The sequence below is a fragment of the Camelina sativa genome, chromosome 12, assembly GCF_030686135.1.
Source record: "Camelina sativa cultivar CO46 ecotype springtype chromosome 12, ASM3068613v1".
Taxonomy (NCBI): domain Eukaryota; kingdom Viridiplantae; phylum Streptophyta; class Magnoliopsida; order Brassicales; family Brassicaceae; genus Camelina; species Camelina sativa.
The window spans coordinates 28,494,380-28,631,476 of record NC_141891.1 but is presented as its reverse complement, the minus strand read 5'-3'; the positions used below and the strand labels follow the sequence as shown (position 1 = coordinate 28,631,476).

Sequence of the window (137,097 nt, the reverse complement as noted above, 5' to 3'; positions counted from 1 at the left end):
AGCAAAGGCTAAGTCTGGGGGAGTTGATATATCATGGTTTTTACGGTTTTTAACCATGATATAAGTGTGCTTTTTGAGTCTTTTGATTTGTTTCTAGGTTATTTTTGAGTCTTAACAGGTTATTTAGGAATTTGGCACGAATGGAGCAATATGGAACAATCTGGATCATTTTGGAGCACTTTACCGAAGGAAATCAAGTTGGAGTCGGATCAGAGTACGAGCGTCGATCGACACCACACAAAGGAGCATCGATCGACACTAATGTTTACCCGACGAGAGAACAACAAATTTGGAAGTTTTACAAATTTGCCCAAAGTCTTCTATAATTGCAACATAAGCCCCTGGACGTATTTTAGGATATATATATATATATATTGTTTTTGGGTTTTAGAAACCCTTAAGTTATTTTCTAGCAGTTTTGAGAGAAGGATATTGAGAGCTTTTGGGAGAGAAAGATCTGCTTTGTAGAGAAGAATTCTTGAACTCCCTCTTCTACTTTTTAATATCTATTGCATGTTATTCAGAATTATGATTTGTTCTTCATTAAACATGTCTGAGTAATTTGCTTGTTAGGTTTAGGGTTTTTCATAGGGTTTTTATGATTTATTAGATCTGAGATTTTTAGGGTTCTTAATCTTTTATGATCTTCATCCTTGGTTGTTCTTCACAATAATTCTTGATTGATCACCTAGAATTGTTATCTTAGGGAAATAAATTGATATGAGAATATAATTGTTTTCCTGATTAAACCATTGATGAGCAGAATTGTTTCTTACAAAGAGATTTGAATTAATAATTCTGTGAACTTATCTAAACCTGTTTTTAAAGCTGATTTATTACTTAGAATTTTACAAAGAGATTTGGATTTTCTGGTTTTAAATTTAGATATTATTTGCAGTGAGAACTGATTTAATTTACCAAAAGTTTAGAGTTCTAGATCTGATTTTTATTGCTTGAACCTTAATTAATTTATCTGATTTAATATTTCATAATTTCCTGAGAAATTCCCTAGGCTTAGCTCTTTTGATTTTCTGAATTCACAACACTTTTTTTTAAATATTTGCATTGCTTTATTTTAATTCAATTTAACTTGTTTAGCGTAATTTACAAAACTTTACAATCTATTGTGTTTGATCTTGAGTCTCTGTGGATTCGACCCCTAAGTACTGCAGTGATCTCTTGTTTGAGAGAGTAGCTCTAGGGATTAATTTGAGCATATCATACGTCTTACTATCATATTTAAGTGGTCTTGCAAAGTGAAGAACAAATTATATAGTTCTATATTCATAGTTCATCTCCGATGCCTTGGCCACCTTTACGCACCCAACCACTTACCATTATTAAAAAACATAATAAGTATCGATAGATACCGCGTTCTTATAAAGGATACAACATTAGGTATTACATGAACCAAGTTTAGTACACCAGGAGACATTCTAAACTAAAGGCCGGATTTATAGTACTTACATGGATTGTAGAAGATTTAAGAACTGCGTTGATAACAAGATATTCGTCAGATAGTACGTTAAGGGCGAAACATCTGAAAGATAAAATATACCTACAGGATCTCGCATATAGCTCTCGCCAACCACCAGAGGCCGCACTTTGTGCAGACAATGTCATAATCTTCATACCGGAGAGCGTAGAAACCATGTTCCCGTAAACACAATCGAGTACATTCCGGTTTAGGGATAAAGGGAGCAATAGGATAGACGAATGTGTCCCAGTATGTGTTTACTCGCGCCGTCTGATATCTACACAGCAACCGAAACAACCCCTTGGCCAGAAACCTTGCTCGTTCCGATTTAATTGGGTAGTGATGTGAATCAAACAGTTCAAGAAAATGAGTAGCCATCTCGCAGTTCCCAACTAACATTGAAAAAAACCCACAAGCTAGTGTCGAGATAGGTTCCGCGGGAACGTTACGAGTTAGAAGTGCGATACCTTGCTTAATGTCTTCCACCTCGGCAACAACCCGGAAACCTTCGAAAAAATTGCCTGTTTGTTGCCAGCATCTAGGCATTTTTCGAAAATACACCTATGGACCCCTTCATTTTGGACTCTACCATTTGGGTGATGTGGTGTTTGGAACATCGTCGGATGCCAGCATAAGCTGAAGATGTTAGCAACCTTTAAAACTTGGGGAGAGAGCGCCGTTTCTACACCTCGATGACCTGCCTTCAGTATTGGAGCAAGGTACTCCAAACCATCAACTGCGAGAAAGCCGAGGATTTTAATCAATATTTCATCGGGTATCTCACGCATTTTTCCAGTTGCATGCGGCATTTTCACTTGCTTTTTCTAAAACAATGTTTCGTATGTGTTGCAACTTGTGGAGGGTACTCTAAATAAAGGGAGAGTTGTAGTTGGGAGTTGCAGGTTTTTTAATAATTTATGGCAATGAACGACGACATGCATAAGTGCGGTTTTTAAGCTTTATTTTTTTAAATCCGCGTTATGTTAACAATCAAGAAATATTCTGTAGTTTTCGTATATTTCTAAAAAAACAAAATTACTGTTGCGGTTTCCAAAACAATCAATTAACCCATGAACCGCATATACTTTACCCAACTACCATTTACCCAGCGGTTTAATAAATTCCGCACTGAACAAAGCAATAATTTGATTTTTAGTTTTTATTTAATACTAATACAAGTTACAAATAGCACATAATTCGACATAGAGAGAGGTCAAATATAGCCTAAATACGTAGTAATCATTGTTCCATACAAACCATGTGTGAATATATATAGAATGCTAACCAGAAACATATTTAGTTCACACTGTGACCAGATTTCGTAACTTAGTCATGATTACAAATACATCATATTAAACGTACTCATCAAGTCACATCACATCCCTCTACTTACTTGTTAAACAACTCTTCTACGTCTTCGCATATACGACTTTTGCGGGTATCAGTTGTCACATCGCAGTTGCCAACTGCTGTCATGTCTGCCACTACGTTAAGCTGAGCGGGTAGTGAATAATCGAGATTGAGATAGTAGATTATACTAGTAGACTTCAAATCCGTAATATGGTTATGACACGTGTATACTAATAGGGGATGTGGGGGATCATATATGGTTATGATGTAAATGGGCCTAAAATATTAACGGCCCATTAATATTCTCAAAACGACACTCCATATATTTTGTTAGTGGATGTTTTAAAATCTTAATAATTAAATTAGTGGTTTGATGTCACCTCGCCATCTTGTCACGCAGTTATATCAAGTATTATTTATATCCATACCAAATACTTCCCCAACCATACCAACAAGTTCGTATTATAAAATCGTTTGCATTACAATGTGCACATAATACTTTCACTACAAATATGACCAACCCAAATCTTCCTGACGATCTGTTGGCGCGAATAGCTAAACTAATGGCAGCAAAACAGTGGTGGTACATGCAGTCACTCCTACGTTCGGGAAATAGAGGCAAAACTATAGTTTACCGTCGCGACGTCTTGAAAGAGGCAAACATCTTCAACATGTGCAGTGACCCCGATGATATCATGTTTGGTGGTCGACACAGGAAGTTTTTTGAAAGGTGCCTTGATGCGGATAATCCAACAGCCATATATTATGAAGGCCTTCGTCTTGCAACAAAAGATGGGGACATTGAAGGGGCCGTAAATTTACTCCTGCGTAACGTACCAACACATGCCGACGCTACTCTTGCGTCTGCCAGTTGTGCATCTGTAAAGGGTCCGGAGTCCAGGCGGGTCATTTGCTTCAGTTGTTTTCTATAAAACACTACCCACTTGACTCCGAAGAGGTTGGAGATATGTGTGAAGAACTCATCACTGAGCTTATTCAATATGGAGCATCACACAATACAACTTATAGTGTGTTTTTTGACTACCCTGATGATGGGGAAATAACAACTCTTTCGTGCGCACTAAAATGCGCGCTCTCAATGAGGAAGAAAGACGTACTCAATATGGTGGGCCCTTACAAGCATCGTTGCAGGAAATGCACAATCTGGTGGTACGCTCGCCGAATTAGTCAAATGCTTTGGTAGTTATAATGAAACATGTTTGCATTTCCTCATTTCCGTGTACACCTTATCTCCTATCAATTCTAATTTTAATATTAAACGAAGTATTTTGTCAGCGATGCACCTTTGCATAATAAGGCAAGCTAATAAAGGTAACCACAAACTTTGTTAGATGTGATAACTGGCTAATAGTTCCATGAAAACTAATAGTTTATCGAATATCTTATTCTGTACATGGCTAAGACCTACATCAACAGTTACATGCCCGTGTAGCTTGAATTGAATTGTACCCTTTTATACTTAAAATTGAAACCACTATATTTAATATATAATATAGGGAAATTAACAATGTGTTTGTATCTATTAGTAGTCGTATTTAATGCAATGACATGTTGCAATTTTTAATGCAATGGCCAACTGATTTGACGTCCATATAAGTCAATTTGAATCGATATGACTTGCAGGGTTGTAGATGTCAAATATCAGTTATGTAATTTTACTTATATACGTACACGAGTACCAAAGAACCAACAGAGCTTGTTGAATACTTTTGGCGTGGCTAATAAACAGAATTAAATCATTACATTTTTATATAAATATATTCCTATACAATCAGTACATTTTACTGTTAAATACCATTGAGTTAATTACCTGTTATAGTAAAAATAAAATTACCACTGTTCTCACTATATATAGATGTGTGTACGTAAGACGATGTTTTATTCCCTACACACAGCAAATACCATCCACAGCCCATATCGTCTCCAACAAAAAAAAAAAAAAAAAAAAAAAACAATGAACACCCCTCCGAACGAGATATTCCTGGCCATCAAGCTGCCAAACCCTACAAGCCTCCTTGTCAATTTTATACCCGTATCTGTCACTCCTATCCCCGCCTTGGTCGAGGTGCTGAACACTGTCGACCTCCAAATTGTTCAACTTTGTCCGTTCATCACGTGGCCACAGTTCATCACTATGGAGTCTAAGTTCAGGCCCTACTTTGAGCTTCTCCTCTACAGGGGCCACATCGTAGCGAACTATCTTGAGGGCGTCAGGCTAGCTTCAAACTCCCCCACCTTTGCTGAAGGTATGGCAAAGCTACGCTATTTTGCACCAACGGATCCGTATGCAAATTTCACTTATGTGCTGTTCGCAACGTTTACCGGCCAAGTTATGGAGGCCGAGGCGTTTGGCAATATTTTCTGGTTCATGGTCCCTCACATGAACACCCCCGTTGAAGTCGCTGGCCTGGTTATGTTCCATGTTGCGAACCTCCATCTCCGTGGTCCCCTTTTTGAAGTGAGATCGTCGCCTTCTCTCCTCCACCACCGTAGGTGTACTTGCAGTAGCTACCTCACCGGGTGTAAGTCTTGTTTTTTCTACTGGTATGCACAGGAGTTGCGCTCGTTCTTTTAAGATCCTCTTTTCATGTTTTTATTTTTTTGCGGCTTAACCTTAGTGACGACGTTTTCAACTAGGTTAATGTAGAAATATTATGTACTTGATGGTTGTTTTTTTCTTTTTGGAACCTCGAACCGTTATCCGGTGTATGCCGGAGTTTATTTTATAATCAACGTATGTATTCTATTTGGTATTATCCCGCCATCGTACATGGTGCCACACCTATGTATTTGTGTACGTACAACGTAGCAGGGCATCGTACATAAATACATAGTTGTACACGGTTCCAAACCAGTTCTATTGTGTGTGACGTGTACGTACACATGGACTAGTCCCGTTCATATCGTTCTGTTTTATTTAATAACATACCCTACAAATTATCGATGTACGTACCACCGCTCATATAAGTTCACATGTACGTACCAGACGTATACAACAGCACATTAAAACAAAAAGAAATAAACTTTAAAGAGCAGCCATTGGAGATTATAGAACTAAAGGATTTCACATATAGATTTCGCCAACCACCAAAGTCCGCAATTAGTACACAAGATGTCGTAATCTCAAAAGTTTATAGAGAAGAAACCGGATTGGATACAACAAATGGCGGCACAGTCCAGGTTAGGGATGAGGTGAGTAGATGGATAGAGGAATGTATCCTTGTACGTGTTTTGAAGTGCCACCTGGTATGTAAACAACAGGCGAAACACAGACTTGCCTACAAATCTGACCCCATGCGATTTGAGAGGAAAGTGATGTGCATCAAATAAGTGAAGAAAATGAACCGCCATCTGTTCGGTTCCATATAACATAGAAAAGATACCACATGCCAGTGTTGCCTCAGCGTCTGCGGGAACGTTACGAGATAGAACAGAAATGCCTCGCTTGATGTCTCTCTCCTCCGCAACAATCCGAAGGCCCTCGTAGTAGATTGCAACTTCGTTTCCAGCTTTGAAGCATTTTTTGAATATACGCCTATGAATCCCTTTATCTTGAGGGCCACCATTTGGGTCGTCTGACGTTTGGATCAATAATGGATGCCAACAGATGTTGTAGATGTTTGCATCCTTTAGAACATAGGGGTCAAGCACCGTCTTCAGTCCTCGCCGACCCAACTTTAAAACTGGAGCAAGGTGCGACAGCCCATCTACTGCGAGAAGCCTAAAGATTTCGAGTAAAAAATCATCAGGGAGATATGGGAGCTTATTGTGTGCTTTCGCCATTTTTTTTTTTTGAGATTTCGTTATCGGAGCTATTATATATGCTTCAACAATAAAGGAGGTAGGTTGTGAAACTTGTATATATACTGTACAATATAATTACTCTGCGTGTCCTTTTAGCACAATGCATAATGAAGAATAAGTTACACAGAGTAATTAGTTGGGAAAAGGTGTACGTAATGCTTACGCAACATCATACTGGTTCACACGATAAAGGTTTTTCTCTCCTCGTCTCGGTAACCAAAAATATATACTGTACTCGTTGGGCAAAGTTTATAATTATTACTTGCTTAAAAAGTGATCAGTAAACACTATGATGAGATAATAGTCATTTGAAAATATAAGTAAGAATGACTTTCCACAAAAGAAGATGTCAAATCCCTGCATGTACTTGTCGCATTTAATGCTATAGCTATTGGCTGTTCCGGACGTCAAATTGGAAAGTTGTGTAGTTCGTATATAATTTGACTCAAATCCGGTTTGTAGAAAAAGACACGTTTCCGTACTAGCATATTTTACAAATAAATTTACACGAGTTCTCTAACTTTATAAATCAAATATGTGGCTGTTCAAGTGCAGATCAAGGGCGAAAAGCATCAAGTCCTGTCATCACTTTATAAGTTACCATTCAAGATAGATATTATTTTTAACTGCAGTTTATTTGTCTTTTTTTGTGGTTAATACATGAGAAATACATGCATAAATTGTATACCTTTTTATTATGCTCTTCACCCTTAATCTATACCTGAACAGCTAAATATTTGATCTACCTTTACTCTGCTTGTAAATCTGAAACCGCTAATAACCGAATATTATTTAAAACAAGCCCGAGTAAACCATCTCTTAAAGTGTTTATCACAATTATGGTACAGGGTTTCGAATTGAGGGAAACATATTTTTGGTCTATCGATGCTTGTTAATATTTATGAGTTTAATGGTTAAGGTGTGGGCTTAGCGATATCCTCTTTCGTTTTGGTCGGGATCTCGTTATTAATTTATGATTCCCGGTTATTTGTTAGTCTTGTAAATATACAAACTATACATATGTACGTATACTACATTGGGAAGGTACGTACATTTAGGGTCTTATTAAACGGACACCATGGAAAGTTGAAAGGCCGTGCCGTTTCGAGATTTCGCTCTCCGTAAATATTTAAATTGCTCTCAACCTTCGTCAATTCCTAACACAGTTTAAAGTAAGAGATATCCAAAATCTGAGATCACCATGAGCTTCAGAACCGATCGTATTGCTGAACTGGACCGCGAGAGAAGTAATTGGTGTTGGTGTATCCACGCCAAGGTGTTGAATGCTTGGTCGATTCACGAATGCTTTATAAAACGAGTTCTCCTCCTTGTGGACGAAGAGGTTAGTTGAACAAGTCTTTCTTATTTCGCTAAATTCAACAGCTTTTGATGTATAACAATTTATCTGTTATGAAGGGTTCCACAATCGAAGTGGCGTTTCTACAGGGTGAATACTCAAATATCCCGCCAAACCCTGAAATCGGTTCCTGGTACGATATTCGGGAGTTTAAATTAATCAATCCAACTCTCAAGGAGAGGAATACTCATCACCCATACCAAATCAAGTTTACACATGAGTCAACCATGTTTGTGATCCAACATTTGAATCACAAAAATTACTTCCGCTTCGAGGATATCGATGATATAAGTCGTGGCAGAGTTACTCATCCCGTTTCTTTCGGTATGTTTTATCTATAATTTCTTTAATATGTATATATTAATGTCCGTGGAATTATGAACTTGCGATGGTTGCTGAGATTCATTTAGGGGTCGTTTGGTCAGTTGAGGACGTTACTTTTAAGTGTATCATTTGCAAAAGTACAAAATAAACGTTACATCCCCATTTTATTTTCCCCCCGTTAGATGTTTGTGGGTGCATCGTAAATGTGGACGTCATAAGAAGACGTTACGATGGCAGGTGTATTGAAGTTGTCTTCACTCTCCTGAATGGCAGGTTAAGGACCTATTATGCTATAGACATAGTAATATACATATATATATTTGAACTTCATAGGTTTAAATTTGAAAGCAACTGTGCGTTAATGCAGGAATGAAAGTGTCAAATGTCGTCTCACAGACTTCTATGCCCATCAATTCCTCTCTGATTGGGAATTAAAGGGATGTCATGTTCTCCACAAATCCGAGCCAGTGTTTTGTGTCTTCCGGTTCTTTAAGGTTGGGAGTTATGAAGGTACGTCAGATGAAATTGATATTATGATAGAAGCAAGTACATGTAATTTGTCTATCAACTCAATTACGTAAATGTGTGTAGGCGTACCATGTCTTGTACACACCGAAGCGTCTTCTAAATTCTTCATTCGAGCAGATTTCGAAGGACTTCGACATCACAAGGAGATGTAAGTTGATATTATATTAATACTTGGTATGAAAGCGTATGTGTTCTTATCTGTTCACAGTCTCACATGTACATTTAATTTTTTAAACTTATAGAAGTGAGTTTGCTGCACAACACCACATTAACAATGTGATGGGACACGATGGGACAACAATTGAAACAATTGCCCAGGAAGGAGAAAGCTCTGGAACCCATACAGAATCTGCACAGACGTTCGTCAGACTGTCCGCGGAATGAGGAATGAAAAACTGACGAGAAATAGAAATCAAAATGTTGTTTTCTATTTCAAATATTGGTTTATTTTCGTGAGAATATGTACAATGGTTTTATTGTTAAAACGTACTCTATCCTTTTTATTTTATATTCTAATAATTATTGAAATTGAGATAGAAAATAATATGTAGAATTTTGAATATTAAAATTGTTATTATTAGTAGCTATTTCACAAAAATATTAGAAAATGTTCATTTGTTTTTGGACATTAAATAAAGGAAAAGAAATGACTGAATGCTTGTACTATCTCCTAATAATAAGTAGAATCTTTAATGTTGTATTGTCTTATCAGAAGGATAATTTATTCCCCACACCATAGTTGATGTACGTTGGGAGTCATATTATATAGTGGTAGTCGTCTACGTACAGAAGCTTAAATAATCGTACAATCAATACAAGTGAATAGCAACCCTTTGGATTGATCTAGTTGAGAGGAAGTGATGATAATTACGTAACTGGATACACATCAAATAAACATAATGATGAGAAAACTATCATATCTAAGCAACAATAAATACGACTCTCTTCGAAGTTGTCACATCAGAGAACCTACAAATGTCATAGTCTAGGCTTAGGGTTAGCTGATGGTTGAGTTACAGCCCATATTTAACGAATTCGAATATAATAAATTTGAAATCTGATAATACGAAACTGACACATGGTTCGCACTACTTATTTGTTTTAGTAATTCTAATCGAGTAGGCGTGCATGAGAGCTCATAAACCTAAAATGGGTTCCTTCGTAATTAAGTAGTTAACAATAGGGTAATTTAAAACAACGTCATATAGAAACTAGTATAAATTTCCAGGATTTTCGCCAAACTTCCCAACCACCTCTCACATCGTAGGTTTTATTAGTGGGCAGGCGGCAGTTTCCGTCTATTTGGTTCTGCACATACTGCACATATTGCTATTAACTCCCAAAAAATGGCGACTTCTAGCCGTAAGAAGACTGATCTGCCAGACGAGATCTTGATAAAAATAGCCAAGCATCTCGTAGTTGATGGGTTCTGGCGAGCAGGCCCATTATTAAAGGCTGGTCGGAGAGGAGTGGATACGGTGCTTGCCCGAGAAGTTCTGAAGGTTGCCAGCATCTACCAAATCTGTGAACATCCTTCTTCATTCCAAACGACAAGGAAGCCAAATGGTGAACTCCAAGAAGAAGGGATTCACAGGCGTATTTTCGAAAAATGCTTGGATGCAGGGAACAGAATAGCAATCTACAATGAGGGGCTACGGATCGTTGTCGAGGAGCGAGACATTGAGCGCGGTATCGCACTACTAAAAAACAACGTTCCCGAAGATGCCGAGTCCACTCTCGCATGTGGAATTTTCTCTATGTTATATGGGGACAAGCAGATGGCGGTTCGTTTTCTTCACCAATTTGATGCACATCACTATCCACTCCAATCAGAGGGAGTACGGTGGATCGGGGAAGATCTGTTACAACGGTTGAGTATGTTTAAGACGGCGCATAAAAACACGTACAAAGATTCTTTTGTATATCCCTCCAGTTCGTTGATCCCTTTCCCGGACTGTGCCATGAGTAGTTGTTTGAGATGGGGCAGGTTATCGACCGACACACGTTATTATGACATCATCTGTGTAAATTGCGGAGTGTGGTGGGTGGCCAAATCTATATGTGAAATCCTCTAGGTGTATCGTCGGTTCCCTTCTGTGTTGCGTTTCACCTCGCCACGTATGTTTCATTAGATAATTAAATTACTATGTAATGAAGATGTTAATTAAAGTGTATGCCAATATCTGTCGTTTTGTTCGTTTTGCTCCTTTTGTTCCGAAAATGTGTACTAGATGTCGTATTGCTCCTTATATTCTGAAAAAGGTCTAAAATGGCAGTTCCCTAGCTTCGAACCATCCATATAGACGACGTGTACTTAGTTTCACCGGGCAAACACACAAAACTATCAACAGTGCCAGCCCAACCAATTTTGCCCATTAACAAACAGTAGGAAAAAAAAAGTTCCTACTACAACTTTACAAGGGCTCGAACTCGTGACACTGAAGGACAGTCAAGGCCAATCCTACCACTGTACCACCGCACCTTTTTTGATATTGATTCCCCTAAAATCGCTAATATAATCTGTAGCATAAAGCCCTTGATTTACGGGCTTTACTAAAGGACCGGCACTGTATCAAGCTTACGACGCCGTTCGTATCTAGTGGAAAACGACACAACTTGGAAAAGTTCATGTTGTTTTAGAATACAAAAAATGACACAAAACAGAATGTTCTATAAAAGCTAACCGAATATAATCGATATCTTATAAAATTCAGGGAAATTAGGGTTCATTGAACTGATTTGGGGGAAACAGAGAGAGCCGCTGCCATAGATGTTGGATTAGATTTAGAGAGTTGGATATTCGGTTAATAGTTTAACGTTCCTCTTTTCTTTATTTTCCCTCCTTCAATTACGTTATCAGTTTCGTTCTTAATGTCTGCTTTGGCAAACACGAGTCCAGTCGAGTATGACGATACGGAGTATGGGATCCCGGCTGTTTGTTACTGTGGTGAAAGGCCAAACCTACAACCTTCTTTTACAAGGACAAACCCAGGGAGGCTCCACTACACTTGTAGAAATAGAGAGGTAAGTAACGTACAGTTTCCCCGAGGTTGATTAAAGATCAGATTTATTTGCATAACTTGAGGTTTTCGTTTTAACAAACATTATAAGCAAAAAAAAATGCAGGATGGGGACTATCACATTTTTAAATGGTGGGATGAAGCTATGATGGAGGAACTGAAAACAGTGAAGGAAGATCTTCTAAAGTTAACTAGTTTGAATCAAATGCGTGAAGCGCTTCAGGGACAAAAAGAGGAGATTGCTAACATCTTAAATATGCACAAGGAAAATCAGATGGAGTTGGAAAGGATGAAGGTGTTGATTGCGTACAAGAGTGATGGATTAACTATGGAATTAAAACTGACCAATGTGTTTGTTGCGACTTTGGTTATACTAGCAACAATGACATATTTTTTAAAGTAGTTTGGTCGTTTTATTAGTAGTACTCCCATTTTTTTATCGTCTAAAAAAAAGACTGTTTGAAACCTTGTCGTGTTATTATTATCGACCAAACCCTTGAAATTAAACATAAACATAAACATTTGTACACGTTTGTACACATACGTCTAACATTAAAGGTTGGCACTATTAGGTAGATGCTTACCAAATAAAAATATATAATTAACCATGCGTAATACACACAAACATTTTACATCAAATTATTCCTATCCACGTAAGATAGATTGTTGGGATGTAGGTAATGAAGATAATATAAAGAGTCCAGCACCGTGGTTTAGAAGTTTGGAATGTAAGCAACATTGACAAATGGAAACATAGGCTACGAATCGTCGTCACTCCGCTCGCGCTGGTCGAAGTATTCCAACCGGAGTTTGAAATCTCTAACCTCAGGGAAGGGTGGTTCAAATATCACTTTAGAGACACCCGGTTGACTAACCACTTCCATCCCTCCTGCGGTGTGGAAAAATAAGGAAAAAGAGTAACCAAAATTAGTTTTATGCAGTAATCTTATATTTAAAAGGTGATTGAATTGTTTTAAATATGTTTGCCTAATCAGTACCTCCATCCTTAAACTTGGGCCTCCAGAATCGCAAGACTACAACTGGTTTGCCTCCGCATAGCCAAAAATTGCGGACGAAATCATCGACCATCTCATCATAAGCCACACATTGCAAGTGATGACCCCTACACACAGAGACACCTTACGTTAATAGCCCGATATATCTTTAAAGTGTGTGAAAGCTAATAATCGCGAAAACGACTCACTCAAGATTCGTCAATGAAAACCGTATCAACCGGGTTCTCTCAGCAAAACGTGGAGCAGTTGGATCATCCACCAATATTCTTCGTTCGACGTGAGTAACTTGCCCCATCGTGTCTATGGTGTCATGTCATTAGAATTATGGTACTGGATATGATATTAAAAACCGGAACAACACAATGCAACGTTACCTAAGCAGCAGTTCTGGGTCCAACAAGGCCATCATTCGTAAATTTGGTCGAAGGCGACGTAATCGATGTAGTGATTGGTCGACAAGCAACGAATGTTGTCCACAACCGTGTCAGCAGTGAATTTGATCCGGTAGTTGGAAGCCACGACCTTCACAGCGGATGTGTCGTCAGTGACGACGAAATTAGAGAAGGTTTTCCACAAACCCTCCTCAATCCCCGCACAGAACTGGGGCAACAGGTCCTCGCTGATTGTTGCCTGCAGCTTATCTCCCTACGGTGGGGGAAAAAAGTTCAACCATGATGTACATGTATCATTTAATATTAAGTGCATATAATATGATGATGAGACAAGTCACTTACGAAAACATCCGAAACAACCATTTCAAAGGTGACGATGTTCGCTTCTCTCTTTCTCCACTTGCGGATGATCTTAACAGAAACCTTCCAATCAGATCGCCACGTCTAGAGATCGGATAGCCTGTCGAAATGCACCATGACTTTGTTGCACTTATGTTTACTTTGTGATGTGATATTTTGGTTTTTGAGAGACGAATACATAGTTCACTGGGTGTGTATTTGTCTTCTTATCAATATTATCAATATTATGGCTTTTCAAACGTCGTGACTGAATTCCATACAGATCCATCGCATTTAGATATTTAACATGTGTAACTGCCGGTTAAGCGAAGACGAGACATCGCATGCACTACTTAATTATGACCCTATAGTCGACGTTATATATTGGCGGAAAATATATTGGTTCATTTAACAAACCAATTCAATGTAAAACTTTATAAAACATCAAGGAATAGTGAATGATGGTTTAACCAGACGAATAAAGGCTGATATATAGTGTAAATGAACCAATAACGTTGAAGAACTGTATAATTTGAATAAAAATATTTAAAGAAAAGCTCAGCCATTGCACTGTTTATAAAAAAAAATTATTTAAAATAGTTTAGTAGTAGAGGCAAAATCTTTGTTCTTAGTAATAGTCTAATAGACGGAAAACTGAGGCCTCAGCTGCGACGGCGCATTCGGATGTCCGATAGGGTTGTTTTACATCCCGATTTTTTGAATTAAGGTGTTTAGATCTGGGATAAGTACTACAAAACGACATTCCATAGAAGTCGGCGACCGAACATTTAAGGAAGAAGAGATTACAGAGGTCGGGTGAAATCAGAGAAAGGCGACTAGTTTCGATCCCTCTTTCATCACCGGTGTTGAATCAGAAGGTAAGTGTTTCTCTTGGCTTCTTACTTTAAATTGGAAGAGAGATTGTACCCCCAAATTCTATACTAGGTTGGAAGAGTATATAGCAAATACATTTAAGAATTGCTTTGAGTAGCCCAGGATGTGAAATCGATGAATAGTAGTGTATCTGTGGCGGGCAGAGGATAAATAACCGTAATCGTCAACAGAATTAAACTTTGGTAGACATTGGTATTAGGGTTAATTGGTTTAGTGTACGTACATATTAATATGTACGTTACTTCATGGTGATAGGATGGATCCCGAGGCTGTAGAGATCGTTCCTCAATTGAGCTTGGATCTACCGAGGAGGTTATTTGCTCTTGACCATTACCCTGTCAAAACCAAGATAAATGCGTATTCAAAACCGGAATATCTTTCTACAATATCGAGGGTGCTGAGTGGAACAAAAGAAATGGAAAACTTGTTAGAGTCTCCATTTGGGCAGCTTTTTCGTATCCCTGCTAACAAGATCTCGTTCTCCGGTAAACTAGTTCATGGATTTGTTTGCTGTCAATTGGTGACCAAAAAGCGGCATGAGATATGGATTGTGTTTGGTGGCAATCCAATCAAGTTTGGATTACAGGAATTTGCAGAGTTGACAGGTCTCGAATGTGGAAATTATCCAAAAAAGAGAGATGTGGAAAGAGCTACAAAAACGGATAAAGGATGTATGACTGTTTGGGAAGTTCTATTCGGAGAAAACATAGAACAACCGATCTCCGAGTTGGTCAAAAGGTTGGAGACTGAGAAAATGGAAACGTGGCAGAAACTAGCTTTAGCGCTGATAATAATAGTTGATGGACTTCTAACATGCGCCACGCAACCAGTAAAACCAGATCCGAAGACAGTGGAGATGACCAAGAATATTGATTTTTTTTTTCAAATATCCATGGGGAAGGTTGTCATTTGAACGGATGCTGGAGACTATTACAGGATTTAAATGTCCAGCAGACGTAGACAGCTTTGTAAAAACTTTCAAGCAACAATCAGTTGCTGTTCATGGATTTCCTCTAGCACTCCAGCTGCTGGCTTTCCAATCTGTCCCAGCAATTGCAAGATTAGTACCATTTGACGTTCAAGATCAGGCGTTTAATCAAAGATCGATCCACAATCTGGCTAAACTGCGGCCAATCAAGACAGCAGACATCTTCGCATGCGAGGCTGCTAAAGAGGTATGTACTTGGTTGATATAATATGTTAACGACCTGAATCTATCAGTTTCGTCAAATGTATATATATTTGTAATCATATTATAGGTGGTTATTAGACGGATGGTTGGTAGTGGAGAGCATTGTGATAGTGGAGAATTGGAGTGGCGTGACGAAGAGGAAGACCATCAAGTTGACAACATTGAAAATCTTATTAAAGCTGGCCACAAATGGGATGAGGCAATATGGATGGGAGGTGATGATAGGTGTCCAAAACAGACACGTCCCGAAGAGAAAGGTATTAAAAACATTTATACATTACAAAGGGCTTCACTATAAAGATAATTTTTAAAAAAATTAATGGTTAATTGGTGATATAGTTACAGTTGACTGTCGGAAGAGGAAAAGAGCAGACACCGCAACAATTGACAATAAGAAAGAGAAGAGCACGAGAACTGATGGGCGACCGGGGGGTACGCCCATTGTTGATGAACGTTTGGACGATGACCAATTTGAAAGGTAAGCGGTGGAACTAAGCCGGTTCTACAGGAAACAAGAAGCACTGATGAAGGAAAATCAGGCAAACATGGAGATTTTCGTACGTACAGAGATCCGCAAGGAGATAAGAGCTGCACTATTGGAGGTTAAAAGAAACGAACATGGGGAACCTTCTTACGCTTCGCATACAGTTTCAGAGAAGAAGTATTCAAAAAAAAGAAGAGGGAAAACTATAAAGTTTCGAAGACTGAGTTCAGTAATGGTTATGAAAAAAAAGGGAGAGAAGGTCAGAAACAGGGGATGCGCTGACACTGCTAAGGTTGATATGACAAATAGCTTAAGGGTTGTAATTTTTTCACTACTTACATATATTAAATTATGTTGCTATCGTGGTGTGCACAGGGTGATCGGAATACTGATGGTTCGAAGGATGCCATAGATGGTCAACACTCTGTCAGTGGTGATTCTTTAGTTGGAGGCCAAGTAATGGACAACAAGATCCTCTTTAGAATGCGACTCAATCAACGTAATGGGGGTGTTATTGCTTATTCACCTATCATATACGCTTTATATATTTGACCGTAGGATACAACCCGTACTCATATTAATTAGTGGGTAACCGATAATAACGACTGTGGCATGAACGAACCATCCCCGGACAATGGAGTTAATGAGTGTCGCCAAGATTATGACGCGGGGGACATTGCTGTCGAGCTATCACCAACTAAAACCGTATCCGATGTAAGTATTTGACACGGAATGGAGATTACAATACTATATTCGTAATAAAGCATTGTCCACCTTTAATTGAACAGATATTGCTGCAGCTGAATACTAAAATGGAACCTGATCTGCATTATAACAAAATGGTAGGTCAGGAAGTAACCATAAAAGGGATAACCATCTGTGGGTCTCATATATATTCGGTTATTTGTTTATCTCCTCTAATCTACAAGTGTGAAAAATTGAGCTTGTACCAAGTTCCTACTACGAACACGCGTCTTAAAAGTTTCATTATTTTGAATAGGAGGATGGGGAAGAACTGCATCAAGAAGGCGGGAAAGTCGAGTGGTTTAACAGTAACGGAGGGGACATAAGACGTCAGGAAGGCGAGTCAGATGAGGGTTGTAACAAAACCGAAATACCTGTAGAAAATGAAACTGCAGTTGACGGTCAACAAGAGGCAAGTGTCTAACTTTGATGATTTCGAGTATTTGTGACATTAGTGTACGTAAGTATGAATCTATGTACGTACATCTTATTAGGCCGAAGTCGAAGCACTACAAAAGGAAAGCGATGGCGAGGAGGGCTGTAACAAAATTGATGGACATGTACAAATAGAAACAACAGTTAACCTCCAATAGTGCAAAATTATTTTTTATTTCGAATATTTGCCATATTTATAGTGTCTACTTAGATGGTCCAGTGTACGTCACAACTAATCTATGTACGTGCATCTTATTAGGCCGGAGACCAAGCAATACCCAACGAACGCGATGTCGAAGAGGGCTGTAAAGAGACTAGAGGTCAACCAGATCAAAGTCCCGGGGACGAATGTATTCCCGGTGACTCAGACAATTTAGTGCCGCAGTCGGTTATTATTGTGGATGAAACAGGACGCGCAGAAGAAGTGATAATGGAGATACGTGCGAGTCAACCATCCGAAGCCATAGTGATAAAAGCAGGGTCGGTTTCATACGACCCTATGGAAGATGTTGCTGATGGGAAATTCGCCAAATTCACCGAGATGATAAAACAAGATAATGTGTAAGTGTAGTATATATTACTCCGATGACATATTGATATGCTCAATCATTGATATAGGATATTCATAATTACAAAATTTCGCAGGGTACACACCTTTTTCGGATTCCGCAAGGCAGATATCCTATTCTTCTCTACTCTTATATCGTCCCAAAAATAGGTCCATAGTCAGGTACATATTTTAAACTTTAACTACACGATTTTGGGGTGTTCATGGTTTCTTGTTGGATTTAAACCCGACCGGTTTGCGTTTAACTGCATCTGCAGCACATGGAGATGATTGCCCTAACGCTGTCGCACAAAAACGGAGAAGAAATGATAAAACAAAGGACCGTAATTTTGGACTCCGTTCTCTTTTACGAGTTGACAAGAAGGTTCCAAGCATTCAACAGGAGCACGGCGAAACGGAATTTCAGATGGGACAAAGTACTCATTGACATCGTCAATGGGGAAAGGATGCACCACGAACCAAGGTTGAAGTGGGTTACAGATGTCGACGTTATATATGCTCCAATGAACTGGAAATCTAAGCATTGGGTAGGAGTGGGCATAAATCTTATAAAGAGACATGTTTCCATTTACGATCCTTTGATGACCTCCTCCAGAGAAACTCTTGCAATGTCCCGGATCAAGCCGGTGTGTGAGATGATACCGTACCTACTTCAGAGGGTTATCGATGTCAATTACCCTCTCGATCCATTTACCGCTGAAAGGGTTAGCCAAGTAGGACAAAACTTGAGGACGGGAGATTGTGGACCTTTTACTATGAAGTTTTTAGAACTGTTGAGCATGGGCAAACCGATGACTGATTGCTTGAAGATCACCGACAACAATATTGACAATTTCCGAAAGAAGTTCGCGATGGACGTCTACGAAGCTGCTATTGGTCCAATAAATTAAGTAGCGAATAAACATTCTTCCTGGTTGTACTTATTACTTTCACGCAGGTGGTCCATATGATCCGTAACAGTCTGTTAGGATGATTATGGTTCGCTGAATTTGAATACAATTTAATCACATCACGCTCATCATATCATAGGATTGCCAGTAGGGACAAGTTAGTGTGCTCAAAATGGATAGAAACTAAGCACCAACCATGGACCTAAAAATCAAGTCTATAACGTTAGAAAATCGATTGTACGTACACTGATGAATATACGTACGTGTGTACACAGACCATAAATATACGTACGTGTGTACACAGACCATAATAAGGCCGTTACTTAGTTGATGGTACGTACACATATGAATATACGTACGTGTGTACATAGACCATAATAAGGCCGTTACTTAGTTGATGGTACGTACACATATGAATATACGTACGTGTGTACACAGACCATAATAAGGCCGTTACTTAGCTGATGGTACGTACACATCTGATAAAGGCCTAACATATAACGTCATAATGATACATATCTAGACCCTCCAATATACAAAAAAACACTACACCTGAAGAGGGTTTACAAACAACCGATAGGAGCTATGTGAGTGACCAGACCTCGGAAAATCTAAGAACGACATCCTCAAATCCCACATGTTACCAAAAAAATGACCAAACACGCATCTTCTATTTGCAACACGCGTAAAACCAATCTTCAATTTTGCAAAATTATACTGCTCCGGTAATGTACATGGAACCTCTTCAACTTTTTGATCCCGAGTTGAACTCAGCTTCCGGATAATCTACTGTCTCCGACGTAGCATCTAGTTGGAGAAAGCAGTCTCGGTCTGGGACCTCATCAAACACGTCTGCAGCAAGTTTCATCCTAATAGAAGGCATGGCCGCATCACATAGGCCTGTGTAATTTACTCACAGAGCTATACACTCTAAGCACTTCAATGTGTACACACCACAGTCACCTTGTTGATAGTTCTGTGGGAGTGTTTTCACCCGGTAGTAACTAAATGCCGCCGCCCCGATATGCTCATCTTTGTACCTCCGGTTATATGCTTGTATCAAGCGTGGGATCATTTTTGCGAACGGTTTGCACTTTTTTTGTAGACTCTCATCGGTTCTACCGATGTTTATGCTATCGTAAACTCTTAGCCTCCGCTGGACTAAGTCAGCTTCGATGGCTACCCAATGGTTGTTATCTAGGTTGTATGGGAAGAGCAGGGTGTCTACATCGTCAACCCACACCTTGTTTGTCATTCCGTATTTTGGCAGCCTTCCCACGAACGTCTCAAAATAACCTTCTCCAAAAACCCATTGATTAGAGGCATCCATTTTAGGGAATTCGAATGCCCACATACTAACAAACAAAGGATCGAGAAAAGCAATACGATCTGTTTTATATGGGGATGGCGTTTGCGTCCCCCTAATACGGAACATATGCATACATGTAACCATGTGCTGCAACACGAGTGACATCTATCAGGCATTAGTATACCATAGTCAACTGCGTCAAATGTTATGCTACGAAGCTTACCACATTAACCAGCCGAATGTTATAGTTGGCCACAATTGTTTAGGGGTCACGAGGCGAAAATAAAATTCGGCATTTCCAGTGCAAGGTAATTTAGCCCTGAATACCAAAATTAACAAATCAGTTATAGATCGTAGTCCTCAAATCCGAATATAGACACTAATTATATACAACTCTAAATGAAGACTTACAAATCATCAGTTAGGAAGGACATCAGCTTTGCAATTTTCTCAGGACTTGCCTCACTAAAAGGATCGTACACTGCGGGAGATAGGACTACAATGTGGCTTTCACGTCGGGTCATTAATGCAGCTCGCATTGATTTGTCATTAGGGTTTAACCCTATGTTGGTGCCCACTGGATCTACTAATAGAAGATCAAGCTCTCTTGATGGAGGAAACACCTTTTGTAACAAATATGCAAAATACATGGCTTTCTCCTTATCTTTCACTGTATGAGACGATGCAGGACTGCTGGTCCCCTTGGTTAAATCCACAACAGATTCGCACTTTCGATCCGACGAGCCAGGGTTACCACCACTTACCGGATGGATAACATTAATAGGAACGGGTTGAGCACCTGTTCCATCAACTTTGTCATTATACTTTGCTCTTTTATCGCCTTCCTCTGTCTCCCAACTCTGTACTCTTTTGACACGCTGTACACTGTCTACCATCTGCTTTGGAATTCGCTCTACACTGTCCTCTGGTTCGATTTTAATACTCCCAGACCACATGACCTTATCCTTAATGGCTAACGGATTCCTAACACAACTAGCAACTTTATAACCATCCTTGTCTGAATGCTTTATCTGATATAGCCATGACTTGAAACAAAAGACATGTATTTGACGTTATATACAAGACATTTGAAATATAATATGACGCTGTTAAACTAGAGACAAAGTATACAAATTGCTAAATTGTGTGTACGAAAAAAATCATATATCAAAATAGTTACAAAATTATACAACTTCACAAAACTGAAATTGATATTGGTTCCTCGAATAGATAAATACAAAGACTTCATACTGAACAATAGATATATAATAACAATTTTATCAATACGGTACGCAGATCATACCTCCTCTATTTTTTGTTCGTCATTTCTTAATGTAAGAGGTCCTTGCGTATGCGCTCCTCCATCCGTTGTGTTGATAACAACTTTCTTCAATAGTTGAACGTCACTCTCAAAGTTACCCATCCTACTCTCCATACCTTGAAGTTTGAACACAACTTCCGCTATTGCTCTAGAAAACGATATCTGAATATTATCCATTTTCGCCCCTAGTGTTTCAACCATAGTAAATAACCTTTCACTACCATCTTCACCCTGCACTCCTGAATGCTTATCTCCAGACGCCTTCTCTGCTGAACATTTGTCCCCAACACTTTCTTTCTGCTCCTTCGCATTATTGGGGACATTACGGATGCTGGTTGGGGCTGTTTCAAGGAAATCATCGTCACTTACCCCTGCAACATGTTGCCTCCTCTCCCTCTTCTTCGTATGTTCCCCCTTCCTTTTTTTTACACAATCCCATTCTCTTTCATCCACTTCGCCATTGATCACGTCTAACAGCAGATTATCCAGTTTCTTCTTCAAACCTTCTCCTACACCATACACACAATACTGTCCTGGCCAATCTGGATATATGAACTCCAAAGGTTTAGGTACTAAATGCTTCACCTGAAGCTGCATTTCAGATACCATAAATTTTAATAATCTATCACAAAGAAAAAATGCAGACAAATAATGTATACGTAAATTGAAGGCATACCTCCCCATTATTAAAGAGTTTGCTCTCGGATATGAAGGCTTCGATATCCTTCCTTGGCCTCCCTCCTCTCCACCTTAACAGAGGCAAATCTACACCTTCTCTTACATTCCCGTAGCTAGCCCCCAGCACCTTCACGCTCTCAAATGCCCATATCAGCAATACATGGACACATCCATGGAGGGTATAAGCATTGTTAGGTAACCCAAGGACTTTGATGGAATCAACTAAACTCTTGAATCCAACCCTACCCCATTGAAAACTCTCAAATGCTTCTTCATTCAACGCCCTTTTAGCGTATTCTAGAGGAATCCGACTGTTCCTTGATAAACCAAGCACTCCAACATGAACAAGATACAACCGAGCTATCTGCGTCTTCATTTCATCAGACCACCCACGGCAGCTTCTCAAACCCTCAACTAGCTCCTCCCAGTTGGGTCCATTAAAAGCTTTCACCTTTAAAGCCGCCCATAAAGGTGTATGATCGACTTCAAACTCTGTTTCATCAATCTTCTCACAATTCAAACCACTAATTTCGTCATATTCATATAGAGAGAACCTCAGCGGCTTTCCTCCAACCAAAAACCATACCTCCGAAGGAATGTTTATTGCCAATTGATTGGACAATAGATAATGGATGGTCTTCCCACAAAACAGGTAGTCAGATTCGGCTAGATCCAATAGAACTCCCAGCTGCGAATTCTTTCTTATTTTGTCATACACCTCATCACCAACAAAGCCTTTCAAACCACCAAGATTGGACAAACTACAATCGTGGTGCATGCTTCTCATCGGCAGTGGAAAATTACCAACCTCATACAACCTACTTGGATACCTCTTGCTTGACCCCATATCTACGACAGAAGCTTTAGTTTAGTTATTAATTCAATATCACAAAACATTTGTTGCTTAGATTAGCAACGAAGCAACATGAAGTCACACAAATATCTTCCGAAAAACAGAGCTCAACAACATACATAAAACTAACATACAATATACAAGGCCTACTATGTAATACTCGGGTATAAGAAAACAGTAAGCAATAGAGACTAAACCACGATATAGAAAACAGTAAGCAAACAGTAAGCAATTTACCTCTGAGCAAATTGCTTTATTTCCCTCCTCCTCTACTTCAAACCACCTCGCCGTCAACTCGCCGTCAGTGGTCCTCCAGCCAAACGTCCTCCACACAGATTCTTTTCACGCCGCAAGCTATCTAAAAATAGCTGATCTCAACCCAACAATCGTAAGACAAACAACACAAAGATTCAAGGGATCGACTTAGGTTTATGATCTTTTTATTTTCCCCTTTTAAGATCTTCGTTTTAAAAGAGAATGGCATAAATCGTAATAAAACACACAACTCAGATATAGAAGTAATTTGCAAACTTTTATGTGTTATTCTAGTAAGGCAGAAATCTCAACGTGTTAGTCTAGTAATAAACCTACTTTTATGCAATATTCTAGGTAATTTCCCTTAAAATATTCCTTCCGAAATTATCTCTTAATTTTGTAACAAGGTTTGCAGCTTTTTATTTTGTTTTTGTGCAAACTCATGTAACTTCTAATGTAGATAATTTTTGTAGAAACTTATTATTAATATTGGATTACAGTAGCAAATTGTCACAAATTATTACTCCCTCTGTTTCTATCTAACTTAAGTTTTAGATTTTTTTATATATAAGATAAGCATTTTATGTTTTAATGTATTTTTTATTAGTTGTTGATGATAAATTGTAAAATTTAAAAAGAAAAAAATCAAATATTTATTGATTTAAATTAAATAAATTGTTAATCATAAAAATGATGTATTTCAAATTAAATTTTAATATATTTTTAATATTTGTTATTTTGTTGATTCATATGCATGTGGTTTTAATTCATTGTTGTAAATTAATTAATAACTAGGAGATATCTTGCTATAAAGCACGGATCGACATTTTTCCAAAAATTATAATATAATAATAAAACTTATTATTTTTTTTGTTTTAAAATTTTAATTTGTTTGAGATAGTATTTACTTTTAATATTGCAATTGTTTGGTAAATCTACATATATCTTTTTGAATACTAATTATTTTAGAAGATTATAGTATTTAATTTGTTTGAATTATATTACAATTTTATATTGTTTGTTTGTTGTATATGCACCATTACGTTGTGAAATATTTTAGGTAGTAATTATAATATTGTAATTGTGAACAAATAAAATTTATTAATTTATCAACCACATAATATTTAGTTTTATCAATCTGTCGATGTGAAATATTAAAATACACATTTTTTTCTTCATAGATTGAGTAATATATCTTCGTTTTAAAAAACTTCAAATCACAACATATGCACAAAAATTTCTACATATTATTTAGGGTGAGTTACTAGAATATTGCATAAAAGCTTCCTTATTACAAAAGTAACATACAATTGTTTGTAATTACTAGACTAACACATTGTACCTATAATACCCCTGAAACTAGTGTTGGAAAAAAACGTAATTACGGCTAATGCCATTAGAAAAAAAAAACATTGGAAGTTGGGACTAAGTCTACCGATCCTTTGATGGTAGATTTATACACTTGGACTGATTAAAGGTGTACGTCAGATATTTTTGGTACACTTAGTTGTAGTGCTGGTACACTTTGCCGTCGACGTAGATGGTACACTTAGTTGTAGTGTTGGTACACTTATCGGTGGACGTATATGTGTATCAAAAACTAAGTGTACCAAAAATATCTGACGTACACCTTCAACAGTCAATATGACCCAAAAGATATTTATGATAGACTAATGGTCTGTTGCGACAGATTTATGCGACAGCCTTCTCTCGTTACAGATATTTTTGGTATACTTTGTTTGTTTTTTGAAATAGTTTTCGTTGTGTTGTGGTAGGCTTCTTGTCCGTGGTAGATTTAGTAAGCAAGATTGACAGCTGTAAAGTCTTACCAGAATAACACAAATTTGTTTGAGCTGGCAAAGACAGTCTAGCGTTGTGATAGACTTATTGGAGGAAGATCTAAACATGTTTGCTGTTCTTCCGAATAATGGTGTTCATGTAATAAAGTTTGTAGCAGATTCATCAATCATGTTCTGTTTGTCGGCCGGAGCAAACGTCTTTTTCCTACTCAGTTTCGGAAATCTTTCCTCTGGGTTCATCCATGGAAGAGCAAGATATCGTTTCGGAAATCTATATAACTCACTTTTTATAGGTTTTTAATTTAGAAATCAGATGTTGAGATGAAAATCTATAATAGTTGAGTAAAAACCCCATAAGTGAAACAAAAAAAATAGACATAAGTCGTGAAAAAATAAAGTGAGGCAGGGAAAATTAGGGTTTTCAGTCGTATGTTAGAAGTAGAAGACAAGGATATTCTGGTAATTTCGGGTTCATTAAACCTAAAATCAAACGTGTACATACATATAAACGTGTACGTACATATGAACGCATACGTACATAACGTTCTTGAGTTTAGTGTACATACATAACGTTTTTTTGCTTAGTGTCCATAAATCCATTTTAATGAACGATATTATTGTAATTTTTTAGTTATCTTCAACATATCTTCTTCTACAACCCTAGCTAATATTGTCGTTGTTGTTCACCAGAAACGGAACAAGTAAGAGATGTTACTAGAAAAAGTAAGAGATGTTACTAGAACAACCTATGTAATTCGTAATTGTTTATTTATTTATTATATTTTCGAGAGGTAATGAATAATAACCACACAAAATTACATTTTAACTATAGAGGGTAATAGTTAGATAACATAAATATATAATACTCAGTTCAACTAGGTACAACTAAATATATATTTAGATTTACATTTATATTTAAAATATGAAAATGATAATTAAGGTTTATAAGAATTTCTTTACATATTGAAATATTAAATAACCATGTTTAATCAACAATACAAGAATTTATCACTTTCTAATATATATTATCGTTTTCACATAAAACACTCTTTAAAGTATAAGGAAGACTTAGTAAGTGATCACCTCAAATGAAACAAAAGAGGTGAAACCCAACCTTTTATGAACATTGTGTTATGAAAACCTTGTATATGCTAATTAATACTGATAAATCTTGTGGTCAACTGCTAATTAATAATTTATATTATAGTCCAACTGGAAATACGAAAAAATGTAAAAGTTCAACTATGAATATGAGGGTACAACTGGACAACTATGTATAATTATGTGTATACCAAATAATTTTTTACTAATATCTTGTTGCAAATCAAACATTCTTAAAGAACGGAGGTAGATCTAAACACTTAGTGAAATTTTAACCAAGTTAGATTGAGAGAGGGATAAATGACTGACTTTGGCTTGAGATAACCGTGACAAGTTTTCAGGCAAAGTGCAAACGATCAGACAGATTTTAATCAATCTCAATTCGAAGAAACTCCAACAAAAAAAAATGATTCTTTAGTACCCATATCGTAACTCATTACTCAGACCTGCAATCAAAAACCATCAATTGTATCAAGAAAAAATCAGTGAAGAGTTGAACTGAAAGACGCAACAAATATTAGTTATTCATAAAGAAAGGAATTTGGTGTTGCAAAGGATCTAGGTGATTTGATGTGATTCCAAGTTAGATAAGAGAGAATGAGTCAAATGAAGTAAATAGTACTAAACTACATAACTTCAGTAGTACCTTTTTCTAAGGATTTTCTTTTGAATTTTGGTGCCTCCTCGTGCTCCTCTTGCTTAAATTCTGCAGTAGTTTATTTGGAGCACATGGCTACAAGGCTCATTGGTTCAGTAAAGTGATGCCTCCAATTATTATTCTGCGAGCAAGTAAAACAGAGGCATATTAGATGGCATAAATCAAGTGTTTTATGCATACAAACATTTCTAGGGGTGAAAACAAGCTTTTACCAGGTATATAAATTAAGATACACCATATTTATGACTAATCAAAGTTTCTGAATTACACTCAATCCTATCAAAATCATAATTCATCAACGTAAAATTCTGAATCAAAAAAAATGCAAGAGCAGATGATTTTACAGTCACATAGCAAAAGATAATTCACACAAAATAAATCAGAATCAATCGGCAAAGCAAACAACACAAAAAATATCAAAACCTACGCTAAAAACCATCGAAGCTGAATCAACCAATCACAAAGCATAATCGCCAAAATTATACTCTAACCAAGAGAAAGATGATCAAATTCCAAACAATCTCAACTAAGAAGAATTATATGGAAAAAAAAACGATAACCTAGGAGAAGAAGAGAAAGAAGCAGAGTAAATCTTCGAACCGGTAAGGGCGATTAAACCTGATAAAAAACAACAACTCGTGAGTAGAGCGTTCCAACTAATTAAATGGCAAGAAGATATCAACTTTAATAAGCAAAAGGCAATCATCAAACAGAGAGATAAGAACTTCTTAAAACAGAGATTCAATAGCATCACCCAAATCTAAACCCACAATCAGATCTCAATAGCTGAGTAAAATTCACGTACCCACACCAACAATCACCACTTTAAGATAAAAATCACAAGGAAACTAACAATACCATTCATCTTAGAAGTAAACTGTCCCACCGCATTGTTGCTTGAGCTAGTAAGGATACATCTCCCTAAAATATGAAGAAAAAAAACATGGATCTTATTCCTTGTTCTTAAAAAAAATCTCCCTGGAATCTATCTCAAGACTCAACAACACAACTAATACCAAACCTATATCATTTATTCGACACCACTGTATCAATATATTTATTACATGTTTCTATCTCTCCCTAATTTTGAAGCAAACAAAAAATATCTCAAGTTTTTAGCTAGACAGAACCAAAATTGGAAGAGATCGATGGACACAAGTCGTCTCACACAACACTTCTAGCCTCAGATGCTATAAGCAGTGGATTTGCAAATTGGCATAAATGGACAACTGATTTAAAAATCGTTGAGAGATAGATGGAGGCTTAAAGCGTCAATCTCACTAAGTTTCTTATCCATGTATCTGCAGCGAAAAAAATAAGATTTGACAAAAATCAAACTAAAACGTAAACGCTGAAACCTAACTAAAAATTAAAGGCAACTCACTAGCAAAACCGGTAACAAATCAAAGCAAAAAAACCCTAAAGAGTAAATACTAATCGCACTTACAAAGGGGAAACTCACGAAGGAAGCAGAATCAGAGTAAAGGAGGAGTTGACAAAAATCAAACAAACATTGATTCAACAAGAAGTAAAAACAAAAAGAGGAAAACAGAACAAGGGCATAAGATCTAGAGGCTTACCCGACAACTTAGGTTTCAGAAAAAACGCTTACTTCTTGAATCGATTTTGAATCAATTTCTCCTAAAGATATAACCTAGAAATCGGTAACAAACAGACCGAAGAATAGAATAAAAACATAGGATAAGCAAATCTCGTGATCCTCTCGATGTCAATGGAGCGAAACCAACCATGACGAAGTGAAGCCTTGGGAAGGGGATAAGGTTCACAGCAAGCTTCCTAAGGTCAGAGTTTAGTTGACCAGGGAAACGAAGACAGGAAGTAACACCACTCATTGTAGCAGAGATGAAGTGGTTTAAATCACCAACTAATGAAACACACAAAAGAAACAAAACAAGTCAGGACTCAATCACATCACATCACATGAATAAACCATTTACAAGAGATTGTATAATATACTCACAGGTAGGGTGAGCAAGCTTCAAGGTACGGAAACAGATATCCTAAAGAGCCTCATTGTCTAAAACCATACACTTGTCAGTAATCTCGACAAGCTGATGCACAGAGAGAGTAGCATTGTATGGCTCAACAACAGTGTCAGAGACGGAAAAGGAAACATTGAAAAGGTTTAATCAAAGAAAGGGAAGATAACGAAAAAGCATGTCAGAGAACTGCTTCAGAATCTTCTCCATAGGTCAACGAAGTGTTTAGGCTTGACAATTACTACACTAAATGATGTATAGTTTGAACAACTGAAGAAATGATTTTTTTTTATCACTATTATAGAGTTACTTTGAAACTGTAAGAGTGTATGTTTCGAGTAGGGAAATGAAAGCTCTGAGCAAAACGCGACACAAAACTTGAAAGAACAAAAGCAATATTTTTCCACTGACAAAAACAATAAGCAATACACGCAAAAGTTAAACAAATCCAGAACGAGAATGGGTTTCAATAACAGAAGGAACACACATGAACGAAATAAAGAGATATTACGGAAAAAAGTTCAGGGTTGAAGGAAAGAGAAGAAAGAGAATGCTGCTTGCTTACACAGCTTACGAATCCAAGGGAGCCATTAGACAACATCTTAAGTCTCGTAGTCCTCTTCTTCCTCCTCGTACTCCTCTTCTCCGGCTGTAGCATCTTGGTACTGCTGGTACTCTGCGACAAGATCATTCATGTTGCTCTCTGCTTCAGTGAACTCCATCTCGTCCATGCCTTCTCCTGTGTACCAATGAAGGAAAGCCTTTCTCCTGAACATAGCTGTGAACTACTCACTCACACGCATGAACATCTCCTGGATTGAAGTTGAGTTACCAATGAAAGTGGACGCCATTTTCAAACCCTTTGGTGCAATATCACAGACACTGGACTTGACGTTGTTTGGGATCCATTCCACAAAGTATGATGAGTTCTTGTTCTGAATGTTCATCATCTGCTCATCAACCTCTTTGGTGCTCAGCTTTCCATGGAACACAGCGGATGCAGTCAAGTAACGTCCATGACGAGGGTCAGCAGCGCACATCATGTTCTTAGCATCCCACATCTGCTGGGTCAGTTCAGGGACACTCAAGGCACTGTATTGCTGTGATCCTCTCGATGTCAATGGAGCAAAACCAACCATGAAGAAGTGAAGCCTTGGGAAGGGGATAAGGTTCACAGCAAGCTTCCTAAGGTCAGAGTTTAGCTTACCAGGGAAACGAAGACAGCAGGTAACACCACTCATTGTAGCAGAGATGAGGTGGTTAAGATCACCAACTAATGAAACACACAAAGAAACAAAAGAATTCAGGACTCAAATCACATCACATCACATGAATAAACCAGTTACAAGAGATTGTATAATAATATACTCACAGGTAGGGTTAGCAAGCTTCAAGGTACGGAAACAGATATCGTAAAGAGCCCCATTGTCCAAAACCATACACTCGTCAGCGTTTTCAACAAGCTGATGCACAGAGAGAGTAGCATTGTATGGCTCAACAACAGTGTCAGAGACCTTAGGAGAAGGAAACACTGAAAAAGTCATCATCATACGATCTGGATACTCTTCTCTAATCTTAGAAATCAAAAGAGTTCCCATTCCAGATCCGGTTCCTCCACCCAATGAATGACACACTTGGAAACCTAAATATCCAATAAACAAAACCATATATATCACACAAATGTACATAACACAAAACAAATCTCAATCAACAAAGACCTAAATCGATTTCGTTCGTTCTCGTTTCCTACGCAGATTCAAAAAAAAAAAAAAAAAAAAAAAAAAAAAAAAAAAAAAAAACAGATCGAGATTAAAAAAAAATGGTTCGCACCTTGAAGACAATCGCTGTTCTCAGCCTCCTTCCTGACAACATCGAGAACAGAATCAATCAACTCAGCACCTTCGGTATAATGACCTTTGGCCCAGTTGTTACCAGCACCGGACTGGCCAAAGACGAAGTTATCAGGACGAAAAATCTGACCAAAGGGACCAGATCTGAGGGAATCCATGGTACCAGGCTCCAGATCCATAAGAACAGCGCGAGGAACGTATTTCCCATCGAGCAAGACTTAGATCTGCAGAGAAAACGTCATTTTCTTATGGAATCTTTGTGGGCGTGACGAAATTAGGGTTTCTGGTAGTAACTATGCTCTTGCGCTTGGCCATGAGCAGCAATGATAGCCATGAGGGAGGAAGAAAAACTGAGAGAGCAAGGGAGATTGGAAGAGACAGAGTGGAGAAGAATATTGGAAACGGCGAGGGAAGAGGAGGATATAGTTTCTTTTTTCTTTAGTCACCAAACTATTCTAAGATTGGTAACAAATGTCAAATTGTTCTTCAAGATTTCTTTCCATTCACTCTTGATACTCACCTCCAACAAGAATATGGTTTCTTTTGTTTGGATGCCATGATTTAGTCGAAGAAGATGAAGCAAAGTTGAAGAAGATGAAATGATGAATCAATCTATGTTTTTTTCAATTAAATTTAATTTGTAAATGTCATAAACGTAATAAAACACACAACTCAGGTATAATTTGCAAACTTTTATGTGTTATTTTAGTAAGTCAAAAATCTCAACGTGTTAGTCTAGTAATAAACCTACTTTTATGTAATATTCTAGGTAATTTCTCTATTATTTATCATATGTATTATATGATAATTCAAAATAATTTGTAAATAAAATAAAAGAAAGATGATAGAAAAATCATAATTTAAAATCTTAACAAAATCTTCCAAATGTAGTTATTAAATATAATCATTTTGTGCTCTTAGATATAAAATCTTAATTTTAGAAATTTTGATTACTTTAAAAAATTTTTAAATTAATTATTAATATTTGTCCATAATATTTAGAGAGAGAAAATATATTTTTAAAAATTAATAGTTATTTAAAAACTAATATTAAAATTAAATTTTTAGCTTTACTGAAAATTAAACAGTTGCCTTAACACTAATGGTATAACAATGTAATTTTTTACACTGTATAAAGTTAATTTCATATTTGTATTTTTCAATTAATATAGTAGGATGCACCATCAAAAGGCCTTGAATCCTAATATAGATGCAATTAAACAATCACTGCCTAAAAATCATGTGTTTGGAGGACACTTCGTTGTATGTATCAAACAGGTGATCTGTTTTTTTCAGGTTGACATGGACTAAGCTTGCTTATCGAGTTCATTTATGGGTCACCAAACCCTATCGAGAACAAAGTTTTGCATAGAGACGAGAGAGAGAGAGAAGAGGTATATATGTTTGAATGCATACTAGACGGCAAAATTGACAAACGCCGAAACGCGTCTCTGATTCGAATCACCTCATTTTTGTCTTTTGGTTATTTTGTCAAAACCCTTTACTTTATATTTTACTTTTGCATTGTTGTCAAGAGATCGTTATTTTAAGTGAAGAACTCTCTTCCTATTGTTTGAAAATTTTCTTTACAAAAATTCAGAAAAAAACGTATATATATATGTATATATATATATATTCCAAATTCGTATAGAATAAGTTTAAAGACTTTTAAAGAGTCAACTCTTCACCAAACCCCTCATTTGAATTGTATTGTATTGTGAATATAAATATTTTTGTTTTGCGGATTAGTAATGATAATTTGGCTAATTTTCCACTTGGTTTTGTGAAAGATTAGCGGGTTACAAATCACTTCACTCAAAACTTTTTTCAACATATCACATTTTCAAGTTTTGTTTTCAAGAATATCACTATAATTAGTTTTATGTTCCAAAAATACCATCAAAAACATTGGTTTCCCTACCACAAATAGAAAAATCAATTCTCAAAAAAAAAAAAAAAATTCAAGGGTTTAGAACTGTTTTTTTTTGGGGTATGAGTTAGGAGATAAGGTTTAGGATTTAGAAATTAATTTTGTAATTTGTGATATTAACGGAAAAAAAGTTTTTAGAATGTTTCTGAAAAACAAAACTAATAATAATATTTTATTTATGGGAATTACCCAAAATTTTATGGGTGGGGTTTGGAATTTGGTTTTGGCTTAGATTAAAAGAAATGTTTAGAAGTGATTTGAGGAACGTTATTTAAATAAACTTTATTTAAAAAAGCCTTATAATATATATAAAAAAAAAAAGTAAAAGTTATATAGCTTAACGAAGTTCATCTTCTAGAAGGAAGTTTTTTGGGGTGGGATCATAATTTTCATGGCCACGATGTTTTGGCGTCATTTTGACAGCGTCGTTTCATTCACTCCGACTTTAGTCCTCCATACGAAAGTGCTTTCCATCTTCCTTGGGAGCTAAATCTTCTTCTCCTCTTTATCATTTTGTGTAGATGTCTTATTTTTTTTTTTTTTCTCTCTCGATTTTAGTCACGAAAGCTTTTGAAAAATATTTCATAATTAACTTAAAAGGAAAAAAAAAAAAAAAAAAGAAACTTGTCGCCATAGGTTTAGATTTTTTTGGGGGATAAGATTGGTCGTGTTTGCCCTTGATTTGTGATTCACGTTCCCGCAAATCTGAAGCCCCCGGGACAAAAGGATTTGCTATGAATGAGACCGACTACATTAACAGGGCCATGATAATCTTCGGATGACAACATGCATGTATGGTATCCTTCCAAATATTATTCTTCAACGTTCAAATCAAACTATAACCACATGATTAACTAAAACATATTATTGAAAAACACTTCCACTATATTTCAAATACAGTTAAAACTTTTAATAAAATAAAATAATTTATTATGTATATAAACAAAATTATTCATAAAATAAAACAACATAAAAATACTTGTGCATAGCGTGAGTTCTTACATAATTCAAATAAAAAAGAGTTATTCATAGACTCATCACTAATTTTATTTTTCAAATATATATGTTAAAAGGAATTAAAGACCACATGTGGAGTATTGCGAGACATTTGACTATCAGTTTCTCCAAATTTATGTGCAATCTTTCGTTTTATATTATAGAAATTAAAAAAAAAAATCACAATATGAAATGTTGTCAGATTTTACTTAATTTACCCTGCACAAAACCACCATACATGGACCCGTGAATGTGAATTTGACGATGACTTTTAACGAATCTACTACCTAATCCACCATAATTATATTAAAAATGTTTGAACGTTTTCTCTTTTGTGTTCCATTTGTCTTTGAGAATTGACCTCGTCAACTTTTCTTTGTCTTTTTATAACCTTCAATATATGTCATACACTGACGATTAGAAGAATGTGTTGTACGTATAAGAAGATTTCTTAATGCATATACAACATTCCACTATTATTAGTGCATAATAACAAATATTAGTGAGTCAATTTCGTATGGTACGCTATTTAAAATCACTTTCTTCATTTGTAAATAGTAAGAGAGTTTTTAAAGTAACAACAATCGGATTTGTTTTTAATATTTTAGAAACTCTTACAATACCAAGTGAGCCGCCCTATATATGTTGTTTGAAATATTCACCTCAACTTATCGAACGTCCCAACTGACTAAAACCTTAAATTGGTTGCAATATGTAAAACGTTGATCGGTTATACTTAATTATTCTATAACGTGGTGACTTTTGTTTTCGAGAAAAAATGGGGATTTGTTTCTAAAAACTATTCATATGTTATTGGAAAAGAATAAATAAACGAAACCCCTTAATTTAACAAATTAATATGAGTGTTATGGTTACGTCATATGTGAAAAAGGTAGTAAAGGTACGATATGGGCAAAATATAGTCAACAAAGAACAGCTTCCGACTTGCGTAGCCTTTAAAAAGACATCCGCGTTTGCGTTAAATCTATAAATATCTTGAAAAATAACCCATAACTCTCAAATCTCACCCAACTTGCAAAACAGAACACAAAGACATGGATCGAACACAACAATCTCCAAAGGTCACTCTGTTTGCCGTGTTGGCAACACTTCTTGTCTTGACCGTCAACGGTCAGTCCGGTTGTGACACCCACAGGTTCGAAAATAACCTTGCCTTCACCGCTTGCTCTCCCCTCCAAGCCTTAGGCTCTTTTCTCCACTGGACCTACAACGAGGCAAACGGCACCGTTTCGATCGCCTTTCGCCACCCTGGAACCTCTTCTTCTTCTTGGATTTCTTGGGGACTTAACCCAAGTGGGACACAGATGTCAGGGACGCAAGCTCTTGTAGCCTTCACCAACTCAAGTGGCCAGTTCCAGGCATATACCTCTCCCGTGAATTCCTACTCCACGCAGCTCCAACGTGGAACCCTTAGCTTCGGTGTGAGCCGCGTCTCAGCGACTCTAGTCAATGGCGAGGCTACGATATTCGCAACTCTTGAGTTGCCGACGAATTTGATCACAGCCAACCAGCTTTGGCAGGTCGGACCTGTTGTTAATGGTGTTCCTGCGAAGCATCAGACGACAGGAGACAATATGAGATCGATGGGTAGGGTTGATTTCCGGACAGGTCAGGCAACAGCTGGTGGTGGAGGTTCTGGTGATAGGCTGACCAAGAGAAATGTAAGTCCAATTCTCTATCAAAGATGATACTACTTTGGAAAATTTTAAAATGACCACAAATTTAGGTTTATGCAAAGTTACTAAATTCATATGAAACCATTTTTTATTATTTTTATTGAACCTAAAATTTGTGTTAATTTTGAAGATTAAAAAGTTTTAACGATATTTTTAAAATAAACAAATAATAGCATTTTGGGGGAGTCTCCAATAGATTTTTTTTTAAATATCTAAGCTTCTAATAGTAGCAAGTAGCCAAGAAAAATGTTGCATAATAATTTTGATAAAAATATTGACGTCTGGATGACAAACTTAGTTTTATTATTAGATGTTATTTTGCTTCAATAAGATAAACAGATATTGACGTCTTTTGTCAACATATTGAAAATGAAATGATGGCGTTTTAAAGCCAGTCATTCAATTATTTTTTGTTAATTAATACTTTAATAGAAGCACCTATAGTTTATCTTTGTAATTATATGGTTGATTTTTTCTATCTAGAAATAATAAATGATATTCTTTTCGTTTCAAAATATAGGATGTTTTAGAGAAGTTTTTTGTTTCATAATATATGATCTTTTCAAGTTTCTATGCAACTTTTAGATTAATTTAATTTTTTTTATTATGCAGTATTATTTTTGATTGGTTGAACTTGTTAAAAGTAAATACTTCTTAATCTGTGCGTTTTAGTTAAAACATCCTATATTTTGAAACGGAGGGAATAATATTTAAGTTTCTTGTAATCAAATATCAACGGCGCAATTGTTAAGTATTTTTCTTTGAAAAAGATAGTGGACTTCTCTGTCACGGTTTCACTTTCACCAAACTCACAAAAAATGTCTCCACTTCCATAATCAAAACAAATATTTGAAAAGTCTTTTTTTTTCTTTGTAGAAATTCATGAAAATTCGTTTACGCGTAAAACCATTAAATATTCTGAGCTAATTCATTTGACCAACTTTTAGAAAGAAAAAAAATGAAAATGATTTTCTATATAAGCTTGAAAAATATGTCTTTTCCAATATCAAAATATGAAAGTCTTATTGCTTGTTCTTAATTTTCAATTAGCCCGGCTTAACTTTTATATTATTTGTTGGAATATAAAATTTTTTATTCTGTGGAAAATAACCTAAACATTCTAAACTTATGAAAAAAAACAGACTCACGGAATACTAAATGCGGTGAGCTGGGGAGTACTAATGCCATTGGGAGCAATGATGGCTCGGTACATGAAAGTCTTCGCCGATCCAACATGGTTCTATCTCCATATCGCCTTCCAAGTCTCCGGTTACGCCATCGGTGTAGCTGGTTGGGCTACAGGAATAAAGCTTGGCAATGACTCACCAGGCACATCTTACTCAACCCATCGTAACCTTGGAATAGCACTCTTCACATTCGCAACACTTCAAGTATTTGCTCTGCTTCTAAGGCCAAAGCCAGACCACAAATACCGAACGTACTGGAACGTGTACCATCACACCGTCGGATACACAACTATCGTCCTCTCCATTGTCAACATTTTTAAGGGATTCGACATTTTGGACCCGGCTGATAAATGGCGTTGGGCTTATATTGGAATCCTCATCTTTCTTGGTGCTTGTGTCCTTATTCTTGAGCCACTCACGTGGTTCATCGTTCTTCGTCGTAAGAACCGTGGAGGTAACACGGTTGCTGTACCGACTTCAAACAAGTACTCCAACGGCGTCAATGGTACCACCACCACAGGACCACATCACCAGGACGCATAGTTTCACTTCTTGTTACTACACTTCTTCTGGTTTGTTCTACTTCTACGCAATTTTGGATTCTTTTTCTTTTATTTGATATTTCGTAGGCTCATGTATGTATGTACGTATACGATTTTATTCATTGTGTTATAGATATATCAATTTATGGAGTCATTAGTCTTTTATATGCGTAAACACGCATTTTCCGGGGTTTTCTCTTCTAATATAGTAAAAACTTTAGACTCTGTTCTACATTTCTCTTTTTTTATAAATTCTTTTTCAATTTTTTTTTTTAAACGATGAATGTTCACGAAAAAGACATAAATCTAGTATTGAAGTATTTTTTTGAAGGTTCATGACTTAACATTAACTTCATAACATACTTGTGTTGGTTAGTCCAATCAATTTTCCTTAATCTCACGCCGTTGGGTGCCATTCTATATCTTTGGGCATTACACTGCGTTTAACGCTTGTAGTAGTACGAGTTCCTTCCTAGGCAAGAGATGAGACCATCTCCACTCCAGCAACTCTGTTAAATTACTCAATTATTAAATTAATCATATAATTAATATTAAAATAATTAAAGCAATTCAATTAGAACTTAAACAAAATCATACATCCACTAGAGTATCCCAAAGAAGGTTGCTCAATCATTTAAATAATAAATTTTTAAATTTTTGTTGATTAATTATCAAATTTTAATAATCTAAAATAATAAAACAATTATTTAAATTATTATGTGACATAAAATAGAAAACAATAAAATTTTACAAAATTTAGAATATTAAACATATTTTACAAAAATGGGTGAGGTTAAGCAATCTCAGTTTTGATATAGAAGTTTTGATTTCGTTTTAAAACTGTGTTGGAAAATCAAATCTAGTTAACTGACCACCAGTTTCAACTAGACACCATGTTATCGTTTACAGCTTTAAATCCCTCTTCTTTTTTTTTTTTTTTTTTTTTTTTTGACGACCAAACCCCATATATTAAGTTATCGGTGATGACTCTCTTCGAGAGAGAGCCAATTAGGTACCGATGAGCTTACATGAGAAAAACAGAAACCTCGTGTTCTTGCACATTTCGCAAGTTTGAGATATATCTAATACTAAAATTAGCAAATCTATCTCTAAAATGAATAAAATCCTTCAATTCTGATGAAAAGGTCGGCCAATCCTCGATATTAGACGTCATCCTTAGGAGGTCTGAACAATCCGTAGCAAAAAGAGCTTTATCCAAGTCCAACGCTAATAAGCACTCCATAGCCCAAATAAGGGTATCTAACTCTGCATGTAATGGGGATAAGCTTCTGCACGATCCTTTTAGCCCCATGTGCAGGATTCTATCACCGATAGACGCAATCCAGCCATGTCCACTCCTATCCACCTCTGTATGCCAAGAACCATCTATAAAGCATACAAAAGATTCTTGAAGAATTGGGATCGAAGGTATGCATGCTTCTACTACCGCTGGTGCTAAGTCTCTGTTATTTGCTCTCATAGAGTCTAAACAACCAAAATAACCTCAGAACTTCTCTAGATATCCCCAAAGATATTAAGATCATACAAGCTAATAGAAAGAATCGTAGGAGCATCAATGGATAGTGGATACTATCACATAAACTTCAAGACATCTCTTAATGCAGACAGACTACTTTGACAACTTCAGTCATTAGTATATTACAAACTCCACTTATTCTACGTCCTACACCTATAAATGAATAAAACTTTCTTCAGGTAAGAAGAACACCATTTTCCCCAGCTAAGACAAAGTAGACAAAATCAATGACTCATTCAATCCAGGACACCTAAATTAAAGACATGCAACTCTTCCATGGTTCAATGTAGATACCCCTACACGACATCTTCAGATTCAGAAGTATCAAGTTGCAAACTTCAGCCACCATAAGCTATATAAACAAATCCCACTTTTTCATAACTCCACTATAAAAAAGCAGAGATATCTTCCACGGTTCATCACCATCCCATTTATGGATGGCTTGTCGCAAAAACTTGTTGGCTGCAGGGTTAAAAGTTGATCAGTTTAACAAATAAAGTCCAATGTTCATAATATCCAGATTTATCATGTTAGAGATATCAATATTATTTCTTCAATTCTAGCCAACTCAGTAGAGATACAATGTCCTACTTTCAGTCTTAGGCGGCTAGCTATAATACTTGCGTCTTAGAACTAAGTTTCGAATGTGATGAAGCATATTAAAACAAACTTTTTACCAGCAAAAACCAGTGCTCACCTCAGGAGAAACCATAGGTGCATTGAGTGCAGTAGCAGCAAGCTCTCGTCCTCCATTCAGAGCTCCAACAACAGCTTCAGATCAGTGCTAACTCCTTTCTGTCAATTTAAAAAAAAAACGTTAAACGATCACAGTGACCCGAGAACAATACCCAATACGAAACTGATCAGAATCTTCAAAGAATCACCGTTGATCTCAATTCCTGAAGTATAAGAGAAGGTATAATAAGAAGAAGAATCCGGAGATGAAGCCGCCGGAGGCTGAGACGGAGAAGGTTCAACGGCGGGAAGGTGATGGTTATATTGATCGAGCATCCAAATCGAGTAGATTATGATCGATACACCGATGAAAGCTTGGAGAAAATTCAGGATATTGAGAACAGAAGCGAACGAGATAGCAATTGTGATTGGAAGCCGATCCGAAAACAAATCGGTGTCATATACCAAAACCCTCGAGTTTAATCGATTTTTCTGCATTTGAGGTGAATCGACGATGGAAAGGGTCGCGAAAGAGAGAGAAGAAAATGAAAAAAAAATGAAAAAAAATTTATATTTTCCAGAAACCAACCAAAATTTGACACGTGCCGTTCCTTATGGGTTGCTTCCATTCTCTCCTGGAGAAGCGATTCTCTGATTGTAGACGATATTATAGGATTTTTTAATTTTTTTTGGGACATAAATAAGAGAGTAACCTATAGAGTACTCCCCAGTGGAGATGCTCTTAGACAACATTAAAAAAAAAATAACATCTTGGAGATCTTATAGTGTCACGGTTCATTGTCCCGCTTACTTGCATATACGTTATAAACCACTTATTTTCTTGTTACACTATACCACCAATTACTTCACATCATGAGTCTTCATTTTTAGTTCTCAGTGATAGCCACCCATTAGATAATTAGAGTTGGATTAAAGGTTTTAATTATAAAGATTATTTTCAATCACTAGTCTCATCTTATGTGATTGCAAACACTCCCTCCATTGAAACGACTACTTTATCTACCAGCTTCAAAGGTGCTTAGTTGGCCTCTCTCACTGTAACCAAGTTAAAGTCGCTCTCACCTCTCCATCAGCTATTAATACTTAAACTAATCCAAGCATCCACAACAAAAATCTTGCCATCAGTCCTACTTCTTCCAAATCATTAAAGTTATTTATCTTCAAAATCATCCAGGGCCGGCTTCCCATCGACCCGAAATGGCGTTATTGGTACCGAGGTAAATAAACGAAATCTATATGCACACACTTGTATATAGAGAGAGAGGATAAAATAGTTTTCTTTGGTATGCTTTCTTACAATATTAGAATATCAAAAAAAAAAAAATTGATTCGTTATTGATGAATCTAAAAAAAGATAAAATCGTGATATATCAAAGTAATAGTAGAATATATATACAGCATCCAATTCACTAAGAAGGATTAAAACTCATATGAATATAAAGATTAGCTTATGAAGAACATATTCCATTGATGTTACAAAGAGAGGGCAACAAAAGGTGAAAGGGGACAAATAGATATTGAAAGTGTGACTATCATCCATCCACTGAGGTAAGATAAAGGAAAGTATTCTTTAACTAAGTAAACTATTCGTCACTGGTCGAACGGAATCTGAATTGCCTTTTTCAGATATTAGTTTATCAATCTAAAATTCCTTTTTACCATTTTCTGTAATATTTTAGCTTATAAAACATATAAAAAGATTTGGATAGTATGACCAATCCCAAAGTTTTTTTGTATTTTTGGATAGTGTGAAACTACGTTGATGATGTTGTTTTACTCTGATCAGCATACTAAGTGGCACTTTTCCATATGTTTGTTTGGATGTATGTACCATTGTGAACTACCTGTGGGAATGGAACAACCTTTTCGATATAGAGATTGATAAAGTTAGGTTTGATTGGGTTTACTTTTATGCGATCTGATTAACCACTTTTTACGATTTAAATACCAAAACAACCAGATCTCTGGGTACAAAGATACATGGATTCGTTTGAGTTTGAGTGCAAAATATCCCGGTTATATCAATAATAACATTTTGGATTTAATAATTGCATGTTGTATAAATAGTTGTTAGTTTTTTAATTTTAACCTAGAGAAAATAAAAAAAGAAATGAAGTGTTTACTTTCTTCAACATATTGCGCATATTTTTATAATAATCTGAATTCCAAAGATTCTATATTAATGCGACTTATATTTTCGATTTTGAAATCAATAAAGTAAGCTTGCTGTAATAAAAAAAAGTTATGTGTTTTAAGAATTATTTTATGAGGTAGCAAGTAGGAACTAAGGAGAAAATGGGGTCGAAATTATGATTGAATTAAAGAGAGCAGAAAAAAAAAGGAGTTGGCAAGAACACGTGGAATCAGAAAAGAAAAAAAGAAAGCTAGAAGCATGCTACAAATACAAAAATCTTCATCTATATATCTATACAAGAACAAAACTTGTTCTACATCTCGTAGATTTAACACACTATACACAAGTAAGACTGAGAAGATAATTAATTGTATTGTAAATATATGAAAAGAAGGAAAAATAAACTATATATTTTGATTAATTACATTAAAATGGCGTATCTCATGCCATCACTAACCATAAGATGGTTAACCTCCGAGACACTACCGTAATCTCCGGACATCCACAGTCCATCAGTCCCGCTAACACTTGGTACCGCGAAGCAAGAGATGATCGAGAACGGGAACCGCATGATCACAGCATTAAAACCTTCTCGTCTTCCATGAGCTACTACTCCCTGCCCTGAGCCTGCAGTGGACGGCTGCAAGTCAGTCTCGTCAGCTACGCGAGGGCTCTTACGAAGGTTTTGAAGGTTACGACGGAGTACGGAAAGCATCTGCGTCATCTCTGTCTCTCTGATCTTGATTTTAGGATTCTTTTTTGCTTTACTCTCTCTCTCTCTCTCTTTCTCTCTTTTGGTTGTTTCTTGAGTTGGATGATATAAAGGCAACTTTGAAGAGAGGAAGGAACCGTATGGGGCTTTCTTTTATTTGTGTATGGAAAGATTGATTTTGCAAGTGGGCAACTTGGAATTTGCTTTTCATTATTAGTGCTACTCTCTTTATCATCTATCTATATTTTATTTTCTTTACCCATAGTTTTGTAATTATTTTTTTTTTTTTGTTTTAATAACAAAAGAGACATGGTGGTAGCCTTGTAGGGATAAATTCCATTGTTCGCCCTCTATTATTTACTCTCACTATTAGGTGAACACCCAATTATATCAAAAAGTTTGATTAAGCACTTAAACCATCCACTTATCTAACAACCGAACAATCATACAAAACTCTTATTATAGAGCTAAGATGTCTTTAACATAATTGTAGGATATTTGAGACATATAGTAAAGAAAGAAAAAAAAGATGGCAAGAGAATGGAATATGAAAATGAGCAGCAACTTAAACATACATTGTAAACTAGTTTTTCCACAGAAAAAAAAAAATCAAAATTATGATGGTTTTATATTATTTTTCTCAATAAAATTAATTTTCTAAATTCAATTTAATTAAACTATACATATATATTTTTTTCTTTTTGACATTTATTTATTTTATATTGAAAATAAATTTTATTAATTGAGGAGTAATTGAGATTTGTTAAGAGTCATCTCTTGTTCTGGCTAAATAGTACCTTTTAGCCGACGACTGATGCATTTTTATTACCTAATCTTTTTACCTGAAAGAGCATGCCTACTCTTAGACCGAGTCTAGTTACATGATTTGATGTCCTAAGTCAAACGAGTACCGATTAATCCGTCATTCATTGAATTTGGTTCAATTATATGAAAACTGTGTATAATACTTCTAAAAGTGTCTATAAGAGTCGAGTGGACCATTTGGAAAACCAGAAATTTGCGTAGGGATTAGGGGAAATAAACAAAAAAAGGTGGGATGCTAAACATCATAGGGTGTAGTAGAACCAAGTAATTTGTCTTCTTCAAGTGAAATCTCACCCATTGGATGTGATTTGGTGATCTTGTTCCACTCATTCTCTACTCTGAAAAATACCCACTGAAAGCGTCTCAACATCTCCATGGCTGTGATTGTGAACACTGTTATGTAGTTGTGCCTCAAATGTGCTGATAACTTGTATGTCCATGCGCATCTCAGCACCAGATTGCTCCCTATCACCCAGAAATACACCTGCAACCTCGCAATATTTTTACAGTTTCAGACATCACAATACGGAGATAACACAAGGCGGTTTTATTGGAAACTGAATCTCACCCATTGCCGGCCATATAACAGATTTGATATGGCACTTGGACGGCTAAACTTGAATATCTTAGTGAAACCGCTGCACAACAGATTTAATTTATGTCACTGAAATATGACCAAAAAAAAATGAAATGACTGTTTAATGGATCAGAAGGTGAAGTTTCATCCTATTACCTCAAGTCCCAATCTCGAGTTACATCCCAGTAAAATGAGTATAGTGAGTTGATGACACTTGAGAAAAGCCAGAGAGGTCGGTAAAATGATGTCCAGCTCTCGGCCATCACGTGATATTTAAGCGCAGAAAGGAAGATCACGGGCACTGCTGTTGAATACTTCAGAGCTGAAAAATATTCACAGATCATCAACATTGATGATATAATAAGACAATACATGGGACAATCATCAGTTCTCATAGGTTACGCTTTTACCATTTAAAAGAGATGATTTTTCCTTCGTATCTTTGTATTGTCGAAGACATTGCAAAAGACGGCAAATGTAGGGGAAAACAAGAACCAGAGGAATTGCAATTTGATGACTCCCACAGACAGCGTCAGCTTCAAACCAAGCAATTGTTGCGACCTGAAAGTCCAGGAAACCTCTTAAACTTCATATGTCCCAACATTTCACAACAAATAACAGAGTATGAAAACCCGTGAAGGTTAGACAGATAAGCAGGATTCCATTGGTTCATCACCAAAACTAGCATAGCGAATAATTGGCTGATAATTCATCCAGGTGTCAGGTGTTTGTCAGTCTTGAGGATACATAGCTACAGATTATATATATATTTGTTCCAGATTATAAGAAAGAATGGAACTAGTTCCTCCAGCATAAGAAATTTCTAATCTACATTAGATGCTACATATAAATAGACTGTGTAAACAAATTACCTGTCTATGCACCATTCGGCAGACAGAGCGCTCTAAGTCGGAAAATACCTGTAGAAGGCACGTAGCATAACCGGCATAGATTAAAATGTGAGCAATCATAGTTGACAATCAAGTATCAGCAGCATAATCGGCATAAATTAAAATGCAAAAGAAATGTAGAAGCAATTCCATTTGTAGGCCAGATATAGAGGACACATGTTTCACCAATATCACGGAAATCATAATTATTTTAAGTTAGGAAGCTCTTTCCCAGAACTATCTTAAACTTTTATACCTTTACCATGGAGGTCAGAATATCTGCCAAAAAGAAGTCTGGAAATGTAATTGGCTGTGAAAAAAAAAAAACACACACACACACATTAGACCTCCAGGCTTAATGTTCGAGTTCCAAAAAAACCCTACACGACACTGATCAAGCATAACTCTTATAAGCAAAACCTAGAGATTTGTCACTTGCAAGATTAATTTCAATCAACAGCTGTCTATCACTTTACCTGCAGTGGAAACGCTATCCTCCACAATGTTCTCAGCAGAAAATATCGGGATGACAAGTAGAAAATATCGAAAGGAAATATCAGAACCAAAGCAAAAGCAATGTACAAGAGCACCTGCAGCAGTGACAACACAACACTTAGACATAACTTAGCAGATCTATCTGGCATGCAAAGAGGTAACAGAGTAAAGCAATAAACATGTATAAGCAATAAAGATTAGAAGAAGGACATAAAGCTAACCGGTTGTGAAGCTGCCAAAGATACTTCCCCATGGGAATACAAATATAGATACGCTGTCATGCTAGTTGGCACAATGATTGTCATCCACATGCTACACTGCAGCCAAATATTACACAAAAGAGAAACAACACGAGTCAGATACAAACTGAGAACAATACGGAGATAGAGAAGTGTGTCTACTACTATAAAAGCAATCTTCTTCATGTCGAAGAAACCCAAAAAAGATACAAAACACTTGTATTGAACTTAAAATACCTTCCACATCTCTCTGTGAGTAAGGTGGTTATGGTCAAGATCAAAGACTTTGGCATAATTGACACTTCCTTGAGAGAACACCCATAAATTCACTCCCCAAAGCCATACCATCATGGTCTGAAGTATTCAAATGCCACATATACTCAGAAGAGAAAAAAGAGTTTTTAAAAAGGCCAAAAGAGAGTAGACTCTGTGAACTTACCACAAGAAGAAGAGGGTTGTAATAAAGAAAAGCTTCATACAAAAATAAATCCCGGAGGTCGATACTCATTCTCATAACTGAATCCCAACCAATCTGTTCAAACAAGAATACAAACAACGTCCTCAAAATGATCAAGGTCGTCAAAACTCCACCAAATAAAAAACTTACACAAAAGAACTCACCTTGCAGCAACACAGAGCCCAAAAAAGAAACAAAAAAACCTGTGAAAAAGAAAGCTTTGATCAAACAAATGACATTCACAGAGACATATATATATATATATATATATGTACAATATCAATTGTTGAAGGAACAAACCTTAAATCTCCAGAGGAAAATAGGAGAAGGAACCATAGTTGTAATATGAAGTGGTGAACTTGAACCTTTAAGGTCACCCATTTCTGATACACCACCACCTAAATGACCGTCTACACCTAATCACAACAAAACAAAAACCCAATTTTTTTAAGAAATCGAAAGCTTTTGGTAGATCTCTTTACAGCTAAACAGATCAGATTAGCATCTACAGAGGATCCACTCCACTACACATGATGCATTGTTTGTTATGAGATATAGAAGAAACTTGGGCTTACCAGGATCAATGAAAACAGATTTGCTACCAGATTTACGAAGATGAGGACTGGTTGAAGAGATTGTTGCTGGATTTTCAAACATGACCAGAGTTTCATGGTTCTGTGGGGGTTTGTTACAAAAAAAAAAAAAAAAAACGAATCTTTGTACTAGTAGTGTGTTTTTATAAGGAAGCTCTCATCGTCACTTTTCACGAAGCAGATCGATCGAGAGACAGACAGAGAAACCCAGCAGAGAGAAATTGGGTGAGGGTTTCGTTTTTGTAGAGATCTTCAATTCAACGCATTTGAGTAGAGATTAAGCGAAACTCTTCCTTTTTTTTCTTTTTTTTCTTTTTTCCCCTTCCGTTAGGATTTAGACGTCTCTCTTTTTTTTTTTCTTTTTTTAATTTACATTTGTCATCATCATTTTTTATTTTGGGCTTCACTAAAGTTTGTTTAGGCCCACCATTGTAACCTAAAGAAACAATTGGTGAAATTCACTAAAGTTTGTTTAGGCCCACCATTGTAACCTAAAGAAACAATTGGTGAAACTCATATCGGGAAAAATGTCATTAAAATCATGAACTTTCAAATTTTGGCCATTTAAAACATGGACTTTGTTGTAGGCCATTTAAAACATTAACTTTCGTTGACTAGCTTTTTTAAACATGAAGTTTCGTTGACCAGGCCAAAAAAGACATGACGTTAAATCCGATAATTGACCTACTAACAGATGTTACTATGCCGTTAATCACTCCGTTACTGATAAACCGACATCGTTTTAATTGAAGTTTTAGTTTGAAATAATATCATTTAAACTATAAACTTTTAAATATAGGCCATTTAAATCATGAACTTGTAAATGTATGTCATTTAAACCATGAACTTTTAATTTATGTCATTTAAACCATGAACTTGCCCTGGGCGTTCGGTAAAAATCAGACAACCTAAAAATTTTGGTTATCGGAGCAAATCGAAGAGAGAAAGCTTAATCGTTCGGTGCAATTGCTTTGAATAACCGGGCTTTGGTTCGGTTCGGTAATCGAATCGACTGGTTTATTAGAAATTATAGAAGTATATAAGCCTAATCGGCTAACCCGTTTAACCCTAGTTTAGTTTATCTCTTCTTTCTTTGACTTTGCATCATGATGCGGTTCTGAGAAAGAGAGAGAAGAACATCAGTTCATCATTCTTTGTCGATCTTTGTCATGTATTTTGTGTCTTTTTGTTTTCGTCTTGAATCTTTTTCATTTATTAGGAAACTACACTAGAGTCTGAAGGATTGATCATCTTGTTTTTGTAACTTGATAAACCCTTGATGGTGTTCTCATTAGATTATGCACAATATATACAAGTGTATAAGGGTGATGCCCAAGCAATATCAATACATACAAGGAAAGGGAATATTACAGAATCCCTTGTCTATCACTCCTCCTCAGTCGTAGCATTGTATGGGATGATGCTGAGACTGTTCCGAAAATCAGTAAACAATGGTGTAGGAAGTCCCTTTGTGAAAATGTCTGCGTACTGATGAGAAGAAGGTATATGGAGAACACGTACGGTGCCAAGCGCAATGCGTTCACGAACGAAATGTAGATCAATCTCGACGTGTTTCGTTCGTTGGTGTTGAACGGGGTTCGTGGAGAGGTAAACAGCACTTACATTGTCGCAATAGACTAGTGTAGCTTTGGATAATGGACAATGTAGTTCCAAGAGAATGTTGCGGAGCCATGTAGTTTCGGCGACGACGTTGGCAACGCCCCGATATTCCGCCTCAGCACTCGAACGGGAGACGGTGTGTTGTCGCTTGGCAGACCAGGAGAACAAGTTATCACCATGGAAGATGCAATAGCCAGAGGTAGATCGACTTGTGGTGGGGCAGCCAGCCCAATCTGCATCGGTGTAGGCCACTAAACCGGAGGAAGTTGTGGGATATAGTTGCAAGCCATAGTCAAGAGTACCTTTGACGTAACGGAGAATGCGTTTGAGGGCCTTGAAGTGAGCTTCCCGTGGGTCGTGCATGAACAAACAAACCTGTTGTACGGCAAACAAAATATCTGGTCGCGTGAAGGTCAAGTATTGGAGAGCACCGGCGAGACTGCGGTAAAGGGTAGGATTCACGACGGAGGGGCCGTCATCGGCAGCGAGTTTGGCGCGGGAATCAGCCGGCGTTGAGCATGGGTTGCAATTCGTCATATTGGCTCGGTGCAATATGTCAGCCGCGTAGTTGCATTGATTTAAAAACATGCCGGAGGAGTTGCGTTTGATGGAGACGCCAAGAAAGTAATGGAGTTCGCCAAGATCCGACATTTCAAATTCCTTGCTTAGAGACGCAATGATATCGTTGAGAAGCGACAGTGATGAGGCTGTGAGACCGATGTCATCGACGTATAGGAGAAGATAGGCGGTGCCGCGAGCGTGATGATAGACGAATAGAGAGGAGTCACCTTTGCTTTGAGTGAAGCCGATGCGACGAGCATATTGAGCAAAACGTTGGTTCCAAGCACGCGGGGCTTGTTTGAGACCATAGAGAGAGCGTCTTAGTAAACACACATGATCAGGTTTGTCAGGATCGCGGAAGCCGGGCGGCTGGTGCATGTAAACGGTTTCGTCAAGTGTGCCGTGGAGGAAAGCATTTTTTACGTCCAGTTGACGTATCGGCCATTTGCGAGATAGAGAGATGTCGAGGACAAGGCGAATGGTAGCGGGTTTCACGACAGGGCTGAATGTCTCGTCGCAATCAACTCCTATCTCTTGAGATTTGCCATTAGCAATTAGACGGGCTTTGTACCGAGAGAGCTTCCCATCTGCACCAAACTTGTGTCTAAAGAGCCACATGGAACGCACAATGTTAGTATTCTTTGGGGGGGGCGGTACAAGATCCCACGTTCCCTTTTTAATTTGAGCGTCATATTCCTCATGCATGGCGGGATTCGAGTTAGGATCCTCTAAAGCTTTTATGTGAGAAGTAGGAAGAGGAGATAATGTGTCTGTATGAAGGGAAAGATGTTGTTTTGGTTTGATGATACCTCGTTTGCTTCTTGTCACCATTGAGTGACCAGCCGCAGGTGGAGGTGGAGCAGCCACTTGGGGAGCCGGCGGTGGAATAGGATCCGCAGGTGTTGGTGGCTGGGGAGGTGCGACAGGATCCACTTGTGGTGGATTTGCATGTCGGAGAATGGGAGAGACTGGTAAGGGGAAGACGTTTTCAGGGCTAGACGAGGGAGAACCCTGAACAAGAGAATAAAAAGGAAAGACGGCTTCGTCAAAGATGACATGACGAGAGATGATTACCTTACGGGTGGAGAGGTCAAGACAACGATATCCTTTATGATTTATTGGATATCCAAGGAAGACACAAGCAGTGGAGCGTGGTGCAAGTTTGTGAGAGGATGTAGGAAGTAAATTAGGATAACAGAGACAACCGAAGACCCGAAGATGAGTGTATTGAGGAGCTTTGTGAAGAAGTTTTGTGAATGGGATGTCATTGTTGATGGAAGAGGAGGGGATTATATTGAAGAGGTGAGTTGCCATCATAAGAGCTTCAACCCAATAAGAAGGTGGCATTGAAGCTTGGAAAAGCAATGACCGAACACTGTTGTTGAGGGTGCGGAGAGTGCGTTCAGCTTTTCCATTTTGTTGTGACGTATGTGGACAAGAAAAACGAGGGAGGATGCCATGAGAGGATAGATGATCAAGGAAAGCTTTGTTTTGATATTCACCACCATTGTCGCATTGTAAAGCTTTAATGCTGCGGCCAAATTGATTAGAGACATAAGCCATGAATTTTAAGAAAGTTGAAAACACTTCTGATTTTTGTCGTAAAGGAAAAAACCAAAGAAAATGAGTGAAGTGATCAAGGTAAATAACATAATATTTGAAACCAGTGATGCTTGGAACCGGGGAGGTCCAAACATCAGAGTGAACAAGTTCAAAAGGTGCAGAAACTGAAGAAATAATAGAATCAAAAGGTAATCTAATGTGTTTCCCCAATTGACAAGCATGACAAAGAGAACTGTCAATTTTAGAACAATTTATTAAACCAGAAGAAATAAGAGATTGAAGAGTTGTGTTTCCCACGTGTCCGAGACGACGATGCCACAACAAAGAGTTGGGAACCGCTGAGATCATGGCTTGTGGAGAATGAGAGGATTGAGTGGCCGATGGTGGTGAAGTGATTGAGTAGAGAGGACCGGAGCTGTTGCATCGGAGGAGCTTGTTCCGAGTATGAAGGTCCTTAACACAAAAGCCAAAATGATCAAATTCCACAGAAACCCAATTATCTATAGTAAATTGACGAACAGAGATAAGGTTTTTGATAATAGAAGGACAAACAAGCACTTTATTTAGATGGAGAGGACGTGTGTGAGAAGGTAAAGAGTAATAACTGATTGCTTTAGTGGGAATAGAGGATCCGTCACTGACAACTACCGATGGGAAAGAGCTCGCATTAAAGAGGGAATGGAGAATACCTGGTTGTGCCGTGAGGTGAGATGTAGCGCCGGTGTCCATGTACCAGCTTGCATCGTTGGGATCCGGCATGGTCATTGTACCAAAAGCGGCAGCCGGAAGCTGTGTTGGTTGTGATGCCATAGGAGATGGACCAAGGAGGCCGCTCGCTGGATGTGTAGTGGTGAGGTTCGCCATGTGCGGTTGTTGCGGCCAGTAACGTTGGTGCGAATGCAGAAACGACGGTGGTGACTGGTACCACGGTGGAGGCATTTGCCAGTTGGGAGTCTATTGCCACTGCTGACGGCCCCGTCCTCTGTTGTTGTTGCGTCCACGACCGCGACCTCGTCCACCATATGAGTTGCCTTTGTTGTAGTTGTTGTCGCGATGACCGCCGGTGTGGTTGTTGTGTCCGCTAGAGGTCGTGTACAACACGCTCTGAGATGTCGAGTCAAGAGAAACAGGGGCACGGGTGTGGGACTGGCGGTTTAAGCGTTGTTCCTCCTCAACAAGCATGGAGCGGGCAACAACAAAGGTGGGGAACGGTTGGCGATGTTTGATGATGTTGATGATGTTGTTGAACTTTGGTGAGAGACCGTTCAGCATATATGTCACGACGAGGCGATCGGAGACCGGAGAGTCAACATTGGCTAGGAGATCAGAAAGGGTCTTGAGCTTTTGACAATAGTCGTGGACCGTGAGATCTCCGATGGTGAGGGTGCAGAGATCATTGTTGAGTTGTATTGCACGGGCTTCTTTGTTGTCACGGAAGAGGTTTTCTATGATGAGCCAGAGTTCACGGGCAGAGCAACGAGTTTTCAGCACCGTGTCGAGAAGAGAGGAAGAAATGGTTCCATAGATCCACATCTTGACGAGACCATCACGCTCTTTCCAAGATATGTCTTCTGGATTCATAGGTAGAGAGGTGCCATCGAGATGGCCAGACACGCCAAAGCTGAAACAATGTGTTTCGAAGAGTTCACGCCAAGCATCATAGTTGATCTTTGTCATATCGAGGGTTATGGGAATGTAAGATTTGATATGAGTCACCCCAAAAGCTTTGTGAGGAGCAGGGAGGGGGTGTTGAGGTTGGTTAGCCATGGAAGGAGGAGAAAGAAAACAGAGGTAAACAGAGGAAGAAGACGATGGAGAAAGAAGAACAAAAAAAAATGAGGGCGGAGTGTTTTTTTTTTTTTTTTTTTTTTTTAGGTTAGAGAAATAGGCTCTGATACCATGTAACTTGATAAACCCTTGATGGTGTTCTCATTAGATTATGCACAATATATACAAGTGTATAAGGGTGATGCCCAAGCAATATCAATACATACAAGGAAAGGGAATATTACAGAATCCCTTGTCTATCAGTTTTAGGATACTGCACTAGAGTTTGAAAGATTGATCACCATTTTTATGTATTATGCTTTACATAACATAAATTTGAAAGATCATGGTTTAAATGACATACATTTACAAGTTCATGGTTTAAATGACATACATTTACAAGTTCATGGTTTAAATGGCCTATATTTAAAAGTTCATGGTTTAAATAACACTTTTCGAATTAAAACTTCTATTAAAACGATGTCGTTTTGTTAGTAACAGAGTGATTAACGGCATAGTAACGTCTGTTAGTAGGTCAATTATCGGATTTAACGTTATGTCTTTTTTTGCCTGGTTAACGAAAATTCATGTTTAAAAAAGCTAGTCAACGAAAGTTGATGTTTTAAATGGCCTACAACAAAGTTCATGTTTTAAATAGCCAAAATTTGAAAGTTCATGATTTTAATGACATTTTTCCCAATTCATATCATATGGAAAAACAATTTTCTTTTAGCATTACCATATATTAATTTATCAAAAATGACTTTCTTCAAGACAGTCAATGAGCAGCCCCAGCTCATCATAAGTTTGAGCCTTAGGGCAAAAAAAAAAATTTCGGACCTTTTTGCTATACAAAAAAGTTTTTGGGAATTTTTAGACTTTTTTTTAGACAACAAGATACAAGATTGACTCAAACAAACCAATACAAAGTAGCATTGTTTATATAGGTAATTAAGTGCGGAACTGAGCGAACATGTCACGCTAGATTATCCGCTTTACTATTCTGAGAGCAAGGAACGTGGAGTAATGAAAAAGAAACAAAATCTTCTTTATCCAACTGTATGTCTTCCAGATAAGGCGTAAAAGCTGGCCACTCGGAAGGCGAAGACACCATCTTCACCAAGTCAGAGCAGTCGAGAAATACGACAGATAGGTTATCCGCCCCAATCATGAAATGCATAGCCCATATAAGGGCTTCAATCTCGGCATGAAGAGGTGAAAGACTACGGTGAAGATTTGCTGCTCCCATAGCAGGGTCGTCACCCCTAGGTGACATGCAAAACCATCCTATACCAGCATATCGATATGTCGCTTTCCAGGAACCATCTACAAAACAAAGATAACTCATCAAAGACTTAGGAACTCCGAATTCCCCACCTCCACGGGGTCCACCTGTAAGGTTAATATCCGATGTGGGTACCATATCCTCTGTCTGAGCCATAACCCAGGCTTTTGCCTCATCCTCCGCTAATCGCAAAATTGCAAGGGGGTTTGAATCCAGATTACTAAAAAGTTTATCATTACGTGCTTTCCAGATATACACATAATTCAAGGTAATATTTCCTGTGAGGGAACATCTGTAAACTGCCAAAAGAGAAAATTCATGTTTGTGAAAACTGATTCCAAAGGGAAACCCCGAGGGTCATCGGGAAATGCGACAAAGCCCAAACCTGCCTGGCTGGCGGACATTTGAAGAGGGTATGATTCATCGTCTCCTCTTGGAAACCACAAACGCCACATGTGGCATCACAACTCATACCACGTTTCCGTAGTTTAGCTGTTACCGCCATACAACCCGTAAGCACTTGCCACATAAAGTGACGAAGTTTCGGTGGACACCGAATTTTCCATATAAACGCCTGTAAAGGTACAAATTTCGGCCCAAATACTTTCGGCTCGGCAGGAGCCGTCGTTTTTGACCAAAGTATATGGTACCCTGATTTTACCAAATATTTACCAGACTAGGTAAAATGTCACCCCAAAAAATCTGGTTTATCTGGTTGTCGCAGCGGTAATAGAAATTATAGCAACTTCTTCCGGTAAAAACGTAGCCATAAGCTGAACAATATCCCAGGAATTAGTGCTCATGTCAATAAAATTTGTAATGCAAAGCAAAGGATCAGATTGTGACCCTGTGCTCAATGTTGGTCTCGGGGATTGGGCATGGATCCATTGGTCAGTCCATACAGAAATGGAAGAACAAAATCCTACCCTTTTAATAAGTCATTTGTTAACCAGAGAGCAAACAGACAATATACTCCACCACCCATAAGATGGCAAGTAAAATTTAATTGGATCCAAAGGATCGGAATGCCGATAGTAGCGGCCTTTAAACACCCATGCAAAAAGTGAATCCGAGACTGTGATCAAACGCCAGAGCTGTTTCGCTAGCAGGGCGGTGTTATAATCATCCAAACACTAGAAACCCAAACCTCCAGCATCCTTACCGTTACACAGCTTATCCCATGCCACCCAGTGTAACCCTCGTGATTGACATGATGAACTCCACCAAAAATTAGAGATCGCACTAACCAACTTCTGCGTGACCGTCTTTGGTAGCCGAAAACACATCACAAAAGTCGAAATAGCCATAGCGATGGACTTGATCATTACCTCTTTACCGCCTTTTGATAAAAGTCTAGCCGGCCACCCACTTGCCCGTGCTTGCAATCTGTCATGAACAAACGAAAGTTTTTTCGTCTTAGCTCCACCCAAGCTTTCTGGAATACCTAAATAAGAACCCGTACCACCGAAATTTGTAATCCCCAGAACCCCTTTTAACTCCTCTCTGAGATCAGTATCCACCGTATGGCTAATTGGACCAAAGATTTCTAAAAATGGATTTGTTGGCCCGAAACCTGTTCATACTTCCTTAGGATCCCTAATACCACCTCACACTGCTCCCTCGTGGCCCGACAAAAAAAAGACTGTCATCCGCAAATAAGAGATGTGAGATGGCGGGACTAGAAGTCGACACCTTGATACCAGTCAGAAGCTTCATTTGCTCTGCTTTCCAAAAATGAGCAATGAGCACCTCTGTACAACGAATAAAGAGATAGGGCGACAAAGGATCCCACTGATGCAACCCCCGAAAGGAATTATGGAGCCATATGTGTGAGAACTGAAACTAGTTCTCTCCTTCCGAAGTGATTTACGAAATGGAGGAGCTTACCACCGTTAAAATTCCGAACTGAATTGAGAGTATCTGAGTGCTAAAAGCGTATATTATTGCTTGAGTGGAAAAAAGTTTGATCCTTTACAATGACTCCCCCCTTACATAGTTATACTAACCAATTAATTACCCAATCAATGCGTAATTAATTTTACATAATTTTTACGTCCTAATTAATCAAATTGAATGCGAGAATCTTTGACCAAGCTCGAGCTGCGAGCTGATTAATATGACGCCTCTCCGTGTTCTCTTCTTTTCTTTGGGCCTGATGGGCCGACCAACGCTACACCCTTGGCCTGTTTAGCGTACCCGACGCAGGCCCTTTGCGTGTTTCTCGAGATGGCGAATCGTGGGTACAACAGTTGCCCCCCAAGTCTCCAGAGCTGAGCAGTTCGGGGGACTTTTGATTTCCAAATGATCAATTTCGAGAAACTGAATATCCCCATATCCCATGATTTGATCATGGTAATGATGAGATTTGCCTTCCCGAACAAGCCCTGGGGCCCACCAGGCAGCGTACATGCTATAAGAGAGAAGAAAAGCGATCCGAGACCTTTCGCTTCCCCAGGCAATCATTACTCCCTGGTTCCATGTATAAAGGTAAACTCGCCCGACTTCTCCCTTCTACTCTTAAATTTCAGTGTGCTTTTGTTTTATTCTGCGATTCTCTCTCGTTTCTTCTGTTCTTCGTTGTTCGCCGGAACTCTCTTCAACTTTCTCTCGCCTAGTTCAATCTTCTTCGTTTTTACCCAGAAAGCATGTCGCCTCTGAAATCTACACCGGGTAAAGCAGTGAAGCCTCTGATTCCTGGCGTTTACGGTCCCCATCAGCCGTCGATACTCTCTACAGAGAATATGGCCGAGATCAGGGGGTCTACCGGGATTCTGCCGGAGATCAAGATCATATTTACTGAAGCTCACGAGTCCCTGGAGAATCCTTCTCCCGGTTACTGTTGCGCGTTTGAGATCTTTTTCTCGGCGTGCGGACTGTCGTTCCCTCTTTCCGAACTCATTGTAAAGATGATGTTCGAGTTGGGCTTCGCTCTTCCTCAGATGTGCCCGAACTTTGTTCGAACCGTCCTGTGTCTTTAGACTCTGGGGGAAGAGTTTGATTACAAGCTATCCTTGGCTGACTTCCTTCAAGTTTACACAGTGAAGACGGGTCGCACCAAGGATACGCTTTACGTAAGTCCGCTCTCTGGACTGAAGGTCTTTGATGACTTTCCCAAGAAGGATGAGAAATGGCGGAAATCTTACTTTTTTTTCCCGGTGAACGATCTCACGTTTGGCCACCTCTCGAGTTTGCATGTATCAAAGTGGACTTCGAAAATTGGTAGAATGGTGTTCCTTGTTAGGTACGGCCTTTAGGTTTTTTGTTTCTTGCTTCTTACCCTTTTTCTTGCTTCTATTTCAGATCACTTCGAGCGCGGTCTACTTTGCCCCACGTTCGCAGAGTTCTTCTCGCGGTTCTGCAACCGTGGTCAGATTGCCTGGGATTCCTTTTCGTGCGAAAGAATTAGAGAATTCGAGGTCAGACTCAGAGGACGTTCCCTTGTTTGCTCTGATCATATAAGCTCTTCGGAGATAAATTACAGAGAAGAAAGAGCTTGCAGGCTTGCTGAGAAGGAAGCGAAGAGGCAAATGGCCGCAGCTCTTGCCGAAGGCAAAGCCTGCATCCCTGCCAAGAACTCTGGTTCTTCAGCTCCCGAGGTAAGCAAGACTTTCGTGTTCCCAGCTGGCCCTTCCGAACTCCCTGCTGATTCAGCCGGACCTTCAGTCGGTCCATCCGAGCCTCCTGTGATTGTCCTTGCTGATTCTAGCAAAGGACTGCGGGAGGTCGTGGCTCCCTCTCCACCAACAGGAAAAACTTCTGCTGAGGTCAGCTCCCAGCGGGTTGATTCATCTAAGAAGAGGAAGGAACATGAGACTTCCACCTCTTCCCGCGAGAAGAGCCGTGCCCGGACTGGTCAAGAGATGAGCGAAGTAGATCCAGTTCGAAAGATGGGAGTCCCTCCTAGGAGAAGAGGTCTAGGGAATTTCCTCCCACTAAAGAGTCCGGGGGTGTCTCCGGGACGCTACCTTCGAATGAACAGCGCCCTTCTCCCCGAGGTGAGAACGACCCAAGGTGTTTTTGCTTTTCCCTTTATTATTCCAAATACTTAGGTTAAAATAACATCGCTCAAATTATGCAGCTCGCCCAGCTTCTCCAGCTGAACTGATGAGGAGCTACACATGGCCTGAAGTTCGGATTCTGGCGTTCGCCAACATGTCCGAAGTCAACCGTGCAAACTTTTTCCGCTTTGCGGATAAGATTGGCGAGGTTAGCGACCTTTTTTTGTTTTCCTTGTACTTTATTAAAGGCTCTTTCGTTTTTAACAAGCCTACTTTCCCAGCTGATGATCGAGTTTAACACTTCGGTGGCATCTTACGAAGATCAGCTGTTTGCTTCACCCTCGTCGTCCGAGGTGAGCCTTCTCAAAAAGAGAATTGCCGACCTAGAAGCTCAAGTGGCAGAATATTCTAAGCTAGAAGCCGAGAATGCCAAGACCGTGGAGAAGGCCGAACAGATCCGGACTTGGATGAAGAAATCTGAGGTAGAGGTGCTTGATCTCGGGATTGCCAATGAGGACCTCCGAAACAAGCTGAAGAAGGCGAGCGACCTTTACTACCAGGCCACAGAGAATGAGAAGGTGGCAAAGAGTAAGTTGCACGAGGTCGAACTCCGCAATCAGCTTCTGGAAGCCGGTAACAGCTGTGAGATCGAGAAGGTGCGGAGAGAGGAGAGACAAGCAATGAGGCAAACTCTCCGTCCGGTTATCGAGGAGGTGAAGGTTCAGTTCGAGGAAAGGGAGAAGTTAGCTCTAGCAAAAATCCAAGCTGCCGAGATTAAAGGTAACCGGATGCTGATTGAGGAAATCTCAAGGGGAGAGATTCAGGACATGGAGGCCGAGCTTGGACTTTTGCGAGCTGATGAAGAGAAAGCCGACGAGGAGGTCTCGAAGGTAACCCTCTACGATTTTGACCCTTCCGCATTTTCTAGCCTCTTGGTAGATACGCCCGAGCTGTTATGCAACGAGCTTCCCTTGAGTATTACAATTGATGAGAATTTCGGGCGAATGTCGAACCAGGGGGTGGACGCCTTTCGAGCTGTTACCAGATCGGAAGTGGAGATCGCAGAAATGAGCCTAACCCTTCCCGAAGCGGCATCAGATCCTTCTCTCCCTTCTAATATTTAGTAGACTTTTATTTCGGGGTTGTTTTGGCACAAGGTGCCCCCTAGTTGTTTTTATTTTCTTTTTGAACCAAAGTCGGAGGTTTTTGGTCGTGGTGACCACTCCGTTCGCGCATATTTTCGAACAAGTTTTTTTTTAATCTTCATACTCTCCCAACTCCGAACTCTACTCCCGCAATCTTTATTTTAAGTTCGCAGAACGAGATGTCTTTAGTTTGACCCAGAGTGAAAAAAAGGTTTAATCCCTGATCATATAATCCAGAATTACACGATATGAAGTAAAACTTCGTTCAAAAACTCGTGAAGTTAGACTTAGGCCTTTACTGATAGTTGCGAAGTAGACTTCGGCTTTTAGTTTTTAAAGAGGAAGAAAAAGAATGTCTGCTTCCTGAGTACGAAGTGAAAACTTCGGTTTTAATTGCTATTTGCGAAGTTAGACTTTGGCTTTAATTTATATTTTCGAAGTTGGACTCCGGCTTTATTTGATATTTGCGAAGCTAGACTTCGGCTTTAATTGATATTTGCGAAGTTAGACTTTGGCTTATGTTTGTTTTTACGGGGAAACCATTATGAACAAAGAGTTAAGAAAACTTTTGATTTTATTAAAATGGATAGCTGGACCCGAAGTGGGCTGCCTACGTACCCTTATCCGGATCAAGCCAACCGTAGTTCGATACAAGAAAACAAGCTGTAAAAAAGTTTAAGGTGCAAAGAGTTCTAGGACCTCGGGACTGGTTTTCCCTTTGAATCCTCCAGCTGGTAAACTCCATTGCGCACTTCACGAGTGATTCTGTACGGTCCTTCCCAGTTGATTCCCAGCTTCCCTGCGTTGAGCTCCTCGGTGTTCTCGTAGACTTTCCGAAGGACTAGATCGCCGACTGACAAGGGCCTGCTTTGGATTTTGGAGTTATAATAACGGGCTACTGCGTTCTGGTAGTTCTGAATCCAAACTGAAGCCCGATCCCGATGCTCATTGATTGTATCGAGGGTATCCTGTAAAAATTCCTCATTTTCCACAGCTTGGAATGGGTTTAGCAAGGTACGGACTCCAGGCACTTCTATGTCAGCTGGGACTACGGCATCGACTCCGTAAACCAAGGAAAAAGGTGTTTCATTAGTCGCCCGGCGGGGTGTTGTTCGGATTGCCCAAAGAACGCCCTGCAGCTCGTCCGGCCAACGCCCTTTACGAGAATCGAGCCGTTTCTTCAAGTTAGCTAATATGACTTTGTTCATTGCTTCGGCTTGCCCATTACCTTGTGGGTAACGAGGAGTTGACTTACTGAGTCGAATTTTTCATTTCGCATAAAACCCTTCGAACTGCGAGGAGGTGAACTGCAGACCATTGTTGGTGATGATTTCATGAGGAACGCCATAATGATAGATTATGCTTTTTAGCACGAACTGCTCTACCTCTTGGCTCGTTACTCTCGCGTAGGCCGCTGCTTCTACCCATTTGGAGAAATAATCAGTAAGAGTAAGCACATACTGAACTCCTCCCGGTCCCCAATGTAAATGGCCAATGATATCCATAGACCACCTCATGAACGGGTAAGGTGCAGAAACCGACGACAGGAGTTCGGTAGGCTGATAGATTGATGGAGCATGCTTTTGGCACTACTCACAAGTTCGGGAATAGTTTTCGCAGTCTGTGACCATAGTAGGCCAGAAATAGCCTTGCCTTTTGATTTTGAAGGCCAGAGTTCGCCCTCTGGAGTGATTTCCATTGGGACCATCATGAACAGCTCGCATTAACATCACGGGCTCTTCGCCAGCAATACATGTTAGATAGGGACCAGCTACACTTTGGCGTAGGAGTACTCCTCTGTAGATGCAATACCGTGCGTTGACGATTTTGAGTTTCCTGGCTGCCCATTTGTCGGCTGGGAGTTCCCCTTTTTCCAAGTAAGCCCAGATCGGGCTCCGCCAGTCTCCTGCCGGCTGGGTGTTCGTACTGCTCGAAGTGGAGTGCGGGTTGACAACTTGGTCGACAACTGGTGAGCTAGATGGTTCCGGAGTTTGATTTGTTCCCTGCTCCACCAGAGGTGGATGAATATCGTTCGGAGCAAGCGTGATAGGAGCTGAGTCCTCCTGTGACAAGGAGTTCGAAACTGCCTTGCAAACTGCCTCTTCAGCAGCTAATCGTTTCTTTATTGCATGAGTAAATACATTCGAGCTCTCTAATCGAATGCTTGGAAACTCAATGACCTCGACGGGGATAATTCTTGTCATTGTAGGATCTGAAGTCGATGCCAGAGCTGCTAAGGCATTCGCAGCAGAGTTTTCACTACGTGGGATCTTAGTGATTTCAAAATCCTCGAACTTAGTTACTAATTCCCAAGCAGTAGACAAATGAGCCTCCATACGACCATCCTTTGTCTCGTACTCCCCTAAAAACTGGTTTGTGACCAGCTGCGAATCACAAAAAGCTTGGAGCTTTCTGACACCGATCCCTACTGCGAGGCGTAAGCCAGCGAGGAAGGACTCATATTCGGCTTTGTTATTTGAAGCATTGAATGCCAAGAGAAACGACTGCTCAATCACTTCACCTGTAGGAGAGGCGAGACGAACCCCAATTCCTGCTCCCGATCTAGAAGATGCTCCATCTACATACAATGTCCATGGGACGTCGATACTGTCGCTGACCGAACAAGCTAGTGGGAGTTCTATCAGGAAGTCTGCCAGAACTTGCGCCTTAGCACAGGTTCGAGTTCGGAACTCGATGTCACATTCACTAAGCTCGATAGACCATTTAGCTAACCTCCCAGACTGGCTTGGACTATGCAACACTGTTCGAAGTAGTTGCGTCGTTAAGATTACGATTTTATGGGATTGAAAGTAAGGTCGCAACTTTCTTGCCGAAGTAACTACTGCTAGGGCCAATTTTTCCATCATAGGATATCTGGATTCTGCCCCAGAAAAACAACTTACTGACATAGAAGATTGGTCTCTGCTCCCCCCTTTCTTCTTGAACCAAGACTCCACTTACTGCGCTGTCCGAAACAGCTACGTAAAGGAAAAGTGGCTCACCGAACTCAGGTTTAGCCAAGACCGGAGGTTCAGATATGTACGCTTTCAGCTGAGCGAATGCTTCTTTGCACTTCGCATCCCATAAGAAGTTCTTCCCCCCTTTCGTAAATAACTGGTAGAACGGGAGGTATTTGTCTGTAGATCGGGAGATGAAGTGGTTGAGAGCTGCGATTCGTCCGTTAAGAAGTTGCACTTCGCGTAAAGTCCTAGGGGAACTCATGGATAAGAAGGCATTAATTTGCCTCGGGTTCGCTTCAATTCCTCATTTTGTGATGATGTATCCTAAAAATTCCCCTGATGGGACAGCAAAGGTGCACTTTGTGGGGTTAAGCTTCATCCCGAACTGGTTCAAGATGTCGAAGCAAACTTTCAAGTCTGAAAGATGCGAGCTGGCCTCCATAGACTTCACCAGCATGTCGTCAATGTAGACTTCCATGGTTTTTCTGAGCTGATGCTCGAACATTCGGTTTACTAGTCACTGGTAGGTTGCTCCGGCGTTTTTTAACCCAAAAGGCATCACCTTGTAACAGTAAATCCCACGGCCTATAATGAATGCGGTCTTTTCCTGGTCGTCCGGGTTCATGAGGATTTGGTTGTAACCATAGAAGGCGACCATGAAAGACATCAGCTCGTGGCCCAAAGTGGACTCAACTAGCCTATCGATATGTGGAAGTGGAAAGCTGTCCTTGGGGCACTCCTTATTCAGATCGGTAAAATCGACGCAAACTCGTGATTTTCCATTCTTCTTCTTAACTACCACTGTGTTTGCGAGCCATTCAGGGTACTTTACTTCGCGTATCTGCCCTGCATTTAGTTAACGTTCCACCTCTTTGTTAACGATTTCAACTCGCTTAGGATCCAGTTTCCTTCGCTTCTGCTTTACAGGTCTGAACGTTGGATCCACATTTAGCTCGTGTGAGATTACCTCCGGACTGATACCGGGCATTTTGTCTACGGACCACGCGAAGGTGGTCATATTTTCCTTCAGAAAAGATATCAGACTGGTGCGGAGCTCACTATCCAATCGGCTCCAATCTTGATTTCATGATCTGGAAACCTATCATTGATGAAGATAGACTCAGTGAGGTCGCCTTTTAGCTGTTTCCGAACTGGATTCTTCGGGACCTCGAGCTGTGGTTGCTATTGAACCAGAAGCTTGTGACTCACGAGATAGCAGTTCCTCGCCGTCCTTTGGCTCCCTAAAATCTCTCGATTTCCTTGCGGGGTTAGGAACTTGATGCACTAATGGTACGTTGAGGCTACTGCCTTCATCTAGTAAAGCCAAGGTGTTCCCATAATAACGTTATAAGCCGCAGATCGGTCAAAGACTGTGAACTCCACCATTTTTACCACTCCTTGAGTGGAGACCGGTAATGTTATTGTTCCTAACGACATCGATGTCTCACTCGTGAACGAGACCAAGGGAGAAGGTGGTCCCACAATGTGCACTCTTCCGATACCCATTCTAGTAAGCGTTTCGAGGAATATTAAGTCCACCGAACTGCCAGTATCTATGAAAATCCGGCATACCTCGTGGTACGTAACGTCTAGTGATATGACGAGTGCGTCATCGTGCGGAGCATCTAGTTCCTCGGCTTCTTTCTCCGAGAAAGTGACTTCGGGTAAGATACTTGTTGTGACCTTAATTCATATCGGCTGAGGGCTCGTGAGCTTCCTCTGATGGTCTTTGATCGCTGTGATGGAGTTTCGAAAAAGGCGTGAGCCCCCCATTATGACGTCGATACTTTTTTTAGGGGCTTTGTTCCCATCTGTTTGCTTTGGTTTTTTCGAGGGTGGAGTGTCCTGTCCACTTCAGAGGTTGCTTTCTGCTCCAGCTCCTCAATAGTTACGTTCGGCATCTCTCCGGAAACGTATTTTTTGCGAGAAGGTGCATCAGCTTCTTGCAGTCCCAAGTTGAGTTGGTATTGGTTTTGTGGAGTTCGCAATACGTTTCCTTATCTCGGACCCATTTGTTACTTGGGAGTACTCCGCTCTTGGAGCTTGGTGAAAATGGGGGTTTGGACGGTGAACTCTTTGGAGAATTCTTCTTGGGAGATTGGTTGACCACAAATGTGCCATGTCCGGACTTTGGAGTGGAAGGCGGAGTCTTTTTAGCAGGTGCTTCGAACCGAGATTTGCCTGTACGTGCAACTTTATGTTTTAGTGCACCGGCAGCCTTTTCTTCCTCTACAATTATCCAGTTTGAAGCCCGGTGTAATGCGTCATGGATGGTTGGGAACCAATTTACAGTCAACTCTTCGCGGAAACGAGATTCGTGCCAAAGGCCATTTTTTAGTGCTGCCAGAGCAGTCGAGTCTGAAAGTCCCGGAATCTGGACCTGGATTTCCTTGAACTTTGTTATATAGGACCGGAGAGACTCTCCGGCATTTTGGCTCAAATTCCAAAGCTGAACGTCTGTTACCGCGGTTTCGATTAAGCTAGAATACTGCTTAATGAAAGAGGTCAACAGCTCCGTGAAGTTATTTATGGAGCCAGCTGTCAAAGATGCGAACCAAAGTAGAGCTGGTCTGCAGAATGTTTCTGCGAACAACTTGCAATATCCAGCGTCTGCTTCATGAGGCTCGAGGTCCACGCGGCTAGCTGTTAACAAGAAGGTCTTGAGATGATTGGTCGGATCTCCTTTTCCATCGTAGCTCGAGAATTTAATTTTGCCAGTATCTTTGACGCGGACTCGGGCTACTTGATCAAAGAAAGGAGTTCGCTTTGATTCTTCGATCACCCGAAAAATATACGGTGCCGAAGTGGTTGCACTATGCATTACAGATCGCATGTCTTGGATTTCACTCTTCATACGGAAGATCTCGGGGTTGGTGGCATAACCAGGAGTCGGACTGTTTCCGCCCATATGGGGAGGAAGACGAACTGGGACTTTGGAGGATCCAGCCATATCGAGCTGAACCGGAGTATGGCTATCGCCGTCCAATGGTGGTGCTGCTTGAGTACTTAGCTGGGGTGGGAAAGTATTTCCCGGAGTGGCGTTTGCTGCTGCAGGCTGCGAGGTGAGAGGCGGAATGACGCCAGTGAAATCCAAAGCGCGTCGGTGAGGGTTTTGATCGGAGGACAGGAGATCGACCCGATCGGCGTATGCGCGGTGAGAGGCTGAAAGGTCGGCTACTGACGTAGTGACTGCCTCCAAACGGGTAGAGACCTGCCCTTCCAGGCTGTCAAAACGCTCGGTAAGAGCAGCGGAGGCTGCTTGCTGACGGTCGGATTTCTCAGTCAAGTCCTGCAAAAGTTTCTGGATAGTTTCCAGAGTTACCTGATTGGAAGAGTCGGTAGCCATAGCGGTGTTTGAATAAAGCGGGTTCGGATATGAAATCGGAACTAGCAAGAGTATAGTTGATAACTCCCCTCCTTCTAGCGCCAAATGTGAGAACTGAAACTAGTTCTCCCCTTCCGAAGTGATTTATGAAATGGAGGAGCTTACCACCGTTAAAGTTCTGAACTGACTTGAGAGTATCTGAGTGCTAAAAGCGTATATTATTGCTTGAGTGGAAAAAAGTTTGATCCCTTACAATGATTCCCCCCTTACATATTTATACTAACCAATTAATTACCCAATCAATGCGTAATTAATTTTACATTGTTTTCGCGTCCTAATTAATCTAATTGAATGCGGGAATCTTTGACCAAGCTTGAGCTACGAGCTGATTAATATGACGCCTCTCTGCGTTCTCTTCTTTTCTTTGGGCCTGATGGGCCGACCAACGCTACACCCTTGGCCCTTTTAGCGTACCCGGCCCAGGCCCTTTGCTTGTTTCTCGAGATGGCGAATCGTGGGTACAACAATATGCTTGACCATACAACAATATGCTTGACCATTAATCATGACCTTATATTGAACCGACGTTACACAACACATAATCCAGGATATCCACTTTTCACAAAAGCCGAACTGCCTGAGTAAATGTGCGACAAAAGACCAGTTCACCCGATCATAAGCTTTACTCATATCCATCTTGATAGCCATGAACTTTCCTTTACAAGAAAGGTTGGTACGTAGACCATGGAACATTTCCTAAGCATTCAAAATATTATCCAAATTAAACGACCCTCAACAAATGACTTTTTTTAAGCACGTTTTGTGGATTTTTAACAAATTTTGATAATAAAGGCTCCTTTCCGATATAAAAAGACATTTAGAACAAAATTGGGCTTTTAAAATAAGTTTTAAAAGAAATATGGATTTTTTAATAATCATTTTTAGGCTATTTATTTTATCTTTTCATAAAACTCTAAGTCTTTTTGGCTTATGGAATTTTTTATAGTAGGTAAGCTTTAGGCAGTCGCACTTCCTCCTCACCCTATTGAGCCGGACCTGTCAATGAAACCGCATAATTCACTTATTTTTACATATAATATCCAGGAAAAAGAGCTATTTCTCCAAAACTAGATAGAGACCGAGCTTTGACCCTAATTTATATATCCATCAAAAAAAGTTCTACACATATTTCTCACTGAAACAAAAGTTCTATATTTAAATCTCCCCAAATTAATAGTTTTAGATATATTACCCCATAAATCTGGGGTTCATCGGTTTATTGTTCGCTTAAACAATTATTAGACAAACAAAACCAATTAGAACTAGATTTAGATCAGATTAGCATCTGATTAACACCTAAAACAAAAACATCCAATCGATGAAACAGTGAGCAAACGATAATCGATGTTACTTCTGTAACCTCACATAGTAATTTGACCATATTTATTAAAATCTATAGCAAATTCTCTATTCTTACAATAAAACAAACTAGGTAGTAATCCGTGGTACAACACGGAGAAAAATATGTTTTCATATAAATTTAAAATTCTTAAATTGCTTGTTGTAATTTTTAATACTATAAAGATAGACACTAAAACCTGTTATCCATAGTCGTCCCGTCTTGGAAAAAGGTACTCATGATCTTAGGATCGAATAAAGAGTACTATAATCCTATTTCTCAAGGGTAATTGTCGAGCATGAGTATTCATCTTTTTAAAATTTTCATATAAATTAAGAAAACATTTAATGTTTAGTTATAAATGTAATTTTTATTTATAATAACATATTTCTTATAACTATTAACCGATTATTTGGAGGCAAAAAATACATCAATTTTGCCATCAAATGTGCATTAATTAAAAAACATTTAAATTCTCAATTAATAAATCTTGAAATCTATAATTTCCTAGCATTAATTAACAAAATTACATAAAATCAATCTTTGTGATACAATTAAAAATCCTAAAAAAATATATTTTATGATACAAATGGTGTATATTATCTCTAGGAATAATATACCTAATACTAAAAGATACATGTTGTAAATAGAGGTTTAGGGAAAACTCTTATTCTTCTTATTCATAATCTCAAGGAGGGTTACAACATATATATAGAGTCTCAAGGAGACTAAGTACAAAACCGACTAGGAATAATAACATGGCCGAATGGGCCTTTAACACATATGGCCGATGGGCCTAAGTCTAATGGACCGTACATAGGACTGATAGAGGGCCGGTCAGGTTGAGTCCACCAAGTGTTTTACAACACTCCCCCTTGGACGAGATGACCGTGCCTATGCGAGGATGGGATCGCTGCAATGTGCTAAGGGGATGCTGCCTCATTAAAACCTTACCAGGAAAACCCATTGGGACAAAACCTTAGTGAAGGAAAAAGAGTACAACACACATTGCTCCCCCTGTTCCAAGCATCACTCTAAGTCCTTGAGCCTCCGCATTCCAATCTGGTGCGTGAGCTTCTTGAATGTCGTCGTCGGTAATGCCTTGGTGAAGAGATCGGCTGAGTTGTCGCATGATTGAACTTTCACCACTTGAACCTGTCCAGTTTGCTGTAGTTCATGTGTGTGGAAGAACTTTGGGAGTATGTGCTTCGTCCGATCTCCCTTGATGTAACCATCTTTGAGTTGCGCGATGCAGGCCGAGTTGTCCTCGTAGATGACCGTGGCTTCTTTGTTGTCTTCTAAGCCGCTATCCGTCCGTATATGCTGAGTCATAGACCGCAACCAAACACACTCACGGCCGGCTTCATGTATGGCAAGAATCTCCGCGTGATTTGACGATGTGGCTACTAAAGTCTGTTTCATGGAACGCCAGGAGATCGCCGTACCACCGTGCGTAAACACATAACCTGTGTGGATCGGATAGATAACCTGCATCAGCAAAACCAACTAAACCAACTTTGTTATGGTTAGTATAGTAAAGACCAAAGTCTGCCGTTCCCTGAAGGTAACGCATAACATGTTTAATACCATTCCAGTGCCTTTTGGTCGGACAAGAACTGTATCTTGCCAGGAGGTTCACGGCAAAGCTGATATCTGGCCTAGTGTGACTAGCCAAGAACATTAACGCTCCTATAGCACTGAGGTAAGGCACTTCAGGACCAAGAATTTCTTCATTGTCCTTCTTAGGAGCAAATGGATCTTTATCCACTTCTGTACTTCTCACAACCATTGGGCTAGTCAATGAGTGAGCTTGCTCCATATTAAATCTCTTGAGTACCTTTTCTGTATATGCCTTTTGATGCACAAGGATCCCATTGTGTCGATACTCAAGCTGTAACCCCAAACAGAATTTTGTCTTACCTAGGTCTTTCATCTCAAATTCTTTCTTAAGATATTCAACTGTTTGGGAGATTTCCCCAGAGGTTCCGAGGATGTTCAAGTCATCCACGTATACTGCTATTATTACAAATCCTTTGTTTGCAAACTTCTTTATGAATATACATGGACTGATCGGGTCATTCCTATATCCTTCCTTGGTCAAATAGTCACTAAGTCTATTGTACCACATTCGACCACTCTGTTTCAGTCCATAAAGCGATTTGTCTAGCCTTATGCAGTATTGTTCTCGAGAACCACCTTTCTTGTGTTCTATACCCTCTGGTAATCTCATATATATCTCATTATCCAGTGGACCGTACATATAAGCAGTTACAACATCCATTAACCGCAAATCTAATTTCTCTCTAACGGCCAGACTTATTAGATACCTAAAAGTCGTTGCATCCATCACAGGGGAGTATGTCTCCTCATAATCTATGCCGGGTCTTTGAGAGAATCCTTGTGCCACAAGCCGTGCTTTGTATCTCACAACCTCGTTGTGTTCATTTCTCTTCCTTACAAAGACCCACTTATGTCCAACTGGCTTTATCTCATGTGTTATCCTTAAGATCGGACCAAACACCTTTCTTTGCTTTAAACTTTTTAACTCCACATCAATGGCTTCTTTCCATTTAAGCCAATCTTTGCTTTGTGTACACTCTAGTATAGATGTGGGTTCTAAATCCTCATTTATCTCAAGTGCTACATTGTATGCAAATATATCATTGTCGACATCCTTTCGGTTCCATTGTACACCAGACAACACATAATTGATTGAGATCTCATTGTTGTCAATTCCTTCAGGTTCTTGAGTCTCAGCGTCCTGAGCCTCACTTGATACCTTAGGATTTTCTGTGACAACGTCTGGTTTTTCTGTAATCCCTATGGCCTCGGTCTGATTTGCACCTCTTTTACTCTTCCGAGGATTCTTATCTTTGGAACCTACTGGTCTACCCCGTTTCAAACGTGGCGTAGACTCTGTAGCAACTTTGTCATTGTGTCCCTTGTGAACATCAATACGTACTGGTGCATTACAAGCTGGTATGTACGATTTTGTTACTCTCTTTGGGTCAGCAAAGGAATCTGGCAATTGGTTAGCTAGCTGCTGTAAATGAAGTATCTTCTGAACTTCTGCATCACATGCGTGTGTGCGAGGATCTTGCCAATTCAAGGATGTTTGATTCCATGTGATTTCCTCTACCAGCTTATTAATCTCTCCCCCTAACTTAGGGAACTCGGACTCAATGAACTGACAGTCCGCGTATCTGGCCTTAAATAAATCTCCTGTGAGTGGCTCAAGATACCTTATGATTGAGGGATAGTCATATCCCACATATATTCCCATCCTCCTCTGAGGTCCCATTTTAGTTCTCTGTGGTGGAGCAATTGGTATGTATACGGCACAACCAAATGTCTTTAGATGGGACAAGTCTGGCTCTTGACCCGTTAATAGTTGGGATGGCGAATATTTGTGTTCACTAGATGGCCTGATGCGTATGAGTTCTGCTGCGTGTAAGACCGCGTGTCCCCAAGCGGACACGGGAAGCTTCGATCTCATTAACAATGGTCGAGCTATCATTTGTATACGTTTAATGAAGGATTCAGCTAATCCGTTTTGTGTATGGACATGTGCCACAGGATGTTCCACACTCACCCCCATGGACATACAGTAATCATTAAACGTCTGAGATGTAAACTCACCAGCATTATCAAGACGTATAGTCTTAAGTGGAAAGTCCGGAAAATGTGCTCTTAATCGAATGATTTGAGCTAAGAGCTTAGCAAATGCTAAGTTTCTCGTGGATAACAAGCATACATGGGACCATCTGGTTGATGCATCTATCATCACCATAAAATATCTGAATGTCCCACTCGGTGGGTGTATTGGTCCACATATGTCACCTTGTATCCTTTCCAGAAAGTGTAAAGTCTCTCTTGTGACTTTTACTGGTGAGGGTCTTACAACAAGTTTCCCTTGAGCACATGCTACACAAGTTGCATTTTTAGGGAAAACTTTTCTTTCTCCAAGGTTGTGCCCTTTCGAACTCATTATCAATTTACGCATCATGTTCATTCCCGGATGGCCAAGCCGGTCATGCCATAAAGTGAATTGTTCATTAAACATTCTGTGCTTTGCTAAGTTAGCTTCAATCATATTTATCTTAGCATGGTATAAACCAGTTGCTAGTGCAGGTATAGTCTCTAGGATCTTCTTTTGTCCTTTCACATTTTCTGTAATGTAGAGGAACTCTTTAGATCCTTCACCCTTGGTTTCCACATGGTAACCATTCAATCTTATATCTTTAAAGCTCAATAAGTTTCTCTTAGAGCTGGGTGAGTATAAGGCATCACTTATCTCAATATGTGTACCCATCGGTAACAAAATGTGAGCCTGGCCGTAGCCTTCTATTAATTTTGCTATACCAGCTATTGTACTAACATTAGCATTTCTCATTTTAAGATTTATGAAATATCTTTTGTCTCTTAATATGGTGTGGCTGGTGCCACTATCCACTATTAGTTCACTCAAGTCCTCGGCCATATCTATCAAGAGGACAAGACTTTGTATTTTAGGAGACAAGTTTTATAAAATAAAATCCATTGAAATTAAATCAAAGCAATTATCCATTACATAGAAATTAAATCAAAGAAAGCATAGAAATTAAACCAAAACCAAAACGAAATTTAATCAGCATCTTGAAAGCAATCGGAAGTCTCAAAATCTAGTAAGTCATCCTTCTCATGATCGAAGTCTCCTTCGTCATCGAGGTGCACAAAGTTAGCTTCTGGATTCTTTTTCTTTTGAATTTCTAGGTATGCATCAACGAGGTGTTTGGGAGTCCTGCAGTTCTTATACCAGTGGTTTGTCATACCACATCGATGGCAGGCCGATTTGGCCTTGGTGTGTGGTTTAAAAGACCCACGGCCTAAACCACCACGTCCGCGACCACCTCGGCCAGCATAGCCTCCTCGGCCACCACGTCCTCTGCCACCACGGCCGCGTCTAGCTTGGCCATAGTGTCTTTCTCTGTGGACGTAGTTGGCCTCTAGGGGCTCCTTAGGCTCTTTAGCCTCTACTGCAGGTTTCTTTCCCAAATCAACCTTATTTGCCTCTGGTAATGGGGCTGAACCAGGAGGTCTCATAGCACTGTTCATCATCAACAACTCATCATTCTGCTCAGCGAGCAGTAATGCTTCAATGAGTGCCCCATAGTCGGCGAGTTTCTCATGCCGGTATTGTTGCTGAAGAACTCTATTGTTAGGACTCATAGTAGACAATGTCTTTTCTATAAGCTCCTGTTCAGTCACCTCTCTTCCACATAACCTAAGGATTGAGACAATCCTAAAGAGCTCAGAGTTATACTCTTCCACGGATTTGTAATCCTGGATCCTTAGGTTCTTCCAGTCAAACTCTGCCTTTGGAAGGAGCACCGTCTTTTGGTGCCCATAACGGCGTTTAAGCTGTGTCCAAAGGGCTAGAGGTTCTCTTAGAAAGAGATACTGGCTTTTGAGGGACTCAGCAATGTGATGATGTAAGTGCTGGAGGCACTTACTCTTTCTCTTGCTATTGCACTCAGCATCGTTGATGCAATCTAGCAAACCGTTCGACTCAAGATTGATCTCGGTGTCATTTGCCCATTGCAAGTAGTTCTTTCCAGCAGCTTGCAGAATTGGTTAGTCTAGGCTCTTGAGGTTTGCCATCTGCATAAAGATAGACAACCGATTGTTAGCATGCGATATTTAAGATCGAACCATGCAATGAATATTCAGGACATGCGGTATTTAAGACCGAACCATGCCTTAGGCCATGCGGTATTTGAGACCGACCATGCCATGCCTTATATGTATATTTTCGTTGGTTTAATTCCTTATGCATGCAAGACAACAAAATCAAATGCATGCAACAATCCTAAATAGTATTTCCTATTCCTTAAGATTTACTAAATTTATGTTTTAGGAAATATTCTAGCTTTCAGGATAATTACTAAATTAATTAGGAACTTATCCTAACCAATATACTAATTCCGATTTTAAAGTTTTATTTAATAGAAACTTATCAAAAGTTTTAATTTAATCGGATATTCACTTAGGATTTTAATGTAAATTTTACTTAATCTTTAGGATAATGATTTAAAGTTTTGGAAATTATCCTAGAAACAACTCTAAGATTTTCGAGCCTATGAATTTAGGATCTAACATGTTTTCTTCTTGAATTTCTCAAGAACAGTTTAAACAATCTTAAAGTTTTAATTCATGCAGCCGAAATTCTAAACAACCTATACATGATCCGATTCTAATTGCTATGCATGAATGATCCAAGTTTTAACTTCCTAGAACAATCTGTTTTAATTTGATCCTTATGAATCTAAATCAGTTCTAGGTTCTTATGCAACAATCAAGCAACAATCAACCAAATTTCAAGCTTGATATTATTTGTGCAATTTAGCAAACAATCTAACAACCTAAGCAATCCGATTTTTAAGTCTTAGGTTTTAGGGAATTTAAGATTTGTTAGATTGTGTACTTGGATGTTTTAGGGTTCTTTAGCTTTAAGTCCAAATTCGAGTTATAGGGTTTTAAAAAGGTTTTCGGATTTGTTTACCTTAACACCTTTTGGATTCTGACTGGTATGGACCGGGAGCTAAAGACCTCGGTAATTCCTCTCCTCCTTGCTCACGAACTGCTTCCCGCGAACAGCTTCTCTCGATCAGCTCCTCGCGAACAGCTCCTCACGAACTCACCCCCGAAACCGCGAACCAACGAACCTCGATCAGGTTTTGTTAAGAACTTAATCACGAGCTAAGGATGCTCGTGGATCAGTAAGAGATCTTCGAGACAAAGAAGATGAATCTCGAAGAGAAAGAGAAAGAAGAAGAAGGCGGTTTAGGGTTTAGGGAAGAAGAGGGAATCGGCGGCTGCTTTAGGGTTTTAGGGTTAAGAGGCTATCGTGCTGATAACGTGTTGTAAATAGAGGTTTAGGGAAAACTCTTATTCTTCTTATTCATAATCTCAAGGAGGGTTACAACATATATATAGAGTCTCAAGGAGACTAAGTACAAAACCGACTAGGAATAATAACATGGCCGAATGGGCCTTTAACACATATGGCCGATGGGCCTAAGTCTAATGGACCGTACATAGGACTGATAGAGGGCCGGTCAGGTTGAGTCCACCAAGTGTTTTACAACAATACAAAAAATATCTATACTACATAAAATCCTTTAACATTAAAGCAAATATAGGCCGATCGTTGTTATTAACAGTCATAAAAAGGAGATATGAACAATCTATCGAACAATCTATCACAATGATGACTCTATTCATAGAGAGTGCTAATAGTCTCTATTCATAGAAAGTGCCAGAGGACTCTTCATTGCGGTTTCAAGCTCAACAAGCAAAGAGGACACACATCGACATAAACTTTTCAGTCCTAAATGTAGGATTTTACGATTTTATCGCTTATAGGTACAATCCATCCATGTCCGCTGTGAGCATCTAAAATATACCATGATCCATCGATGAAACACACATGAGACTTTATGGAACCAGAAGGGAAACTAAACTCAGAGCTACCTCCTCTGGTGAGTCTTCTTGTAAAATACCATCTTTTCATCAAAGGAGTCACGAGAACTCGTGAATTTATGCACAAAAAATAAAATCATACCAATGGTAATGTAGGGAGAAGGTCTGCATAAGAGGGATCAACAGTTAAAGAAGACGACGAATCCGTCTTCGGAGCTCACACCGTATATGTGTCTTGAGTAGCAGCATAACATTGTAATTGAGTACAAAACAGAGCATGTTTGTGTTCCCCAAATTTTCTTGTAGTCTGGTCAGCAACTTTGTCACTTGAACCGGTCTTTGTAGTCTCTTGGGAAGGCAATAAGGTGATGCGTTTTCCTTCAAATGTGAAGCTGTAAGTGTTGGCAAAGCCATCGTGCATTGTGCGTCGATCATACTGCCATGGACGACCCAACAAAAGATGACAAGCATCTATGGGAACAACATCACACCAAAGTAAATCCTTGTAGTTAGCTCCCAACGAAAACAATACACGGCAACACTTAGAAATACGCATATCTATTTTTAATTGTAACCACCACGCCAAGCGATATTGGGCTGGATGTTGCTTAGTACTTAAGGCGAGTTTATGAACAGCCTCTTCCAAAATTGCATTGGTGTAGCTTCCATAATCAACAATGAGGCGACAAACTTTTCCATGTATTTTGCAAATCGAGTGAAAAATGTTCGTATGCAGCCAAGATTCGTCAGCACTATGTGGCATCAAAAAACTTCGACGTGTAATCAACATCAACACAGTATCAACCAAAACTTCTTCAACTTGCATATCATGTTCATTATCCTCCGGAGCTTCATCATATATCGGGTCATCTCCCGTGAACAGCCCTCATCGCTCTTGATGAGGACAATTAGATTTTTGATGCCCTATTTCTCCACATCCAAAACCCTTAGCAAGGCGGTTACTACGATGGGCAAGTGTTCCTTCGCCTGCATCAAGTGCTTGTGATGGAACATATTGGTGACGAGTCATCTTTGTTGGCTTATTGGTAAAGCCGATAACCTAGCATGTCGTGTTCGTTCGGTATCACATTTAGTTACTTATGTTAATAATAATTCTTTCGCATTGGCTGGTTTGAGCCAATCTTATACTGTGTTGACTTTTTTATAATCTAGTTTTTCTAAAGAATATATTTTTTTTTAAAACCGAAAATACTAAAAATAGAGGTTATTCTATTTATTACTCTTGGTATATAGGTTATTCAAGTTCTTCTCTCAAGTATTCAAATGTAAAATGAAGTGCTAATCTCCTTTCAAAAGGTAATAGGAACTTTAAAGGCAATATATATTTTTTTTATTGAAATGAATGTAAAATGAAGTGGAAATGAAAACTAACCTATGGTGTGTAGCGATATTTATATATAGCCTTAAAGTTTCTATGTTATTTAGATATGTTATTTAATATAGTATAAGACAAAAGGTTCTCTATTTATTAAATTTCTTACTCAGTCTCTTTTAATAAATATTATCTAACAAGTAATTATTTAAAAAAGAACGAACATAAGACAAAAAATTTTTGATGGATACGAGACTAGACGGAAAGAGACTGGATGAAATAAGAAGAGATTAGATAGGATGAGACGGGATGAGAGGGGATGAGTTGGGAAATGAGAGGATGGGACGGAACTGAGAAATGAAAAGATGGGACGGAATCTTAAATGAGAGAATGGGAAGGGAATTTATTTTTAATTTAAATGACAATTAACGCACATATGCTATAGCAACCGTGTTAATATAATTTTAATCATTTTATGAATTCAAAATTTATATGAAAATATTTTATATCGTGCTGTAGCACGGGTTACTACATCTATACTAGTATTTTTGCAGCAACTTTTTGCTCAAAAATACTTTTTGGAAACTAAGGGGGGTGTATTCAACTTGACATTTTAAGTGATTTGTGTAAAAGCTACAAATCCTATGTTATTCAATCATAGATTTTAAAAAGTCTCCTGAAATTCACTATTATTGAACTGATGATTTAAAAATCTACTTTAAAATCCACTGTTATTCAAAACAGATTGTGAATTTGGATTTTAATAAGTTTTAGAGATTCTGGAGGATTTGAGAGGATTTGTTTAGTTAAAAATACAGAAATCCAAATCTCATGGTTTTAGGTGGGATTTGAAAGAATTTTACTATAAATCATATCAACTTCCCTAAAATCTATCAAAATTTCAAATTTCCTAAATCCCATCAAATCCTCCAAAATTATTGTTTCAATACACCCCCTAATAGAATTAAATGAAATTTCACTAAACTTGCATCTAATCTTTTTTTAAAGAAAATGTTAATGAAATCAGAGATTTAAATCGTAAAATAATTCTAACGGAATTAATATGTAAAATGAATTGAAAACCATTGATTTCACTTACCTTAAAAATCCTAAATTCAGAATCAAAGTAGAAACAAATTAAATCATTTAATGAGGTATATCGGATCATAATTTATCATTCCATATTCCAACAAATTATTAAGGAAAAATATTATCAATGCTTTCAAAACCTACTATAAAGCTAAGAATATGAAATATTACCTATCAAAGTTTGAACTAACTGCTAACCCAAAAATCTATTAACTGCTAACATTTATCACATTCCTCTACATATAAGTATATAACTATAAATAGATCAAAGTCCTTTCATCTCATCTCATATCTTACCAAAGCAAAATCGCTTTGTTTTAACATTTCATCTCAAGTTTTTTTAAAAATCTTCTTATAATTATCATAGTTATCATTTGTTTTTTTTTAAAAAAGATTTACAGTTAAAACCTCTCATATTTTCAAGATATCAATATATGAATTAAATTTATATAATTTGTAACTCATTTATTTGCTTTCTATTTTTTATAATTTATATGATTTATACAATTTGGAAGAAAAAACAAATTAGTTTTTGTTGAATTCTTTTTACTTTCTTTTTTTGGCAATTTTTTTTCCTTTTGTTTTAAAGGTATCTTCGATTGAAACTTATATTTATGAAATTTTGAATATGAGAAATATTCAAACTTTTTTAAGAATTCTAAGTATTATAAATATTTAAATTTATAAGAAGCAATCTTATAAAATGTTAATGGTTACAATCTTAATAAATATCATACTAACTCAATCTAATATTTATAATACAAAATAATAAATATTAAAAATTAAGATGATATAGTGAGAGTTAAATATATCAGGATGGGATTATATGGCGGGACGGGTTTGGTCGATATTTATATAATTGTTAAAATATCATTAGTTCGGTGTTACGAAACTAAAACATCATTTCATTATTTTGTTAACACTATCGATGCTAAAGAAATAAACATATCTAATTAAGTTCATTAAATTAATAATCTGTAAAAAATAAATTATATTACGGTATTATATGGTTTAAAATTTAAACCATAAAATTAACAATTATTATACAATTATAATATATTTAACAAACAAAAATAACCTATAATTGAAATATTTTAATTACAAATAACTTATCCCGCGGGATTAATAGTTTAATATAGTATAAGACAAAAGGTTCTCTATTTATTATAATTTTTTATTAAATAACAAAAAAAAGGAACACTCAACTTCTATTTCAATAATGATTAAAAATTAAATTAACAAAATAAATACGAAATAGAAACCCTCACCTCACATCTCTCTCTATCTATGTCTCGTTGTCATATATCATTTCCATATCGTCGCAGGTCGTGCGCTCGGGAAACTTACAATTCCATTAATTTCGAAACAGATCTCTTTGAGCTCTTCAAAGATCAAAACTTTATCCAGAGAGAGAGAGAGAGACACGATATGAACACGAATCACATTCAATCTCTCAATCTTCTCTAAAGGTCAATCATCATCATCATCCTCCTCTCTCTATATTTGATTTTGATCATCATCGTCTCTTCTTCCCATTACATCGGATCGATGCATCATCAACGCCATAATTATCTCAAAAATCGTTGCTTTACCAATTCAAATGCTGTTTTTGGTCTTCTGGGTTAAAAAGTTTGGTCTTTTATGGTTCCTGTTTGATTAAAAGGACATGTGTATCTATGTTGCAGGGATTTGTTTTTTTGGCTCTCTTGATTTCGCGGAAAAAAAAATGTCTAGTTACGTTGGTGTTCTTGTCTCTGATCCATGGTTACAGAGCCAGTTTACACAAGTCGAATTGCGTACCCTTAAATCCAAGGTACTCTTAGATCGCGCTTCTCTTTTGATTCTTTCAGGATTAACACCACCTTTTATTTTCTGTGTGCATTGAAATTGAAACTCTTCTTTTCTTTGGGTGCATTTTAGTTTGTTTCGAACAAAACTCAATTAGAGCGTTTCACTGTTGGAGATTTACCTCCTGTTTTCTCAAAGTTGAAAGCTTTTAACGGTACCATTGATGAGGATGAGATCAAATCTGTATTGGACAAGTCTTATTCCAATGCTGATGAAGAAGTCGATTTCGAGACCTTTCTCCGGGCCTATTTAAGCGTGCAAGCCCGAGGTGTCGAGAAAACAGGAGGATCTAAAGGTTCTTCTTCATTCCTCAAAACCAGTACTACAACGGTTCATCATGCCATCAATGAATCTGAGAAGGCTTCCTATGTTTCCCATGTCAATAATTACTTGAGAGATGATCCTTTCTTGAAGAGCTATCTTCCTATCGATCCTGCAACCAATGCTTTCTTTGACCTTGTTAAAGATGGTGTTCTTTTGTGGTATGTGTTCCTTTCATCTTCCTTGATTTTTGCTTTTCCTTTTGAAATTTCTTAGTAGTCAGTCATCTTGGTCACTTTTTGCAGTAAGCTTATAAATGTTGCTGTTCCTGGGACCATAGACGAACGAGCTATCAACACAAAGAAAACCCTTAACCCATGGGAGAGGAATGAGAACCTTACTCTAGGTCTCAATTCTGCCAAAGCAATTGGCTGCACCGTGGTCAACATTGGCACACAGGACATAGCTGAAGGAAGAGTGAGTAAATTACAAGGATGATATAAATCTTTTGTTCCTGTGCTTGGCTTCATCTTCCAATTTTGATTGATCTTTTTTCTTCTTCTTTTTTTGTTATGAAGCCATATCTCGTACTTGGGTTGATATCTCAGATTATAAAGGTACTCACCATTTCTAGGTGTCATATTACTTTAATAGTTCATAGGAAATCATATGATGGTTACATTTTGTTCAGTGTTGACTTGTTTATAAAACTTTCTAACTCCTGACATTTTTGTTGTTCTTGGGGTATAATATCAGATCCAATTGTTGGCTGATCTCAATTTTAAGAAAACTCCTTCGCTTTTCCAATTGGTGGACGACACTCAGGTAAATATATATTTGACGTATTTTTGACGCTTCCACGTGGATTTATTGTTATGAGACTGAAACTACATAAAATCTTCATGACGTTGCAGGATGCAGAGGAGCTCATGGGATTGGCTCCTGAAAAAGTTCTGCTTAAATGGATGAATTTTCATCTGAAGAAAGCTGGTTATGAAAAGCAGGTTACAAATTTTTCTACGGATGTGAAGGTAACTTGTCCCTGCTACCCTTTGTCCTCAATAACATATATTCCCTTTATTATTTACAGCATTGCTCATGAGTTACAATTTTATAAAAGTCTTGACTGTGATGTATTTATTCCTTGTTCAAGGCACATGTCCATGATTTATTTATAAACTAAGAATGTTATGAAGTGCATTTTCATGTTTATCATGATCTCAGCTTTCTTTTCTGTTTTCAGGACGGTGAGGCATATGCATACCTGCTTAATGCCCTTGCTCCAGAACACAGTACACATGTGGCATTAGATACTAAAGACCCCACAGAAAGAGCAAAAAAGGTTCTTGAGCAGGCTGAGAAGCTGGATTGTAAACGTTATCTATCTCCTAAGGATATAGTGGACGGCTCAGCAAACCTTAATCTTGCTTTTGTGGCACAAATATTTCAGAACAGGTCAGTAAGCAAACTTGACAGGTTGCTTTAAATAATTTGAGTGTATCTTTCCAGTGTTTTATTTATTTTATTATTAATTAGCTCAAAATTCCATTGGTGTTGCGTGATAAAATTGTGGTACTATTTGAATTTGATTATGCCTCTGATATTGATTTGACGGGGTTCCAAACGAGTCAGAAAAAGCTGATAGTGATTTTTCTTTTGCTTCATTACTAGTGCTATTTTCTTTGTTGCAGGAATGGATTGACTGTTGACAGTTCAAAGACGTCATTTGCTGAGATGATGACAGATGATGTGGAAACTTCACGAGAAGAAAGATGTTTCCGCCTATGGATTAATAGTCTTGGCACTGCCACTTACGTCAATAATGTTTTTGAGGATCTGAGGAATGGGTGAGCTATGGATTTCTGTTTGAGGACGTTTTATTTTCTATCTGCTCGTATCTAAACCTCATCTCCTTCAGGTGGGTTCTTCTTGAAGTTCTCGACAAAGTTTCACCTGGCTCGGTCAACTGGAAACACGCAAATAAACCTCCCATAAAAATGCCATTCAAAAAGGTTGAGAACTGCAATGAAGTTGTAAAGATCGGGAAGGAACTGCGCTTCTCCCTTGTCAATGTAGCTGGTAATGACATTGTGCAAGGAAATAAGAAACTACTTCTCGGTGAGTTCTCATGAAAAGCTTACCAATAAGATAATGCATGTCCATCTATCAGACTCGTCAGCTTAAAATATATTTTTTGCATTGGTAACTATTAGCATTTTTCGTACCGTTGCTTCTCATCTATAGTCTGTTAGTTTCAGTTGATTCGAATTGGTAGAATGACATGTATTTTATTGTTCCATCTGCAGCACTCTTGTGGCAACTGATGAGATATACAATGCTCCAACTTCTGAAGAACTTGAGATCTCACTCGCAAGGTAAAGAAATTACAGATGCAGATATTCTAAACTGGGCGAATAGGAAAGTGAAGAAAGGGGGCCGAACTAGTCAGGCTGAGAGCTTCAGGGTAAGTGTCAACTAAGTAAGGATGTGATTCATGGAGAGCCATCTTCAGAAACCTAAAAGTTTGATGGTTGCTTTTCTCTGATATTAGGACAAGAACCTGTCAAGTGGAATGTTCTTTCTGGAACTTCTTAGTGCGGTAGAGCCGAGAGTTGTCAACTGGAGCCTCGTTACCAATGGAGAAACAGGTAATATGATGTTTCAACTTCATTGCCTATTGGTTCTGGGTGCTTTTTATTCTCAGGTATTAAGTCATCTATTAATTGTCAGTACTGTTCTGAAGAGTGAGTTTCTTTTTGTTGTAATTGACACTTAAACAGAGGAAGATAAGAAGTTGAATGCCACATACATCATCAGTGTTGCACGAAAGCTCGGATGCTCCATATTCCTGTTGCCTGAGGATATCATAGAGGTATATATACATACTGAAACAGGCTTGAATGCTTTACAGGTTTTTTTTCTGAGTCAGTTTACTTGTGTGTGTGAATACAGGTGAACCAGAAGATGATGCTTATTTTGGCGGCCAGCATCATGTACTGGAGCCTCCAGCAACAATCAGACACAGAGTCTAATGTCTCAGAAGATGCCACTGATGAAGGCGATGCAAGCTCTGTTGCTGGTGAAATCACCAATTTGTCCATTGATGGGGGTTCTGAGTCCAGTCCCACCTCCCAAGATCAAGAATTGCTGACAAAGGCAGACAAGGATGAGGATGAGGTTGATGGTGAGAATAATAAAGATGCATAATGCGTTTGAATGTTAATTTGATCGCTGTTTTTTGGTTTTTGTTGCGTGAAGTTTTGAGCATGGGATTTTTGATTGGCACAAAGGAAACCCAAAAGAAAGAAAGAAGAAAAAGGTTTGATGTATACAAACAAAGAGGCTTTTTGGTACACAATGTAAAACTAATTGTGTACCTAAACCTCATTTTTGAACTGTGAAAGTTCTATTTTATTTTTTGGACATCTTTTTTCATTGTTGAACAATGGTGGGAAATAGTAATGAAGTCATCTACTTTGTTGGCCACTGAGTTAGAGATGAGTTGAAGATGCTTTGGTGGGAAATAGTACAACTGATTTAACTTATTCATTCAAATTTCAAACATATCATCATATCTTAAGTTGATCTATAAGTTATTCCAAAATATGTAGCAATACTTATATATTAATGTGATGCTAGTTTGAAACATGATGGCACATGGTCTATATGCATGAACATTGCATTGTAATTTCTAAGAGCATCTCCAACTCATCTCTATATTTGCCTTTTTATAAAGAAAAATATAGCAATCTCTATTTTAGAGTCAAATTTGCTCCAAGCCACCCCTGTTCTTACATTTAAAATAGATTATAGAGGAAAAAATATAACTCTCCTTTTTTTTTTGACAACAGCATACAGATTGACTCAAACAAGCCAATACGAATAAACATTGTTTACATAGGTAACTAAGTGCGGAACTGTACGAACTCGTCACGCCAAATTATCCGCTTTACCATTCTGAGAGCGAGGGACGTAGACTAAAGAAAATGAGATAAACCCCTCTCTATCCGCCTGTATGTCCTCCAAATAAGGCGTAAAGGCTGGCCACTCGGAAGGTGAAGACACCATCTTCACTAAGTCAGAGCAGTCGGTAAGAAAGACTACAGATTGATTGTCGGCCCCAATCATACAACGCATCACCCATATAAGGGCTTCAACCTCGGCATGAAGAGGGGAGAGACTACAGCGAAGGTTGGCAGCGCCCATAGTAGGAGCAGAACCTAAAGGTGACGTGCAAAACCATCCTCGACCCGCATAACTATCTGTTGCTTTCCAAGAACCATCCACAAAACAAATATAACTGGAGAAAGACCTGGAAACTCCTAATCTCCCAATCCCATTGGGTACAACCAAAGTATTATCCATCGAATCTAAAATTGTACCCTCTGTCTAGGCCAGAGCCCATGCCCGTGCTTCATCCTCTGCTATCCGTAAAATAGCCAGGGGATTTGAATCCAGGTTACTGAAAATTTTGTCATTGCGCGTTTTCCAAATATACCACAAAATCCATGGATATATTTCCTGTGATGTAACATTGGTAAATCGCCAAAAGAGGAAATCCATGTTAGTAAAAATGGACTCTGATGGGAACACACCCAAGGCTGTCGGAAACTGCGACAAAGCCCAAACATGTCTGGCTAGCGGGCATTCAAAGAGTGCATGATTAATTGTCTCCTCCCGAAAACCGCAAAGACCACATGTGGCATCATCACTGATACAGCGTTTCCGTAGATTAGCTGTCACGGCAACACAACCCGAAAGCACTTGCCACATAAAATGACGTAATTTCGGAGGACAGCGGAGTTTCCAAACAGAGGCCTGAAGAGGTATAATGCTTGGCCCAAATACTTGGAACAAACGTATAGCCGTCACATTGGAACGGAGAGTATGATACCTGGATTACCAGACTTAGTAAAATGCCAATCCAACAAATCTGGTTTGTCCGGTTGTCGCAACGGTAAGACAGAAATTATAGCAACATCTCCCGGTACAAAGGTAGTCGTAAGCTGAGCCATGTCCCAGGAGTTAGAACTCCTATCAATAAAGTTTGAAACTCGTAGCAAAGGGTCAAAAGGAAACCATGTGCTCAGTGCTGGTCTCGGGGATTGAGCAGGAATCCATGGGTCTGTCCATACCGAAATGGAAGCACCAGATCCTACCCGTGTAATCAGTCTTTTATTAACCAGAGAGCAAGCAGAGACTATACTCCGCCATCCATAAGACGGCGAGTAAGACTTAATTGGATCCAAAGGATCAGAATGCCGATAATAGCAGCCTTTAAATACCCGTGCAAAAAGAGAATCCGGAACATAAATCAGCCGCCAAAGCTGTTTGGCTAGCAGAGCCGTGTTAAAATCGTCCATGAACCTAAACCCCAAACCCCCTTCATCTCTGCTACAGCACAGCCTATCCCAAGCTATCCAATGGAGACCCCTTGATTGCCCAGAGGAACTCCACCAAAAATTCGAAATGGCACTAGTCAGCTTCCTCGTTATCGTCTTTGGAAGACGGAAACACGACATCACAAAGGTTGGAACCGCCGTCGCTATGGACTTAATCATCACCTCCTTACCCCCTCTCGATAGCAACCGAGCGGGCCACCCACTAGCCCGTGCTTGCAACTTATCCTGGACAAACGAAAAAAAATTTGTCTTAGAGCCACCCAAACTCTCCGGGATACCTAAATAGGAGCTCATCCCACCCAAATTTGTTATTCCCAAAACTCCTTTTAGGTCCTCCCTAAGATTAACATCCACTGTGTGTCCAAATTGAACAGACGATTTTTGAAAATTGATTTGCTGACCCAAAACCCGTTCATACTGCTTAAGGATCCTCAACACCACCTCACACTGCTCCTTTGTAGCCCGACAAAAAAACAAACTATCATCCGCAAATAAAAGGTGAGAGATAGGAGGACTAGCAGTTGAAACCCTTATGCCGGTAAGAAGCTTTGCTTGCTCGGCTTTCCGAAAATGAGCAATAAGAACCTCTGTGCATAAAATAAAAAGATAAGGCGACAAAGGGTCACCCTATCTCAAGCCTCGATGAGGTACAATAGACCCATGAGGATGACCATTAATTAAGACCCTATACTGGACTGATGTCACACACCACATGGTCCAAGATGTCCATTTTTCACAAAAACCAAATTTCCTGAGTAAATTCTCAACAAAAGGCCATTTCACCCTATCGTAAGCCTTACTCATATCCGTCTTGATGGCCATAAATTTACCTTTGCACGAAGGGTTAGTACGAAGCTCATGGAATATTTCCTGTGCAATCAAGATATTGTCCGAAATAAATGCCGACTGCGTTTTAGAGACTAATGACGGGAGAATAGCGCGGAAAAATAGCAATTTCTATCTAAATAAAAATATAAAAATAGACTCGTTCTTTATTTTATATGCACTCTATCTGAATGAATAAGAGCTAAAATTTAACATAAAAATAATATATGTATTTAGTTTTTTAATATGTTTTTACTTAAGAATAAAAAAACTCTGCATTACAATGATTTTTATATATGCTATCCTGAAAATCAGAAGAAAAAAAAGAAACTTAATGGTAATTTAATAATTCCAAAAAATGAAAGAAGAATATAATTCTTCTCAAAGATACCTCTTTTTTTGGCCATTTGTTTAGGATTAATAATTGACTGCATAGTTTCTTTAGTTATGATATTATATTAATTTATTGTATGATTTATTATTTTAGAATTAGTAACTTAGATTTAGAAGTAGTATTTTTTATAATTATTTTTAAAAATTTTATAATAATATTTTGGGCAATTGTCATAAATACCACTAAAATAGGTTTTTGATCCAAAAATACCATAATTTAGTTTTTTCCCAAAAATACTACTAAAATATATTTTTTCCAAAAATACTACATAATTGAACTAAAGTTCTAATACTAAAAACTAATTTCTAAATTCTAAATACTAAACCTTACCCCTAAAAACTATACCCTAAAACTAAATTTGTCAACCCAAACCTAAAAAAAAAAATTCTACATCCTTAAAAATTAAATTTTGTGTTTGTGGTAATTTTCGAAAAAAAAACTTTTGTGCTATTTTTGGAAAAAAAAAACTAAAATGTGGTATTGTTGGAAAAACAAAATATAGTGGTATTTAAAGGAATTTTTCTAATATTTTTAACTTTTAATTTGTTTAAAGTAAATATTTATATTACACATCGTAAAAGCTCAAATCAATGAAATTGACACATCTCACAATCACGTGAATTATTAACTTTAATAAACATAGCTTAACTGCGGAGGGGATTTTTGTGGAGGGGATTTTTGACAAGGATCTGAATCGCACACATATTTGTCTTATTCCAAAGGTTGCTAAGCCAACTAGGATGGCCGAATTGCGTCCGATTAGCCTTTGTAACGTGGGGTATAAAATTATTTCAAAAATTCTGTGTCAGCGGCTTAAGAAGGTTTTACCTGGTCTTATTTCTGAGACCCAATCGGCTTTTGTTCCTGGTCGGTTGATATCGGATAATATCCTTATTGCTCAAGAAATATTTCACGCCTTACGCACCAATCCGTCTTGTAAAGGAAAGTTTATGGCAATAAAAACGGACATGAGTAAGGCATACGATAGGGTTGAGTGGGACTTTGTGGCGGCTTTATTACACAAAATGGGGTTTGCAGAGATGTGGGTGTCATGGATAATGTTTTGTGTCACTTCGGTTGAGTATAGGGTTCTTCTTAATGGCCAGCCAAATGGCTTGATTATTCCACAGAGGGGGCTCCGGCAGGGTGACCCTTTATCTCCTTATTTGTTCATTTTATGTACAGAAGTTTTAATTGCAAATATTTGGAAGGCAGAAAGGGACAAGCTCATTACAGGGATAAAGGTGGCAAATAAATGCCCACCTATTACACATTTGTTGTTTGCAGATGATAATCTGTTTTTTTGTAAGGCAAATAGAGAGCAATGCCGGGTTATTTTGGATATCCTAAAACAATATGAATCTGCTTCGGGCCAACAAATAAATTTTTCAAAGTCACCGGTCCAGTTTGGCCACAAAATTGATGACACTTTAAAATCGGAATTGCATGATGTCCTTGGGATCACAACTTTGGGAGGAATGGGTTCCTATCTAGGTTTACCAGAAAGTTTGGGTGGGGCAAAAACCAAAGTCTTTTCTTTTGTTCGCGAACGGCTTCAGGGTCGAACAAATGGTTGGACGGCAAATTTGCTTTCAAAAGGTGGGAAAGAAGTAATGATTAAATCGGTTGCTACTGCGGTGCCGACTTTCGTGATGTCTTGTTTTCGGTTGCCAAAAACAATAACATCAAAACTTACTAGTGTAGTGGCAAATTTTTGGTGGAGCACTAATGGTCAAACAGGGGGCATGCATTGGCTTGCCTGGGAAAAATTATGTGTTAGCAAACAGCTGGGTGGACTCGGTTTTCGAAATGTGGATGATTTTAATTCGGCCCTTTTGGCCAAGCAGCTATGGCGGCTTATTGATGCTCCGGACTCACTGTTTGCCAGGGTCTTCAAAAGTCGGTATTATAGGAATACACATCCGTTGGATCCAATTAGGTCTTACTCCCCATCCTACGGGTGGAGGAGTATCTGTTCCGCTCGCTCTCTGGTTAATAAAGGACTCATTAAACGGGTTGGCTCCGGGGACACCATTTCCATATGGTCTGATCCTTGGGTGCCAGCTCAATTCCCGAGACCAGCTTTAAGTAAGGGCCTGGTAAAGGACCTTTCTCTTCAAATGAATCAATTAATTGATTGTCGGACAAATACTTGGTGTATGGACATGCTCCATGAGCATTTTGATCCATCTGATGTGGCTTTGATCCAGGCTATCCCATTAGGAGGAAACCAGAGGGATGACCCTTATGGTTGGCATTTCACGAAAACAGGACGGTACACTGTTAAATCGGGTTATCACACTGCACGGCTTGATGTAAATCGGACTTTTCTGGCTTGTGGCTCTGGTCCGGAGATTACACCTCTCCTTGCTGGTGTTTGGAGAGCTCACTGTCCTCCTAAAATTCAACACTTTATGTGGCAGATTTTATCTGGTTGTACTTCAGTTTCGGCAAACTTGGGACGACGTGGTATTGCTTGTGATATAGGGTGTGTACGCTGTGGAGCTGATGAGGAAACAGTTAATCATGCCATCTTTACTTGTCCTCCTACCCGTCAGGTTTGGGCTTTAGCCCATGTGCCGGTGGGCCCGATTTCCTTTCCAACGGATTCGGTGTATGCGAATGTGGATCACTTCTTAGGGCAGCAGAATCCTGGGGCTCATGTTGCGGCTTTTCCTTGGCTAATGTGGTATATTTGGAAAGCACGGAATGCACGTGTTTTTGAAAATATTGTGGAGCAACCGGAGGATATTGTTAGGGTTGCAGAAGGTGAAGCTACAGGGTGGCAGCAGGCTCAGGCAGAGGAGGATTTAGATATATATCACCCTATCCCTGTAGGTCTATCTGTCAGGGCGGATACTACTTCCCTTCCAACAGTTTTTTCGGGTCACCGCTGTTTCATAGATGGTTCATGGAAAGCAGAAGACCAATTTGCAGGTGCCGGCTGGTGCTGTACCTCGCTCCAAGCTGTGTCTCCGTTGATGGGCGCTAGGACCTTCCGACGAAGTCTATCTCCTTTACATGCTGAAGCTGAAGCTTTCCTTTGGGTGATGCGCTGCATGATCGGTCATGATTTCAGAGACGTGGCTTTCTATACAGACTGCTCAGATTTGGTGAAGATGATGTCTTCTCCTTCCGACTGGCCAGCATTCTCGACGTATTTGGACGACATCAAGATTGATAGGGAAGAATTTACATCTTTTTCTTTATCTTTTATTTCAAGAAAAGCTAATGTTAGTGCGGATTCTTTGGCACGCCAAGCGCGTACCTCCCCGCATCATATTTTGTTTGTAAACAATTTTCCCCCTAATTGGCTCGTTTGAGCTGATTCTTTTGTTGACAAAAAAAAAAAAAAAAAAAAAAAAAAAAAAGCTAAACTGCGGAGGACCCTAAATCCCGGTGTATAGTTGGGTTTTAAATATCGAAACTCGTCGTTTGGCTAATGAAGACATCCAATTTTTTTTTTTTTAATTTAGTCAACTGAAAACATATCTCACCTTTGTCAGCAAAACAGTAGAACCATTTTCAAATAATTTTTTGTTAAACGAATGGTGGGAAAAAAGACAATTAAGGGACCAGGGGGGGCCATTTGAAAGAAAAAAAAAAAAAGGCCCCGGCGTATCGGCCGGTCGGCCCTTTTAAAACCTTTGTCGGTTTTGGTCGAATGGATTAAACCGTCGTTTGTTTCCTCTCTCTCTGTCGTCTGTTCCTTTAGATTCCCTTCTCTGTACGAGGTCGGTGATTTAATACCTAACTGCGATTTTCTATAACGTCTGGATGGCGAAAACGGCAGTCTTTTGGGACATCGGGACCTGTCTGATTCCCGATGGTTATGATCCTCGTCTTGTCGGTCCGGCTATAGTATCAGCGCTGACGAGGTTAGGCGTGTCTGGTCCTATCACCATCACTGCCATTGGCAACCTAAAACCCTTCAGTACTGACGTCTTGGAATCATTATCTTCCACTGGAATCGCTCTTAGAAACGTCGACAAAGGTTAAGAATCTTGTTATTGAATTAAGAGTTTACATTCAAACATGGCTGTGTTATTGAGTTGCTGCTGCTATCTGTACAGGTTTATTTGGCCTTGTGGCCTACTTGTATTTTTGGATTCACCATAATCCGTCTCCGGCTAATTTGATGTTCGTTTCCAATTTAAAGCTCTCACCTAGTGTTGGAATTGAGACCGCCGTATCTCAGTCTCTTTGCCAGCTAGTTTTGCAAGGATACAGTATTTTTTGGGCATATCCATGTATTCCAGAACCTACAGGCATCTCCGTGGCCGCTTCTGGAAAATGGCTCTGGAAAAGCTTGCTGGAAGCCACAGATGCGGACAATACAGTGCAGGTTCTTCTTCATCAGGACGAGTTTTCCTCTCCCTGGTTTTGCTCTTTATGCTTTGTTCCTTGCCATAGCTTTGACGATTTCACCATGCACCTCAAGAGTGACAACCATATCCGCACTGTAAGCATCGTTTCCTTGGCCTCCACATGTATTGTTATAATACATTTGTCATTGTCTTGTACCACAATTTTCCGTTCTCACTTCTACTTTTGTTTGCATTTCAATTACAATGTATCAAATTTGACACCCCCACCCCTCTAAATCTCTTTCTCTGCAGGAGGAGTTGTCTATTTTGGGACCAATAGTTGAGGCTTCCGCAGAATCTCATCCGAAGAATGCTATTTCCAGTTCCGTGGTGAAGAAGCAACCAAAGGTATGTTTTAACACATCTTTAGTTGAGATTTTCCAATGTTTAGAATTATTAGTGCTTAATAAAAGAGTTTGAACAACAAACACGTACAACAACAACAACAAAAGAAAAAGAAATCTGATTTCTCAGAAACATGAAATTTGATTTGCTGACTTTTTGGTTGATGATAAAACATTGTAGAGAAGAAAGGGCAAGAACAAAGCCAGGACGTGATGATGTGAACAAGAAGAATCAAGAAGAGTACATATGCGCTTATTTCCTTAGATTTTTTTAAGTTCGCTACGTGTTTTTATGATGAACATATTCTTAAATTCATCCAATATACCGTATATCTATTTTTCTATTTATTCCTTTCTTTTCACCAAATATAACTTGTTTTATAAAATGACATCCGAAGAATTCTTATCTTAGACCAACTGAGATAAACTGATTTTTTTTTAGAACCTCAGATATACATGTTTATATAACAATTAATAGAAAATCCACAAATTAAAAAATTAGGGCTAATTCACATACATGTATGTAATTGGGTTGCTTTCTTATCTTGTTTTTTATATGGTTCACTTATCGTATTTACTTGATCAGTTTCTGAAATCGTTTCTCCGGAAATCTCTTCTGATACTTGGACCATTATTTGCCATTGTCACAAGAACACTGTTTTGTTATGCTAATATTGCATTGGCGTGTCTTCATGGATTTATCCAAGAGGTAAAGAAGTTTTAAAGTCTCAACAAAAAGATTGATCTCCCCCTTTGGAAACGAAAGAATTGTTCAAAATGTCGATATTTCTTTCTACAGTTGTTGACAACTCTTTTATTTGGACCCCAGTTTTCCCAAAATTTATCATCACCACAATTGTATCCAATTTACGTCAAGTCAACGCATGTGCCATACGTACGTATCATCAACTCTCGCTCTCTCTCTCGCTCTCTCTCTCTCTCTCTCTCTCTCTCTCTCTCTCTCATCCATTTTTCTTCATCAAGAAGATAAATAAAATTTTGTTCTTTACATACCTAATTCTCTAATCTTTTGTGGTTCTGTCCCAATTCGCGTTGTTCAACACAAATCAAACCACCGTGCTCGCTCGCTCAATCATCGTAATTTCATATCTGTAGAATTTTTGCAGATTGTATTTGATTTGATTATCTGATTGGATCTAATTCAGAATCCATGGCGGTTGGCGATAGTAATAGCTTAGAGTTGTCTCATCGTATGGGAAAAACAATAAAAGTTTCTCTTCTATGGAAAGGAAACAATTACTCTGTTGAGATCGATTCTGGAGCTTCCCTCAAAGATTTAGGTTACGAATTGAGAAAGCTTACAGGCGTTACTGCCGAGACGCTTCGTTTGATTGTTCCGAGGTTGAATGGAAAAGGATCAATTTTGATGTTACCCTTCTCTGATGACCACTCCAGCTTTAGCTTGCAGGAATCAAACATTGTTGAGGTTAGTCTTTTTCTTAATGTTATTTGTCTGATTAGTTGGAGATGTCTGATTAGTCGAATTGTTACATTCATATGCAGCGAGCAGTCAATCTTGTTCATTGTTTTGGTAGATTTTGCTTAAGGTTGTCGACATTTGTTTGGTTTCTTGGATTTCTCTGTATAAATGCTTCTTCTTGCTACTTTGTTGTTTTCATTTTTTTTAGGAGAAGACTATAAGAATGATGGGCGTATCTGAAGAAGAGGTCCAAGGCATTCGAAAAGAGGCAATGCCTGACATGAGGATACTTGGCTTTGAGGAAGAAGAGACAAGGCTTAGGCAAAAGAAGTCGTACGTTTCGAGCGCTTCAATCAAGCTCCCACAAGGGACTTACATCTTTTGTGATTTCCGCACTCTTCAGCTCCCGGGCATAGAGGTATAAGTAATTCTCTTTATTGCCATGTCGTTTTATACTAGTCAAAATGTCAACTTAGCCATCTTTGTCCCTCCTTTAATTTAGCTGAAGGTAGATTGAGGTCATGGTAGACTTTTGTCTGTTCCCTGTTACTATTTTGTCTTTTACTATGTTGTAACCTTACTAGCAGTAATGCCGTATGAAATCAGTGAACTTACTTCCTGATAATTTAGCTGTTAAGTAATTTCGAATTCGACCTCGATATATAGTGACCCCAGATGTTTGTTCCTGCTGCAGTTAAACCCTCCCGCTTCTGCTGCTTTAAAGAGAATGCACATGCTTGCAGCAGACCCTGGTATTATCGCTATTATGAACAAGGTTATATCTAAATTATGAGAAACTTATCATTGCAACCGTCAGCATAACGATAATGTACCAATCAAGTCTGTTTTATATTTGTAGCATCGTTGGAGAGTAGGGATTATGACTGAACTTGCACCAGTTGGTTATGTTGGTGTTAGTCCGCGATGCCTTCTGGGATTTAACAAGGTAGGTCATGTTTTGTTTATTTAGATAAAATCACTTCTTGTCTCTTCTGATTTTGATTTTTACAAATATTTTTTGCATTGGCTGGTGTAGAATCAAGGAGAGGAGATTTCTCTACGCCTCCGGACTGATGATCTCAAGGGATTTAGAAAGTATCAGAGCATAAAAAAGACTCTATTGCATGAGCTTGTAAGTTCATTTCTCTGCAACTTGAATTCTTATCACCAAACAGTACAAACAATTCTGCACTAGTTTCAATTTCAGAGCTAATAATCTTTGAATCAAATTTTCAGGCTCACATGGTATACACGGAGCATGATGAAAACTTTTATGCTCTTGATAGACAGGTAATATATATACAGCAGTGAGTGATGGTATATGTTTCTGTTATCTCAATATTAGTTTTGGTGGAGATTTTACGAATGAGTGTTTGGGTGACAGTTGAACAAAGAAGCTGAAAGCTTAGATTGGACCAAATCAAGAGGTCACACTTTGAATGGAACAAAATTTATCAATGAGGATGATGAGGAAGACTTCTTCTTCGACGAAAATGAAATTTTTTCGCAGAGGCTTGGTGGAAACCAGTCCGATTATCTCGGAAATGCTCGTGAGTCGTCTGTTGCAGCTGCTTATCGCCGTCTCTCCCAAACAAGTGATTCGAAACGCAGCGAAGAACCTGATCCTGATGACTTGGTTGGTGTTCGTGATGAGAATAAACAGCCAGTTCTCCCTAAAGCTCAGTGTGATTCTATGAGTAAGTTTGAGCCTGATCCTGATGATACCACTGAAGCTGATGCAACCAAAACTGAACCAGGTCACTCATGGATCCCATCAAATCCAAGGGATGCATCTGCACCTGAACATTACTCGGGATCAAATGAAATGGGAAGTGATATTGCCCATACTACTGAAGATGATGATGAACCTGATCCGGATGACTTAGAAACACGAGCAAGTATATGGGAAGTTGAAAATATGAAAATATCAAATGACACTGTAATGTTGGGTGGGAGTGGAGATGAAGAGATCCAGGCTCCACCTGATCCAAATATTGCAGAGACGTATCCAGACTATAACCCGGTGGTCACAGAGAAGGAAACAATCATGGAGGTTGATGAGCCTGATCCAGATGATCAAGAGATTCAGAGGATCCAAGACTCTGTTACCATTATCTCTAACCGTCTCAAGAAAGCTATAAGTTCCTTGGTAACTGAAGTTAGCCCCGGTCAAGCAATCAGTGTGCTGCAAATGCTTCTCAAAATAGTGAGGTACCTTTTTCAGCTTTAGAAAACTAACAACCGTATCTGCAGATGTAAGTCTATTGTTATGTGACTGAAGATTCAACTTTTGTTCTTGTGGTCCAGGAACATCATTGAACAACCAAATGAAATGAAATTCAAAAGGCTGCGTAAGGTGAGGACTCCTTAGGCCGCTGATATAGTATTAGTTCCTTTGAGTTATTTTACCGTCTGTCTGATGTGTTCAACTACATGAATGCCATTTCAGGGAAATCCTGCAATTAAGCGCAACATTCTCAACTTTGCAGGTACCTTTTCCTTCTTCTCATAACAGATTTTGTGTGATGTATCTGTGTTAAACAGTCATGGTTGGGATGTTTTGCAGCTGCGGTTGAGATCCTTTCCATTGTTGGCTTTGTCGAAGAGATGGTATCTGAAGGCACAGGAGCACAAGAACCATATCTGGTACTGAAACGAAATGACCCAGGGCTCTTGTGGATTGCTAAGTCAATGATTGAAGAATCACACTCCACAAGTTCCAGCTAATAATACGACATTTTCTCTGTAAACTGTACCATAGAAGTATGATTTGAGACTGAGTATATATATATATAAAGATTGTTGTACTGTTACACTGTATGTAGAAACATTTCTTCTAGATAGGTGTGTGAAACTGTTGATTGTAAAGCAAAACATGATATGAATAAACTAATAGAGAGATGGCACAAGAAGAGATATGAAAGTATGAAACAAATGCATTTCCGACTTGGGACTGGAAACTTTCATAGTGTTTATTAATGTATCGAGGCTGTTTCTCTTTTTTTGGGGTTAAAACTTTAAAATTAAAATCGTCGACTAGATCAGAAATACAACCTTTCTTTTGAAATGCTTAGTTATTATTTTATTTATTGAATTACTTTTTTTTGTTCAAAAAAGAAAAAGTTGCAAAATTTTCATTACAACACATGCCAAAAAAAATATATTTTATTTTAATTTTCAAATATTATGAACTATGTATTGATTTCTATATTTTCAAAATATGATGAAACAAAGATGAGCGTATTTTTAAAAAAATACTAATTATTAATCATCTATTCACTCTTTCATCTTTGCTTGATCATATTATTGTGAAAAAATGAATTTTCACAGTATATTTAGTCCAAAATATGGATTATTTGACATATGTTACAATTCAATATTTTCTCAATTAGCTTGTTTGAGCTAATCTTTTGTTGAAATATATATATATATATATATATATATATATATATATATATATATTAATAGGTAGAGCTGACTGTTCTATGACTGCAATCTTTTGCATATGAAACTTGAAACATGCAACCATACATACTAGTCCATTGATTGGCATATTAATTTGTTGGGAATAATGAAATTATTACAATGAAATCACTGTTAAGACCATGGTAGTGTATTGGTTTAAAGTGATATTAATTTTTATTTATAAATTAATAAATTTATAGTATAATTCTACTTTAATAGTTAAAACTTTAGAAAAATATAAATTTGATCTAAATAAAATTAATGTTTTGGATATTACATAACCTTTTTATTATTTGATTTGAAAAGTTAATATTTAAAAGAAAAAATAATAATGTTAAATAACAAATATTATTGATGATGTCACCTCTACATATGATATACATAAATTCTATTTTATGATTTGTGATCCTAATTGTTGTATTTGAGCCTCTTATTAGATTACCAAAATGAAAATAATACATATTTATCAATTGAAACTTATAAAAAAATAATGTGGCTATTTTTATGAAAAAAAAATGAAGAGGATTCTATAATAAGATCTTTCAAATAACACAACATAACAATTTTGTGTAAGAAAATTAGTGATGAGTTCTAACAAAAAAATATTTTAAAAAATACTAAAACCCTATATATTATATATATACTAGATGAGGACCCGCCCGATGTGCGGGTTTAAAGTTTTATAAATTAAATTAAATTTAACAAAAATATATTAAAACTTGTTTAACGTTATTTATAAATTTTATTTTTGTTATAATACACTGATTTATATCCATTTACAAATCTTTTATTTATGTTACAATTAAAAATGTATGTTTTACACCTAAATATACTCTATGTTACAAATATATTCTTATCACCACCTATAAAATATCTATATGAACACATTAAGCCAACTATTTTACTTTCACTTCTGCATAGTTTTTTAATTACTAAAATTGTTGGCTCAAAAAATATTTTGAATAAAAAATATATTACATGATATATTAATCAATGATGTATCATCACAATAATGTATGACCACCATGGAGAAAATCCTGGCTCCGTCCTTATCCATTATGGAGAGAACCTTGCGTCCAATCTCCTCCACCATAGAGAGAACGTTGGCTCCGCTTTCCTCCTTTGGGGAGATAAGCTTGCGTCCAATCTCCTCCACCTTTCTTCCATGGGGAGATAACCTTGTGTCCAACCTTCTCCACCATAGAGAGAACTTTGGTTCTGCCCACCTCCTATGTGGAGAGAACACGTTCACGTCTTTTTGCTATCTCAAAATGGCTTGCTCCGACAACCAATGAAAGTAAAAACCTTTTTCTAACATCGAAAAATATTTTGATAGTAACTAATATTAAATTTCGCAATGTATTCGTGGAAGTGTCTTTGACACACCATGATATAGCCTCTGTCACAACGCCTCAACCGCCATTGTGCTTAGTGAGCCCATGTCTACTCTCAGTCCATGGGCTCACCTTCCTACGTGGGCCCTACATCTATTTCCGTCCGGTGGAGCCATCCATATTTGATGGCCGGTTTGTTACGTTTGGAAGGCTTTTAAAACTTGTTTATCGACCCTACAAATCAACAAATGATATTTTCCTGTGCTATAAATTATTGGTTTCCTATCATATCTATCTAACTATGTTTGTTGTAAGCTTGTGTTTGATTAGCTTATTTTATCTATCTATTAGGTTGATGAGCTTCTACTCGTTATCTCCCTTTGGGATTGAATGAATAATGGTAACAATTATGTTTTCAAAAAAAGAAGAATTTATGACCAACCAATCAAGGTTGAGAAATTAGAAGAAAATTAATTTGACATAATTAAAGAAACAATAAAAGCACGGTAATATATGAATCTCAAATAATTCAAAGATGAAAATATAAATTAAATAAAAAAATCTAAAAATACTACAATAAATATTAAAATACAGTATTAGGAAAAGAAGACGCATATATTAATCTTTTTTTTGGGTCAACATATTAATCTTACCTATTCCCAACATATTAATTTTAAAATGTAGGAAAAAATTTTGGTTTAAAAAATAAGAAAAATTTCCTTCCCATTAAAAAATATTTACGAATTAAACAAAGTTGAAAGCATTTTTTTGAATAAATTATTTAAATATGAGATGATATATGTTTATATAGCAGTAAGTATTTATAAAATTTAGAATTAATAATTAACTGTATATTTTTCTTAATCCTTTTTTCTATTTTTTTGTTGAATTAATAACTTAAAATAAATATAAGGAAACAATATTATAATTTTGAATTTTATGATATATATATATATATATAATCTCCTTATAATTATTTAAAAATCTTTGTATTTTTAATAAATTCTGTAATTTTTGATAATTATCTTTTACATTATTAATAGTTTTTAAAACAAAATTTTTTATTTTTGTTGTAATCAAATTCCTCTTATTAAATATTAACTTTTACACATGTCAAAATCTGAGATTGATAAGTTGACACATGTCAAAATCTTGTTGATGACTAACTTTCAAAACTCAATTTTATATAATAAGTAAACAATATTATAATTTTGAGTTTTATGGTATATATATAATTTATCTTATAATTATATTTTAAATAAAATTAGGTTTTATTTTATCTATTTACTGTTATATAAAACCTTTTTATGTTAAATTTTGAATTTTTACATTTTTATTTTTTAAAATTTTAATAATGAATTGACATGTATTAATATCTGAATGATATAATTGACACGTGTCATGATCTTGTTAATTAGTAATTTTGTCATGAAAATTTATATAATAAAATAATATAAATTTACATAATTATTATTTTGTGTTGCTAAGGAGTAGTGAGAGACTATCAATTCAAAAAATATAATTTTATTAAATGTTGTTTATTTTTATATTAGGCCGACTTGAAATATAAAATTACTTGCACGTTTTATAATGGAAAAACGTATGTGTTAAGAAAAGGGAATGGCATGACTTGGTAATAAACCATCAAACTCGAGGGGTATTTTACAAATAGCAACACAATTAAATAAAAAGACGTATCTGCGTTAACGAGAGAAACTAGAAGCAACACCACAAGCGCACGCAGCTACGAAACGTTCCTCAAAAAAAAAAAAAAAAAAAAAACCAGAGAGCGATTAGTAAAAAAAAAAAAGGTCTTCAAAAGAGATCGTCTTTGTAACTTTGATCAATCCATACTAAGGTAAGCTCGCGTTTCCCCCTTTGATTCTTCTCTTACGCCGGCCTGATTTTGCTATTCCAACTCCGAAATTAGGGTTTCTAGTGGTTCAATTACGATTTCGTGTATTCGTTAATCGTTTACTGAAATTGTTTTGATCGGAAAATTTCTTGTTCTGATTTTGATTTTGATTCTCGCCGGTCGCTTTTTTTTTTTTTTTTTGTCTGGATTGAAACGAATCTGTTCTTTAAACTTTTTTTTAACATTCACGCCGATTACTATATAACAGATTCTGATTCTGTATCCCTTTGATATGTTAGAATTAATTGGTATAGAGATTAATGGAATCAGACCATCATCATGTAAAAAAAATTGAATCCAAAAAGTTGTGTTGTTTGCAGAGAGAATGCCGAAGAACAAGGGAAAGGGAGGAAAGAACAGGAAGAGAGGAAAGAACGAAGCTGATGACGAGAAGAGAGAGCTTATCTTCAAGGAAGATGGACAAGAGTACGCGCAAGTCCTACGTATGCTTGGTAATGGGAGATGTGAAGCTATGTGTATCGATGGTACCAAACGTCTTTGCCATATCCGTGGTAAGATGCATAAGAAGGTTTGGATTGCTGCTGGTGACATTGTACTTGTTGGTCTGAGGGATTACCAAGATGACAAAGCCGATGTTATCCTCAAGTACATGTCTGATGAGGCTAGGCTTCTCAAGGCTTATGGTGAGCTTCCGGATAATACCCGCCTCAACGAAGGAATTGTTGGTGATCTTGATGATGATGATGATAATCTCGTCGATGACTATGTTGAGTTTGAGGACGAGGATATCGATAGGATCTAAGTTTCCTTTGGTTTCCGTATGGTTCCATCATATTTGAGACACACAATCTTCTTTGAAAACTGAAGATTTGGTGTTTACATTACCTCTTTAATTACTACCATTGTTGTTATGTATTTCTGGGGTTTCCAGTTTCTTATCCCTTACTACTACTGCCTTGGTTGATTCCCCCAAATAATTTTCAGAAACTTATTATCAGATTTTTCGATTTATTCTAAGGAAAGAACTATTGTGAAACATGTTATCTAAAATGCAAAGCTTTACAGGTAATGATTATCTTCGTTAGCTTCCGTCTTGGCCTTCTTAGCCTTCTTTCTCTGTTGTTGCATATCACTTTTGGTTGCCTGAAGCTGCCCAAAGAAGAATGAAACACTTAATATGGCAGGTGAGATGAAACTTTTATGCATTGTGTGTTTTTTTTTGTCTTTACCTTGTTATGCCTTCTCTGGCTTTTGTAGCTTGGAACAGATTTGCGCTTACAAATGCTCGCTTTAAGACTGCTTTTTCTGGTCTGCAAATCTTTAGTTTCCTCTTCTCGTGTCTCTGATATGCTTTCAAATTGGAGAGGTATATCGTTGGAAGCACAGCTCTCCAACTCGCCAGCTATACCAAAAGATCTATTCTTTATTACCAATCTTTGTGTTTTTGTTGCAACATCTGTCTGAATGTTGGTTCTGGGTTCCATTGGAATGCTGTCTGGTACGCGGGTTGCCATCCAACGTTCTAGCCAACTCCAACCAATGTTGGAATCATCTTCATCACTACGATCCATTTGCTTCTTCTTTGAGCAAATCCTTAGCTTTAAACAAATGTTTCACAGTTTAGAATATATTTATTTAGATCTTTTAGGATTCAATTCACAGATCAAGTGTTTTCAAATTGTTAAACCTGCTGTGAAAATGCATATGCAAGTGCTCTCTCCCGTTTTGTCATTGCTTCCATCCTGCTTTGAATCCTTGATTTCGATATGGTGCTGCTCACTGTACTATCATCCCAGTCTTCCTGTTATGTGAAGCATGTTATGTTATTGTTCACTATCACTTTGATTTACCCTCTATTGGACCAGATTATTACGTACCTTTATCCTCAGAACTTGAGCTTTGTTATTGTGTAGTGTTGATCGATTTGCAGATACTCGTTTACTTGTGAATAATGGTGCTTTCACAGAGTTACCTGTCTGAGCTTCTAGTGATGTCCCCATGGAAACCTTGCTTTGAGATTCCTCTCCTGTGAAGCTCTCCTCCTTAGTACATGTAACTTCTTCTTCTTTGCTCTGACGTATTGCCTGAAAAACACAACATATTGAGTGGACATAACGGAAGAAGACAAAAAAAACAAGAATGAAGGGGGAAAAATAACCATGTAGCTCCTGAATGCTGATTGAATTATAACTGCAGCGTCTTCTTCGAGGAACAATTTGGAGATTGGAGTAGTCTGATGCTTCTTAGGTATGTGCGTCTCTGTTGCTTCGCTTTGGTTATCAACATCTTCTTCTTCTTTAACATATTGACTCAGTACTTTCGACTTCTCCTCCTGTAAAGGCTGAGTCACTGTTGCCTCAGAGCTCTTAACTGAGACAGAGTCATCATCCTCCAAACGTTTCACAGAAGCTGAATCTTCGATTGCGATAACCGAACCAAAAGGCATACCAAACTCTGAACTCTGTTGCTGAGACATTGTGATAAGAGCGTCAGAGTCCTTTACCGATCCTGAATCATCCACAGCAAGAACAGAGTTGAATTCATCTCCGCAAAGGTAGGATCTAACCGAGCTCCATCGTTTCTTTTCTCCTAGATGATTGCTTCGTCCCTGAAAACGTAACAAAACATTGAACAAAGTAGTTAGTAATAATATAAACACAAAACAAGACTGATGGGTTTTTTTTTTGAATGACTTACATTGTTGTTGTAGTCATGGGCTCCAAATGATTTGTTTCTGAAAAAAATGCTTCTCACTAGTCCTCCCATTGTTTCTCTCAATGTTTCAGAACAATTTGGATAATGAAGAAGTTGGGAATTGAGAAATGGGGACAACAAACAAACATGTGAGATTACTTACATATAAAAGCTGGAAAAGAAAAAAAAGGTGCATTATTTTAGAATCACAAGCACATGAGTCGTGTACAAGAGTACATGTAAAAAAGTGATTCAAAGGACATGTGTATTAGAGAAAGAAAGAAAGAAGCATAGCGTATAGTGCAATTAGTGATTATTGTGATCCAGAAGGAAAGCATCTGTAAATGAGAGAAGTTGTTTTATTTTTATATTTGAGAGTGAAAGAAATCGTGAGTTTTTGTGGTCTCTCGACTTTGATTACTTTAGGAAAATTAAAGAGTAGGGATATGCTTTGTGGATGCACATGGAGAGCATCGGATTGGTTCTTTTCTTATGCAAACGGCAATTTCACTCAATTTCACCTTTTAAAAATTTTATTGTATTTCTCTCCCGACATTGCTGATGAATATTTATTTACTAATGGCTTTGTTTTTTTTTTGTTTTTTCACTGGAAATGGAAAAGTATTTTTTTTTGGGGACCGTGAAATTGGTTTTGTGTGCTAAAACAGAATATGATGTTGTCGGAACCAATTAATGTTTTGTGGGATTGCGGTTGGACAGTTTTAGTCTGAGGTAAAATGGATATGACTCCAAGATCAAATAATCACCCTGCTGATATTTTAGCAAAGGCCAAAGAGCATATATAGACACCAATCATTTTATTTTCCTTCTTACTTTTAAATGCTTTACATTGTAAGTATGTACAAGCAGATTTTAAATAATAACTAGATAGAACAAATCAGAGTAAAAGCGTGTAAACAAAAAAAAAAACACGGGAGACTATCTCTATCTAAAAACCCTATATCTACAGCCGCCGCCGTTTGTTTCCGTTTTGTTTCTCCGCCGCCCTAGGTTTTCGCCGGCGGTGTGAGAGGGTTCTGCTTTCTTCTTTCTTTGTCGTCTCGTCGTAGTAGTACCAGTAGGTGACCCGTTTCTCTTCCTCTCCGGCGTGCTAAGGAGCAGTCCACTGAAGCGCCGTGCCGGTGTGGTGGAAGACGAGATCTCGACTTGCCTTTCAGTGACTGGTGGTGGTTCGTAGCTGCTCTGGGCGTCTTTCCTTGCAGTTTCGGGGAATCGGATCTGTGATTTGGATTGTGACCGTCCGCTTTTCTCCACCCTTTCGCCAGAGAAGCTAGCTGTTTGGAGGTTCTTGGTCGAGTCGGGTCTTAGCGTCTTCAGGATGTCGAGGAGACTTCAAGGTGTGTCGGTGACCGAGATTTGCGAATGCCCACAAAGCCGACGGTCTCTTGAGAGTTTCCTCAACTTCCGGTGTCTTTCCGACCAAGTAGCGAGATAACAAAGCAGCTGAGATGTGGCCAATCCGGATACGCACCGGGAGGTGATGATATGTTAATTTGTGCTTCAATTTCTTATCTTGAATCGTTTAGCATTCTGGTCTAGTATGATTAGTATGGAAAAGCTTTAGCTCTTGCTGGTTGTGCTTGTCTCTTGGTCGGTTCAATCGGATGTATTGTCCGTTTTAGGTTTAAGACCGAAACATTGAAAGCCGGGAATTCCAAACTGTTCTGATGATGCGCCTCTGGGTGTTGATGCTATTGGGACAAGTTCTACACGCTGATCATGAGGAGCTCATAGCTTGGTTTTGATTTGCTCTTCAGTATAGTTTTGGCTTTCTCTGTGTTAGTATTTGTTTTCGTGTCATTAGGTCAATTTAGGTGGTTTAAGAGATGATTTCACTCCGAGTTGTGGTTTGTTATCTATCTCGTTGTGGTTAAAAAATACAGTGGTTCTCGATTAGGTAGCGTTGGATCCGCCTAGTGTTCCAGGGTTGTACTTGATCAACCATTGCATTTGTTTTGTGGTCCAAATCTTTAGAGGTGAATTGTAATGTGCCTTTGATTTGGTTGTAATACTTTGGTTAATGGAAAGTTGATGTTGAGCCAAAAAAAAAATAATAATAATAACTAGATAGTGACCCACATTGTACAGCGTAAGAGAATATTTTGAAAATATTTACGTAAATTTAGATTTGTTTGTTATAAAATAATAGTAGAAAAATTATTTATTCTATACATTTTATAAAATTATATATTTAATTTACTTAATTTCATACTTATATTTTGGCCTACTACTATTTTGGTTTGGGTGCAATATCAAATTCGTTAATTATAAATTCGGTAAAGTCTAAAAAAAAACCTAACAAAACATGTATTGACTCGTGATATGGTATTACAAATTCATGTGATCGTATTTAGAGATCTTAATATATCAAATTATCGTATTACAATAGTGATTGGTGAAAAATATTAACACCATTACAGTTATTGGTATAACATTTTAGTATGTATTAACTTTATATTTAAAAATTACAATTAGATTATGTATATTGTTAACATTAGACACTTAGTATTGTTTATATGATGAATATTGTGTATAAAAAAATTTACGTTTTAGCCAATTAAATAGTTTTTTTAATTGTTTTCTAAGATTTCTGAAGCAATAAATAGAATCTGTTAAATAATTTCATTAAATAATTCGAAAATATTGTTTTATTATTTTGTAAACAAATATAATTTTTTTTTTGTTAGTTATTAGATTAATTAAAATGCAATAATTTTTTTATAATATGCCACATCAAACCTGGTTAAAGTTCTAACAACATTGTTTATCTATATATAAAGGCCTTGTTCGTTTTCTTGTTGCTGGATCCAGCGACAGCGACCAGCGACAGATGTCAGCGACAGTGTATGTTGTTCGTTTGTCTGTCGCTAGCGACTCGTTTGCCTGTCGCTGCGACTAAATACCATATATTTAAAAAAAAAATTAATAAAATTTAATTTTTGATAATTTATATATTTTTTTTTTTAATTACATATAGCCATGAAAACAAATTAAAAACATATTTACATATTTTAAAATAATTAATTCAAATTTTATTTTTAATTTATTTATTTTAATATTGTTAAATTTAATTTGTTTATAACTGATTTTTTTAGAATTTTTGTTTAAATATATTCAAATTAATTTTTTATTTTCTTTACTTAGATTTTGTTTAATTTTAATAACTATACGTAGTTATATTTTTATTTAATTAATTTTAATTTTGATCATATTTAATTTATCAATTTTTTTTTTCTTGGTCGCTATGTTGTTCGTTTGTCTGTCGCTGGATCCAGCGACTAGTTTCGATCAGCGATCAGCCGCTGAAAATGTTAACGACTGAAAATTACGGTCGCTGATCGCTGGCAACGGTCGCTAAACTAGCGACAGGTAAACAAATAACTTTCGGTCGCTGTCGCTCGTTTCTGTCGCTGGCGACAGACAAACGAACAGGCCCAAAGTTAACTTTGCTCACTTCTCCTTCCTCCACATCAGCATCCACTTAATCAAATTTTTTTTTTTGCATAAAAAATACTAATTTTAATATTCATTCATTGCATATTTATTACTTATAATTAATAATAGTAAAAATAAATAAATAACAAAATTACTAAAATTAATTAAATTTTAAAATAGTATAAACAATAATATAATTTTTTAGTAAATAATAAAAATAATAACTCTCTAAAAATGAGTTAAGTAAAATAAATAAAAATTTTAACATAGTAAAAATAATACTATAAATATGTTTTAGTAATAATGTTATTACTGAAATTATAACCAAAAATGATTATATTCCAAAATTTAGAATGGGTTAATGAGTTTTAGAATGTAAGTAAGATTATAATGCATGGTGGAGTAAAAAAAAGCAAGTTATGTAATTGTATTTATAAAAATCTAAACATGAAAATAAAATTGAAGTGAAACATTAGTTTCTAAGAAACATATACCATAAAGATTTATTATTAAATTTCACTTATAAGAAAGAAAAGATTAATTACTTAACTTAGCTTAACTTAACTTAAAAGTTTTGATCTAAAACAAAGACATTGTAAGGGAACACTTTTTCTTGGGAAAAATATGAAAAAAAGAATTTTGAAAAAATAATCTATCTAAAAAAACAAAATCAATGGTCAGGAAATATAGAAAAATGATATGTAAGCTGTTACAAAAAGTGGCATGTGATTTGTGTAGCATATCTTATAAGGTATATTATCAACTGAAGCTACAATTTTATAACATGATATATAACAAATATAACATATATATATATATATATTATCAAATGCTTTTAACCCAAAATATTGGCAAAAACAACATATTTAAAGTACACTCTGTTTTTTTAGAAGACGAAGCTGGGGTTTCATCACAAAATTAACATCTGCAAATAACATATGAGATTTTAGAAAAATATGTAACTTGGATTAGTGAATAGATATTCATTGTGGGGTTTAAACGTTTCATAATTTAAGCATTCTTGACTTAGTCAGAAATTCTATTATGGCAGATGATACATTTGGACAACCTCATTGTAGTGACATAGCACTAAAACTGTTGATGAAACTTTGTATATTCGCATTTAATGTAAGATATCGATATGTTTAAATGGTCTCTATAATTAGGTCAACGATCGACATTGACGTTACAACTTTTAAAATTATGTTTTCATGGGATACGAATATGAAATAAACTATTTTAAAGATAAAAGGTCAAAAGATTGTCGACAATATTATTGTGATACTAGACAATATATGTTATATAGATTAGTAAAATAAGTACAGCATTTATATAGATTTATCTTTTAATTTTCAAATTATATTTATATTCAATGATTTTTATTGATAAAATTTTAACTAAAATCCCACGTAAAATCGCAAATAGATATAACAAAAAAAATATTATCTTTAAAAATATATATGTTGTATATCATTGAGTAAAGTAAGTTTAGTATTTATATAGATTTATACTCAAAAGTTGGAATGATTATATTTGAGCTCAACAATTTCTGTTGATGTAGGAATTTGGCTAATGGGCCGGCCAGTTGTGGCTCAATGGTTGACAAAAAAAAAATATTTTAAATTAAAATCCCGCGCGTGCGTGGAGACAAATTCTATTATAAGTATATAGAGATATTTTTAAAATATAAGCAATGATGTATCTTAGTTTTAAAATATATCTGTCATTATTAAACGATTTAGAAATACAAATATTTAATCTTAGTTTTATAAAGAAAATTAAGTTTTATAATTGTTCTAAATAGGTTGTTATTGTTTAATAAGATTTCTGAAGCAATAAATAGAATCTGTTAAATAATTTTATTAAATAATTTCAAAAATATTATTTTATTATTTTATAAACTAATATAAAGTTTTTTAGTTATTAAATTAATTAAAATATAATGGCATTTTTTGGTAATATATCACATGATAGTAGAATTAAACTTTAACAACATTGCTTAAATAAGTATATAGTGATAAAAAAAAAAGACATTGCTCAATCCTTTCAAGTTTCGACAGTCAAGGTCCCCTCTATTTATAGGTCCATCTAGATTTTTGCAAGTTAACTTGTTCCAATCTTTTTTAATAACCAGTAGTACTATCTTTGAAAATTGTTATATTCTAATTTTTAATATGGCAATATTTTGTTAATTATGTGACGAATCAACCTTCATATATAATTAACTTCCATTTCTTTTCAAGCGCTGATGATGAGTTTTCGTATCAGAGATTCAGACAGAGTCTGGTCTAATACTTAGAAATACATGTTTATTCTTGAATTTAGCTTATGTCATACACCCAAAATCGATTTTTATGGAAGGAAGTTATGAAGGCTGATTTGTGAAAGAATTATCAAAATATATTGACTATTCAAAAATGAATAACGGATAAAGCAAAACCAAATATTATATTTTTCTAGTTATTTGTTATTCATTTTGACACAATGCACATAAATTAAAAAAATTATTAAAATTTTTGTTTTATTCTTTACAAATACACACAAAAAAAAAATTCTAATTAATAAGCTTAAGTAATAGAGATAAAAGAAAGATCTGAAAAAAAACAAAAAAAAAATTATTTTTAATAGTTGTATTGAAAATATAAAATGACACTCTTTTATACCAAAAAAAAATGTCAAAGTGACACTTTTTATGAAATAAAAAGAGTATTTGATTCGTATTTGCAAGTATCAAAATTATTTTACTTGCTTGCCTTGACAGCAACTGTATGGGACAAATAACAAGTCAGGAAAAAATATTTTAGTAATTATCCCAATTCCCACCCAATAGCTAGGGTACCTAAGTTGCGGTCAATAGCCACTATAATGTTCTTGTAGTTATATGACCACCAAGATAATCATGGCATGGACCATAGTAAAACGATCACTGCAAATTCGTTGGTTAATTTGTTGCTATATGAAATCTGTTATTGCTTATTACTGACTAATAGTTGTCACTAGCTACTAACTTTACTAATAGTTGTAAAAAAAAACACTGATTTTTCGGTAGTAATTATTCTTTTTAAACACCTCTAATTTATTGTTTTCATCAGTTTAATAGAAGTCTCTCCACCAACCTACAAGACGATATAAAGCCCCAAAATATATATATCTGAAACGTTACAGTCCGCCAACAAAATCTCAGAACAAGTGAACAACCATATGTACCAAATGAGCATACTTCATAATGCATCATAATTCAAATAGCTAAAGTAGATCAGGAATCCAAAGTCTTGTGTGTATTTGAATTCGATGAGAGTTTTGTGAAGTTTGTATTTTAATTCGATGGAGAAGTGTTTCTTTCTCATGCGGAACCAAAAGCACGAGAAGGCTCTAGTATTTTTATAACTTGAAGTCCAATAATATTAAAAGCTCAAAGCTAGCTGACTCGTCTTTCTGGATAAGTACGACAAAGTCGCTTGATAACTTAAATATGATTATGTTTCCAATTGTACCTCTCGGGGTATATTCGAAAATATATAAATAGAACTTGCATAGTACGTACGGATTGTTTGGTACTTGTTTGTCCCGATCTTGATATATAGAAGTAATTCTAGTAAACTCAGGAGATTGAACTCGTTAAAACCAAAACTTTTCTTCTATTTTTATTCAATTTCTACTTCAAACGAAAGTTTCATGAGAAAGCGAGTTTAAGCCGTTAAAGATCAGAGCCTTTTGACATTTAAACTGAAGATTACAACTTTTAAAACTGAAATCTGATGTTGTGAATTGAAGTAAGTAGCCATAAAAAAAGAAATATTCGAAATTTTTGGTTCCTTTCCATTTCAAGATTAGTTTAAAGAATCTAATAATGTCAAGTAACATGTCCAGAAAACTTGTACTGTACTAGTTCGCGGTCTTACAAAAAGAAGATAAGCTAAAAGAAGGCACCAAATTCTCAGTAACTAAAGAGAAGCCAGTTGTCAGACTACAACACTTTCATGTAATGAACCTCGTACGTGGCAGTCTCAAATCGTACGTGTTACCTTGAGAGAGATGAAGAGAGCTCGAAGACAAAATCTTCACGTGCCAACTAAATACAAGGTGTTGGTGGTGATGTGCATCCTCGGCAGCTCCACCGCTTGGCATTCTTTTTTGTTTGAATCGACCATGACATGTATCTTACAATTAAATAGCTTGTTGTTTACGTTAATCGGCGCCTCTATAAATAGCAATAGGTGAAGTAGCACATCTTTTCATATGAGCTGACGTGAAAACTCAACATTGCATGATAGTAAACATGAATACGAGAACGTTTATCGTATGGTTTCTGTTGTTAACGGCTGTTGTCGTAGCTGCCGCAGTAGAGACTTCCGTGGATGACAAGAAAGAAGGTGTTTAGTATTCTTTATTTTCTATATATGTTTTATAAGTTTGATAGACTTCTTATGTTGGAGGTGGTTTGAAACAGGTGCAAAGCAAGTAGAGATACCAACCGGAGAAGGCAAAAGCGACGCTAAGGATAGTCTCAACCAAGGAGACGTTGGGGTCGAGGCCAAGGTTGATAAAGAAGAAGACAAAAATTATGACGTTGATCAAGGATGGAGGGGAGGCGGTGGTCGCGGCCGAGGAGGCGGTGGCCGTGGCCGAGGAGGTGGTGGCCGCGGTGGTGGACGAGGGGGTGGTCGTGGAGGCGGTGCTGAGTTAGATACCAATGAAATAGATGGTGCAGCAACTGACGTACAAAATGGAGGCGGTGGCGGGGGAGGATGGAAGGGAGGCGGTGGCCGAGGCGGAGGATGGAAGGGAGGTGGCGGTCGAGGCGGAGGATGGAAAGGAGGTGGCGGCCAAGGCGGAGGATGGAAAGGAGGTGGCGGCCAAGGCGGAGGATGGAAAGGAGGTGGCGGCCAAGGCGGAGGATGGAAAGGAGGTGGTGGCCGGGGAGGAGGTGGTGGAGGCAGTGCTGAGTTGGACACCGTAGAAATAGATGGTGCGGCAGAGGACGTACAAAATTCTGGCGGTGGCCACGGCGGAGGATGGAAGGGAGGCGGTGGCCAAGGCGGAGGATGGAAGGGAGGCGGTGGCCAAGGCGGAGGATGGAAAGGAGGCGGTGGCCAAGGAGGCGGTGGCCGAGGGGGAGGATGGAAAGGAGGCGGTGGCCAAGGCGGAGGATGGAAAGGAGGCGGTGGTCGAGGCGGTGCTGAGTTGGACACCGCAGATATAGATGCTACGGCAGAGGACGTACAGAATTCTGGAGGTGGTGGAGGCGGAGGATGGAAGGGAGGCGGTGGTCAAGGCGGAGGATGGAAAGGAGGAGGGTGGAAAGGAGGTGGTGGTCAAGGAGGAGGGTGGAAAGGAGGCGGTGGTCAAGGAGGAGGGTGGAAAGGAGGCGGTGGTCAAGGAGGAGGATGGAAAGGAGGAGGTGGTAGAGGAGGCGGTGGTGGTGGTGGAGTGTAGAATCGACCGTCTCTAGACTACTCACAATTGCAAACTAAATATTATGAGTAGAAATGTAAGTGTATGCAAAATAGCCAACTATAGTAAATAAGTTTGATGCACGGTTTGCCGATGCATTACCGCACATAACCACCTATCATGCAGAACTGATGTAATGTACGTTGTATCCTCTTCCTATAATCAATATATCTTAGCAGTTGAGTGTTAGTCAGAATTTTCACATTCGTTCACACGGAAATTTCGATTACGAATTGAGTTGTTGTAACCGAATATCTCATTAGCTTTTACAAAGATGTCGGAATACACAACCATATGATTGAAGTACAAAACCTTAAACCCGTGTATGTCTTCCTCTAACTTATGCTCGGTACGTACCACCTTAATCGGTAAAAGTCTCTTAAACCTTCTCTTTTTGGCTTTAGAGTCTCTTAGATCACGAAACCTCACTTTGGGATCGCATAACTTATATTTATCTAGTCTCTACATTTCATTTTCGAGCCATGAATGCTTGCATGATTAACCTTGACAAGCTTCATCACATTTCGAAGCTAAACAAACATATCTGCAGGAATTATTAATTCAAAAACATATATTTGTGATGAACCTCACATCTTTTAAGATCTTAAGCCAACATCAATTAATATGCTTGGCTTTCTTGTCATGATGTCTTGACTTTTAGGGTATATTTCTGTGGATAGTGAATCTAAGACGTATTACAATACCTTTGATCACAAATTCACTCTATGTTGTGTAAATAAGTCATGTTTTACATATGCTCGTTTCATTTTCATGATCCTAGATGGTATTCATGCTCGTTAAGAACTTTATAATATTTCTTACTGTGTGAGTTTAACCGATAAAGTATCCGCGTCGAAACCTTTTCTATAGCTCACAGTCTATTAAACTCTCTCTCTGCAACTTAAAAGTGTTTATTTGAAGCCAAACTCACATAATCACACATTAGCCAATAGCCATGATGACTTGTGCAATATCTTACAGTAAGACCATAACAGGCAAAAGAACCAATATAAAAGGATGAACATTTTCCCATACAGTTCTGAGTTTTTAACAAGGCAAATGAAAAGATAACAAATCATGTCTTGACCCGAAACAAAGTTTTAAGCAAACCTTATGATCCCGGATGGACCACATAGACATGTGTGTTCATCGGATTCATGAAAGCGTCGACTAATTTTAAACATTCAAGGAAAGCTTTTGAGCTGCAAGTGCTTCAGCCTCAAGTGTTGGCTCCCAGAGGAGTGTGGTCTCTGCCAAAAGTGAGGTCACAATGTATGGGTCCATGTTAGATGCTGGACGCCGATCTTCCAAGTAACCTATATTCCAATTCACAAACAATACATGTTAGCAATATATAGCATAAAAAAAACAATGTGTGTACGTAAACCATTCCGGTAACAGTACCTTTTCCTTTCGCCTCGGTATCACGTCCCACACGAATAGAGCATCCACGGTTAGCCACACCCTGCCAAGTTGACGTTTAAAGCAAGTGAGAAGAGAGGGACATAAAATAGGGACTTAGTATGAAGTCTTTTAAACTCCCATTGCAAATGCATACCCATGAGAATTGGTCGATACTAGCTGTCTCGTGCTTTCCGGTCAACCTTCTCTCATTGCCTTCACCGTAGGCACTGATGTGCTCCTTGTGGCGAAGCGAGAGGTTCAAGATAGCCTTTTTGATCACCTCAAATCCTCCTTCCTCTCTCATGCTCTTAGTACTGTAATTGGTGTGGCAACCAGCACCGTTCCAGTCACCCTCTATCGGTTTGGGGTCAAGTGTTAAGACAACACCAGCTTGTTCTGTAATTCTCTGCAAAAAAAGTAACAACAATTACAAGAGCTGAACTCTCACTCACTCACTCACTCCTATCTACAAAATATAACTTTTGATTACCTCAAGAAGGTATCTTGCACACCAAACATGATCACCTGCATCGATTCCTACACTCGGGCCAACTTGGAATTCCCACTGCACAAATGTTTATAATACCATCAGAGGACTATCAAGTAAATCATACAGTAACATAATTTATTGTTAGAGCTCCATTTAAAAAGAGACCTGTCCAGGCATAACTTCACCATTAGTACCACTAATGTTAATTCCAGCATATAAACAAGCTTTGTAATGAGCATCTGAAATGTCACGCCCCCAAATCTTGTCAGCTCCAACTCCACAGTAGTAAGGACCCTGAAGACAAAACAGAGAATAGGTTACTTTTCTTTATTTGTAAACCAACACAAAACATACTTCTTGGCTTGACTGATGATTACCTGAGGACCAGGGAATGCTCCAACTGGCCAACCCAAAGGCCATTTGACGTTTTGCTGAAGTAAAGTGTACTCCTGTTCAATGCCGAACCTAGATCACGATCAAGTAAGTATTCAAACTTATGTACCACATTCTAAGTAAATGGCGATTACAATGAGATTTTAGGGGTAGTAACAAACCATGGCACCTCGCCAGTAACCTTCTTGTTACTGAAGATCTCAGCAGCTCTGGCACGTTTGTTTGTTGGAATTGGCTCACCAGCTGGTGTCCAAGTGTCACAGATAACCTTCACATAACAAAATCTCAATAATTTAGTGTGTGATTATGAAACTTTTGCTTAATACTATGAAACTCAATGACACATACCAAGATGTTATTGCCCCCACGGAAAGGATCTCTGAAGATAGCTTGCGGACTGAGTAAAAAAAAAAACACAACGGTTATACCGGATATGAAATTGTGAAATAAAAGAGAGAATGAGATTATAAATGTGACAAAACTCTTACTATAGAATCACTTCACTATCTTCACCAGGTGCCTGTCCGGTACTCGAACCATCATAGTTCCATTTAGGAAGCTCAGAAGGATCTTCTACCGGCTTTTCGATAGTCTGAAACCATCCATAAACCTTATTAGCATCATAGCTACTGACATAAAATGTACTAACAGTCTTGAATATACATACCCTTGACTTGCTTCTAAGGTCAATTCCAGATCCTCCAATCCTATAGGCAAAGCAAAAAAGTTATGAAAAGTTTCGAAGAAATCTGAAAAAAGCGGGATAGAGACGGCAATAAATATTATACCAAATGTACTCAGCGATGATCCTGTCAGAGTAAGGCTTGGTGTCTAAATTGAGAAGAGTCTCAACTCTATTGACAGTAGAGTTATCAGATTGGAGAGCAAGCACTCTAAAGCCTCTAAGTTTGTTGCTGCTCTGCTTCTTCTGTTTCAATACAACAGAGCTCCACAACTTGTTTGTGATGACTGATGATGATGAGTGTTTAGGCACTCTCATCTGACATGTTGGAGAAGCTGCTAAGATCTGTGCCATTGGAGTTGATCCCTGATTCAAAAAAAAAAAAAAAAAACTCAAAAAAGTCCACCAAAAAAAAAGATCCAAATCAGGAATCTACAACAACTTTTTATGTTATATAAGATTAAAAAGACTTGTGCACTTTGGTCTGAATCATTCAGATTCTTGACCAGATTGGTGATTAAAGACTAAACCCAATTCAGTAATGCTCAAAAAGTAAACCAAATATATTAAACTAAAAAGCAAAAGACAAAGAGATCCATTAAAATACCAAAAAGGTGTGATGATCCATGTTGATTATTATTAATTCATAAAGTAGAGAGAGAGCTGTTGATAAAATTAGTGAAAATGGTGGACCCGAGATCTACTAGAATCAAGAGCTTAATAAGCAATGGAAAGACAGAGTTTAACTTTATTATTACAAAACAAGATTCTCTCTTACCAGAAACAAATGGATTCTTACAAAACAAGTGACAACAAGATCAGATCAGAATGCTGGAAAAAAGTAAAGAAAAAAAAAACACAGAGGAAATGAGAAGGTACCTGGGACTTGAAGAAGACTTAAAACTGATGAATCAGAAGAGTTGGGTGTGTTTGGTGTTTGTAACAGATGGCAATGACAGAGTTGACAAAAATATGAAGAGCCCTTAAGAATATTTTCTTTTTAGAAAGAATTTTTTTTTTTTTTAAGAATAATAAAAAAAAAGATTAAAAGAGTGAAGTGGCTTTTGCCAAAGAGATAGGGGTGGACTACGAGTGGCGCATATTTGAGTTTCAATCCTTTTTTTTTTTTTTTTTTATATGTTTTACTAAAAAAAAATGGCTTTTTGTCTTCTGCAGATAAGGTCTCTCCTTTGTACCTCTATCTCAAACCTCAATACACATTTATTTTGGGGTCAAAATTCAAACTTCAGTACACTTATTATGGATGGCCTCTTTTTTTTTTCCTTTTTCGTTTGGTGTGGTTCTTTGCTTTGATATATTAGCAATTATGTTCCAATAACTGTTAAGGACAATTCTTTTTGGTCAATGGAGTTGATACATTACCTATTTCACATATTCATTAGTAAGCCAATGAATAGGAGAATTTTGAAGTTACTACTTTTATTCATGGTACCATTTTTCAAAATAACAATCTTTATTGTCCATTTTTTTTAAATGTTTCAAAATACATATTTATAAAAAAAAATAGTACCAACACTTTTATACAATGCTTTACAAATTTTCATAAAGCTTTTGTTAGAAAACCTGAAACATACATTAATTCAGCTATTGATTTTCAATATCTAAGTTTTTTCAAACAAAAATTTACTGAATCTAATTATAATGTATTTGTTTTGTCAATAATTTTAATAGATTAGCTCAAGCGAGCCAGTTAGGACAAAAATTATTTACATAAATGATATAATGCATGCCAAATAATTCAGTTTCACATTCTCACTACGAGAAATCATTAGTAATTATATAAATTATGATATATTTTTTTAGCAATAATAATTTATGACTAAGTTTAATAATAATATACTTTATATATTAAAATGAAAAATCGTTCACTGATAGAAACCCTTTAAGTTTATACAACACATACACATGCATCTATACTATTAAAGCAGAAGTACTCATGGATCAACTTTTGGACAATGAATTTGTTTTGGTAGTTTTTAAATAAAAAGGTTAGTATTCAATAATTATTCATACATTAGCATATCATTGAAATAAAATTATCTAACCTTTCAAATTAAGTCGGATACGCGCATGTCATTTAATAGCCGGTTAATTGATCTGATTTTCTCTTCAAATATTTACCGTTGCTTATCAAAATGAAATTAAATCTTGGCCACTGATTTTTTCAATGGTTTTAATTTAAACCATCATATATTTTTATTTCCGAATCTTACAAAATTGCTTGATTGCCAAGATTTCATTAACTGCAAAACTAAAACAATCTTATGAGATAATCTTACACATGGAATATTCATATTTTAGTTATAACAAAACAAGAAACAAGATAATTTTTAGGAGATTTGACATATAAAATATGTATCTAAATATACCTAATCTCCCTATAAATACAATAGTTCTTAACTATTGAAATATCTCAAATTTAAATTTCTGATGTTTTATAAATATTGTAGAAAAAAAAAACAAGAAAAGGAAATTACAATTAATATTTGTGCATATTTTTCCTCACAGTTTTAGTAACAAAGAAATAAATCCAGTTTAATTTTGAAAACAATTAACTAATTACAATTTAAAATAAAGATTAAATTATTTTAAAAGGTATTTAAAAATTGTTAAGTATTCATTATAGCCTTAATAATATAAAGTTAATTAATATATAAGATATGTGAAATTAATAAAAATCAATTCAAATTTATTATAATTGATATATAATAATCTAAAATTAATTTATTTGTAAATACTCTCTAAAACACAAGATATGCAAGAAATATCTATAAAATCTTATGTAACTAATATATTTTGTAATCATAAATAAAAGTAATATATATTTATGAAAAGAAAATATTTCATGGATTACATTTGTTGTTTAAGAAATTTCAATTTATATTTGTATTTCTAAATAGTAATTACCCTAAAATAATTATTTAAAACTTTAAATATAATAATTACAATTGGTTGACTATATTGTATTACTATATATTTATGCTAAATTGAATATTAATAAGTAGCTTTTTAATTTATTTACTATGAACAAATTTTCTATTGTAGAAAGAAAGAAATTATATGTCAAAAAATGTGAGAAAAACACAAAATTTAGTTATTTCTTACCCAAAAATTTTGTACGATAAAAGTTCTCTAATAGTTAATTATTTAAAAGAGAACAGTTATAGGACATAAAAATTTTTACGGCTAGGGACAAGATAAAACATGAGGGGACATGACGAGATATCTTTGCCATTATAAAATAGTTACGTGTAGTTTATATACGTGCAATAGTCCAAATTAAAACCGAATTAAAATCTAATATTTGGATTTAACACCTTTAGACATACCGATATTGCTTAAAAACTGCAAAATAATCATTGTATATCTGTTATTGTACAAAGGATTAACGATGTCTAAACAACGTATTTATCTAAATATATTTTAACATTTACCATGTACGTAAACCAATTATACTACTCAACATCTTTTTAAAATTTTGAAATTATAAAAAATAGATAAACCAAAACATTTTATGCATTCAAAATATAAATAAAATAATTTCAACACATGTAGCACGGATATCACCTAGTTTAGTTGATAGAGGTACACACTCAAATTTCAAGAGTACTCGAGTAGCACAAAAATATTTTGTGTCCAACTAGCTTAGCATATAACACAGTCCAAAGCCAAACCATATAATATAGAAAAAGAACTATTCCATATAATGGACCGGCCGAAAATAGGCCCAACAAAGTCCTGAAAAAGCCTTTCAAGTATCCCAAATAATACTATCTCGGTTTGACCCATCGAGAGAGAAATACCTCAGAAAACCAAACACACAAAAACTGCGAAGAATATGGCGACCGAAGATGTTGTGAACGAGCCCCTCCCGGCGGCGGCTGAGGAGTTACCGGCGACTGAGGCGGAGAAACAACCGCACAAGCTCGAAAGAAAGTGGAGTTTCTGGTTCGATAACCAATCAAAGAAAGGCGCCGCCTGGGGAGCTTCTCTCCGTAAAGCCTATACTTTCGACACCGTCGAAGATTTTTGGGGGTTTGTGTTTCTCTCTTGTTCTTATTTTTGATTTCAACACGCCTCCCTCTGTCTATAGCTTTTGTATTCGCTTGCGATGTTGATTTGCTTAATGAGACTTGTTCTAAATCTGGGATTTGTATATATAATACTGTGTGAACGCCGAAGGAAGAAGATGTGATTTGGTTACTTCTCGATCTATGTCAATCTATAGAGTGTAGATCCATTAGTAGATAAGAATCTCAGGATTTTGATTTGATTTGTTGTTTGTGTAGTTTGTACGAGACTATATTCCAGACAAGCAAATTGAAAGCGAATGCTGAGATTCACTTGTTCAAAGCTGGTGTTGAGCCTAAGTGGGAAGATCCAGAGTGTGCTAATGGAGGCAAGTGGACTTGGGTTGTTACTACCGACAGGAATGTGGCTTTGAACAAAGGCTGGCTTGAAACTGTAATTACATTCTCTCTTGTGTTTTGGACTATATATCTGGCTGCTTTTTTTTTTTAACTAACTAAGTTCTCTCTCGTAATTTTGCAGTTGATGGCTTTAATTGGGGAGCAATTTGATGAGGCGGATGAGATATGTGGTGTGGTTGCTAGCATCCGCCCTGGTGCCAAGCAAGACAAGCTCTCATTATGGACAAGGACGAAATCAAATGAAGCTGTTCTGGTATGATGTTTTGTCTTCTCTTTATATTCATGTTGATGTTGGTGTGCTTGTTCTTGTTGTTTTCTTCTAGTTGTAATCTGTTGGGGATCTCTGAATTTAGTTTGGTTATCGTGTTCCATTTTTTGCTTTTGCTGGTGTATTGTGTACAAAGAGGTCCGCTCATTAAACAAAATTACCTTAGTTGAATTTGTTGATTGCTTTCTATATAGTAAATTGCAGCAAGTCGAGCTGTGGAAGGTTTAGAATATGCTAACATGCTGGATGTTCTCAGTGATACGTATTGAACTGACTATTGCGAGATGGTTTACCAACTAGTAGCTTCTTGCTTTATTACTACTACTTATAAGTTTTACCAGCTACTGATGATTGAGATACTCCTGTGGATTCCCCCCCACAAACGTTTTTTTTTTTCATTTATATTGAAGTTATATGTTGTGAGTTATTTTAAGATATATCTAGTAAACATCGCTCTTTTCGCCAAAGGACAATCTTTTTAGAACTTGGCTGTATGTTAAGATTGGTTAATGAAAATATCTGACGAATTTACTACTTGTTGTTTGTTATTGTAATCCAGATGGGTATTGGGAAGAAGTGGAAGGAGATACTTGATGTCACCGACAAGATAGCTTTCACTAACCATGTAATTACATTTTTCTTTAGTTGCTATCATCTTCTTGTTCATGGTTTACCCCTCATGTGGCTCAATAAATCGGTGTCAATGTGCAGGACGATTCGAGAAGAAGCCGGTTCAGTGTTTAAAGAAACCAGTGTGAGACGAGAGGAAGATGCAATATGGCTTTTTCTTGCATTGTTTGGTCGGTTTACTCAAAATAGCTGAGACCTTTAGGGACACGCACTTTGAGGTGTAACTCTACAAAGTTTTCTGTTTCATGAAAAAGGATTTCTTTTTAATTAAGTTCAGTTATATAAATCTCTTTTGAAAGCATCAAATTTTGGACAAATAGAGAGATACTACTCTCTTCGTAGCAACCTAATGCTAATTTTTTGTATTTTTTTTTCTTTATGGGATTCCTAAAATTGCCTTTGTTTTTGTATTTTTTGTTTAATGCGATTGTCATGATTGGTATCGATGGTGATTCTCCATTTTCTGAGATCATATAAAAGGGCTAAAAGAATGAACACTTCTAATAGCATCATTGTTTCCAGATTCGGATGTGTTGGTACAGGAGTCTTTGTGGGTGTACCTTCTACTTCTATGTCTTTTGGTTTGTGTTACTCTTCAATTCAATAAATTAAGTTCCTCGGTCAATCGGTAGATTCTAGGCTCATAGGTGGTGAACTATGCCTCAAATGGCTTGGAACAAGGGGACATGTACTATGGTTTGTACTTTGTACTAACCTTTATTATGTGTGAGAATGATGAATCCTATATACCCGTGTGGGCAGAAGCTCTGGTGCCGGATACCCGTGAAAAACAAATTAATAGATTCAGATTACTTTTGTCACTGAAGAATTTGGTTTCATGTAATCTTCATTTGGACCTCCAATCTGAGTATTGCATTGGTTTGGCTTGTCTTATGTTGGAGTCGTACCATTCTCCTATTTTACATTGGTAGATGTTCGGTTGTTCTCTTATGTTGATTAATATTATTTGGGATTTGGGAAATGCCACATTTACTTCATCTTTCTAAAAATGCTACATTTTTACTGTTCACATGTGATTAAAATAGGGCTGTCTGTATGTGGCCCCCTGTAAAATAGGGTTTCAACTAGGTTACCCATGTACTTTAAAACTCTACCTATTTCCTAGACAACAAATATTCTTCCCAATTCCACTTATATTAATTCATTTCTATCTAATTAACCAAAATAAATTAAGCTGTAATAAATCAACGTTTTGCGTTTTAAAATTGATAATTCGCGATTACTGTACCGCGATTGGCTTAACCCGACCAAAAATATTAGACCCAAAACATTATTTTCTTTACCCATAAAACCAAATCGATTTGGAGAAAATTTGAAATTTGGTCATCTTCTTCTTCTTCCTCGATTCAATTTCTTCCCTGAAGTTAGATGAGATGAATTAGAAGAAGAAAACTGGCTCATACTTCCAGTTAAAGCGAAATAAACAAACGGGGAAAGAAGAAGAAGAAATTGAATCGAGAAAGAAGAACTCGATTTTCTTGGTCTCGAGGAAGAAGAAGACGAGAAGAGAAGAAGATGACCTAATTTCAATTTTTCCCCAAATTGATATGGTTTTATGGGTAAAGAAAATAATGTTTCGGGTCTAATATTTTTGGTTGGGTTAAGCCAATCGCGATACAGTAATCGTGAATTATCAATTTTAAAACGCAAAACGTTGATTTATTACAGCTTAATTTATTTTGGTTAATTAGATAGAAATGAATTAATATAGGTGGAATTGGGAAGAATATATGTTGTCTAGGGGGAAATAGGTAGAGCCTTAAAATACAGAGGTAACCTAGTTGAAACCATATTTTACAGGGGACCACATACAGGCAGCCCATTAAAATACGAAAATATCCTTGTATGAAAGAGAGTGATTGTCGTGGACAAGATCTGATGGATAAGTTATTAGAGGAAGTTATAGACGTGTCCACAAATTTTATTTTTATAATTTTTCTACGAGAATTATATTAACGAAGTTGTCCACGAGTTCAAATTAGTTAATCATATTATTAAAAATAAGTTGTCTATGAAAAATAATTAGACAAAAAGGGTAAAATTGTCGAGATGGTGGACCAAAAGAAGATGTCAAGGATGATGAACCAAAAGAGGATGATATGGATGAGGGTGGACCAAAAGATGATGTGGAGGATTGGGTTTTTCGCCGGCATCCTTCTCCATATCATCTTGTCCATCATCCGCATCTTGTCTATCATTCACATCTTGAATTCATCATTCGCATCTTGTCTATCATCCGCATATTGTCTATCATCTGCATCTTGTTCATCATCAGAATCTTGTCCATCATCCTCATCTTCTCTATCATCTGCATCTTGTCCATCATCTGTATCTTGTCTATCAACAACATAGTGTTCATCAAGGGGCATTTATGTCTTTTTAAGAAAAGGTTGTGGCATTGTGGAAAATAAATGGAGAAAATGGCAGTTTGACTAAAAAAAGTTATTGTTCATGGCATTTTTGTTAATTAAATCTTGTTTGTTTGCACAAAAAAATATGATTTTTTGTTTTCTTTCAATTAATATTACTTTGTTCTACTCATTATTCTGCTATGTTGTAACTTGTAAGTTATCATGTATTGGATTTTTTTCTTCTTTTGATTTACTTAATTGTTTTTGTCATTTCGGATAGTTGTGTACTAGAACATATCCCGTGCTATAAAGCAAAGATCAATATTTTCTCTAAAAAATTATAATACAATAATAAAAGTTACTGTTATAGTTGTTTTAAAAAGTTACTAGATTAGTACCCGTGCTAGAGCACGGATTGAAATTTTTTATATATATTTGTTTTTAATATAATTTATACGATTATTTTTAATAGTTTTTTTAAATAAAATATTATGTTTCAGACGGTTTAGCATGGTAAATTGAGAAAAGATTGTCATTTCTATTTTAGAGTATTTTCGGTATGGATATGAGCAATGTCGATAATGGTGAAAGGAGAATTGGATGATTTATATTGAAAGTTTGGAAGATTCTCATTAAGAATTTATTTTTAATTGAAGATTTTATTCCTTTTTTATGCTTCCTAGTATATTTTTATTATCTCTAATAAGTTGGTTAAATATATGGTCTAGCAAAAAATCTGCTGAAAATAAATTTGAAATATTCTCTTTCAGATTTTGGAAATAATGTTATTCCGTAAAAAAAAAATTTGCTTGATTCTCTATAAAATTTTTGGAAACAATGTGCTTCCAAAAATAAATTTCGGTTGAACCGACTATTAATCTTGTAACTAATCAATCTATCAATTTGAAATATCTTAATAAGATTTTCGGTAACCAATTTAACCCATCAATTTGGAATATCCTTTAAGATTTTAGGAAACAATTAAGGTTACACCGACTATTTAACCTGTAATCAATTAATTAATGTATAACCTATTTGTCACCACTTATTAAAATTATGTAGTTTACAAAACAATGTTGTGTACTTCCGTTTAATTATAAAGGGGATTTTGTTTGAGAAAATATTTTGCAATTATTTGGTAAATCTACATATATCTTATTAAATCCTAATTATTTTAGAATCTTATAGTGTTTTCATTTTTTGATGTCTATTATCATTTTCTATTGTTTGTCGGTTGTATTTGCATCATTATTTTATGAATTATTTTACATATTAATTATTCTATTCTAACTGTGAGCAAATAAAAATTATAATTTTATTAATCACATAATTTTATTTTTACCAACCTGCCGATGTGGAACATTAAAAACACACATTTTCATCATAGATTGAGTACTATGTCTTCGTTTTAAAAAATTTAAATCACACTGAAACAACCCGACTTTTTTTTTTCTTTTTATTAATTAAATACAATATATAATTAAGTATCTACCTCAACACTTTCCATTTCTGGAAACTTCTATTTTTAGAAACTTTCCATTTATAGCAACCTTCTATTTATGGAAACTTTCCATTTATGGACTCCCATGCTATTTCATTTCCAGTGATTTTTCACAAATCCCAAACGAACTCCATTTGCAAAACATCCTCTTACACAACTCACCGCCAACGGTATTTCCCGATACCGGCGTGATCCACCACTTTCTAACAATTTTTCAATAGCCAATTGCACCTCCCGCGCAGAAGCTAAAAACACTACACAACTAACAATAAACAAAATCACTTACCGTGGAATCTCATTGAAGGCTCGAAGAGGATGATACTAGGACTCCATACCGCAAACAAATTGACTAACTACTCATAATCAATTCCATCACACAACATCATGCATCAAGCAAAAGGAAAATAATTCACCCAATTAAATTCCTAACCGCTCTAACCATCCATTTAACCATCCTAGAACCGTAAAGGCTCTGATACCAAAATGAAACAACCCGACTTTTTTTTTTCTTTTTATTAATTAAATACAATATATAATTAAGTATCCCATACTACTTAATTAAACAAACCAACCCACAATAATAAACCAACATCCAATTACATGCACAGCGGAAACATATCAATAATACAAAACCAATACAATAACATTTCTATCCATTCTATCCAGCAACCTAACATATCTCTATCCAAGGTTCCATCCTAAACATTATAACAAAGACCAACAACACACAAACGAGACCCTAGTTCATCCTTCTCCTCATCGCCATGATTCCACGTCACATACCTGCACACCACAAACAACAATTGAGATGCGTAAGTATTATCATAAATACTTAGTGAGGCCGTCCTCCCATCTACTGGGTTATACACACAAGCATATGAGACCCTCAAGTTTAAGCAAAACAAACAACACACAACAATACATCAAACCATGAAAACAAGTCTCGACTGAGACCAGTGTCGACCGATGCCTCACGGTGTCGATCGATGCTACAAACAATGGTGTCGACCGATGCTAAACAGTGACGACCGATGCCACTCCAAATGGTGTCGACCGATGCTTCCTAGTGTCGATCGATGCCTCCTCTGCAGACACGATCTACGCGAAACCGAACATCGAACTCTCCTTCCCAACCATCTCGAATCCGTCTCAAACTCACCCAATTACCTCAGAAATCACTGGGAATCATAAAAGCAACGAACCCAAGCAACAAAACAACACAAACAGCAAAGAAAACACACAAACAAGAGAGATCTCATGCTTAGATCAACCATGGTCAAGCACTCACCTCAAGAACAGGAAGATTGGGTTGAGAAACGTGGAAAACAACACCTCCAGAAGCTCCCCCTTCGTTTCCAGCAACAGCTAACACTTCTACTGCCTCAGATCTCTCCAAAATCTCCAAGAACAAGCACAGAAAAATCTCAAGAACGTTTTCTCTCTGTCTCTCTCTTTTTCTCACTAAGCGGCGACCAAAAAGAACTCCCAAAACCCTCAAATTCGTCCTTAGACACTTATAACACGATTTAGGGATTTAATTGAACTAAACCGAACCAATTCGGCAATTAATCAAACCGGCCGAACCCAGAATTCAGTGGTGTCGATCGATGCCACTAGGGTGTCGATCAACACTCCTTTCAAAATCACAAAATCCGGTTCGCGGATGTTACAATTCTCCCCCACCAATATGGATTCGTCCTCGAATCCCGCAAAACCGTCCAACTGTCAAGGACCTCCGTGCCACCGTCAACATGGCCCGCACGTCCCCGACCGGACTAAATACCGTCAGCCAAGGTTTCTCGTGCACTGTCGCAACAGCCCGCACACCTCCGACTGAACCACGAGGTCTCCCTCTAGTCAATATACTCACATCAAAGACACTATTTGCTCACAACTCAGTGCTTCCCCCGTCCGTGGTCGCAACCAACGAATCATGCCGGCTCGCTATCAGGCCAACCGCCTTAAGCTACGGCATCCAGGAAGTCACTCACACACACACTCCCCCCGCTCTCAGGTTGCAACCTTCGAGTCGTACCGGCTCACTGCCAGGCCACAGCCTACAGCTACGGTATCCAGGGAGTCTCACACGCCCACTCCTCCGCTCTCGGGTTGCAACACTCGAGACATACCGGCTCACTGCCGAGCCACGGCTCACAGCTACGGTATCCAGGGAATCTCAAAATCCCGCTCTAAGGTCGTCACCCTAAAGCGCGCTCACGGATCGTCATCCGAAGCAAACATACCACTCCCACTCTCTGGCCACAAAGTCCAGTGAGCTATCGGTATCACATGAGTTGGGCCCACACAATCCTGAGCAAATAAGTCTGATGTCAACGAGTATCTCCCGACTAGATCTACCTCAACACTTTCCATTTCTGGAAACTTCTATTTTTAGAAACTTTTCATTTATAGCAACCTTCTATTTATGGAAACTTTCCATTTATGGACTCCCATGCTATTTCCTTTCCAGTGATTTTTCACAAATCCCAAATGAACTCCATTTGCAAAACATCCTCTTACACAACTCACCGCCAACGGTATTTCCTGATACCGGCGTGATCCACCACTTTCTAACAATTTTTCAATAGCCAATGCACCTCCCGCGCAGAAGCTAAAAACACTACACAACTAACAATAAACAAAATCACTTACCGTGGAATCTCATTGAAGGCTCGAAGAGGATGATACTAGGACTCCATACCGCAAACAAATTGACTAACTACTCATAATCAATTCCATCACACAACATCATGCATCAAGCAAAAGGAAAATAATTCACCCAATTAAATTCCTAACCGCTCTAACCATCCATTTAACCATCCTAGAACCGTAAAGGCTCTGATACCAAAATGAAACAACCCGACTTTTTTTTTTCTTTTTATTAATTAAATACAATATATAATTAAGTATCATATACTACTTAATTAAACAAACCAACCCACAATAATAAACCAACATCCAATTACATGCACAGCGGAAACATATCAATAATACAAAACCAATACAATAACATTTCTATCCATTCTATCCAGCAACCTAACATATCTCTATCCAAGGTTCCATCCTAAACATTATAACAAAGACCAACAACACACAAACGAGACCCTAGTTCATCCTTCTCCTCATCGCCATGATTCCACGTCACATACCTGCACACCACAAACAACAATTGAGATGCGTAAGTATTATCATAAATACTTAGTGAGGCCGTCCTCCCATCTACTGGGTTATACACACAAGCATATGAGACCCTCAAGTTTAAGCAAAACAAACAACACACAACAATACATCAAACCAGGAACACAAGTCTCGACTGAGACCAGTGTCGACCGATGCCTCACGGTGTCGATCGATGCTACAAACAATGGTGTCAACCGATGCTAAACAGTGACGACCGATGCCACTCCAAATGGTGTCGACCGATGCTTCCTAGTGTCGATCGATGCCTCCTCTGCAGACACGATCTACGCGAAACCGAACATCGAACTCTCCTTCCCAACCATCTCGAATCCGTCTCAAACTCACCCAATTACCTCAGAAATCACTGGGAATCATAAAAGCAACGAACCCAAGCAACAAAACAACACAAACAGCAAAGAAAACACACAAACAAGAGAGATCTCATGCTTAGATCAACCATGGTCAAGCACTCACCTTAAGAACAGGAAGATTGGGTTGAGAAACGTGGAAAAAAACACCTCCAGAAGCTCCCCCTTCGTTTCCAGCAACAGCTAACACTTCTACTGCCTCAGATCTCTCCAAAATCTCCAAGAACAAGCACAGAAAAATCTCAAGAACGTTTTCTCTCTGTCTCTCTCTTTTTCTCACTAAGCGGCAACCAAAAAGAACTCCCAAAACCCTCAAATTTGTCCTTAGACACTTATAACACGATTTAGGGATTTAATTGAACTAAACCGAACCAATTCAGCAATTAATCAAACCGGCCGAACCCAGAATTCAGTGGTGTCGATCGATGCCACTAGGGTGTCGATCGACACTCCTTTCAAAATCACAAAATCCGGTTCACGGATGTTACAATTCTCCCCCACCAATATGGATTCGTCCTCGAATCCCGCAAAACCGTCCAACTGTCAAGGACCTCCGTGCCACCGTCAACATGGCCCGCACGTCCCCGACCGGACTAAATACCGTCAGCCAAGGTTTCTCGTGCACTGTCGCAACAGCCCGCACACCTCCGACTGAACCACGAGGTCTCCCTCTAGTCAATATACTCACATCAAAGACACTATTTGCTCACAACTCAGTGCTTCCCCCGTCCGTGGTCGCAACCAACGAATCATGCCGGCTCGCTATCAGGCCAACCGCCTTAAGCTACGACATCCAGGAAGTCACTCACACACACACTCCCCCCGCTCTCAGGTCGCAACCTTCGAGTCATACCGGCTCACTGCCAGGCCACAGCCTACAGCTACGGTATCCAGGGAGTCTCACACGCCCACTCCCCCGCTCTCGGGTCGCAACCCTCGAGACATACCGGCTCACTGCCGAGCCACGGCTCACAGCTACGGTATCCAGGGAATCTCAAAATCCCGCTCTAAGGTCATCACCCTAAAGCGCGCTCACGGATCGTCATCCGAAGCAAACATACCACTCCCACTCTCTGGCCACAAAGTCCAGTGAGCTATCGGTATCACATGAGTTGGGCCCACACAATCCTGAGCAAATAAGTCCGATGTCAACGAGTATCTCCCGACTAGATCTACCTCAACACTTTCCATTTCTGGAAACTTCTATTTTTAGAAACTTTCCATTTATAGCAACCTTCTATTTATGGAAACTTTCCATTTATGGACTCCCATGCTATTTCCTTTCCAGTGATTTTTCACAAATCCCAAACGAACTCCATTTGCAAAACATCCTCTTACACAACTCACCGCCAACGGTATTTCCCGATACCGGCGTGATCCACCACTTTCTAACAATTTTTCAATAGCCAATTGCACCTCCCGCGCAGAAGCTAAAAACACTACACAACTAACAATAAACAAAATCACTTACCGTGGAATCTCATTGAAGGCTCGAAGAGGATGATACTAGGACTCCATACCGCAAACAAATTGACTAACTACTCATAATCAATTCCATCACACAACATCATGCATCAAGCAAAAGGAAAATAATTCACCCAATTAAATTCCTAACCGCTCTAACCATCCATTTAACCATCCTAGAACCGTAAAGGCTCTGATACCAAAATGAAACAACCCGACTTTTTTTTTTCTTTTTATTAATTAAATACAATATATAATTAAGTATCCCATACTACTTAATTAAACAAACCAACCCACAATAATAAACCAACATCCAATTACATGCACAGCGGAAACATATCAATAATACAAAACCAATACAATAACATTTCTATCCCTTCTATCCAGCAACCTAACATATCTCTATCCAAGGTTCCATCCTAAACATTATAACAAAGACCAACAACACACAAACGAGACCCTAGTTCATCCTTCTCCTCATCGCCATGATTCCACGTCACATACCTGCACACCACAAACAACAATTGAGATGCGTAAGTATTATCATAAATACTTAGTGAGGCCGTCCTCCCATCTACTGGGTTATACACACAAGCATATGAGACCCTCAAGTTTAAGCAAAACAAACAACACACAACAATACATCAAACCATGAAAACAAGTCTCGACTGAGACCAGTGTCGACCGATGCCTCACGGTGTCGATCGATGCTACAAACAATGGTGTCAATCGATGCTAAACAGTGACGACCGATGCCACTCCAAATGGTGTCGACCGATGCTTCCTAGTGTCGATCGATGCCTCCTCTGCAGACACGATCTACGCGAAACCGAACATCGAACTCTCCTTCCCAAACATCTCGAATCCATCTCAAACTCACCCAATTACCTCAGAAATCACTGGGAATCACAAAAGCAACGAACCCAAGCAACAAAACAACACAAACAGCAAAGAAAACACACAAACAAGAGAGATCTCATGCTTAGATCAACCATGGTCAAGCACTCACCTCAAGAACAGGAAGATTGGGTTGAGAAACGTGGAAAACAACACCTCCAGAAGCTCCCCCTTCGTTTCCAGCAACAACTAACACTTCTACTGCCTCAGATCTCTCCAAAATCTCCAAGAACAAGCACAGAAAAATCTCAAGAACGTTTTCTCTCTGTCTCTCTCTTTTTCTCACTAAGCGGCGACCAAAAAGAACTCCCAAAACCCTCAAATTCGTCCTTAGACACTTATAACACGATTTAGGGATTTAATTGAACCAAACCGAACCAATTCGGCAATTAATCAAACCGGCCGAACCCAGAATTCAGTGGTGTCGATCGATGCCACTAGGGTGTCGATCGATACTCCTTTCAAAATCACAAAATCCGGTTCGCGGATGTTACACACACATATGCAGAAAATATCTACATATGTATTTTATGATAATTCAAAACAATTTGTAAATGAAATAAAAGAAAAGTGATAAGATAATCATAATTTAAAATCTTAACAAAATATTCCAAATATAGTTATTAAAATAATAAATTGGATACTTAGATATAAAATCTTACTTTTTAAAATTCTGATTGGTTTAATTTTTCAAAATTAAGTAATAATTTTTGTCCATAATTAATTAGAGAGAGAAATATATTTTTAGAAACTAATATTTTTAAAAAAGATTTTGTTAGTCTTATATTTAAATTTCATTTTTCTCCTTAGTAAACAATTAAACATTTGCCTTCAACACCAATGGCATGACAATATAATTTTGTACACTTTATAAGGTTAGTTTTATATTTTTTACTTTCCAATTAATATAGTAGGTTTTGTACGGGATCAAATCATGTTGGGAGATGTAAATCAATTTTGTAGTCTCACCTAAACACATATTTAGTCGCATAAGTTTAGATTTCCATGTATATAAATTTTCAGAATCAGGTGATTGCATGATGAACCATCTTAGTTAAGAATATATGATTTTCTATGTATTGTATCTTAAATAACTAATTTTGTTGGTTGTAAAATATAATTGTAGCACTTTATATTATACATTTATTTTTATTTAATTGATGAAAAACATATATTTAAAATCAAAATGAACTCTCTCCATCTAGGGTGCCATCTCATCACCACTTTTCAAATCCCCTATATATTAATATGGAAGCATTTTGGCCAAAAAGCTGATGTGTCAATATTATAGAGATCTAAAACCAATTTGAGTTTTAATTCTTACCTTCCACATTATTTACATTAATTTGCCATCAAGATGATTTAATTCCCAACAATTTTTATTAAATTGTGAAAATCACAAAATCAATTTAATATTAATAACATCTTCATCAATAAGATTAATATATATATCAAAAATTAATATATAAATGATTCAATTGGTTATTGTTATCTCACATATTTTTTATTATCCAAATCATTACATTTGTAATTCGATATTTTATATTTAAATATTTATTTTGACAATAGTAAAAAAGCACTTGGGCTTTTTAGTTGATCAAATATTGAGGACTTTTTTTAAAGAACATGATAGATTTTCACTTAAATGATTTAAAATATTATCCCTAAAATAATCAATTATAAAAATAACAAAAAATAATAACAATTAATCCCGCGTAAAATGCGGGTATACTAACTAGTTTTGTTCTTAAATTTGTTGTTTAGTAGTCTTAAATATGGTCAACTGAATTCAATGTTTTCTTTTCTATTTGATTTTGAGATAAACACCATATAAATAACCAAATTACATCTCACTTTTAAATCAAATTACTTTTTCATATATTAAATATATGTAAGTCAAATTTATTGAAATTTGTTACCAAATTCATTCTTAAATTAAATTATATCCCATCAAATCAACATCTCATATATATTTAAAGAAAAAAACTTAATAAAAAATCTATTTAGTAAAAAAAGGTATTTAATACATTACTATATTAAAATAAAATAAATATCATACACTTCAATTTAGGATATATATGGATTGCTTTTAGAAGGTAATATTCATCAAAGCATGAATAAATCTCAATAAAGAATTTTTTTCCTTCTACTTTTTGACATTGACTACTGTAAAAATCAATTAAATATTAATTTAAAATTATCACAACAATTTCAACCATGGCTCAAAATCATAAATTTAATAAAGCGATAACAGAAAATCTCCCGAGAAACATGTCTTCCACTGGTCAAATAAAAAGATGAAGAACACTAAAAAGGAGTAAAAACATAATATTTCACCCTAAAATGAAGATTGCTTCTTTGTATATGTTTTATATATAAGTTTCATATTAATTATTGGTAAAGCCTACACTTCTCTGGGGTTTCTTGTGAGGTGAGGAATCTCTCCCCTCTAGATGAATTGTGTGTTGATTATTGTATATTATGCTTCTTTTTATTGTATCCTTTTATTATTATTATTAGTTTTCAAATTTTTCTTTGAGCATCTCTCACTTGTTTCAAAGTATAATCTAAAATAATATTAGGATTACGTTATTTCAGTTTTTTTTTTTATATTTTCTTCAAAATCCACTGCAATATTTCATTTGATTGTTCTCTCGTTACTAGGTTTTAACACTTGTTTATAATTCGGATGATTTCGAGTTTGATTACTACAACTTTGATTGCATTCCATTATTGTAATATATTTAATGTTGGAACACCTACAATGATCTTATGTCTTTCCTCTTTTAATGGGTATAATGAAGCATTGACAAACTGTGAACCATGGTTGCGCCGAGGCCAACTAAAACTAACCCGCAGGAGTATCTCAAGATTGTGAAGAAAAAACTTAAAAACAAACATGACGTCTATATAAGGTTTCTTGAGGTCATGACAGCTTTCACAGCTAGGAGGTATATATTTTCAGTCTTAATATATAATGGGTTTTGCTAAATTTCTTTTTTCACGTAAGATGTTTGTATTTTGGGAAAACTGAACAAAATAATCTGAAAGTATATTCATGGTAGGATGGATTCGTATATTGTAAGATCAGTGGTGAAAGAACTCTTTAAGGAAGACAAGGAACTGATTTCGGGTTTCAATGCATTTTTGCCAAAGGAACTCAGGATAAAACTCGACGGTGAACAAACTACACCAATAATGTCTGATGAGTATTGGAAAGCTCTTGATTTTGTCAAGAAGGTTAAGGTAGATATACACATTTTAGATACATAAATATTAGTTTTATATCGTGAATTTTAGTGTTTTTGCTATCAATTTTATAAGAACCTAAACTAAATATAACTATTTTGTAGTCTAGCTCTACTAGAAATTATGTTTCTCTTTAATTTTTTATGTTCCACTTTCTCTTACATGCCATATATCCGTAGAAACAGTTTCAGGACGATGTTCGTATATACAAATCATTTGTGAATATTATGGACATGTTTATGAAGGAAAAAAAGAGCACTGCTGAGATCTGCCATGAGGTATATCTACTTATTATATATTAAAACTTTTTTTTATTGGTCGTGAATTGCATGTTTTGAATTCGACAGGATGCTTATTTTATAGGTAACTATCCTATTCCGGGACCATCACGACTTGCGTGTGGATTTTTATCACTTTCTCCCTCAGAATCTCTTTCGAAAGAGAGAATGAGATGATGAAATATGCAATGAATCTATGTTGTACCACCAGTTTGTTGTTGAACTAGTACTTAAACTAGTAACTTATTTTAGTTATATTGTTATCGTTTAAACCGTTATTATGAATAATACATACTCTCTCCGTTTTTTAGTTGTTGTTTACGTTTTTCGCACATATTAAGAAAATATTTAATTTTTATGTTTTATGCCTAATTAATGTGTTGTTTTATTTGATATCATTAATTCATAAGCTAAAGGAATAGAAATAAGATTGGAAAATTTATTTTTAAAAATATATTACAAACATAAAACGACAACTAGTTTGAAACAAAAATTAACTTTGAAAACGACAACTAATTAACAACGGAGAGAGTAACTTATTTTCTCAAAAATTATGCGCAACTTCCACTACCATTTCATTAATATATAATCTTTCTATTTGGTTGAATATTTTGGGTATAGTAGGTAAAATGCAAAGATATGGTCTAAATGTCTAACAAATTGTCGTAGTGAGTTTTCTACTTTTTTTTTTTCATCTCGTATGAAAATTTCTTTTCAAATTCTCTAGGCACAGTCCTGCATATATATATATAATGCTTTCTTGAATTATATTCTTCTAACATTTTCATTTTTGTTTGGAAATTGCTTCTTTTTTGTCAATACTCATAATCTTGACGATATATTTTAAAAGTAATCAATACTTAAAAATATTTATTTAGTTTTAAGTTATTCTACAAGACTACAACAAACAAAAAAAAACAATTGTACCAATAGAAAAAGAATAAAGCAATATCAAATTTTGGTAAAGCATAGCTTAAAATCTGAATAAAAAAGTAGCCATCTAGTTGTTGTCATCTTAAAGTATCACTTAGCAATCCTTCCCACTTATACATAATCTTGTAGTTTAAAGAAACAGTTTGACTAAGGATTATTATTCGTGTGAAGTGACATGGTGATGCCTCTCCTTCTACATGTGTTCCATGGTTTGAATCAGAGTACAATGAAGTCTAGCTTGTCATACAAGGTGGATAATGGGGGAAAATGACCAAAATCAACCCCAACTATTTGTCAAACACTTTGTCATACCTAAACTTCAACACCCTGCAAATAATAAGTTGAACTGTATTAAAATTCAAATTTGCTATCTAAACTATATGAAATATTGACAATTTCAACATCTGCTTGAACGGTGTTAAGTTAGGATTTAACGATGTTGAGTCAGACGACCTGTGGTGTCTACATGGCGCTGAGACTTACCAAAACTAATTCGTTTTGGTCATTTTTAGGTGTGTTGTGGCAAGAAACAAAGCGTTTGACAAAATATAGGATATTGAAGTCTGTTTTCGAGTGTGTTGTGAAACTTATTTTTGGTCATTTTTTGCCACAACACACCCAAAAATGACCAAAAACGACGTAGTTTTGGTAAGTCCCAATGCTATATGGATGTCACAGATCGTTTGACTCAAAATTGTTAAACTCTAACTTAATACTGTCGAACAAACATTGAAATTGACAATATTTATACAGTTCAGGTAGCAAATTTGAATCTATATATACATTTTCAAAAACATATATGAAAAAAATCCTGGACTTGGTACTTAATTACAGAGAATGCCACTGGGTTAATATTTAACAACACATCTTTTGGGCTCAAAAAAATAACGTGTAAATCCAAGCCCATTTCAGTTCTACCTTACATATTAGGTCCCGAAAAAATATAGATTTCATTGCCTTCCACCCTGATCCTCTCGAGATTTGTGTTGAAACTCCTTGATTTCCAATATTTTCCTGCACCAAATACGTCTCGGTAAAAATCAATCAAGCCAAACAGAATTAAATCTCCCTAATTACTCGCTTCATCAGATCTTTTTGTTATCGAGCCAAACGTGTCCGTCGACCTAATCATAGCCCTATAAATAATACTAACCTAAAACTCGACTACTCATAAGCTATCACAATAAATCTTAAACACTCTTATTTTTAATTCTCTATGGCTGCTACTTTTGCCTTCTTGAAAGATGTTCGACCCTACAAAACCGCGTGGAGGGTCCAAGTGAAGGTCATGCGTTCATGATGCGTAGAAGACAGTTTCCAGTATCTGTTGCATTTGCTAAGACCATCAATAAGTGTCAGGGACAGTCTCTAGAGAAAGTAGAACTTTACTTCCTAAACATGTGTTCTCTCATGGCCAACTTTATGTTGCATTGTCTAGGGTAACATCCGGAAAAGGTTTGAGAATTCTAATACTAAACAAAGAGGGAAAGATTCAGAAGCAAACAACTAATGTTGTTTTCAAGGAGGTTTTCCAAAACATACACTGAGTCAGCAACCTCTCCGAAGGTAAACTTGACCCACCTTATATTACTAGCTACTTAATTTCTCAGTTGGAAACACAAAGAATAGTTTTCATATAATAAGTATATTTTATTAAAAATGCAGGTGCCTCATTCTCAATAAGGCCACTGATTTGAGACCCATGAATGAAGCATATCAGAATGGATAGTTACAACTGATATAAAGTAATACTTCACTTATTGTAATGTTTTTATTTTCTTTCTAAACACAGATTCAACTTGCAGTTTACTACAATTATCATCACCGTTTAAACACAATTTTTTTTTATTTTGTTTGAGAGCCAAGTGATTTAACTGTTTGCAAATCACTTCAATTTGTAAAACACAATGCAGTGAACACACTCAAAGTTTTAACTAATTTCAGTCAATGCATATATAGATACTAACCTCAATCAAATTTTTAACGCCTGGAAGATGCTTAGTGATGGTAGCAGTACTTTGTTACATTTATGAACTTCAACCTGAAGAAACAAAACACAATTAGCACTAAGCGTAACAGTATTGGTTAGGCTTGATTATTAGAACTTAAACAGCTACCTCTATTAGTACTAACCTCAATCAAAATGTCTGGAAGACGCTTAGTGCTGGTAGCAGTACTTTGTTACATTTATGAACTTCAACCTAAAAAAACAAAACACAATTAGCTATATATATAACAGTATTAATTAGGCTTGATTTGTAGAACTTAAACAGCTTCCTCTATTACTACTTACCTCAATCAAATTGCCTGGAAGACCCTTTGTGCTGGTAACAGTCCTTTCTTACATTTATGAACTTCAACCTGAAGAAACAAAACACAATTACCTATATAAATAACAGTACCGGTTAGGCTTGATTATTAGAACTTAAACAGCTTCTTCTATTAGTACTAACCTCAATCAAATTGCCTGGAAGACGTTTAGTGCTGGTAGCAGTACTTTGATTGAGGTTAATGAACTTCAACCTGAAGAAACAAAACACAATTAGCTATATATACAACAGTATATGTTAGGCTTGATTTGTATAACTTAAACAGCTTCCTGTTTAATAACCATCTTACCTTTTCAAATTGATGAATCCATATAAACAGTATCAGCCACTTTTATAACTTATTGCTTAGAATCTCAACTAACCTGCAAAGTAGAGCTGTCAAATGGTCCGTCCAGCGACCAATGGGCGTGTCCGCTTGGACAGTTTTTTCTATGGGCGGAAGATGGTCATTGACCAAATGGACAATGGTCCAAAAAGTGTCCATGCCTATTAAGACCATTTCCAATTGGTCATGACCATGGACAGCCTATTTTTATTTTTGTTGGCTTTCACTTATAAAATTTGAGTTTTATTTTTGTTATTTTCTTTTATAAAATCTGAATTTTGTTTTTGTTGTTATTCACTTATAAAATCTGAGTTTTATTTCTTTTATAAAATTTGAATTTTATTTTGTTGTTTCTTTTATAAAATCTGATTTTTTTTTCTCTTATAAAATCATGAATTTGGTGGAAAATTATAAAATTACATTTTTTCACCAAAACCAAAATTAGAGAATCCACGACAAAATATTGTAGCAAAATCAACAAAACAACAATACAAAGTCAATAACACAAAACATTAAAATCCAAAAAACAATACATGACCAAATTTAATGGCAAAGTCAACAATACAAAACCAAACTTAGATAGCGACAATAGTTCCTTCCTCCTCCACAAACTTGAACTCATCACCTACAATATTCAAAACAAACTCAGAACTCATCACCATATAAATTCATCAACTACAAATACCATTAAAAAGTAGAATTCTTACCAATTTCTTGAAATCCCCTAAACCAATTTCTTGCACAGATCAAAGCTTGGACATTTGTTGGCAAGAGAAAACTCCTATACTTGTTGAGAACACGGCTACCAATGCTAAAGGATGATTCCGATGCAACCGTTGTGATTGGAATACTTAAGACATCGCATGCCATTGATGCTAACTCTTTAAACCGACTTGCATTGTCTTTCCAATAAGCAATCAGATTCATACTCTTAAATGAAACCATATCTAACACTGATTCATCCAAATATGTGTCTAAAGGTGATTTTCCAATACCACCACTCTTTTGAGAAATGTATGAATAATAACCCTGAGACAATACACACATAAACACTAGTTAAATCACAAGGTTGCCACTTTAATATCCAACAAACAAGTGAAAGAGACTTTAAGCAATCAGAATAAAGTAGAGAACATACTTACATCATATCCAAAATGAACTCTCTTTTATGAAACTTGTGAAGTGGTTGCAGTAGTGTCGCTTGTGTTTTTCTGGTAAGCTTTAAAAAGCTTCTCCATTTTGCTGCGAATATGAGCCAAGTTTGACTTGCTGGTAGAAGGATCTAAATTATTGTAACAATATTCCAGAAATGGGAATTTCAATCTTGGATCAAGAACTGCAGCAATTGCAAGTATGTCACTGGATTCTTCCCAATATTTGTCAAATTTCTCCTTCATATCTTCCACCATTTGCACAATAACTTGATCACTAGAATCTTCATGATCACTCAGCCAACAATTAATCGCCCATACTTGCATAAAATACAAGTTTGCTGTTGGGTAAGATGAACCAGAAATCATCTTTGTAAGCTCAGCAAACGGTTGCAAAAGCTCACATATCAATTCTGCTCTCTCCCATTCCAAATCAGATGGCAAACACTTGTAACTCCTATCAACCTCTGCTAGGTTGTATATGGCATCCTTAAGCTGAATGGCTTTAGAGAGTATCAAATGAGTGGAGTTTCAGCGGGTAGAGACATCTAAAATCAGACTAGCTTCAACTTGAATCTCAACTGTTTCCTTACAGCTTTGAAACAAGTTTTCCCTAGTTTCAGATCCATTGACATACCTAACACTATCTCTGATTTTATCCAAAGCTCCTTTAATCACATCCAAACCATCTTGTACAATCAGATTTAGGATGTGAGCTGAACACCTCACATGAAAGAATTCTCTGTTACACACCAAATCTTTCTGTATCTTCCTCTTTAAGATTCCTTGCATTGTGTCATTTGCAAAAGCATTATCAACTGTTATAGTAAAAACTTTCTTCTCTATTCCCCAATCTTTCAACAACTCACAAAGCTTCATTGCTATAGCTACACCTGTATGTGGAGGCGGAAAAGCACAGAAAGATAGTATCTTCGTTTTCAGAATCCAATCAACATCAACATAATGAGCTGTTAAGCAGATGTAACCTTCATTAGTTATCACTCTCCACAAATTCGTTGTCAAACAAATCCTACCCGGGATTTCACTTAAAACTGTCTTAAGCTTACTTTTCTCCTTCTCAAAAATCTTGAAACAATCTGATGCTACTGTATTTCTGCTCCAAAACTCTATAGAAGGATTAGCATAAGTAAAAGCCTCTCTAATCTTTTCATATTCAACAAACGAATATGGGAGATTATGATGAATTAAAGCCACTGCAATCATTTCTCTAAAAACCATCATATCCAGCTTCCTATTACTGCTAGGTGTACTACCAGGAGTCTTTGAACAAGATCGCATATGACGATTCATGGTATTAGTTCCATTTTGACGCAAATTCAGACAATAATACCTCCCACAATGTTTGCAAGTAACATCATGTTTACCAGCTTTAGGTCCATTAACATGCTTCTTTCCTATTGTGAAGTTCTTCCAACATTTAGCATGACGTCTACCAGAACTCTCATTCTCAGCAGTCCCAGAAGAAGCAGTTTCCTGAGGTACGGTCTCAGGACTCTCATTCTCAGCAAGAGTTGATGGCGGCATATCTTCATCTTCATCAACCAAGTGTTCTTCATCAGCCAAGTTGTATTCATCAACCAAATTTTGAGTATCCAAATCCATTATCCAAACAAGCATAATCTTAGCCAATAATCATGTAAATCGAGTTATACAAAAAATATTTAGAATTTAACAAAGGAGGAAGGAGGTCAGAACCGATTGCAAATAACGAAGGAGGAAGAAGGTCAGAAGGAGGGAGACGACACTTGAAAAAAAGATATGGGGAAGGAAACAAGGTTCTGGGTTTCTCCAAATTGAACGACAAATCAGGATTTTTCCCCCAAATTGGTCGTGTGCGATGAGACGAAGAAGAATGATTGGAAAAACTAAATTTTATT

At 37.1% G+C, this 137,097-nt stretch overlaps 23 protein-coding genes across 59 annotated transcripts; 10 read left to right on the top strand and 13 right to left on the bottom strand.

Annotated features, from left to right (window-relative positions):
* Positions 1-13,302: 13,302 nt before the first annotated feature.
* On the bottom strand, positions 13,303-13,917 carry LOC147931004 (uncharacterized). The gene is made up of 3 exons (XM_087477132.1): positions 13,828-13,917; positions 13,632-13,712; positions 13,303-13,542 (listed from the first exon to the last, which is right to left on the bottom strand). The coding sequence occupies exons 1-3, from the start codon at positions 13,915-13,917 to the stop codon at positions 13,303-13,305; spliced, it is 411 nt and encodes a 136-aa protein (XP_087333258.1).
* A 7,374-nt stretch (positions 13,918-21,291) lies between these two features.
* Positions 21,292-23,788, bottom strand: LOC104789623 (uncharacterized). Its single transcript, XM_019246029.2, has 3 exons — positions 23,234-23,788; positions 22,142-22,992; positions 21,292-22,056 (listed from the first exon to the last, which is right to left on the bottom strand). The coding sequence occupies exons 2-3, from the start codon at positions 22,988-22,990 to the stop codon at positions 21,442-21,444; spliced, it is 1,464 nt and encodes a 487-aa protein (XP_019101574.2). The 5' UTR covers positions 22,991-22,992; positions 23,234-23,788; the 3' UTR covers positions 21,292-21,441.
* Positions 23,789-26,269: 2,481 nt separating this feature from the next.
* Positions 26,270-31,383, bottom strand: LOC104773545 (tubulin beta-4 chain-like). 31 transcript variants are annotated; one of them, XR_015574853.1, is made up of 10 exons: positions 30,640-31,339; positions 30,182-30,451; positions 29,375-30,082; positions 28,791-28,881; positions 28,558-28,694; positions 28,257-28,463; positions 27,978-28,110; positions 27,668-27,730; positions 26,798-27,427; positions 26,270-26,597 (listed from the first exon to the last, which is right to left on the bottom strand). XR_015574853.1 is itself a non-coding variant. In XM_087479006.1 (4 exons), exon 3 carries the CDS (start codon positions 29,583-29,585, stop codon positions 29,412-29,414), a length of 174 nt encoding a protein of 57 aa, XP_087335132.1. In that variant the 5' UTR covers positions 29,586-30,082; positions 30,182-30,451; positions 30,640-31,339; the 3' UTR covers positions 26,811-26,930; positions 29,375-29,411. The 31 variants fall into 28 exon arrangements, 3 of the variants coding, with proteins under 3 accessions (XP_087335132.1, XP_087335133.1, XP_087335130.1); XR_015574862.1 differs by having other exon boundaries at positions 26,798-26,930; XR_015574855.1 differs by having other exon boundaries at positions 27,940-28,110; positions 28,390-28,463.
* Positions 31,384-34,422: 3,039 nt separating this feature from the next.
* Positions 34,423-37,236, top strand: LOC104732549 (cytochrome b561 and DOMON domain-containing protein At5g35735). Its single transcript, XM_010452111.3, has 2 exons — positions 34,423-35,267; positions 36,425-37,236. The coding sequence occupies exons 1-2, from the start codon at positions 34,641-34,643 to the stop codon at positions 37,010-37,012; spliced, it is 1,215 nt and encodes a 404-aa protein (XP_010450413.2). The 5' UTR covers positions 34,423-34,640; the 3' UTR covers positions 37,013-37,236.
* Positions 37,237-41,646: 4,410 nt separating this feature from the next.
* On the bottom strand, positions 41,647-42,237 carry LOC104732547 (uncharacterized). Its single transcript, XM_010452110.3, has one exon. It carries the CDS (start codon positions 42,100-42,102, stop codon positions 41,800-41,802), a length of 303 nt encoding a protein of 100 aa, XP_010450412.1. The 5' UTR covers positions 42,103-42,237; the 3' UTR covers positions 41,647-41,799.
* A 761-nt stretch (positions 42,238-42,998) lies between these two features.
* On the bottom strand, positions 42,999-46,552 carry LOC104732546 (uncharacterized). 2 transcript variants are annotated; one of them, XM_010452108.3, is made up of 13 exons: positions 46,149-46,552; positions 45,874-45,989; positions 45,738-45,776; positions 45,556-45,648; positions 45,354-45,470; positions 45,099-45,194; positions 44,859-44,972; positions 44,639-44,692; positions 44,365-44,412; positions 43,903-44,053; positions 43,649-43,814; positions 43,484-43,553; positions 42,999-43,399 (listed from the first exon to the last, which is right to left on the bottom strand). In XM_010452108.3, the coding sequence occupies exons 1-13, from the start codon at positions 46,228-46,230 to the stop codon at positions 43,151-43,153; spliced, it is 1,395 nt and encodes a 464-aa protein (XP_010450410.2). In that variant the 5' UTR covers positions 46,231-46,552; the 3' UTR covers positions 42,999-43,150. The 2 variants fall into 2 exon arrangements, with proteins under 2 accessions (XP_010450410.2, XP_010450411.2); XM_010452109.3 differs by lacking the exon at positions 44,639-44,692 and having other exon boundaries at positions 46,149-46,513.
* A 4,312-nt stretch (positions 46,553-50,864) lies between these two features.
* Positions 50,865-51,777, bottom strand: LOC104733797 (uncharacterized). Its single transcript, XM_010453346.2, has one exon. The coding sequence runs from the start codon at positions 51,675-51,677 to the stop codon at positions 50,865-50,867; it is 813 nt and encodes a 270-aa protein (XP_010451648.2). The 5' UTR covers positions 51,678-51,777.
* Positions 51,778-52,653: 876 nt separating this feature from the next.
* On the bottom strand, positions 52,654-55,425 carry LOC104733796 (uncharacterized). Its single transcript, XM_087477131.1, has 6 exons — positions 55,159-55,425; positions 54,663-54,753; positions 54,110-54,508; positions 53,635-53,735; positions 53,352-53,536; positions 52,654-53,254 (listed from the first exon to the last, which is right to left on the bottom strand). Exons 1-6 carry the CDS (start codon positions 55,423-55,425, stop codon positions 52,654-52,656), a joined length of 1,644 nt encoding a protein of 547 aa, XP_087333257.1.
* A 182-nt stretch (positions 55,426-55,607) lies between these two features.
* Positions 55,608-58,084, top strand: LOC147931003 (uncharacterized). The gene is made up of 5 exons (XM_087477130.1): positions 55,608-55,862; positions 55,941-56,181; positions 56,263-56,973; positions 57,041-57,168; positions 57,242-58,084. The coding sequence occupies exons 1-5, from the start codon at positions 55,608-55,610 to the stop codon at positions 58,082-58,084; spliced, it is 2,178 nt and encodes a 725-aa protein (XP_087333256.1).
* Positions 58,085-58,797: 713 nt separating this feature from the next.
* LOC147931002 (uncharacterized) lies at positions 58,798-59,313 on the bottom strand. Its single transcript, XM_087477128.1, has one exon. The coding sequence runs from the start codon at positions 59,311-59,313 to the stop codon at positions 58,798-58,800; it is 516 nt and encodes a 171-aa protein (XP_087333254.1).
* Positions 59,314-59,373: 60 nt separating this feature from the next.
* On the bottom strand, positions 59,374-61,327 carry LOC147931001 (uncharacterized). The gene is made up of 3 exons (XM_087477127.1): positions 61,108-61,327; positions 59,734-60,986; positions 59,374-59,664 (listed from the first exon to the last, which is right to left on the bottom strand). The coding sequence occupies exons 1-3, from the start codon at positions 61,325-61,327 to the stop codon at positions 59,374-59,376; spliced, it is 1,764 nt and encodes a 587-aa protein (XP_087333253.1).
* A 9,085-nt stretch (positions 61,328-70,412) lies between these two features.
* On the bottom strand, positions 70,413-70,997 carry LOC147931000 (uncharacterized). Its single transcript, XM_087477126.1, has one exon. The coding sequence runs from the start codon at positions 70,995-70,997 to the stop codon at positions 70,413-70,415; it is 585 nt and encodes a 194-aa protein (XP_087333252.1).
* Positions 70,998-76,990: 5,993 nt separating this feature from the next.
* Positions 76,991-81,267, top strand: LOC104732545 (fimbrin-5). The gene is made up of 14 exons (XM_010452107.3): positions 76,991-77,141; positions 77,358-77,485; positions 77,593-78,002; positions 78,087-78,258; positions 78,360-78,398; positions 78,538-78,606; positions 78,696-78,812; positions 79,025-79,236; positions 79,473-79,628; positions 79,700-79,899; positions 80,088-80,245; positions 80,333-80,429; positions 80,562-80,653; positions 80,734-81,267. Exons 2-14 carry the CDS (start codon positions 77,399-77,401, stop codon positions 80,986-80,988), a joined length of 2,064 nt encoding a protein of 687 aa, XP_010450409.2. The 5' UTR covers positions 76,991-77,141; positions 77,358-77,398; the 3' UTR covers positions 80,989-81,267.
* Positions 81,268-81,711: 444 nt separating this feature from the next.
* LOC147930999 (uncharacterized) lies at positions 81,712-82,146 on the bottom strand. Its single transcript, XM_087477125.1, has one exon. It carries the CDS (start codon positions 82,144-82,146, stop codon positions 81,712-81,714), a length of 435 nt encoding a protein of 144 aa, XP_087333251.1.
* Positions 82,147-85,142: 2,996 nt separating this feature from the next.
* On the top strand, positions 85,143-88,401 carry LOC104733795 (uncharacterized). The gene is made up of 2 exons (XM_010453343.2): positions 85,143-87,666; positions 88,196-88,401. The coding sequence occupies exons 1-2, from the start codon at positions 85,143-85,145 to the stop codon at positions 88,399-88,401; spliced, it is 2,730 nt and encodes a 909-aa protein (XP_010451645.2).
* An 80-nt stretch (positions 88,402-88,481) lies between these two features.
* LOC147930998 (uncharacterized) lies at positions 88,482-89,480 on the top strand. Its single transcript, XM_087478519.1, has 3 exons — positions 88,482-88,864; positions 89,022-89,117; positions 89,295-89,480. The coding sequence occupies exons 1-3, from the start codon at positions 88,541-88,543 to the stop codon at positions 89,325-89,327; spliced, it is 453 nt and encodes a 150-aa protein (XP_087334645.1). The 5' UTR covers positions 88,482-88,540; the 3' UTR covers positions 89,328-89,480.
* Positions 89,481-89,868: 388 nt separating this feature from the next.
* On the top strand, positions 89,869-93,463 carry LOC104732544 (uncharacterized). The gene is made up of 10 exons (XM_010452106.3): positions 89,869-90,560; positions 90,763-90,972; positions 91,249-91,329; positions 91,414-91,500; positions 91,591-91,686; positions 91,791-91,844; positions 91,939-92,765; positions 92,862-92,910; positions 93,004-93,043; positions 93,121-93,463. Exons 1-10 carry the CDS (start codon positions 90,285-90,287, stop codon positions 93,279-93,281), a joined length of 1,881 nt encoding a protein of 626 aa, XP_010450408.1. The 5' UTR covers positions 89,869-90,284; the 3' UTR covers positions 93,282-93,463.
* A 3,468-nt stretch (positions 93,464-96,931) lies between these two features.
* LOC104732542 (eukaryotic translation initiation factor 1A) lies at positions 96,932-98,265 on the top strand. 2 transcript variants are annotated; one of them, XM_010452104.3, is made up of 2 exons: positions 96,932-97,211; positions 97,589-98,265. In XM_010452104.3, the coding sequence occupies exon 2, from the start codon at positions 97,594-97,596 to the stop codon at positions 98,029-98,031; it is 438 nt and encodes a 145-aa protein (XP_010450406.1). In that variant the 5' UTR covers positions 96,932-97,211; positions 97,589-97,593; the 3' UTR covers positions 98,032-98,265. The 2 variants fall into 2 exon arrangements, with proteins under 2 accessions (XP_010450406.1, XP_087334644.1); XM_087478518.1 differs by having other exon boundaries at positions 97,067-97,291; positions 97,523-98,265.
* Positions 98,207-100,322, bottom strand: LOC104732543 (protein IQ-DOMAIN 33-like). The gene is made up of 6 exons (XM_010452105.3): positions 99,927-100,322; positions 99,388-99,837; positions 99,107-99,313; positions 98,917-99,030; positions 98,459-98,827; positions 98,207-98,378 (listed from the first exon to the last, which is right to left on the bottom strand). Exons 1-6 carry the CDS (start codon positions 99,993-99,995, stop codon positions 98,289-98,291), a joined length of 1,299 nt encoding a protein of 432 aa, XP_010450407.1. The 5' UTR covers positions 99,996-100,322; the 3' UTR covers positions 98,207-98,288.
* Positions 100,323-107,604: 7,282 nt separating this feature from the next.
* Positions 107,605-109,022, top strand: LOC104732540 (uncharacterized). The gene is made up of 2 exons (XM_087479768.1): positions 107,605-107,752; positions 107,830-109,022. Exons 1-2 carry the CDS (start codon positions 107,647-107,649, stop codon positions 108,813-108,815), a joined length of 1,092 nt encoding a protein of 363 aa, XP_087335894.1. The 5' UTR covers positions 107,605-107,646; the 3' UTR covers positions 108,816-109,022.
* A 706-nt stretch (positions 109,023-109,728) lies between these two features.
* Positions 109,729-113,162, bottom strand: LOC104732538 (glutamine synthetase, chloroplastic/mitochondrial). 2 transcript variants are annotated; one of them, XM_010452094.3, is made up of 12 exons: positions 112,682-113,162; positions 111,909-112,168; positions 111,788-111,827; positions 111,609-111,712; positions 111,469-111,517; positions 111,282-111,388; positions 111,105-111,192; positions 110,893-111,021; positions 110,728-110,802; positions 110,392-110,643; positions 110,238-110,298; positions 109,729-110,149 (listed from the first exon to the last, which is right to left on the bottom strand). In XM_010452094.3, the coding sequence occupies exons 2-12, from the start codon at positions 112,154-112,156 to the stop codon at positions 110,010-110,012; spliced, it is 1,293 nt and encodes a 430-aa protein (XP_010450396.1). In that variant the 5' UTR covers positions 112,157-112,168; positions 112,682-113,162; the 3' UTR covers positions 109,729-110,009. The 2 variants fall into 2 exon arrangements, with proteins under 2 accessions (XP_010450396.1, XP_010450397.1); XM_010452095.3 differs by having other exon boundaries at positions 112,581-112,776.
* Positions 113,163-114,834: 1,672 nt separating this feature from the next.
* On the top strand, positions 114,835-117,595 carry LOC104732537 (eukaryotic translation initiation factor). Its single transcript, XM_010452093.2, has 5 exons — positions 114,835-115,858; positions 116,113-116,287; positions 116,375-116,506; positions 117,081-117,146; positions 117,233-117,595. Exons 1-5 carry the CDS (start codon positions 115,662-115,664, stop codon positions 117,263-117,265), a joined length of 603 nt encoding a protein of 200 aa, XP_010450395.2. The 5' UTR covers positions 114,835-115,661; the 3' UTR covers positions 117,266-117,595.
* Positions 117,596-129,150: 11,555 nt separating this feature from the next.
* LOC104732536 (paired amphipathic helix protein Sin3-like 4) lies at positions 129,151-130,769 on the top strand. Of its 4 annotated transcripts, none has more exons than XM_087479887.1 (5): positions 129,151-129,364; positions 129,738-129,884; positions 129,999-130,179; positions 130,362-130,460; positions 130,546-130,769. In XM_087479887.1, exons 2-5 carry the CDS (start codon positions 129,757-129,759, stop codon positions 130,630-130,632), a joined length of 495 nt encoding a protein of 164 aa, XP_087336013.1. In that variant the 5' UTR covers positions 129,151-129,364; positions 129,738-129,756; the 3' UTR covers positions 130,633-130,769. The 4 variants fall into 4 exon arrangements, with proteins under 4 accessions (XP_087336013.1, XP_087336014.1, XP_087336012.1 ...); XM_087479888.1 differs by having other exon boundaries at positions 129,225-129,364; positions 130,368-130,460; XM_087479886.1 differs by having other exon boundaries at positions 129,225-129,364; positions 130,368-130,460; positions 130,530-130,769.
* Positions 130,770-137,097: the final 6,328 nt, after the last annotated feature.

What these genes read in the sequence shown, in the direction of transcription:
- LOC147931004 (XM_087477132.1), bottom strand. Translation starts at nt 13,917, where the DNA reads ATGGATCTGTATGGAATTCAGTCACGACGTTTGAAAAGCCATAATATT. An exon ending in ATACACACCCAGTGAACTAT is followed by an intron (nt 13,713 to 13,827) that starts GTATTCGTCTCT and finishes TCTGATTGGAAG; the next exon opens with GTTTCTGTTAAGATCATCCG. An exon ending in TGGTTGTTTCGGATGTTTTC is followed by an intron (nt 13,543 to 13,631) that starts GTAAGTGACTTG and finishes CCCCCACCGTAG; the next exon opens with GGAGATAAGCTGCAGGCAAC.
- LOC104789623 (XM_019246029.2), bottom strand. Translation starts at nt 22,990, where the DNA reads ATGGGGTCAAGCAAGAGGTATCCAAGTAGGTTGTATGAGGTTGGTAAT. An exon ending in AACTCTTTAATAATGGGGAG is followed by an intron (nt 22,057 to 22,141) that starts GTATGCCTTCAA and finishes TCTGAAATGCAG; the next exon opens with CTTCAGGTGAAGCATTTAGT.
- LOC104773545 (XM_087479007.1), bottom strand. Translation starts at nt 30,838, where the DNA reads ATGGATCTGGAGCCTGGTACCATGGATTCCCTCAGATCTGGTCCCTTT. An exon ending in GAACAGCGATTGTCTTCAAG is followed by an intron (nt 30,452 to 30,639) that starts GTGCGAACCATT and finishes TTGGATATTTAG; the next exon opens with GTTTCCAAGTGTGTCATTCA. An exon ending in GAAGCTTGCTAACCCTACCT is followed by an intron (nt 30,083 to 30,181) that starts GTGAGTATATTA and finishes GTGTTTCATTAG; the next exon opens with TTGGTGATCTTAACCACCTC.
- LOC104732549 (XM_010452111.3), top strand. Translation starts at nt 34,641, where the DNA reads ATGGATCGAACACAACAATCTCCAAAGGTCACTCTGTTTGCCGTGTTG. An exon ending in ATAGGCTGACCAAGAGAAAT is followed by an intron (nt 35,268 to 36,424) that starts GTAAGTCCAATT and finishes GAAAAAAAACAG; the next exon opens with ACTCACGGAATACTAAATGC.
- LOC104732547 (XM_010452110.3), bottom strand. Translation starts at nt 42,102, where the DNA reads ATGACGCAGATGCTTTCCGTACTCCGTCGTAACCTTCAAAACCTTCGT.
- LOC104732546 (XM_010452108.3), bottom strand. Translation starts at nt 46,230, where the DNA reads ATGTTTGAAAATCCAGCAACAATCTCTTCAACCAGTCCTCATCTTCGT. An exon ending in GGGCTCTGTGTTGCTGCAAG is followed by an intron (nt 45,649 to 45,737) that starts GTGAGTTCTTTT and finishes TTGTTTGAACAG; the next exon opens with ATTGGTTGGGATTCAGTTAT. An exon ending in CTTTGGCAGCTTCACAACCG is followed by an intron (nt 44,973 to 45,098) that starts GTTAGCTTTATG and finishes TCACTGCTGCAG; the next exon opens with GTGCTCTTGTACATTGCTTT.
- LOC104733797 (XM_010453346.2), bottom strand. Translation starts at nt 51,677, where the DNA reads ATGGCTAACCAACCTCAACACCCCCTCCCTGCTCCTCACAAAGCTTTT.
- LOC104733796 (XM_087477131.1), bottom strand. Translation starts at nt 55,425, where the DNA reads ATGATTGCCTGGGGAAGCGAAAGGTCTCGGATCGCTTTTCTTCTCTCT. An exon ending in GCAAATGAAGCTTCTGACTG is followed by an intron (nt 54,509 to 54,662) that starts GTATCAAGGTGT and finishes ATCCATTTTTAG; the next exon opens with AAATCTTTGGTCCAATTAGC. An exon ending in GTGACATTTTACCTAGTCTG is followed by an intron (nt 53,537 to 53,634) that starts GTAAATATTTGG and finishes GTACCTTTACAG; the next exon opens with GCGTTTATATGGAAAATTCG.
- LOC147931003 (XM_087477130.1), top strand. Translation starts at nt 55,608, where the DNA reads ATGTCGCCTCTGAAATCTACACCGGGTAAAGCAGTGAAGCCTCTGATT. An exon ending in TCCCTCTTTCCGAACTCATT is followed by an intron (nt 55,863 to 55,940) that starts GTAAAGATGATG and finishes CTGTGTCTTTAG; the next exon opens with ACTCTGGGGGAAGAGTTTGA. An exon ending in TTGCGGATAAGATTGGCGAG is followed by an intron (nt 57,169 to 57,241) that starts GTTAGCGACCTT and finishes CTACTTTCCCAG; the next exon opens with CTGATGATCGAGTTTAACAC.
- LOC147931002 (XM_087477128.1), bottom strand. Translation starts at nt 59,313, where the DNA reads ATGAACAAAGTCATATTAGCTAACTTGAAGAAACGGCTCGATTCTCGT.
- LOC147931001 (XM_087477127.1), bottom strand. Translation starts at nt 61,327, where the DNA reads ATGAGTTCCCCTAGGACTTTACGCGAAGTGCAACTTCTTAACGGACGA. An exon ending in CTTGGCTAAACCTGAGTTCG is followed by an intron (nt 60,987 to 61,107) that starts GTGAGCCACTTT and finishes TTTCTGGGGCAG; the next exon opens with AATCCAGATATCCTATGATG. An exon ending in GCTATTTCTGGCCTACTATG is followed by an intron (nt 59,665 to 59,733) that starts GTCACAGACTGC and finishes TCAATCTATCAG; the next exon opens with CCTACCGAACTCCTGTCGTC.
- LOC147931000 (XM_087477126.1), bottom strand. Translation starts at nt 70,997, where the DNA reads ATGAGTCCTAACAATAGAGTTCTTCAGCAACAATACCGGCATGAGAAA.
- LOC104732545 (XM_010452107.3), top strand. Translation starts at nt 77,399, where the DNA reads ATGTCTAGTTACGTTGGTGTTCTTGTCTCTGATCCATGGTTACAGAGC. An exon ending in TGATATCTCAGATTATAAAG is followed by an intron (nt 78,399 to 78,537) that starts GTACTCACCATT and finishes GTATAATATCAG; the next exon opens with ATCCAATTGTTGGCTGATCT. An exon ending in CGTTACCAATGGAGAAACAG is followed by an intron (nt 80,430 to 80,561) that starts GTAATATGATGT and finishes ACACTTAAACAG; the next exon opens with AGGAAGATAAGAAGTTGAAT.
- LOC147930999 (XM_087477125.1), bottom strand. Translation starts at nt 82,146, where the DNA reads ATGGATAATACTTTGGTTGTACCCAATGGGATTGGGAGATTAGGAGTT.
- LOC104733795 (XM_010453343.2), top strand. Translation starts at nt 85,143, where the DNA reads ATGGCCGAATTGCGTCCGATTAGCCTTTGTAACGTGGGGTATAAAATT. An exon ending in TTCTTTGGCACGCCAAGCGC is followed by an intron (nt 87,667 to 88,195) that starts GTACCTCCCCGC and finishes CGAAAACGGCAG; the next exon opens with TCTTTTGGGACATCGGGACC.
- LOC147930998 (XM_087478519.1), top strand. Translation starts at nt 88,541, where the DNA reads ATGTTCGTTTCCAATTTAAAGCTCTCACCTAGTGTTGGAATTGAGACC. An exon ending in GTGACAACCATATCCGCACT is followed by an intron (nt 88,865 to 89,021) that starts GTAAGCATCGTT and finishes CTTTCTCTGCAG; the next exon opens with GAGGAGTTGTCTATTTTGGG. An exon ending in TGGTGAAGAAGCAACCAAAG is followed by an intron (nt 89,118 to 89,294) that starts GTATGTTTTAAC and finishes AAAACATTGTAG; the next exon opens with AGAAGAAAGGGCAAGAACAA.
- LOC104732544 (XM_010452106.3), top strand. Translation starts at nt 90,285, where the DNA reads ATGGCGGTTGGCGATAGTAATAGCTTAGAGTTGTCTCATCGTATGGGA. An exon ending in TTATCGCTATTATGAACAAG is followed by an intron (nt 91,330 to 91,413) that starts GTTATATCTAAA and finishes TTATATTTGTAG; the next exon opens with CATCGTTGGAGAGTAGGGAT. An exon ending in AGACTCTATTGCATGAGCTT is followed by an intron (nt 91,687 to 91,790) that starts GTAAGTTCATTT and finishes TCAAATTTTCAG; the next exon opens with GCTCACATGGTATACACGGA.
- LOC104732542 (XM_010452104.3), top strand. Translation starts at nt 97,594, where the DNA reads ATGCCGAAGAACAAGGGAAAGGGAGGAAAGAACAGGAAGAGAGGAAAG.
- LOC104732543 (XM_010452105.3), bottom strand. Translation starts at nt 99,995, where the DNA reads ATGGGAGGACTAGTGAGAAGCATTTTTTTCAGAAACAAATCATTTGGA. An exon ending in CCCATGACTACAACAACAAT is followed by an intron (nt 99,838 to 99,926) that starts GTAAGTCATTCA and finishes TTACGTTTTCAG; the next exon opens with GGACGAAGCAATCATCTAGG. An exon ending in CTCAAGTTCTGAGGATAAAG is followed by an intron (nt 99,031 to 99,106) that starts GTACGTAATAAT and finishes TTCACATAACAG; the next exon opens with GAAGACTGGGATGATAGTAC.
- LOC104732540 (XM_087479768.1), top strand. Translation starts at nt 107,647, where the DNA reads ATGATAGTAAACATGAATACGAGAACGTTTATCGTATGGTTTCTGTTG. An exon ending in CGTGGATGACAAGAAAGAAG is followed by an intron (nt 107,753 to 107,829) that starts GTGTTTAGTATT and finishes GGTTTGAAACAG; the next exon opens with GTGCAAAGCAAGTAGAGATA.
- LOC104732538 (XM_010452094.3), bottom strand. Translation starts at nt 112,156, where the DNA reads ATGGCACAGATCTTAGCAGCTTCTCCAACATGTCAGATGAGAGTGCCT. An exon ending in GTGAAGTTATGCCTGGACAG is followed by an intron (nt 110,803 to 110,892) that starts GTCTCTTTTTAA and finishes ACATTTGTGCAG; the next exon opens with TGGGAATTCCAAGTTGGCCC. An exon ending in TACCGAGGCGAAAGGAAAAG is followed by an intron (nt 110,150 to 110,237) that starts GTACTGTTACCG and finishes ATTGGAATATAG; the next exon opens with GTTACTTGGAAGATCGGCGT.
- LOC104732537 (XM_010452093.2), top strand. Translation starts at nt 115,662, where the DNA reads ATGGCGACCGAAGATGTTGTGAACGAGCCCCTCCCGGCGGCGGCTGAG. An exon ending in ACCGTCGAAGATTTTTGGGG is followed by an intron (nt 115,859 to 116,112) that starts GTTTGTGTTTCT and finishes TTGTTTGTGTAG; the next exon opens with TTTGTACGAGACTATATTCC. An exon ending in ACAAAGGCTGGCTTGAAACT is followed by an intron (nt 116,288 to 116,374) that starts GTAATTACATTC and finishes GTAATTTTGCAG; the next exon opens with TTGATGGCTTTAATTGGGGA.
- LOC104732536 (XM_019233639.2), top strand. Translation starts at nt 129,757, where the DNA reads ATGGTTGCGCCGAGGCCAACTAAAACTAACCCGCAGGAGTATCTCAAG. An exon ending in ATTTTGTCAAGAAGGTTAAG is followed by an intron (nt 130,180 to 130,361) that starts GTAGATATACAC and finishes ATATATCCGTAG; the next exon opens with AAACAGTTTCAGGACGATGT. An exon ending in CTGCTGAGATCTGCCATGAG is followed by an intron (nt 130,461 to 130,529) that starts GTATATCTACTT and finishes TGAATTCGACAG; the next exon opens with GATGCTTATTTTATAGGTAA.